The sequence below is a fragment of the Elgaria multicarinata genome, chromosome 7 (genome assembly GCF_023053635.1).
Source record: "Elgaria multicarinata webbii isolate HBS135686 ecotype San Diego chromosome 7, rElgMul1.1.pri, whole genome shotgun sequence".
In the NCBI taxonomy this organism is placed as follows: domain Eukaryota; kingdom Metazoa; phylum Chordata; class Lepidosauria; order Squamata; family Anguidae; genus Elgaria; species Elgaria multicarinata.
Window position 1 is genome coordinate 97252492 of NC_086177.1, and position 121896 is coordinate 97374387.

Below are 121896 nucleotides of genomic sequence, written 5' to 3' on the forward strand. Positions count from 1 at the left end.
GCAGCCAAGGAAGGCTTTTAGTTCTGTTTCCAGAACATGTCATCATCTTGACGACTCTTGCATGGCCAGGAGAAAGGGAGCGTGTTGGTGATAGAAGATCCTTTACCACTGTTTGCATCCCATGTTATGGTTAGACCAGCAATGAATATTTGTATTCAAGACAACATTAGATCACTCTTGTTGATCATCTTGGTGTGTTTTTGTGGATGTTTTGGTATGTCCTGACAGAAGGAAAAATTCGTAAAAGTAGGTCACAGCAGGACAGCAAGCGTTCATGGACTGAAATTTACTTGTGTGCAATTGAAGATGATGTTGTAATGTTCATATGAATTTAACTCTTAAGATTTGGCCTGCTTGAAATAAGAATATTGCAGATCCTAGTATGGGACAGTTCAACTAGCGTTTGGCTGCCAATATCCCGAGTTTTCTGCATTCCGATTTAATGGTAGTCAGTTTGCGTTCCACTCCGAAGCTTGTTGATCAACCTTTTCCTTGGTGAAGAAGCAAACCCTGTAAATCTCTAAAGTAGATCTATATTTTATAGAAACGGCAATGTAAATAGAAAGCATGCATAGTGTAAACTTATTTTTCTGTAAATGTTCAAATGTTGCTGAATAAAATCTATCTTAAGATGTGAAGGAGTGCTGAGAAGTATCTGGTATCCTTGCTGTTCATCAAGCATCCTTGCTGTTCATTAAGCTGAAAGTGCATAGTGGGTCTAGTTCATTTCATTAGATCAGCCTTTCTCAACCCGGCATCCTCCAGATGTTTTGGGCTTTAGCTCCCAGTATTCCTGACTATTGGCCATGGTGGATGGAGCTGATGGGAGCTGTATCATCCAACACATCTGGAGTGCAGCAGGTTGGGGAAAGGCTGACAAAAGTATTTGTATCCTGTGTCTCGCCAATAAACTGAGCTGGCTAAAGCACAAAGCACTAAGATACAATGGGCTGGATGTAGATTTTGGCCTTAGCTAGACCTACCGGTATAGTAGGACGGAGGGGTGAAGATCTCACAATATTTTTATTGCGAGATCCCCCCTCTGTATACACGCGGAAGGTGAGGACATTTTAATTTTTTCTTAAAGAAGAGCGCACGACCACTCGTGCTCAGGAAGGTACAGATTTTTAAAATTTAAACTTAATTTCCCCACCCTCACGAGGAACCGGGACAACCCATGATGCCCGCCCACACATTCCAGGGTCTCAGGATCATCCCGAGACCACGGAAAAAGCGGGCCTAAAGTGTAGGGCGAGTTCCCGGGGCAAGGGAAGGATCATCCCTCCCTGATCCCGGGATCCCCTGTGCGTCAGGTGGACACACAGGGATGATCCCGGGGATCGCCCCAGGATTTTGCCCCGTCTAGCTAAGGCCTGAGTGTATTGAACTTGGAGGCAATCCATTCTTGTAGGTTTACTGGCTGAAGATCTATAGGGTTTTGCAGAAGCCCCACTATGTCAGTAGAATGGGATAAATAGGGCAGAGTTATGGGTGCCACAGGGGAGAAACATGCCTTATAGTCTCTGGAATCCACAGCCAAAAAAGGAGCTTTTCCCTAGCCCCTGCTGCAGGAAACTTCCATCCCATTAGCTGTAGTGGGATTTTAAAAATAGTCCCCATCTTGGTCCTCCCATCCCTACAACCAAGTATATGATATGGTAGCTGTGTTGGCTGGGAATGTTCAGAGCTACCTTCTAACACATCTGAAGAGCACCAGAACTTCTGGAAGGTTTGTAAAACTGGGAGCCTGCTCAAGGAAACACCTCCACCAGTATGAAAACCCCACACAAGGAGAACATAATTCAGATGATATGGGGCTATATCCTGGCTCCATGTTGTACACACTTTGTGTTCTCAAAGGGGAACTTCAGAGAGGAGACTTTATGGGGAAAGTGCACTTGGAACCAAACAGCTGGTTGGCAGAACAGGCAGGGCTACGTGAGCACATTGCTTTTACTTCTGTACCTAGAACCCGAAGGGGTACTTTGCCTTGTGACTTCAAAGAAAAATGCCTAACACCAAACACCACCTCAGCAATTGGAGGTACCAGGACAGATCACCCTACACAAGGGAAGGGAGAACAGATGCTGTGATACAGGGATGGTCAATGTATGGCCCTACAGCTCCCATCGTCCCTCACCATTGGGTACACTGGCAAGGGTTGGTAATCAACCTATTGCCCCTCTTCTGACCCGGCTTCCTTGAAATGGAATGGCAGTGAAGGAGCCCCAGAGATCTATCAATCCATTTGCGAACATTTAGATCTAAAAAAATTGATGCAATGTTATTTCAAAACATGCCAAGCCAGACCTGCAGCGTTTGGGAGGCGGGTCTTGACCACCCAAGCCAGCCTGCCTGCACATTAAAATAAGCAAGAAAGACCTTCCTCATTTGTCCCCCTGTGAGAGCAGTTAGGTCGGCGAACACACCAGAAAGGGCCTTTTCCGCAGCAGCCCCACACTTCTGGAATAAGTTGCCATTGCGGGTCTGCCCAGCCCCATTATTGCAGGCTTTTAAGAAAGTCCTGAAAACATACTACTTTGCATTGCCTTCCCCTGATTTGTATGCTGTTGTTGCTGTTTCTGCTGTTTTTAGTGTGTTGCTTTTTAAGATCATAATGTTTTTAATATATTTTATCATTGTACGCTGCCTTGGAAGGGCTTCTGCCCTGAAAGCGGACCAAGAATGGGATGGCTCTGTGAGTTCCCATTGAAACCAATGGAGTTCAAGTCATGACTAGCTTGGCCCATTGATTTCAACAAGAACCAAGTTCAACTAACTTAGCCAACATCCAACAGGATTAAAGCAGTTAGTAAGAAAGGGGAGATACGGTTCTTGAGAAACCATTTGAAAACCAACATGGAAGCAAGCTTAAAATTAGCAACTTGGAGGCCAAATGTGTTTCTAGAAATCCACAGAGTTGGGGAGCCTTCTTAGGTAGGGAATTCTGGAACCTGGATGAAAGGGCAGAGGAGAACCTTCTTGCCACTGGTGCCAAACACGACTTATATAGGCAGAATGCAAAAAAGAGCAGCTGTAGAAGACCTTAATGAGTGCGCAGGCCCATTAAGGTAAGGTATATAGTTAAGGGGGACAAAGAATCATTGTAGCGGATACAATGAAGATATATCCTATGATCAGCTTGCCAGACTTTTATTTCAAAAATTCTACTAGGTGGTCTACTACTAGACACAGTATCAGCACAAGTGTAGGCATGGTCGGGGACTTGCCAAGGGCCTACAACCCAGCAGGGTCTCACCAACAAAAGCCCCCTGGAGTTGTGCTTCCTCTTCAGCATTGGAACATGCTTATTCACCTGCCTCTTGCTCTGGCCCAGACAATGGTGGTGGTGAGGAGGAGGAGCTATGGATTCCTTTCTGCCTACTTGCTCGGTGGCTTTCTGCCTGTCAAGCAAGTGGTAGAAATGCTGAGAAAGAGGAGGAGGAGCAATAGCAACTGGTGCCAATGGTGGTGAGAAGGTAGACTCAGTGATGGGGCCCACTGAGGATGTCTTGCCAGAATTGGAGCCAGTACCGCTCACATGGGGAAATAGGTTCAAGAAGAACAACCCACACACCTGACACGGCCTAGTCACCATGTTTTTGCCACCTCCTGTCCCGCGTCCCAGGACTCAGCTTTTGGTGGATGGCTATGAAGGAAACGTATAGCGTAAGGACTGCTGTACTATCTTGTGTGCTGCAAGCTGTGAAACAGGGCTACTCCAACAACATGCATTGCCCACATCCTTTAAGTATGTGTGCTGAGTGAAAATGATGCTGCTAAAAGTAAAATCTGGTAACTGATCCAAAAGATTTTAAAATAATTTTTAAAAAATCAAAGTGAGCTGGAGGAGGTCTGAGTTATCATCCACATCCTAACAAATCTGGAAATAAATCTGGAGAGACTGAAAGAACTGGGCACATTTAGCCTTGAGAAGAGACAAATGAGGGGAGGCATGATAGCACTCTTCAAGTACTTGAAAGGGTGTCACACAGAGGAGGGCCAGGATCTCTTCTCGATCATCCCAGAGTGCAGGACATGAAATAATGGGCTCAAGTTAAAGGAAGCCAGATTCCGGCTGGACATCAGGAAAAACTGCCTGACTGTTAGGGCAGTACGATAATGGAACCAGTTACCTAGGGAGGATGTGGGTTCTCCCTACACTAGAGGCATTCAAGAGGCAGCTGGACAACCATCTGTCAGGGATGCTTTAAGGTGGATTTCTGCACTGAGCAAGGGGTTGAACTCGATGGCCTTATAGGCCCCTTCCAACTCTACTTAGGGTGACCATATTTGGGAAACCAAAAAAGAGGACACCTAGTGTGTGTGGGGGAAAGCAGCTTTCTGAGTCCTGCAGAAAGTACGTTATTCCCCCGCCACCTTAAAGAACCCGATTGGAGTGTAGGAGGGGAAAGGATTTCATTCTGCACCACCACCATCTACTCCAATTGGGGCTTTTTCTATAACGTCCACAAATGACCCACTTTCCCCTTTAAGACCTCAATTGGAGCTCGGGGTGGGGGAATGATGTGCCTCAAGAAAGCATGTCATTCCCTCCTGCCATGCTAATGGCAGCCTTAAAGGGGAAGGTGTGTCATTCCAGGACATTATTGAAAATTATAGAAAATCCCCCCTGACACCATGGAAAGAACAAAAACCAGGACAAATCCGGGGAAATCCTGACAGTTGGTCACCCTAACTCTACTAGGCTATGATTCTATGAAACAATCCATTTCTAAACTACCTCGTAGCCAAAGCTCTATGGATGATTTACAACAGTTCATGAAAATCCAAAATACAACATAGTAAAAATAGTATAAAAATTTAACACAAACAATGTAAACGGCTAAAAGCAATTTAAAGAAACATCCCCCCCTTCCCCAGAGACATGTTCTAAAACAGCAGGCATAGATGCCTTATCACATACCATTGATTGGTTGGGAATAGAGTGTGTTCTTTACCTGGTGTCCAAAAGATGACTGTGAAGGCCTCAGGCAGGCCTGTGGGGAGCCACCACTGAAAAGGCCCTCTCCCTTGTTGCCACCTTTCAAGCCTCCCTTGGAGGTAGCACTCAGGCGGAAGAGTGGAAATAGTTACATACTAAACGATTAGTTTTAGCATATTGCAATTAATTGTTGCTTATGCTGATGTTTTTCATTTGTACTACCACTAGATGGTGCAAGATGAAAATTCATGACTGGTTCCGTAAATGTTTTGGTACAAGCTAAAAGCCAAAGCCTATAACAAGGACACTTCCCCCCCCTGCAACCTTGACTTCATTATCTTCTACTGCCGTTGACTGAATCTTTAAATGCATTTAGCCAAAGTTTTGTTGGGTTGGGTTATGCTTACTCAAAAACCCCAAATTCCAGCATAGAATAGTTAAAATGTAACTATCCTTCGCTTCCCCCCTCCCCCTTGGACATTATGGCTTCATTTACCGCAGCCAGAAGAAATGCATCAATCTGGCATTCCGATAAAGATTTAAAAATCTTGTTTATGTGAAGTTATCCAAAGGCCACTTCAGTTTCTAATAAATATTTGGACAATAAGTGTCCTCCTGCTCTCCAACTCATTTTAACATTTTTATGATTTCAATAAACAATAAAAATACAAAACCAAGAAATCATTGCAAGGGGTAAAGCAGCAGCCCATTTGACTATTTATACACCATCCACCCCTCAAAAGTGTGATCAAAGCAGCTTAAAATAAACTAGCTGTAATACAAATCACAATATAAACAGCAACCACTCTCGAAATATTATTCAAGACAGTAAGAAGCATTGAAATAAAACATCAGAGGTGTCTGTAGAGCAATTAGTTACTAGATACTCTGGACCACAACTGTCATCATTCTTGACCATTTCCCATGCTAGCTGGGGCTGATGGGAATTGAAATCCAAAACATCTGGAGGGCACAAGGTTGTGGAAGGCTAGAGCAACCAATTATCTAGGATTCAGTCCAAAGCAGAAGCAATCCAGATGGTCTGTGCACGGTGCCTAAATCCTACCCATGAAGATAACCAGATCTTGAAGATCGTCCTCAATGCATGTTTCCTAAGTGCAGCTCAACTCCACGGAAGGCCCTCACTCTGTTCACGCCCTACCTTAGCTATAAAGGTGGTGATGCCATGCATCGTACACACACACACACAAACTTCCACATATACTTGTGATGACAACCATACTTATAAAGGCGCCTCTAAGCAGCCTTTTGGAGCGCTCACATCAGATTTATGCACTATGTTCCTACAAACGGAAAATAGCTACTTCTAAATTAGGGAAATTAGCTCGAACACTCATTCAAAGTCCAAAAACAACAGACTGCTGTTGTTGCTGTTATTGCTTCATTTCTGGTTTTAATGTTGTTTCTGGTTTAAATGTTGGCTTTTATTGCCGTTTTAATGTGTTCATGTTTTTATCGCTTTTAACATTTTAACTATTCTTATATAATTTCTTGCTATAAGTCACCTTGAGACGGCTATTGTTCCCCACCTCGATCAAAATGCAGAGGCGGGTAAGCAATAATTATTATTATTATTATTATTATTATTATTATTATTATTATTATTATTATTCCATGAAAGGCAGCCAAGGATATCTTAAATAAATAAAATTATTATTTACAAACTTCTGATCTCAAAACGTATGCACAGCCACATTCATCACAGGAGAAAGAAATGGTTTGCTTAGTATACGCATACCCTAGCACATAGTCAATATACTAATTCTAATAGGCCTAACTGGTAAAGAGCTAGAGTGGTGTAGTGGCTAGAGTGTTGGACGGGGAGCCAGGAGATCTGGGTTCTAGTCCCTGCTCAGCAATGGAAGCTCACTGGTTGACTTTGGGCCAGTCACAGACTCTCAGCCCAACCTACCCCACAGGGTTGTTGTTTTGAGGAGAAAATGGAGAGTAGGAGGATTATGTATGCCACCTTGGGTTGCTTGTCGGGGGAAAAAGGTAGGAAATAAATGAATAAATAAACTAAACAGTAAAGAGAAAGATGAAAATGGAGGTAAATTAGATTTTGCCAACTAAAAGGGAAGGTGGCATTATAAAAGTGGCAGAAGAGGGGATTGAAGAGCTATGGGACCTTGGGTACTGGCAGCCATAGTGGGTCACATGGCAGAAATGGGTAGGTTTAGGAGGAAAGGAAAAGCAATAGAGCAGGAAAGCCTGTAATGACCTCACTTCAGAAGGGAAATCAAAAGGACTTCACCTCCTTCTTGATTGCCAGCATTTAGAAAAACAGTGTGGCCACAGACTTCCCTCTGGTCTATCTTGGTTACAAATTCAAAATGGGGTGAAAGTGGTCTTGTTGACAATGGGACATGCTAACGTTGTCCACAGACACCCAAAAGAAAAGCTTTTAGATGGCTGATGACAGTGAGACCAGGGCCGGATCTACACTAGTCTTATAACGTTGCTAGTGTCCCTTTCTAACGTGGTTCCCTGTATTGGTTTTCTGAATCATGGGGCATACTAGTTTGACTTACGTTTAGCTGTAACGTTACTGCAGGGCACATTGTTAAATTAGGGTGACCATATTTGGGAAACCAAAAATGAGGACACCTAGTGTGTGTGTGGGGGGGGAAGCAGCTTTCTGAGTCCTGCAGAAAGTACGTTATTCCCCCGCCACCTTAAAGAACCCGATTGGAGTGGAGGAGGGGAAAGGATTTCATTCTGCACCACCACCATCCACTCCAATTGGGGCCTTTTCTATAATGTCCACGAATGAGCCACTTTCCCCTTTAAGACCTCAATTGGAGCTCAGGGTGGGGGAATGATGTGCCTCAAGAAAGCATGTCATTCCCTCCTGCCATGCTAATGGAAGCCTTAAAGAGGAAGGTGTGTCATTCCAGGACATTATTGAAAATTATAGAAAATCCCCCGACACCATGGAAAGAACAAAAACCAGGACAAATCCGGGGAAATCCTGACAGTTGGTCACCCTAGTTAAATCCTTTCCGTTGTTCTGGGTTGCTCTGAGCTGCTGGGTTTGCTCCGCCCACTGCCTGCCTCATTCCTAGCCAGCAGTGCAGGGCAATAGTCATAAGCACACACAAACTCCCTCCCTCCCAAAACATCTTAACACAAGTCCCAGGGAATTGCCTGAACGCATAGGAGCCAGCCACTTTGCTGAAGTTAAGCAGGGTTGGGTCTGGTCAGGGTTTGGAAGAGATACCAAATTGAAAAGTTTTAGCAGCAGCCCTATTTAAGCCCCACTGGTCATGAGTTTTGGACTGGGAGCAAGAGACCCTTGTTAATTTTCCTGCAGGGAGCTACAGCAATCCTTTGAGCGCTCCTCAGCTTCTTTGCAAAGAGGGGGGAAATGTTAAAAAAAATCATAAAAAATCAACCGACGACCCAATTTTAAGGCAGGATGCATGGGAGTACTTCACAATCAAAGCAGATTCTAAGGTGGAAAACTTCTGAGTCCTTTGCATGCAATTGTCAGTGATTGCACAGTATAAGGCTGGTGTGATTTATCTGCTGTAGCAGATAAGATAGCAAATGGGATGAAGGAAGGAGAACAGGAAGTGGGAGGAGCAAACCCAGCAGCTCTGAGAAAGGGAGAGGAAAATCACCAGTAGAACGAGGCACATGAATCTGTAGCCACGCTGGAACTAAGAAATAGAACCGGTAAGTAGAACTCATTTACAACGTTGGAGACCCAGGGTCACGTGACGCTGTGCGTCACAGTAACCCATTCAAAACGTTAGAATAACACCAGTGTACATACCCACCAGGAGGAGACGACGCTGTTATTAGGGACCTCAGAGTCATCACAACTTTGGTTACAAGTCGATTTCGACAGAGAACCGTTCTGATGAGGCTTCTTCTTAGAGTTTCCAATAAGATTCAGAAATTGTACGTTCAGCTCAACACTTTTTTGTGGTCACTTCCCAATATTTTAAACTTACTGCTTGCTCATCTCCTTTGGACTATAATCTGTCAACTCACATGGAGATTGGAAATGGCCTGCACGGCTTCACAGTTCCAGCTGCGTTGCTGCACATACGGAACCCAGCTTTGGGATCAAATGGGTGCTTTACCAAGGTCGATAAAGCTTCCCCAGCCCTCTCTGGATGTACAAGGTAATGTATCTCTTTGGGAAAATGCAGCAATTAAAGGGGTTCAACTGGAAAGTGAAAGGGGAGCATGAGGGATGGTCAAGCAAAGAAGCGTGAACAACAACTGACCAACTGACCTACAACAACTGACCAAAACAGTTACAGCATTGAGAACAAGGACTTTGGCTGGACCCAGGGTCGGCTAGCAATAGTTTGGTTCTCCCAGCTCAGGGAGGTCCCCTGGTCGTTGCTTCATTTACATCTAGCTGGTTATACAGAGCAACATAGCAGGCACAATCCTGTCTGGAAGGCCATAAACCTCAGAACTTGAGCCAGCCAATGCAATGTTTATTCTGAGCTCTTTCTCCACTCCGCATCTCGGCTAAATAGGCTTTTTCTCGTGTCTAGCTTGGGCTCTGCAGAGTGGGAGAGAAGGAAGATCGGGAGATCCAGGGTACGTCAGCCTCCCCATTCCCCTGCCCACTGGAACTCCTCCTTTTCCTCCTCTCCGAGGTCACCTTTATATCCACAGAGAGGAAGCCAGCTGCGAGAGTGAAGGGGTGTGGAGCACACATTCCTGGCTCCAAGGTCGAAGCACTGACTCTGACCTTGGATCCAGGAATCCAAACTATCTGATCCCCACCCCCTGCGCAGACTGTCTAGGGAGCCATCGGATTGCTCCCTAAAATGGCAAAAAGCTGTCATCAAGGGTGCTCAAGTAGTGGCTGTCCTTGCTGACCTGTCTTAGTGGTGCGGACATTGGACCATTTCCCCCACTAAGGCTTTTGACTGATCAAAGTAGCGTTGTGGTTACATTTGTCAGCTGGGTGGTAGCATGGCAATTGGTCAGCTGGGTGGTAGCATGTTCCCACCCCCATCACAAGGAACAACCCTCTTTAATCAAGCCTGTTCTATGGTTCCTCGGCCTCTGCGGCGGTTCAGGACCCTAACTGCATTCCTGGCAGCTTTTCAGCCTGGGCCTTCCAAACCAAAATGGATTCTGGAGCCAAGGGGACAGAGTAATGGCAATGAAATCCATAGCACACCACACATAGGTCAGAGAGCCTGCATGTCTGAAGCTGCTTTGTAACAGTGTAGGGAGGGGACGCAAGAGAAAGGCCATATCTTAGAATGAGATTTAGTGCCAGGAGGGGCCATAGATCAATAAGGGAGCCTGTGCTTTGCTGGTTTCAGCAAGTAACCATCCTGGTTTCATCCTGGTTTCTCCAAGTAAGAGGGCCAGCTAGGAAGCTGCTAGGAAGTCAGACCATTGGTCTATCTGTCTCAGAATTGTCTACTGGGCCTTCCAGGGTTTTACACAGGAATCTTGGCAGACTTACCTGGAGATGCCAGGGATTGAACCTGGGACCTTTTGTTCTCTACCACTGAGCCATGGCCCTTGCCTGTAGAACCACAGGGACCTTAGAATAAGAATTGTTGCCTGTAGGAGTAGTTACCTAGCAACTCCAATGCCTTAATGCAACTGCAAGGGGCTCCACATCAAAGCAGTAACGCAGTATAGCCCTTTTCCTTGCACCATTCCTCTCATTTCAGTGCCCCCCCACCAGTTATTATGAGCCCCCATGGGGCTAAGATAAGCTTCTGGCAGGAGCCAATTCCAGTCAGGAAAAGAGGGGGAAGAGCTAAATAAATACCTGCTCCAATACCAGTAGCCCAATCAATTTTAAGCCCATGTCATAAATGGGAAAACACATGTCAGGAGATGAAACACAGATATCTCACATCATCCGTGGTTTGGCCTGAGAATAAAATCAGAAGCTAGTATCCGATATATCTATGGACTGAGTATTAAAGGTAGCTATTCAACTATTTCTGGCCATCTGCACTGCAGATGAAGAGAAGCTCATCCTTTAATAGACGAAGCCAAAGTGCAGAACATAAGAAGAGCAGTATTGCCTCAAAGGCCTATCTAGTCCAGCATTCTGTTCTCACAGTGGCCAACCAGCCGCCCATGGGAAGTCCACAAGTAGGACATGAGTGCAACTGTACTCTCCTATTCACGTTCCCTAGCAACTGATATTGAGAGGCCTACTTCCTCCAGTATAGCCGTCGTGACTAGAAGCCAATAGTAGACCTATCCTCCATGAATTTGTCTACTCCTCTTTTAAAGCTCTCCAAGCGGGCGGCCTTCACTACATCTTGCGGCATCCCATAGTTTAATGAATGCACTGTGTGAAGAAGTGCTTCTTTTTATCTGCCCTGAATCTTCTGCCATTCAGCTTCGTGAGATAGCCCAGGGTTCTAGTATTATGAGAAAGGAAGAAGTTTTCATCCCTGTTTCATAGTAGTAGAACCCGGGGTTAACCTGACAAAGCTGAATGGTGACAGACAAAGACAGACAAAAGGAAGCACTTCTCCCTACACCCCATTTTCCACACCAGGCCTAATTTTATACACCTCTATCACATCTCGCCTTTACTTGCCTTCTTTCTAAGCCAAACAGCCCAAAACTGCAGAAACGTACAATTACTTTCCCAGACCACAGATGCACAAAAGGCAAGTAATTGATATATATTCCGTGAACGGCAGGCCTCAGTCCTATTTCTGAAAGATCAAAGGTTGTTTTCAGCGGTGTATGGCCGCTTCTGGAAAATCAATTGACATTATTTTTAGTGCCGGGTTAGGAACTGTACTGTGTGAGCAAGCGACTGTGCGCCTTGCCAGGAACATGGTGAGACAGACCGACTTTGAAAACTGGAAACTGTGGTTCCCTTCCAAAGGCGAAGTGTATCGTAGCTGCTGCTGGCACCTCTCTGTGGAGAGGTCTGTGCTTTTAATCCATGTTTGTGAGAATCAATGCTCACTTTAATAGGAGGTCTATAATCATGGGCCCGTTGGGACGTCTCCTTTAATAAGGATTACTCAGACCACTGAATGTCCTCAGAAATTGAGAATATTTGCAGTTCACCCTATAAAATAGTGAAAGGGGCTGCTTAATAATACAGTGGGGATATCAGATGGCCAACTCCCTCACTGCTCTATTAAATTACCCTCAATGGCTACTAGTCATGCTGGCTATGTACTACCTTCAGGATCAGAGGCAGCTTGGGGAACATCAGCGGAAGAAGGCTATTGCACTCATGTCCTACTTGTGAGCTTCCCAGAGGCATCTGGTTGGTAGGGTGTATCGCATGTTCTATTTTACAGAGGACAGTCTTCTCTTTGAAGGAGTCCCCTTTTGGGACCCATGGAGACATTTGGGGTGAGGAACTGCTGTTGGCACCACCACAAAATGGATCCCAAGGAGGATGTAGCCAGTCACATAATGGTTGCTGTGGGGGCCCAGCTAATCAAAAGACAAGTAATCCACCCAAGAAACTGAGTACAAGCAGAGGAAGAGTCTGAACTGCAAAGCCAATCTATGTATTTGTCCCCACAAAAGCATAACAAAATACGTATTTAAGGTTTCAATCTTGTGCATGCTTACATGGAACTCCATGGGAATTTCTTCTGGGTAGGCCTACGTAGTGTCACTCTGTTCATCCTATCCATTTTTTCCCCAGCCCCAAAGGAAAGGAAAGTACTCCAGCCCCAAAACGAAAGAAAAGGTTCTCCTTACCTCAACCCCAGGCTCAGCCACTTCATTCACTGCTAAAGCAAGAGAGCCAGTGTGGTGTTGGTGGCTAAAGTGTTGGACTGGGAGTCAGGAGATCTGGGTTCTTGTTCCCACTTGGCCATGTAAGCTGACTGGGTGACTTTGGGCCAGTCACAGACTCTCAGTCCAGCCTACCTCACAGGGTTGTTGTTGTGAGGATAAAAATGGAGAGGAGGAGGAGGATTATGTACGCCACCTTGGGTTCGTTGGAGGAAAAAAGGCAGGAAATAAATGCGATAAATAAATAAATGGGGTGAGAAGGAGAGAAAGAGCAAGGCCAGTGACTGGGAGGGGGAAATAGTGAGAGAAAGGGCAAGGAAGAAAGCTAAGAGTGGGGAGAATCAGCGAGGTAAAGAGGTGGCAGGGGGAGAGGAATACTGAGGCTAGTGGCTGAGACTGCAGCGAGAGATCAAAGGGGTAAGGTCTACCTGGGCAGGAGGTTGAACATAAGAAGAGCCCTGCTGGATCAGAACGAGGGTCCATCTATCTAGCACTCTGTTCACACAGTGGCCAAACAGCTGTCGACCAGGGACCAACAAAGCTAAACACGGTGCAACAACACCCTCCCACCCATGCTCCCCAGCAACTAGTGCCTATAGGCTGACTACCTCAGATACTGGAGGTAGCACATAAGCCATCAGGGCTAGTAGCCACTGATAGCCTTCTCCTCCAGGAATTTATCCAACCCCCCCCCCCCTTTAAAAGCCATCCAAATTGGTGGCCATCGCTGCATCTTGTGGTAGTGAATGCCATAGTTTAACTATGTGCTGAGTGGAGATGAATTCCTTTGATTCGTCCTGAAACTCCTACCAATCACCTGTAATGAGATGAACCCATTGGGTTCTAGTATTATGGGAGAAGAAACTGGGTGGGGCTAAGAAGCAACGCTTTCATTCCCTCTCCACCTCAGCTATGGTGAAACTTGCAGCTAAGCTCAGAGAGAACAGGGATTTCTGGGAGGGGTAGCAGATGACGTTAACAACCCTGCTAATAAAAGACGTGCCGGCACTATGCCCTTGCAAACCCTGACTTCACTACACTAGGAGGCAGTCTTCATGGCACCGTGTGCCCCCCAAACCTTGCGGTTTCACTTACCTGGGGTGGCGTCAGGTAATCCCTATGCCAAGGAGTGACTATAGGGTTTCCAGCAGTCGTCTGGGAACTGGAGCCCCCCTTCCTAGCTTCTGCCGACCTATCGACGGTCACCTTCCACCAGGACCACCCCCAGAGCGAGGTTGGACAGCGGAAGAGCCAGGGTAACCTCACTCCCATCAAAAATGTTGGGATAAGTCCCTGCTTTTTTCTTTTTTTTTTACTGTGCAGCTTCACGGAAAGCCCCACAGTGGCTGTGAACTTGCAGCTGCATCCTATAACTGACGCAGCGCAGATTCAGAACCACCGTGGGGCTTTGACCACCTATAGACAGCCCCTAGTGCTCTCCAACCCCTGCCCCGTTTCTCCCAGCTGACTTCCCTAGCCCCTGCTGACTTCCTGCTGAACTTCCCCATCCCCCCACCCACCTCTGGCTTCCTGGATCCTTCTTTCATAAGAACCTAAGAAGAGCCCTGCTGGATCAGACCAAGGCTCCATCTAGTCCAGCACTCTGTTCACACAGTGGACAACCAGCTGCCAGCCAGGGACCCACAAAGCAGGCCATGGTCCTTCGTCTTTCCCTCTGGCTTCCCTCCCTCTCTGTTGGATTGCTGCCATCCTTTGACCCCACTCCCCAGTTCTCTGTAGCCCCTGCTGTTCTCTTTATTCCTCCCCAGAGCTTACTAGACAGCAGCAACAGGGGTCCCCTTCGCTCTTCTCTTCCTTGGTGGCTGGATGTGCTTCAGAAGAAAGCATCAGCCTGTAGCAACCCTCCATCTTCCTTTCCTAAGAATGTCTCTTGTGCCCAGAAGCATCCATGGAAATTAACATGGCAGCTGATGCAGGCCCTTGTTTTACTCTGAAACAATCTCACGTGCCAATTAAGAATATTAAAAATGTATCTTCAAAGAAAAAAAGAGCCGGTGTAGTGGCTAAGGTGTTGGACTGGGAGTCGGGAGATCCGAGTTCTAGTCCCCACTCGGCCATGGAAACCCACCACGTGACTTTGGGCCAGTCACAGACTCTCAGCCCAACCTACCTCACAGGGTTGTTGTTGTGAGGATAACATGGGAGGGGAAGAGGATTATGTATGCCGCCTTGGGTTCCTTGGAGGAAAAATGGTGGGATATAAATGTAATAAATAAAAGAAATCAGGAGGGACAAAGTACCTCAGCAGGCGCCAAGGAAGGTGTCTGGTGGCATACATTGTCTATCTCCAACCCTATTGGTTGCCCACTGTGGAAAAGAGGACACTGGGCTTGACAGGCCTTTAGTCTGAGCTAGCAGGGCTGTTGTAGTCTTACACGCTTCTCATTCGTTCTTGGCCATTTTGCACATTACATGACAGCCAGCCAAGAATTGCCAGCCTGGATATACACTCAGATCGGGTTCTGCTGTCAATATTGGTACCCTCATTGGGCTACCTGCCTGTGATGCACATGAAGGTTCATATGGATCTCCACAAACATAACAGTGCTTTCCTACCCATTCTTACCCACTGTAGCCCCCCAAATGCCATTCCCAAGGGTTGGGGGTACTGTCAGGCCAAGATATTTTACTACTTGAAGTGGAGTCTAAATGTTCCCCTCCTCTGGTAGGACCAATGTTTTAAAAGGTCTTGCTGCATATTCAGATGATAATTCCTGCCTTGTCTTCCTCCTCCACCCCCCACCCCCATGCTGCTACCACAACTCCAGCATGGTGCAGCCTGAAGGAAGGACCATGGCTCAGTGCTAGAGACCCTGCCTGGCAAACAGAAGGTCCCAGGTTCAATCCTTGGCATCTCCAGGTAGGGCTGCAAAAAATCCTGCCTGAAACTCTGGAGAGCTGCTGCTGCCAGTCAGTGTCGACAACACTGGTCTAGATGGACCAAGAATCTGACTCAGTAAGGCAGCTTTGTATGTCCTTATGAAGTCACTTCACCCCTACTGCATGTCAGGCTGAGCCCAAGTTTTGGTTTTCCAGAACAGTGTGGGAGATGATCTGATGTGCTTAAAAATCAGGATATGTTTTTAGGTTCATGCAGTGAACTATGCTCTGTTTGTGCTCAGCGTAAGGAACAGGCTGGAAACATGGGAGCCAGGGAGGGTTGGGAGGAAGGTTTGACAAAAGAACAGCCATGCTGGATCAGACCAAGGGTCCATCTCACGCAGCATTCTGTTCACACAATGGCCAGGCTGTGCGAAACCCACCAGTAGGACATGAGCACCCTCCGACCCATGTTCCCCAACAACTGGGGTACACAGGCATTACTGGAGGTTTCATATAACCATCAGGATTAATAGCTACTGATGTAGTGATGGCCATAAATTCATATCCTCCATGAATTTTTATCATCCTCTTTTACAGCCATCCAGATTGGTGACTATCACTACATCCTGCGTTAGCAAATTCTAGGTATTCAAAACACTCTACGAGAAAGGAACACAAAGTAAAAAACTGAATGTGTGGTTTTATTATATTTAAGTTTCTATTCTCTATGGAGCTTAAATACGTCTATCACATAGTTAATAGTAATTGTCATTTTACATGTTTGATACACAGCACAGGACTAAAAAAAAAATGGAAAAAAAGAGTGAGACAAGGGAGTGCTGGAAAAATTACATTTCCTCAAAGTAAGTAACTGATTCTGCAGCACCTTTTTAAAAAAGCTTTGAACCAAGAGACTCAGGTGTTACTAGGAGTCCTCGCTTAAAAACAAACATAACCCAAACACATATGCTCTACATTAAAGAATCAAAAAAATAACCTGACACAACTTTAATATATTTAAGATTTGATGCAAGATTAAAACACACTAATAATTTTAATGTCCTGTTTCAAATTAATAAATATAATATAAAAATATACACCACTTCGTGAGAGGATGGAACAGCAGAGTTTAAGAGATAGTTAAATTTCACTTTCAAACGTATGCATGAATGTCTTTAAGGAAAGGATTTCTGTGTAGCTTCGGCTGGTCTTCCTGAAGAAGTCCAAGCTGGTCAGCTGCTCAATATCACGTACTCGGGCAGTGTGCATTTTCAAGAGTTCTTCAACCCACCGGGATTCGTCCTCAGAGGAACTCTGGAATTGAAAGGCAACTTGATTTAAGATGCGCTGTCCTTTTACAGAGGGTGTTCCACCATCCTTAATTATTTATAGTCTTCATAGAGAGAGTTTATAATTTGTTGAGAAGAATTTGCAAGCAAGATGGTTTTGAAGACCTTGACTCCCATACATACATACCCGGATCTTAAAAACATATTCTGAAGCCCTGGTCAAATGAAGTGTGGCAGGTGGCAACTAGAGGCAGGGCCTTTTCAGTGGTGATGCCCTGATCATGAAATGACCTCACCAGAGAGGTACATACATAAATCTTTTAGGGCTTTAAAAACTCTTTGCATTAATATTGAGCTTTTCTACATGAGGCCGTTAATGAATAATGAAACTGACATGAGTACAATGACGTGATGATTATATTGATTTTCTTTGCCCCCTTTCAAACAGATATCTGCTGAAAATATTTGCCAATTTCTGAACACGTGTTCATGTTCATCTCGTTTCGTATTCCCAGTTCAATTTGTGCAAATTTTCTCATTAGACTGAATCAGCACTGCTTTAATCTATGGAGGGAAATTTGTGCAAATTAGGATGTTGCGCAAATTTAGGGAGAGTTGCATAAATCTCCCACTCAATCGCAGCTGGATTTGCACAAATTTCCCATTCACACAAAGCGAGCAGCCATCACAAATGGGACATGGGCATCTAAAATCACTAGTTCACTCTTCCCTGCAAGAGAGCCATCAGAGATGCTGTAGTTCAAGGATGGAGAATTTGTGGCAAACTCCACTCCCAAAATACTGCCTGAAAGTTTGACTTGTTTAACTTTTGACTCAGTTTTAGAATTCCTGGCCTGTACTGCGTGGAACAAAAGCCTGAATATCGCTCCAACCAAGATTATTATTATTATTTATTTATTTATTTATATAGCACCATGGTGTACATGGTGCTGTACAGAGTAAAACAATAAAAGAGTGAAAGACGTCATTTCAGCTTTTGTTCCTATTTGATGGTTTCATAAGAAAAAAGCAACAGGGATCTTTTTGGACTTACGTTACAGCTCTCGTCATTGTCAGGCCGGTGTGGGAATATATACGACAGTACAGATAGCGGTCCATCGCACTTGTCAGCAGGCTGAGTGAAATCTAAGCAACTTGTGATGATAGCATAGTAGTGGGTTGGAACTGGGATCGTACTTCCTTCCACAAAGCTAGAAGACAGGAGGGATTTTTAATTGGGGTGGGGTTTTTTTTTTTACAAACACATCTAATGGGAGACATATTGGAAACATTTCTGAGAAAAGAACTACCATTGGTTTTATTACCTGTTGGAAAGGATTTGTAGGATATTGTGTCATTATACAGAAGGAAGTCAAAATCCTCATGAACAAGGGATCGAAATAGGTGTGGAGGGGAGGGGAAATATGCAAACAAGAAAAACAAAAACACAACCCGCCATTGCATGAACTGTTCATTTCAAAATGTAATCATTTTCAAATGGAAACAATTCCAATATTTATTCTTAAGATATAGTAAGAAAGTGCTAAAAAAATCCTTCTCAGCTATAGCTAACTCACACAGACTGATTGGTGTTTTTTCCATGAGTTACAAAAGAATTTTGGCTTATGGATTTAGTGAAGGTTACCAAATAGGCAGAGACGCTGGTGAAGCTTGCTGACTGTTTCTTCAAAGAAGGTCATAGCGTTTCAATGTCTCCTAATTCTTCTCTGGTTTGGATTACAATCCAAACTAGAGAAGAATTTCTAGCAGTGAGCCTTGGGAAAACAAATGTTCCCCAAGAGCCATTCATGCTAGCACAGCACCTTAGGATGGGAGTAGTGCACCACCTCTGGTCTCACCATTACTGGCTTGGCTGAGTAAATCTGATTTGAAGAGAAGGGGAAGGGAGTTTAGGAGTAGTGATGGAGGCTGTCTGAAAGGATTGGCTCAGAAAATAAGAAGAAGCTCTTTCCATGTGTTAAAACAAAACTATTTCAACCTTCATCCATGTTGGCTGGTGAAAGACACAAAGGAGATTTTAATGCCTCTCTTGTAGAAAGTGTAATACCACCTGCTTTGAAAAGGAAGTAACAGGGAGATCTCTGCTATTAGAAACAAAATCCCACCTATTTGGATCCTACCCTTTTAGACAATTATTGGCCAGTCTCAAATTTGTCGTTCAAAACATTTGTACCGGGAAAGGGAGGTGACACAACTCCAGACTTCCTTGGATGAAGATGATTATTTGAATCCATTTCAATCTGGGCTCAGGCCAAGTTTGGAACTAAAATTGCTTTGGTGGATAACCTTTGCCAAAACCTGGATAGGGGATCTACATCACTGTTTGTTCTGCTGGACCACTCAGCAACTTTCAGTGCCACCAACAATGGTATCCTTCTGGAGTGCTTGTCTAGGATGAGAACAGGGAACGCCACTCTCAGAACCCAGAAGATGCTGCTGTTCAAACCCTTGGCCTATAGAGTCCCACAGGGTTCTATTGTATCACTTCTGTTGTTTTACATCAACATTGAAACCACTGGGAAGAGGTTATCTGGGAATTTTGGGGTAATACCCAACTTTCTCTCCTTTTCATTAGATGCCAAGGAGACAGTGGAAATTTTGAGCTGGTCTGAATGCAGTAACACACTGGACATGGGCTATAAGCTTAATCCAGACAAGACAGAGGTGGTATTAGTCAGTAAGAGAACTGGACCAAGAGCTGGGATAGATGCTGTTTCGAATGGGAATGCACTTGACAGACCAGCTGGGGAATGCTTCTGAACCAACCTTGCCTTGGATGATCAGATGTTGACTATGGCTAAGCTATTTGCAGAGCTTTGGCTAGTGCACCAACTATGCCCCTTCCTGGATGAAGCAGTTCTTGACTCCTGTCACACATGGTGAAGTCGCATTAAACCTGGATTACTTGCGCACACACACTACATGGGGTTGGTTCTGAAAAGCATTTGGAAGCTTTAGCTGCAACAAAATGGTGATAGCCATATGGATTTCTGGAGCCCATCTTGCTGATCACTGTCAGCCCACTTTTATTTCATCTGCATTGGCTTCCAGTTAATTTCTGGGAACAATTCAAGTGATGGACCTTAACTACAAAAGATTTGGGATCAGGATATTTGATGGACCACCTCCTCCCATACAATCCTACCTTCCCACCCACTGTGACCAACATCAGAAGCCCTGATATGCATCTCACCACTTTCAGCAACACAATTGGTTGGAACACAAGGCGGGTTTTTTTCTTGCGTAGCCTCTGAATTGTGGGACTCCTTTCCTAGAGAGATTCTGTTGCCTCAGGTTTCAGGCGAAGACCTTTTTATTTCATGTACCTTTTATAGTGGCTTACAGTTCTATCTTCCTGTGCTTATGATCAAATAATTTATTACATGAAATTGATTTATTTTTATGTGGGGGCTGTTTTTATTATGCTTAATGAATTTTATGGAGTTTTTTGAGTTGTTTGGAGCTTACTTCATAAAGAAAAATGGGATGTGAATTTTTAAATAACTGTTATTGATTTAATTTTGGATATAACTGCTTATTTTCCAAGCCAATCTGATGCAATCCTAGGGAAAGTTATCCCTTTCTACAAATAAGTAAGCATCTACTAAGAGTGATACAATCCTATGCTGGTGGCCTTATTCCTAGGTAAGTGCGCCTAGGATTGCAACTTAAAACAAAAGATTCTTACATTTTTATTTTGTCCGGTGTGTCATGCAAACCATCATAGTCATAATCAAAGATGGGTCCAGTGATCACATTGACTCCATTCCGTTCAATGGCATATCTCTTCACCAAAACCCGTTGGAAGAAATTCCACACCTCTGTATAAATATATAAAAAAGGATACAAGGTTATCTTTAAATCAACCTGAGAAAGTAGCATATTTATACTAACCGCAAACTCAAAGGAATCCCAAAGTTTGTAGAAATACAAGAAATCTTCAAAGGGGGGTGTACAATATACCCACACCCCATCAAAATAAAAACACAGTCCAATGAGGACTGAGCATGCTCAATCAGCACAGAATGCTCATTGACTGTTGTGGGGAAAGAATGGAGTGGCTAGAATTCTGAGCACAACCACTCCATACTGCAGCATTTTGTTGCTAGTCCCATATGATCTGTATAAACCACTTCTCGACATTCTCTTACATGGAGCTTTTCCATATGAGACTGTTGATGTGTTAATCCGCTATATCTACTTTTTGTTTCATCACAGAATTGAGACCTAAGCATTTCCTTTCCTGCTTTTCCTTTACATAACCTCTAGGTGGCACTGTGGTATTGTGGAATAGCGGAAATACACAAGAGGAAATCATGCTTTCTTTCACTTTCACAATTAAATGCCACATTTTTCCTGCTCTAAAAACACGCCCAAAGTGCTGGTTAAACACAGAAGCAAAAGTGAAGGGTCACAACATTGTCTAAAAAACCCGTAAACAGCCATGAGTACAGAATGACGAGCACACAATAAATTTCTCACGCAGAAAAGCCTATAATCATGTGATCAAGAAATGGAGGCCAGGATAGAGTTATGTAGAGAGGTAGAGTGACCAGGAGCAGAGGGCAAGCTGAGCCCCTGAGGTGTCTTAAATTGCACCCCTTTACACATTCTCTCAATAGATAGATAAGTATAGATACAATACACACAAACAATTGCAATTCACTGCTTTAGAGAGACAATGCACTGCACTGCACTTGGAGATACTGTTGATGTGTGTGTGAACTCTGGATGCCCCTGATTGCCAGGAACCCCATGCAGATGCAATGTTTCTCTGTACACAGAGGGCACAGGGATGCATTGCTTGTAATGCACTAGCTAAACTTCCATACACATCTAGCCCAGCATTTTGTTGGGCATTTTGCTAGCACTTAAAGACTGAACAAAATGTGCAATGATAATCAGGCATGGGATGAGGACATCCCAATACCTTTGAAAACAAAACAGGCCTTATTATTTTCTGGAATAGGTAAAAGGGGTTATCAGAACGTAAGAAGAGCCATGCTGGATCAGACTAAAGGTCCATCTGGTCCAACACTCTGTTTACACAGTGGCCAGCCAGCTGTCAGCCAGGGAACCACAAGCAGGACACTAGAGCAACAGCACTCTCCCATCCATGTTCCCCAGCAACTGCTGCCTCTGATCCTGGAGGTAACACAAAGCCATCACCTCTATAAGCATTCTCCAAGCAACAAGTTAATATGGACATTTTTATGGAGAAAATGCAATGTAACACGGATATAATTTTTAATTAAAAAAAATTAAGCCCCCCCCAAAAAAATCTTTTACAATCATGTGCCATAATTAACGTCAGTTTTGGGGTTTTGCAGGTGTTTTCCAAAATAAGCACAGTATTAGTATTATTAGTATTATTTTAAAATAAATAAATAAATAAAGGACATGGATTTTTCTTTGCTTTGGGGACAAATATCCAAAATAAACAGATTTTAACTTTACTGCAGATTCATTTTGTTTCTCCTGGAAGGAGGTGAAAAAAGCAACCAGGTTTTGCTCTCTCATTTTCCTCCCTTAGGCGAAGCTTTAAACAAAGGAAATACACAGTGCCATTCTGAGACTGGCATTGCAATGGGCACCGCACAGACGATGCATTGTTCTTTCTCTACAAAATAAGATGGGCTCCTCTTCTGCAGTTTTTCACATGGCACACAATCACACATTGGCATCAAATGAGGTTCCGTGAGATTACACTTTTAAATTATCTAAATTAGGTGGATCATGCCATTTACCCTATGATAGATAGACAGAGAGAGAGAGAGAGAGAGAGAGAGAGAGAGAGAGAGAGGGAGGGATCAGCGGAGGCTGGTGGTTCTGATATCAGTGGGGTGGTGAATCCACTCTGAGTTTCAGTCAGAACTCTAAAAGACTTATCCAAGACACTTGGATAGCAGGGGGTTTTAAAGCAAGTTTTCCAACGGCACAAATTACCTGTCAGAAACACACACACACACACACACACACACGCCACCTCCACCCAAACCAAACACATTATTTCTCTTTCACGGCTGGACAGATTATCACCAACACTAGTAATGGCCTGCTGGAGGAGACTCATCAATTTAACAGTCTATTAGCATTCAAGAAAGCTGTAAAGACTGATCTCTTCCGGCAGGCCTATACAGTAGAATTTTAAGATGTTTTAGAATGTTTTTAACAATGTATATTACGGTTTAATTCAGTTTTATGTATTTTATATTTACTGTTGTTCTCCGCCTCGATCAGAATGCAGAGGCGGGTAAGAAATATTATTATTATTATTATTATTATTATTATTATTATTATTATTATTATTATTAATCACCTTAAACTTAAAGACAGATTGACAGGGCCATATGGAGACCCAGGAAGGACAACAGACCAAGAGAAGTACACCGCTGCTTGTCACCAAAGCCCCCAATTGAAATCACTGCAACAGATCATCAGTGAATTCCAACCCATCATCAGCACAGACACTTCTCTCTCACAAGCCTTGGGAGGCAGGGCAGTCCTGGCCTATAGACAACCTCCCAACCTGAAGCGGATGCTAACCAGCAACAATACACAGGACAGAGACACAGATAGAGGGACCAGACCATGCAATAGACCCAAGTGCCAACTCTGCCCCCACATCTATTCAGGCAACACTGTCATAGGACCCAACGTCAGTCACACCATCAAGGGCTCTTTCACCTGCATCCTTAAATAATTTGTGTTCCCTGATTTTGTCTATTGTGAAGTTCTTAATAAACACATACACATAACACACATCTTACTTTTTTCACCACTTTTTTCAACTGCACATTGTCAGATTTCCAACTGCACCTCCCCCCCATTTCCCCATTTTGTGTCCAACTACACACTAAAAAAAAAACCTGTTGAAAAGCTCTTTTAGAATTCTGACAGGTTCTAACTGAATCCCAGACTGGATTCACCACCCCACTGACATAGGAGTCACCAGCCTCAATCTCTCTCTCTCTCTCTCTTTCTCTGGAACATAAAATGTTCATAATGCAAGTATAGTTGTATACAGTATTTCACAAAAAGCAGGGACTAGGGCCCAAGCACCTTCTCCCATGTAAACTTGCCTAAATGTTAAAATCCAAACAGGCAGTTTTCTGGGTGCACCCCCACCCTCTAGATACGAGGCCAGAAACAACCAGAAACAGAAAAGGAGTCTTCAGCCAGTGGAGGCTGGTGGATCCCATGCCAGTAGGGCGCTGAATCTGGGTTTCTGTCAGAATCAGCCAGAACTCTGAAGGAACTTTGCACCTCAGAGAGCTCCTTTAGAGTTCTGACTGATGCCTGCAGTGGATTCACCACCCGACTGACATCGGAGCCACCAGCCTCCACTGTCTTCAGCAGCTGCCCCTCATTTATGGAATGGCCACCCCAGAAAAATGAGGGAGTTAGCCACATTTAAGCACCAGGCTAAAACCATTTCATTCTGCGAAGTTTTTAATGACCAGATTATTTAGCATGTGTTATTTTGCTTCCCTCTATGTCTAACTTTCTGGTTCACAATCTGAATGGTTTCTCTCAACTGCTTTTCTCTCGCTCCTTTGATTTCACCCATAGCTTGAGTTTTAATTGCTGTGAGCTGCTTTATGGACGGCAAAGTCAAAAAGTAACATATAACTGTTAAAAATAGTGATTAAAAAACACTTTTCTGATCTTCTCCCTATTCTCTGATGTGTGGGAAGATAACTAGATGGGGGGGGGGAAATATTCTCTGTGGGGGGGAAATATTCTCTGAACCTAGTTAGACATTTTAGCTATTACTTCTCCAGGACATTTGAAAGACCACCTCTTCCTGCATAAACCTGCCAATCAATTGCAGTCATCTTCCAAGACCTGGCTCTGCAGTCCACCACCAAGGCACATGTAATTGGTGGGGATGTGGGACATGGGCCTTTTCAGTGGCAGCTCCCCGATTATGGAACTTGCCCTCCCCCAGGGAGGTTAGACTGGCCCTTCCTTGGTTATCCTTTAAATGAGAAGTTTAGACATGTTTGTTCCAATAGGCTTTTAATGTATTTAACACTGTATCTACTTTCAGTTTCATTGCAGAATTGAGATACGAGGACTACATGAAGAGTTTTCTTTCCTGCTTTTCCATTACATAACCTCTAGGTGGAGCTCTGGTATAGTGGAATAGCACAATTATACAAGTGGAAATAGCATTTTCATTCACTTTCTTTAAATAATACCACATTTTCCCTGCTCAAAACAAAAACCCTCACTGAAAGTGCTGTTTACAAATAGAAATGAAACTGGAGGGTCACAATGACATTTAAAGAACTCATAAACAACCGTAACTAGGGAATGGTGAGCGCCCAATAAATGCCTCGTGTAGAAAACTCATTAAGGTCTTGTCTTTTTTATTTTGTCTTTGAATGCACTTCTTAATTTTAGTTGTTGTGCTACTTTATTGTTGTGAGACTCCAAGGTGTTGTTGCTGTTGTTGTTTTAAACCAAAAGGCAGTGTAGCAATGTTTTATAAATGAATAAATAAAATATACATCCCAGGATTCTGTCCTAGCATAGAAAACAGCTACTAGGCTAAGTCCTAGTGAGTCCTGACACTAATAGCAATAGAAATGCAAGTAACCCATGCTCCCAATGTGTACAAAGATTGTGCCTCCACAGAGGAGATAACCAGGTCACTAAATTAATGGATTCCTTTTTCACCACCATTATAATAGGTATGACTGTCAACGAGCCTGAAACTGGATTTCACCAAAGCAAATAGTAAAAACAAAGCACTTACTTTTGAAGGCAGGATACATCGGAATAACATTTGTTATTAGAAAAGCATCATATTTCGCTTCTGCTGAGGAACTGAGTTCTGAAAATAAAAATTAAAAAGAGTTGCCATGTCCTGTCAGAGTTACTTTATATCGGTCAGCCTCAGTGACAGTGTGGAGATGAGACAGAGGAGGTGCCGTGGGGCTCGTAAGGGTTTTTACTTGGAAGAAATCTCCTACAACTGGAGGAAAATATCAGGGGGTAGAAACCAACCTCTGCCTCCCCAATCACAAAACAAATACACCCAAATGACGGTTGCAAGTGATGCTTCCTTTAAGTTTCCAGGGAATATTTCCAGCCACAGAGGGTAGCACAGTCATGCTAGCTCTGGAGCTGCAGGGTAATTCCGTTGGCTAAAACAAAGCAAATACAGGCTCAATTCAGACAACACGTTTCTCAACGGGGTTTTTAGAACTCCACGTTGTAGTTTTTACACCACCGTTGAGAAATGTGTTGTCTGGCGGGAAAACTCCACACAACAGTGGAGGTTTTTTTTTAAAAAAAAACACTCCACTCTTAATATCCACGATGTGCAGAGGAGAGTTCATGCACAACCGTTGTGTTGTGTAGCGGGCTACATAGAATTTTCCGTTGCATTGACTTTTCCCACTGGCTACAGAGTTCTCTGACAAGAGCGGTGAAAGGAGGGTGTGCCACTCTAGGAAAGGCGCCGGGATTTGGGTTCTGCAGATGTGAACCAGAGGACACCTGTTCTCTAAGATGAATTCCTCCATACATCCAAGGACCTGTTTCGTTAATCAGCCTTTGCCAATGGAAGAATGCAAAATTTGTGTGTGTGTGTGTGTGAAAATTGGATTCCTCTGAGACACCGTCCCTCTGGTGTGTGATGTTGGAGTCCAATTCATCCTTCCTCACCCTGACTGTTTTGCCCACAAAAGTTCACCCATCCACCCAAGGAATGGCTTCCCTTCACGAAACGTTCGCCAAAATGTTGTCAAGTATCATTCAGTAATCAAAGATGGCTGCTTAAAAGCGAATTTCAATTTCCAGAAGCTTTACTAAAAGCAGTGGTAGCCATTTGATATCATCCATTTTCAGAAAGCAACCTGAATAAGGTTTTCTTTTTCTGCGATAATAAGCCATTTTCAGAATGTGAGCTGTTTATAGTCACAAAGGGAAAAGGCTGTGTGCCCAGTCATCAGAACAGAAGAAGGCCAACCAGCCACCTGTGGGGAAACCCCTAAGCAGGACATGGGTGCAATAGCACCCTCCTGGCTGTATATTCTAGCAACTGATGTACAGAGGCATAGTGCCTCTGATGCTGGAGGTAGCATATAGCCATCAGGATTAGTAGCCATCGATAGGCTATGAATTTGTCTACCATCTTTTAAAGCTCTCCAAACTGGTGGCCATCGCTACATCTTGTGGTAGTGAATTCCATAGTTTAACTATGTTCCTTTACCTGCACAACACATGCACACCAATATCTTAGGAGTTTGGGGAGGGGTGGCACTCTAACAACTCACACTTCCAACTTTTATTGCAAATATGTGTGCACTCAACACTTCCCAAGTTCACTTTGCAGGATTGCTAAGGCCAAAGAGACAAGCCGTTGTTCGCTGTAAGTGGCAGCTTGCCTCTTCAGCCATGGGAACGACACCAGCAAAAAAGAAGAAGCATGTTCTCTGTGCATTCCCATCCCCTTCTTTGAATTCCAGCTCAAGTTTTGTACTGCTTTTGTAACAAAACATACAGAGAGTGAATATCAAAAACTAGCTGTTGTGCAACCGCATCCTATTTAAGCTTACGTGGAGGGAAAAGGAATCCATAAGACATCTGTCTGTCTGCTCTGTAGGCTCCACAGCATTGACTATTGGTTGGAGAAATGCGCAGATCAGGCCGCACACAATTGACCAAGGGCTCTGGAACCCCAGAGACATCTGCCTGCAATGAAAGAAGAGGAAGGGGGGAAGTACTCTTCTAGTGTTGTCCAGATGAAGATCAATCAAGGCCTATCCCTTTTTAACATATTTTGCAAAATATTTTCTGCAAGATCTTAAAGACAGGCAACATGGTCTAATTGAGAATGTTGAACTTGGACCTACTAGAAGTACTGCCATTAATGTGCCAACTTGCACATTCTATAAAGAAAGGTAACATGATCATTAAGGCTTGCAAAGCACTTTGCACCCTGCTCTATAGGAGACAAATATTTTGTACTCTGCTATGACAGAAGAGTTATTGGAAGATAGATTATATCTAGCTATTGCAATACTCCGCCTCTAGCTGCCAGCTTCAAAGGAATGGCTAGCAAGGGGAAAAAAATAGTGTTGGACAAAGCAGTAACAACTACAAGAAAAATAGTGTTGGGTTAATCCATTCTTTCAGTGATTGCCAGTTTCTACTGCTCATAGGGCCAAACTACACGCTATCTTATAGAATCATAGAATAGCAGAGTTGGAAGAGGCCTACAAGGCCATCGAGTCCAACCCCCTGCTCAATGCAGAAATCCACCCTAAAGCATCCCCAACAGATGCTTGTCCAGCTGCCTCTTGAAGGCCTCTAGTGTGGGAGAGCCCACAACCTCCCTAGGTAACTTCAACACATAGTTCTGGCCTTTAGTGCAGGTTTTTGGGGTTTTTTTATGAATTACCAGTGCAGTGGGACATAATCTAAATCAGGGCCCTTGTGGAGAGAGGGGGGTCTTTATCCCCTGCTGCAGTCCCAATCTGGATAAGGGGCCCTGAGTTGGCAATATGTAAGAAAAAAATCCGCTCTGCACTCAAGTCCAGAACTATGCAGTGAAGGTAATGTTTAGTTTGGCCCTTGTAACATATTTATTTATTTATTTATTTAAAGCAGTTTTATCCTTCCCCTCAGCCAGAAAAAGACTCCAGAGCAGCTAACATGCAATCAATAAAAACAAGACCATCCCTGCACACAAGTTGACAAACTGTTCGGAAAAGGGCAACAAGGATGATCAGGGGTCTGGAACATGCCCAGACTGAAAGAACTGGGCATGTTTAGCCTTGAGAAAAGAAGATTGAAAGCACTCTTCAAATACTTGAAAGGTTGTCACAGTACAGCAATGGAATCAGCTACCTAGGGAGGTTGTGGGCTCTCCCACACTAGAGGCATTCAAGAGGCAGCTGGACAACCATCTGTCAGGTAGGCTTTAAGGTGGATTCCTGCATTGAGCAGGAGGTTGGACTCGATGGCCTTATAGGCCCCTTCCAACGCCACTATTCTATGATTCTATGATAATGGAATTTAGCAATACTTTTGAGGGTTGATTCCCACAACACACCTCCTAAAAATAGATGGAGCCCAAACTCTAAAGGAGCTATCCAAAGTGCTGAAAGCTATGTTGATAGCTCCTTTAGAGATCTGGCTTGTTCTGAGAATGGATTCACAGGTCCACTGAAAACGGAGCCACCAGCCTCTACTGGAAGGAGGGATGGTTGAAGAGTGATCTAGTCAATTCACACCCTTGATACCCACACTGGCCAGCCAGATGCTTCCAGAAAGCAGGGCACGAGTGCAATTTCCCTCTCCTACTGCTGCTCTCCAGCAACTAGCGTTCAGTGGAATATGCATGGAAGCTCCCTATGTTAGCCATCATAACTAATACCCATTGATAGACCGAGATAACTTCATAGATAACTCCATGAAGTCATCTAAGTCAGGGGTAGACAACTTGTGGCCCTCCAAATGTTTTGGCCTAAAAATCCCATGATCTCTCAACATTGGCTATGCTGCTAGGAGCATTTCAACAAAAGGCTTTTAATTGCTGTATCTACTATCAGTTTTGTTGCAGAATTGAGATCCAAATTCTAGACAAAGAGCTCTTCCTTTCCCACATTTCTGCTACATTACCTCTAGATGGCGCTATGCTATAGCAGAACACCACAAATAGACAAGTAGGAAACTACCTTTCCTTTAGCTTTTATCCCCCTTTAATAATATTACTCCATTTTCACCACTCTAACCCCGCCCCCCGGGAAAGTGTTCTTTAATTAAAAGAAAAAAAGGGGGGAAGTGAAACTGGTGAACCATGATGTCATCTAAAAAAGCCATAAACTACCATGAGTAAGGAAACATGAATGTACAATAAATGCATTGTGTAGAAAAGCTCTTAGACTGATGGGACGTTGTAAGTTAAAATGTCTGGAGAACCTCAAGGTGCCCACTCCTGATGCGAGCGAGTGGCCACCGCCATGGCTTGTGGCAGCCAATTCCATAAATTAACCATGTGCTATGTGAAGTAGTATCTTCATACCTTCTCCAGAAAAAGTGTGCCTGCATGTATTTTTCAGCTTTGTTCCTAAAGTATATAGAAGCAGTAACGAAGAAACGTGGCCAGTAGTACCTACACCCCCTTCGGAGCTGATGGCATGCTTGTATATTTGGTACCTGAGTCTACATACCAGAGTACAAGAACTCAAGTGACAATGGGCCCTTAGAATGGCATTGCCTCCTCAAAGCCGTCCCTTGCCAATTGCCCTTGCCTCCATCTTTTCTCCCCTCCCCCTGTTGTCTGTCTTGTCATCAAAACCTAGATGGAAAGCTACTCAGGGTGGGAGCTGGTCTCTATGTTTGTGTCATTCAGGAAAGTGCCACCTTCACAGATAGTGAGATACAAATGAATTGTGGTTTAGGGTGGATTCCTGCACTGAGCAGGGGGTTGGACTCGATAGCCTTGTAGGTCCCTTCCAACTCGGCTATTCTATGATTCTATGAAATAGTCTGTCTTGATTATTTGCTCACTTGGAATGTGTGCCTTCATGACTTGGCAGTGGTAAAAAGCTCCAGAAATTAGAAACAGGACACTCTCTGCAAAAAAAGCACTCTTACTGTGAGCCTGAAGCAGTTCTCTCATCTCAGTCTTCAGAGGATTGTCTTATTATGGGAAAGTCTTCTCCAGTCATTTGGACACGGCATGTGCTTAAGGCACCTTTGTCTCACTTCTTCTTACCCAATTTGCCAGTGACATTTCCTGGCTCCGCTCCCCACCCAGACCTCCCATCCAAATAGAGAGATTCAGGCAAACATAGTGACCTGCTTTGAAATAGTATAAGATGTCCAAAGAGGCATCAGGAACGTTTCACTGTAGCCACTTTCAAAGTCATGGTGATGCAGGATACTGTATTTGGTACGATAAAGAACAGCGGGACGGCCATAAAGGAGGTGTTTATCTGTAAAAATATATATCATGTATGGAACTCAGAAGTTGAACACATGCATTCATAAAAATGAAACACAAAGCACAACACCACCACCATAATCAGGCACATATGTCCTCTGCACACATGCACACAAACACACCTATCCATACTGTGTTGCAGGGAAGCTTTAGAGCAGCACTCTCACTGCTGCTGGACTCCAATTCCTGGGTGGTGTGTGAATTGGGTCAGAGTGTCTGTGTGTTGTGGGCCTGCTCCCCTTAGTGTGGGGGAAGGAGTTTCAGGCTATCAATCGGAATCAGATTCCGCCCCAGAAGAAACAGGGCTAGAAAAGTCTTCACTAGACTTTATCAGTGAAAATGCTAACAACTCAGCAATCCTCAGAGGGGGAAGGGACTTCAAAGTTGACCGATCCCAGAGTCTGCCGCAGATTCAAACAGCGGTGCTAAAAGGAGGCGATCAGATCAGCTAGCTTCTCACCAAAGGCTTTTTCGGAGGAATCATCCCTGAAGTTAAGGGACTCAGGGAAAAAAAACCTTCCCTTTTGTTGAAAGGACAATTGTCTCACTTAATTAGCCAAATTTTAGCCTAGAGGAAAGTTCCTAGTGTTTAAACTCTCTTCAAGTGCGAAGAGATGTTTATTTGCTGAACAAAGTTTTGTGGATTACTTGGCAGACTTCTTTATTGTCTCGAACTGCAGCGGGAGGGCTTGGAAACATGACACTGTGACTAATAATGCATGCCTCAAATAAGAAGTGAGCATTACAACTCCCAAGAATTATTTTTTGTCACAGACTTCCTCTCACCCAGTTTATCTCCAGTTCCCCACTGATTCTTAACACACACACACACACACACACACACACACACACACACACACACACACCCCAGTGTTCTAGTGTGACAAACTGCAGTAAAGGGATACCTGGCTGGGGAATGCTGGGAGTTGTAGGTGTTTCCCCCCCTGTCTAACCATGCATAGGATTGTGCTCTTAGTTGATTAATTAGTTAAAATGCAAATGTTATTTTATAACATTAAATGTTATTTTTTGTAAACCGCCCAGAGAGCTTTGGCTTGGGTTGGCAAATAAATGTAATAAATAAATAAATAAATAACATAACATATTACCAACATCAAAATCAATTAATCATGTTTGCATCTTAACTGATCAGAGCCTGCCCACTGAGCCCATGACACTCTTCCGCTGTGTCAATGCCATAGCACAAGGCAGGTCACTACAGATTGTAGGACAGACATATTGGGGGCGGATCAGGTTACAGATATGACGACACACACTAACATTGATTGATTGGTTGACTATTGGGCCTAATTTATTGAGTTTAACCATCGTGTCCTTACCTTCGTTTCCTTTGACATGGAGACGTCGATTGAGTTCATCCAGCCTATTCTGTTTTTAAAACAAACAAACCAGCCCATTGAAGATTGGCAGCTGAACTAAGAGAACATTTTCTTATTCCCAACTCCAATATTTACCTAGCAAAGCAACACTAGTCCTGTCAAAAGGCTTATTCGTAACGTTTCCTTATTTGTGAAAGCTGCAAAGGATATGCTGGAGTTTCTGCTAGCTGGTTAGCTTAGCATTAACTGTGGCTCAGCTGTTCCCCGCCAGCTTCCACTGCTATCTCCCCCTGGGCTGCCCTCCTAGAAGGCTGCTATTCTTCCTCCCCACTCTTAATCCAGCATGCCTCCCACCAGACAGGGCTATGGGCTGGCGTTACCCTCCCATCGGCAATGGTCTAACACAGTCTTCCCCAATCTGGTGCCCTCCAGAGGTGTTGAACTGCACCACCCATCATCCTATTGGCCGTGCATGCAGGCTGGGGATTATGGGGATGCCCAGAGCACTAGGCTTCATGGGTCAAGACCCAATCTAGGATCTTTTCCTCTTTCTTTAACACAGGGGTAGGCAACTTGGTGTCTTCCAGATGTTTTGGATTACATTTCCCATAATCCCCAAACTTTGGCCATGCTGATGGGGGCCTATGGGGGTTTGTGGTCCAATACACCCAGAGGCACCAGTTTGCCACTACATTTGACGAAACTCAACTGAGACAAGTGTGAGTTTAATACCTGAATGCAATACCAACAGGAGAGACTGATTATCTCAAGCCTAGTACAAGCAATGACGGTAGGGTGGCCAATAGAGAACTGTCTTGTAGAAGACAGTTCTCCAGAAGACTGTTCTCTATTTTGAAGGCATCCTATTCTTCAAGGGCCGTCCAATCCAAGTCCAGTTTAAAGATAACGAAACCCCCTCCTCCAGAAGGAGCAGCTAGGCCTTGGAGTTGCCCATCAACAGCACCTGGACAGTAGTCTCAGCAAGGCACTCAGTTCACCCAATCACAACTCCCCCTGCTATGGTGAGATGTACTACATTTCCATTTAAGTTATAATGCTCTTTTTTCTAAATGTGCATCTATACATATAAATTAGCAGATGAACCTTTTTAATGCAAGCTGTTGTCCTCTTTTCTGGGGGATTCACAAGTAGTCCCCCAAAATGCTGGACAGATACAGATTATACTAGCGACCCAGCAGATCAGAAAAATGACTGAGTTCTTTATCTGGCAGTATACATCTGGTACTATTACATACTTTGCATGTTTGTAGCAGACATTAGAAGGCCGTTGCCTGATGGGCCTTCAGGTATCATCAGCTGCCACCAGCTTACCTTGTCATCACATGTGCATCCCAGCTCATAGTCAGATGAAACCGCTGTAGCTACAGGATAGAGCGGCCTTGCAACTTCTTCCGGCATGACTGGCTTATACGTACTGCTCCGCAGTAGGTGATTTAAGCTTCCATGGGTCCCATTATTAGGAGCAGGCTTTAATCCAAGTAGATCTGGAGAGGGATTAATCAAGGTAAGTACTGTTAAAGCCACACAGTGCATAGTTGAACTATGGAGTTCACTACCACAAAATGTAGTGGTGGTCACCAATTTAGATGGCTTTAAAAGGGGGTTGGATCTATCTAGCCCAGTGCTGTCGACACCGACTGGCAGCAGCAGCTCTCCAAGGTTTCAGGCAGGATTCTTTCCTTACCCTACCTGGAGAAGCCAGGGATCAAACCAGGGACCTTCTGCATGTAAAGCATGTGCTCTATCACACTGAGCTATGGCCTCTCCCCTATCCTGATGGTTAAGTGCAACCTCCAGTCTCGGAGGCAGTAAGCCTATAGGCACCAGTTGCTGGGGAACATGGGTGGTGGGAGGGTGCTGTTACACTGTGTCCTGCTTGTGGGACTGTGGATGATGCTAATTGGTCCCTGTGTGAACAGAGTGCTGGACTAGATGGACCCTTGGTCTGATCCAGCATGGCTCTTCTTATATTCCATACACTAGCTTGCTGCTGTATTTACAAACTGTATATTAAATGACAAGATATTCAGCCCACAGCAGAGACATGAACAGGTTCTCTGTTTGAGTGCATAGATAAGATGAAAATTTGGGTGATGAGTTTGGATGCATGGGTTTCCTGTAGGAAAGGTCTGTGATTCTTTGCCCCTCTTGCTGCACTGTTCCAAAGCGTGGTGTTGTATTTTTGACCTGTGGGGTGAGTAGCAACCACTTTCTCATATGGAAAAAAGAATAGTGCACTCAGGAACACAGTGTCTCGGGCAGGTTTGGATCACTGTGCCCCACATTGCAACCTGTTTAGTCTGTCCCTTAATACTCCACTGGAGTCATTCAGAACCCAGTCAGTCCTTTTCTGCATAGTTACAGCCCAGAATCCTTTTCTTGGAATTCCTAAAGGGTAGTGCAGCCTTCCCCAATGTGATGCCCTGCAAGTGCTTTGTACTACAACTCCTATCAGCTCCAAATAGCAAAGCCAATAGTCAGACATAGAATCATAGAATAGTAGAGTTGGAAGGGGCCCATAAGGCCATCGAGTTCAAACCCTGCTCAATGCAGGAATCCACCCTAAAGCATACTTGACAGATGGTTGTCCAGCTGCCTTTTGAATGCCTCTAGTGTGGGAGAGCCCACAACCTCCCTAGGTAACTGGTTCCATTGTCGTACTGCTCTAACAGTCAGGAAGTTCTTCCTGATGTCCAGCCGGAATCTGGCTTCCTGTAACTTCAGCCCGTTATTCCGTGTCCTGCACTTTGGGATGATCGAGAAGAGATCCATGATGGAGACTGCAGTCCAAAACATCTGGAGGGTGCCACGTTGAGGAAGGTTGGTGGAATGCTTGAAGGCAACAAAATGCAAGAACCCAATGGATCTCAAGTGAAGCGCTCTGAAGAGATTCAAATCCTGTAGCCAATCAGGATCACATTGGTCAACTCATCCCCATGACAATCCTCCATCTCCACCTGACATTCATGCATTGAACTTAACATAGGGAGCCATGTGCATAAAGCCCAATGCACAAAGACCCTACCTGCACTATCAGTACATTACAATTTTACAGTGTGGAGATTGTACAGAGCGGGCCTACACATGGATGTGTAGAGGGCTCTATGGATGCAGGACCCTACGCAAATATGAAGTCCAAGGCAAGAACATCAGGTGGGGACAGGGTAATCTTGATCCTTACCATCACACGTAGGGTATGAATGTCTGAACGGGGTTTACATTTCACAAGACCTGTGCACCATGCTTTCGGCACGGTTGATAAATTGGATTAAACCAATGTGTCCTTTCACTGCTACAATGCAATCTACAAGGCTTTGATGCAGTTCTGCATTAGAAGAAAAATGCTCCAAGTTCAGAAAAATGGTAGAATAGCAGCAGGAGGAGAGAAATGTGCTGGCCACTCTCCAATTTGCGTTTATCATCTTTGCCAAGAGCCTTAACATACTCTAGGGATTTGACATCTGAAATTTGAAACAGTTTGTAGGAGTTTACTCTGTGATTGCAACAAGTCCTTTGATATCCTCCTTGGTTTGCTTCACTGAGACAATGAATTGCTGGTACCTGCAGTTCCATCTCCCACGATCCTGAGTACCAAGGTCATCCCTGGAGGCCACATTTGGCCAACTCTGGATGTCAAGCAGGTGCCTAACTGGGGAAAAGCCTTTTTAGTTTGGGCACACCATTTTCGAAATGCCCTCCGCTGGGCGGCTTGCCTGGCACTGACTCAATTGCTCTTTCAGAGCAACATCTTCCTAATTTGCTTGATCTGATTCTATCTGGCTGCTATATACTGTATGCCTGTGCCTGCCATTTGCCAGTATTTAGATTTTATGTCGGCCCTCTGAATTTATTTATTTTTGCATTAATACTTTTTATTCAAAACATTTTTATAATACACATTAATAATAGCAAAATCAATCTGACATTAATACAATAAAAACATAATAATAGTTTTAAAATAAACACTTGTGAAAAAGAAGAAAAACAAAACACGCACACAAATACAGTAATTTGTCACTCTATGGTTTGTTTGTTTTTCCTCTGCTTCCTATTAGGGATGGCTGTTGAGGGGAAATCCTACCCTTTGGGGGCTTGTTGGATTTCCCTGGCTGGAGCCCCGGGCTCAGCTAGCATTTGTGAGCCAAGCCACGGCCTTTCTCTCTAAATCTGGGAACTTAAGCAAGTTTCCCCCCCTAAAATCACCACTTTCCCAGGATTCCCAATGTGGCATCTACGGCCGCCAATATCTGTATATTTGTCAGAACAAAGCTGTTGGTAATAGCATGTTTTTTCAAGAGCTACTAAGGTCATGACACTTTCTGTCCAATGTGCTATGGATGGGATGGACTTTTCTTTCCAGCCTTGAAGTATCATCTTCTTGGCTATCATGTGGGCCTGTAGCAGCCATTTCCTTTGGCCATTTGACAATTTCCAAACAACTGGGATATAATTCAGGAATGTGTGAACATCCTTGATTTCCAGCAATGTATCTAAGACAAAACCGATTTGTATAATGATGTTTAACGAAATGGGGACTCCCCACTGGACACACCCACATCATGTGAACCACTGCTGGGCATAACACCAGCTGGAGTCTGTGGCCGCTAACTTTTCCTCAATAGGCATTGAGAGGTCCAATATGTGTAATATAAAAGCTTTTATTGGATTAAATGTCATTTTAAGTCTGGAGAGATGTGCTGAATAGAAGTTCAGATATTTGCCCTGTAGATTAACAGGAGACTAGGAGAAACTCAATGTTCTTTCCTATCAACTGACTGAGGAGTGATGATCCCTTTCTCTGCCTATTCTTAAATCAGGACTGCAGCATAATGTTAATCTTGCATATGCAATTGGATCAAAGTTAAACTTATGGGCTTCCAGCTCAGCTCAAAAAGAAGTCTCAAGATGCTGTACAAAAGTTTATTGTACAAAAGCCTGACGTGTTTCGGTCTCTTATTTTTTTAAGGCCTCTTCTTCAGGGAGTTGTTATAATGTCTGAAGAAATTATCAACAACAAATTGTCTAGTCGCCATTTCAAGACAATTTGTTGTTAATAATTTCTAAAGACATAACAAACCCCCGAAGAAGGACTTAAAAGAGGGGCTGAAACACATCGGGATTTTGTACAATAAACTTTTCCACAGCATCCTGAGACTTCTCTCCCTTTTTGTGTTCAGCTTGGATGCTCACCCACCTTGCAGCCTTCCAGCTCAGTGGCCATCTGCATCTTAAACACATGATCATTCAAGAGGGCGATGTTTGGGCACCATGATGGCTTACGGAAAGTTCCAAAGTGCAACTTGAATGAAACCAAAGCGTGATCAGAAATGGTACCTATGTCAAGTTTGGCAATTGGAGACAAATTGAAATAAGGTTGAGGAGATGGGTGGGTGGGTGCCCAATCTGAAACAGTTTTGGTGAGGCTCTGTGAAATAATTTGTCGACTGATGGGCAGGATAAAAATCTGGTGGTGGTGATGGATAAAAATAGTAATAATAGTTGCTGTTGTTGTTGTTGTGAGATAACCCTACATAGAAGAGACTTAGGATTCTGCCCTTCTGCCAAAAAGCCTGCTGCAAAAATGGAAGTTTTCAAATATAGATTTTGTATACCAAAATAAAGTGATGCCACTTACCGCACATAACATTGTAAAGCTCTATATTCTCAAACGGCTGTACTTTTGCCTTGTATTTGAATGAAGGTCCATAACCTACAAAGACAGTCTACAAGAAAAATGGGGGAAAGAAAAGAAAAACCAACGAGAACATTAGGGACAGCAGGCGCCTTCTGTGGTTCTGCACAAGCACCACACCAACACATTTTGGATTTGTTATATAATCCAACCTCCTAAATATCACAACTTTTAACTTTTTTTAGGCTTGGAAGTGTGTGAAAAATATCATATAAAATCTCACACGCCATAAGAAAGCTTAGCTGAGGCCAAGGAGTACATAGGAAGCTGCCTTTCTCTAGGGGGGGTTTCTATACATTGACTTTGCCCTGGGTGGCTCCGAATCTGCTCTGCGTTGGTTATATGATGCAGCCGCCAATTCAGAACTACCTGGGGCAAAGAGCCATCAATGCAGAGCAGAAAAGTCAGGGACTCACCCTGCCTGAATGAGGTCAGCACAGCTCTTCTCTGTCTGGCCTCACTGGGACGTTCCCAGGCAGAAGGCAACTTGCCATTGGTTGCTGGAAGTCATGGGAGGAGATGGGTCCAGTGAGCCTAATGGCTGCCGGAAAGCCCATGCTGCCTCCCTCTCTCTGCATAACTTGCCGCCTGCCCGCACCAGCAAAACCATGGGGTTTGGCGGCAAAGTGGTGCCACCTCGGCGCCATGAAGACAGCCCCCAGGTCACACAGTGGGCCTGTTCCAATAACAGTCGCCATTTCTGTAAAAGGCTATATGGTAACCATTTCCGTAAATGGTCTTTTACTCGAAATACCGAAGCACCATTCTTACACAATGAGGGGAGAGGTGGCTGGATGGCAATCCCCAGGCATTCACTGAGCTGTTCAGCGGCTCACATTGGCGACGAGGGTTCGTGGACTGCCGAGCGGGGGGAGGAGTCCATGGGACTCCAGCTTGTATTGGGTGCCTGCAACATCCCTAGCGGGGAACAAAGATGTTTTTGATTCCACACTGTTATCGGCACAGCAACCTTGAGTGTTCCGTGCTCCCAGGCACCAACTCCTGCGGCCACTGCATAAAGCGAAAACATCCCCACCTGCCCAGCCAATGACCAAGAAGCATGAAAACCTCCTCCTGGGGTTCTCCAGTTACAGAAGAGCAGCTACTCCCACACCGCACAGCATGCACTCAAGCAGGGTGGTTAGTGCACATGAGGCAGGAGTCCTCAGTGGGATTAGTGCTAACCAACATGCCCTGTGGTGAGCCCAACCACCCGTTCCCAAGTTATGTCTGAACAGGGCCAAGTATAGATTAATCCACCTTTTCCATGCAGCTAGTATCCACAGGGAGAATGCTGGATTATAATTACATTATAAATTGTAAGAAGAAGTTACAGGGTGCCAAAAAATGCCCAGTACAGGCTATCTTCTGCAGCCACCACCGCACCTTTAAAGATTCTGTTGCTCTTACCTGCATGCTATTGATCTTGTTGTCATATCCATGGTCTCCATGGAAAATGCATTTTGATAATGTCGGTGCTGCTGCTACTGCTGCTGTTGGCCTCTTATATGCTTCTCCAGGCTTCCTAGGTGTTTAAGAAGATTCTTTAGCATGCCAGCAATGAGCTCAAATATAGCTTCATATCTGACCCCCAACGGAGTGGAGTAACACAGCTGTTTCCAAATCTATTAGGATAGAGATGACCAAGTTTCACATTCTGGAGAGCCATTTTAGTTTCCAGGCAGTGGCCCAGGGACTGGAAACAAATATTTTGAAGCACAGCCTGTTTCCTACCAGCATGTGTGCGCATTTCTCAGGCTCCATCATAAAGATAGTAGTAAGGGCATGGCCGGGGTATTACATACAAAATCCTAAAGGTGGCCTAGAAATAATTTTAGGGTGCAACTCTATGCATGTTTAGACAGGAAAAATGTCCTAAAACTCTCAGCAGGTTAGAGATAGGGTAGAGCTAGAGAGATGCAATATTAAGAATCTCTCATAGAATATTTGTAAATAATTATTAAAGTTCTCCTTACAAGTAAATGTGGGCACATTTCTAGAACAACTTCAACAAAAACTAAGCAGGGCTACTAAGGACCAGGCAAAAATAAAACCCTGAGTTTTTCTACATGAGGCTGTTAACCTGCTGTATCTACTTTCATTTCCTTTGCAGAACTGAGATGCAAGTAGTACACAAGGAACTTTTGTTTTCCTGCTACATAATCGCTAAGTAGCTTTTCTTTTCTACTACATAACCTCTAGGTAGCGCTGCGGTATAGCAGAATAGCACAAGAGGACATCACACTCTCTTTCACTTTCACAATTAAATACTGCATTTCCCTGCTCTAAAAAAAACTCGCCAAAAGTTCTGGTTAGACACAGAAGCAAAATTTGAGAGTCAGGATGTCGTCTAAAGAACGCACTAACAATTGTGAGTAGGGAAGGACGAGTTCATGATAAATGCCTTGTGTAGAAAAGCCCCATGTTGCAGGCTAAATATCCCTCCAACCCCCCACCCCAAGCTGACAGTTGGCTGCCCTCTGTTAAGGACAAGAAATTAATGTTTCAACAAAACCAAGACTCCATGAGAAAATGTTATTAAGAAACCTTACTCAACCTTTGTGATATGGCTTAGTATAATTAGCTAAGTTATTTTATAACGCTGAAACTTATTCCTGTTGTTATAGCTATGGTGCTTAGGAAACCAAGGAGAGTTAAACTATGGAATTCACTGCCACAAGATGTAATGATGGCCACCAATTTGATTGGCTTAAAAAAGGGGTTGGATAAATTCCCCGAGGAAAAGGCTATTAATGGCTACTAGTCTTGATGGTTATGTGCTACGTCCAGTATCAGAGGCAGTAAGCCTGTGTGCACCAGTTGCTGGGGAACATGGGCGGGAGGGTGCTGTTGCACCATGTCCTGCTTTGTTGGTCCCTGGTTGATAGCTGGTTGGCCACTATGTGAACAGAGTGCTGGACTAGGTGGACCTTCGGTCTGATTCAGCAGAGTTCTGCTTATGTTCTTATGCAAGAGGAACCCTTGTTGGCCTTACAAAATTTTCAGCATCCAAATTGTACAATATATACTTTTATGATTATCTCTATGTCTGTCCTCTTTTGGGTCAATGGGTAGACATACAACAGATCTTTGTCTCAATAGCCACATAGTCCTGGTGGGGACATAAAAATGCAGCTGATCTGTTGGCTACAGCTGGGGACCTAAGGAACATTCATCATTTTTACAGATGTTAGATTGGGTTAATTTGGTTTTTCTCAACAAAAGGAAAAAGAAAAGTCATAAAGAGAGGGAAATGTCTGTTTACTTAGCCACATGCCATCTTCTCTCTACCAGCAAATGAACATCCTCAATCCTTCGGTTATTCGCATAATGCAGGCGTTTGGGGAGTTGGTGCTTCAAGTAGGGCTTAAAGTGCTGATCAGGCCTTTTGCACTAAAACAAAGAGAGCAAGTTCAGAAGGCAATTTTGGAGCAGTGCGGGCTGGTGGCTCCGATGTCAGTTGGGTGGTGAATCCGCTGTGGATTTTAGTCAGAACTATAAAAGACTTCTGCTTTGCACCTTTAGAGTTCTGACTGAAACCCAGAGCGGATTCACTGCCCCACTGACATCAGAGACACCAGCCCCCACCGCTTATAGGTCAACATCCAATCCACATGCTTAGAGAAGCGGGAATCTTGTTTATTGCTTATAAAGCTTCTACAAAGTATGAGCACTGTCCCAATCTAGCTGAATATCAACTATGCTGCCTGGCGACAGCCACTCAAGACTTCAAGCAGGGTTTTCCCCCCATTATCTACAATGAGATGGCCTTTAAACAAAAAACAGAGGATGCCCAGGATTAAACCAGTGAGTTTCTGCAGGCATATGAGCTACCCAGTGATCTAAGGCCTCTTGCTTATAAGCGCAGCTAATGGTACCCAAACCCAAATTTTGGGTCCCAAGTGTTCTTTGCCACTGATTGAAATGAATTATACTCTGCTCGTTTAATACCTTTTCATCCATCATCCATTATTGTTTTTTAAAAGCAATAGAGCCAATTGGTGTAGTGGTTAGTATTGAACTGAGACTCTGGAGATCCGGGTTCTAGTCCCCACTCAGCCATGGAAGCTCACTGGGTGACTTTGGGCCCATCATTGACTCTCAGGGTAACCTACCTCACAGGGCTGTTGTTATGAGGGTAAAATGGGGAGGAAGAGGAAGATTATATAAGCTGCCTTGGGTTCCTTGCAGGAAAAAAATAAAATGGAGATGTAGAAGGAAAAAAAATAGCTCAGTGATTTGAGAATTTGTGCAAGTTCCATTTTCCAAAGAGCAAAATTTCAAGTCTAAGCTCATTTTTATATTATTATTATTATTATTATTATTATTATTATTATTATTATTATTATTTGCATTTTTTTCAATAGAGTACTGGCAAAGTGTATACTAACAAAAAAGCATTTTCCACTTCCGATAGCTGGGATAAATATTCAGTTTAGAGAATTACAGCATCCTGGTGAATTGCAGTAATCCAGCAAAGTTATAAAAAACTATTACCAGCAACAAACAGTGGAAAACATGACAAGCATTCTTCAACACTCATTTAGGATGCTGTATTCAATCTGATGAGCTTCCTTTTAGCCTAAATCCTGAATTAGGGTCAAACAACAGGGCTATCTATACACTCCGAAAGCCCCACAGTGGGTGTACGGTGACGCTGTATTGGTTATATGACGCAGCAGCCATCTTGAACCTATCGCGGGACTTTCCTGTAAAGCTCTGCATTTAAAAAGTCAGGAACTTGCCTCCAGTGTCAATGCAGAGGTGTTCCCGAGAGGGAAGCGAAACCTGATTGGGCACTGTCCGCCCAGGCAGAGGGCGGGCTGGCGAGCCACATGGCCGCTAGAAACCACGCACCCTCCCTCTGCATCGGAATTAGCTGCTGCCACCCCGCAGCAGAGAAAGTGCAGGGGTTTAGGAAAGGCAGTGGCAAGCTTGCACTGTATAGGCAGCCCCAACGTGTTATGCACGGTTACACTAGAGTAAAAACCAAAGAAGGGTGGGGTCAATGGCATGCTACATAATTCATTTAATACGTAATTGGATCCCAAATCAGACTGAGCGGTGAACCCATATTTAGTAACTATAAGCAAAATACTCACTGTGAGATTGGCAACAATGGCTTTTGGGTCGACTGTTATGTGGATGGGGGAGAGAGAGAGAGAGAGAGAGAGAGAGAGAGAGAGAGAAGAGAAAGATCAACTGAGGCTTTAGCTGCTGAACTTCTCAGTACAAGAATTAGTTTTCACGTGGAATGGCTTTTATCATAGCTACTGGGCGGGATCCAAAATGGTGCACTCTTGTACACGGAATGCATCATTTGCTCACTGAAGAACTATTGTACTCCTTGTGCTTGAGCAATGCACAAGAACAGTCAAAGTAATTTTTTTAAATGATCTCTGCTTGCGCAAGCATGGCAACTACTCTAGAACCTACCTATTATGATGTTGTATGGATTCACGTGCACCATCTCTGGAAGCATTTGCAGAACCATACTAGCTGCATTTTTTCCATCTGCTCACAGCAAAAGGATCCAACCCACTGTGTAGTGGAATATTAAGTAGCAAGCCTTTTCAAAATAGGGCCCTGCATTAGGATTTACCTCTCCGTCAACACAGCCATTGTCATTGCTAAACCTCAATAACATCTCAAAATCCCTGTAGTCAGAAACACCCCTTTAACTGAAAAACAGAGCACATCTCCTTGCTACCATAGCTCTTGGCAGGGGGGCAGTGCAAGGAGAAACCGGGACACACTCCGAGGTACAGGGTGAATATTGCAAAATCAACATACATCTGACGTTACTGTTAGCTTTGGCTCGAATACGTCCTAGTGTTCCAGGTACCAGAATTATGTCCTCCACATTCGGCAGATAGGAGGCTAAATATTCAGTTCTCTCACAAGTGGCATCTTCCATCCCTGCAAAATAAGTTGCATTTTAAAAAGAAGAAGGTGAAGATATTTGTTATTTGAGTGACGAGGGAAGGGAACAACAGACCTAGGGGGCTCATAAATCATTTCCCTCTTTTCTCTTCAGAGTGGGTAACCGCCATCCAAAGGGTCAGCTGTCCCAAAACACTTTCATTCATAGGACTATACCCAATGATGTCATTCTGGAAACTCAAACAAAACTATCAGAAGTCCACTAAATCTTTTTGTTGCACATTATGCTTGCACAACCTGTTGTGCAAGTGTTTGTGCAACAGGTTGCACAGCTGCCTGTGCAGCTGTTTGCACAACCGCTTGTGTAACTGTGCTTGTGAAAACGTAACTTGGATTCTCCTCTTGTGCATAATTCGGAAGCGAGTTTCTGCTAGTGCAACATTTGCACTAGCAGAATGACACAGCTGGGTATCAGACCAAACAGAAGTGTCTTCTTTTAAGATTTTACTAGGATTTTGAAAGATTAAAGAAAGATATTACATTGTCTTTCTTTTTTAAAACAAAATAGTGGACACATATAATTATTTTAATAAGGAATTGAAGAAAAATTAAGGAAACAGACATGCAGCATAATCTTAAAACTGATTACTCAAAAACAAGCCCCATTGAGTTAAATGGTACTTCTCCTATTAAGCATTTTAGGATTGCCACCTTAACAATGAAATTCATGGATTTAATTTTTAAAAATGAAAAGGTAAAATATTCCTACAAAAACATGATTGCCCCACAAACACCCCACTAGCAACATGAAAACAGTTCTAACAACTAAAGTTCTTAGCGTACAATCCTATGCATATTTAGACAGAGAAAGATCCTACAATTCTCAGCATACCCAAGCCAGCATGGCTGGCTGAAGAATGCTGGGAGTTGTAGGGTTCCCAAAAGTTTGTCACGAGACCAGTCCAGATGGGTCGCAGTAAAGCTGTTGCCGCCATGTTGGGCAATTGTGATAATGGGTCCCATGTTTCAGGTTGGGAGTGAGGTGGGTCTCGGGACTGGGCCAGTTAAAGACCACTGGGTTAGAGAGCTGAGAAGTCTTCAGTATGAACTATCTGCCAGAACTATCCTTCTTTGGCTTATCTTCAAGAAATTCATCCCCCAGCAAAACTGCTTGATACATTAGCACAGTTTTCTCCCACCCAACCCCATCATGCAAAGTTGGCTTTGCTGTTGAAAAGACTAACTACAATTGCCAAGCAAAGCTACCATTAAAGATGTCAAAACAGCTGAAATGTTTGCCCAGGTAACAAACTGTTGTAAGACAATACATCTGTCACTTCGTATTCTTCTTTCCTTTAAATCTTAGTGTTTTCATTTATTTCACACTCTTTCCTTTAATCCGGTGATGCCAGGTATGGCGCTCATATGTTACATGAAGAATTCACTGGAAGTCATAGGAATCCTTGAAAGCACTTTTCTCATTTACTTACATTCTCAATATCTTTAATGTATTTATTTGCAATATCTATATTCTGTTACAACAGCAGCATTAAGAGCAATATGAAGGTGAGAAATTTTGTTCTCAAAATGATTTGCAAATTCGTCACAGCATTGTAGCATCAGATTTACTACCCAGAAGAGTGCTGCTGAACAGGGACTCAAGAGAAGCCGCAAAATTAGGAAGCAGGCAAAATTATGTGCATTAATGCATGTTTGGTTGGCGTCACACTGAGAGCTTTATCACACCACTGTTATACTGTGCAATCACTGTGAATTGCATGCAAAGGACTCCGAAGTTTTCCAGCTTATAATCTGCTTTTATTGTGAAGTGCTCCCATGCATCCTGCTTTAATTGTGCTTTTTAACCAAAAGAAGTGCAATATTTTGCTACCAGTTTTTGAGCGTATCATTTGTTGTTTTCCAAGCGGCCACTGGGGCGCAGGAGCAGGATTTGAAGAAAAATTAAACAAATGCTTACATCTGTATAAGCTTTAAAGATAAAGATATCAAATTGGCACAGCAATAGATATTAAGGACAGCTTTAAGCATACCAAATTTGAATCAGATTGGGTCCTCCATTGATTTTTTATGATTTTTTTTACGTTTCCCCCCTTAAACCCATTTCCTGGTATGCAAAGGAACTAGCCGCCCGGTAGCAACAATAACAATAACAGTGACAGCTTAGTACTGTAGGGGATAATTCGAGGGAAACAGATACATGGGATGAAGCTCTGAGTTTTATGTAATCTGCATTCTAGCCACTGTCCAATCTGTTCCATTGTTCAGAGCTCTCCAGAGAACCAGGGAGTGATCTGGGCTCCACATGATTGGAGAGGGCACACAGGAGCATTCATGTCAATGAGCTTTCTCATCTCACCATTCCACAGCAAAACTAGAGCCTCAACAGGAGCACCACTTCTAGCTACTGGGAAATCCTCCAGAGCATTCTGGAATCCATCAGATGGTGGACCAAACTTAATGGGTCCCCCCAGGTGTTGCAAAACCAAATTTCACCAGAAGTGGTCTGATCATGACGATGGAGTCACCACAACCTCTGCTATATCCAAACCATCCTTCCCAGCCCCTGAGGCAAAAACAAAAGTGATGGTATGTGGCTGACTTGGAGGCCATGAAATCCTGAATTGACCCACTAACCATGGCTTTGGCATGAATATTGAAGTAACCCAGGAAAATTGTTCTGGGATTTTCCAGCACCACACTTGGGACCACTTCAGCCAACTCAGTCAGGGATGCTGCTAGGCAGTAGGGTGGTCGTACAGCCCTAATCTTTCTTTGGCCAATTTTTGTGAACCGCCCAGAGAGCTCCAGCTATTGGGCGGTATAGAAATGTAATTAATAAATAAATAATAAATAAACTGGAGGTACAAGCCTTTATAGCCTGCCCGGAAGGGGGAGATTCCTGGTGAGAAAGGTAGTATCTCTATGGATCAAATGATCAAAACATTAGCTCAGCCTTCAAATTTTTGGAATAAATTATTATTATTATTATTATTATTATTATTATTATTATTATATTACCATGATCACCAACGAAGATAATGTTGACACATCGGTGCAGGTTCAATTGCTTCAGTCCATCCATTAGTTGTCCCAGTATCTTGTCAATATCTCTTAGAGGATTCAACATCTATACACACACACACACACACACACATATATATATAAGCACAAAGAATGAGGATTAGCTATATTTTCTAATTACCATTCATCTTATATGTTGACAAAGCCACCCCTCTGCCTTTTGGCCTGGTATGTTATCACTATGATGGCATGTTTATAATGTCCATTCTCTTTAGTCTAGTAAAGGTATTGGATTTATTACATTTCTGCACTACCCATCAGTCAAAGGAGAGTCATTTAATATAAAAAGAGTTTTGCTGGATCAGGCTAAAGGCTATCTAGTTCACCATCCTGCTACCCACACGGGCCAAACAGCTGCCCTGGGAAGCTCACAAAAAAAGACAATAGCCTCACCTTCTATTATTCTTCATCAACTGATATTTAGAGGTATGCTGGTAGCTTTCATCTCCAAGGATATATTTTTTTTCTCTTTGCCACCCTTATCCCATATATGAGCACAGTCCAGTCAAACTTAACATATCTGAAGATTCTCCATGAAATCCACAACGTAGTAGTGGATTCTGAGCCATCACATGGGGAAATCACTGATCTAATCAAGCTAAGGTGAACATATGGAAATATCAACCTTCGTGAACTAGGCTAGAACAGACAGATGTTTTTTGGAGACTAAATACTAAGGAACGACTCACACAAGGCTTTTAAACTTTAAGCAAGGTTGTGATAAGTCTGTTCCTAGCTTATTTACTCCTACTTTTTGTTATTCCTTTTAGGCTAGACAAATTAAAGATTCCTGAAACCCATCCTTTAAAGCAGATATTAGGTATACAGCCAAAATAATTCTGACACAGAACAATGCATCACTGAGATCCAGTATGGATGTTCTTGTCATGACATTTCTCCAACCGTGATTGCAGAAATGAACTTTTTTCTTTTTCATGAAATTTGGTTCTCCCAGGGTCTTAATAAGAAGCTAGGAGACTTTACAAGGGGAAACCATGCAGACTGCAAGTTACACACCCTTTACTTAACAAATGCATTTTAAAGCATACGTGAGCAGCTGTCTATTTAAGAACAGGAGCAACTGAGCAAATTCGTCTTACGAATCTAATACTGTATCTTGCTTACTTGGTAAACGTTGACATAGAAACAACCCCTCTCTATATCCCCTCCCTTTCAATGTACAAGCTTTAAATTTGGGGATTTGAACGGGAAGTACTCATGAATTTCAAATGAGTGGTTTGGGGGCGGTTCCGGCGTGTTTGTTTTTGTGGGACTATTTACTTCTAAAGGAGAGTGCAACTGTATTGCCAAGATGAAAGGGATGGTCAATCACACACATTTATATCCTATGTCCAAATTCACTGGGATAAGACATCTCATACTGTGAAATAAGGACACTCACACAAACATCAGAATTGGTCTACTTCTGCAGGCCCACAGCTGGAGAAACTGGGCCAAGGCTCAAACACTCTCACACTAAATTTAAGTCACGTCCATGGCCTATATTGAGCCTAGAGCTAGAGCGACAGCAACCCTATGGCTATGTTACTTGTCCACAAGAATGTTCATGTCCAAGTGAAGATTGATAATCCTAGGATGAGACTGCTCAAATAAACAGATGCCTGACACAAATCTTTACTGATATCACTTGTTGATTTTCATTGCTTCAAAACATTCATCAAGGTCCAAGAAGCCTTTATTCTTCCCGAACAGCTGCTGCCATTATTAACTTGTTGGCCATGAAATCAAAGAGATTTACAGACCAATTCTTGCAAAAGCAGCTAAGGGGATACTAGCAGCTCTGTGCCACGTTCTGAAAGGAAGCAACCTGGTGATATTTTTCAGTAATTCCCAGGTACTACTAGTAGAATATTCCAGATGGGTAGATACTCAGTTTCCAGGAATACATTTTTGGCTGGAAAGAATAACATCAAGCATGATAATAAGCCTGATTCTGAAGGCTAGTCCAGAATTTTCTACCTGTGGTTGAAGAACTTTGGATGAACTTTTGTACCACAATGTATTGCTGGTGCCCCTCTACTGGTTACGAAGATGGGTTTTTATTAAACAGGCTAATATAGGAAGAATGCAACTCCAAAAAAGAGAAAGAGGGAGAAGTCAGACTATGCTTGCTGCTTAAGTAATAGCAGTTTTTTGACATATATTCAACACGGCTGCATTGGGAGTTCCACTTTGAAGAAGAAAATTCCGAAGTTGCCAAAAAAAGAAAGAAAATCAATCTGTACAAGGGCTTCAGAATTTGATATGTGTCAGTTTTGGAAACTTACTTTGTTCCGACGGGATTCCGCAGAGTACTGTTCCGCTCTAGGCACTTTTCTTCTTCTCTTTGAAGAACCAACACGTCTTTTCTGTCTCCTCTTAGGAGTGATCTTTCTCTTAGGTCTTTTAGATGGAGTAAGAGGTGAGCCAAAACTACTCTCCTGTACTGGCGGAGAGAGATGCCTGGACTCAGAAAAAGCTCATTTCAGCCAACGCCAGATAGTTAACAACTACCTGTGTCAGCAGATCTAGGTACACCAAAGTCTTGATTAAAGGCACTAGAGGTGGTTCAAAGGACAAGTCAGGGTGAAGATTGAAAGGAAGGAGTTAATTACTCGTAAGAATACCTCTAGAACCCATGAGAAACAACACTCTGAAGGAGTCTATTTTTATTTTTTAACAGAAAAAAAGCTCAGTTTCATGCTTAGGCTTGTTTAACTTTTTATTATAATTGAGTGCCCAATATATTAATGCTGTCAAATGTTGATAATCAATGGCATACAGTTCAATAAATGGTATGAGGCCACAAAATCTTTTTATGTTAGTTTCCATGTAGCCAGATTCCTAATCGGTAACAGTCTCATGCAGCAAGAGACATGCCCAAATAAAAAAAGCTCAGAAGGCACAGAGTTCCTATCTGGCAAGTTTGGCAGAAGTTAGCACAGAGCTATCCTTCATTTTGATCTTTCAAAGAAAAAAAAAATTCTAATGAGAAGAAACCCTGGTGTCGCTACCTGCAAGAGTGTCATTTTGTTGTTTAGCCAGGTAGCTTTCAAGAGCATTCGAGAACATTGCACTCATTATTGTTCATAGACTCTGCAGCATCTGCAGAGAGAACATGAAGAAAGCTGCTGGAAGGGGTAAAGTGAATGGCCCATGTATTAAGAGGAGGGGAAACCTTCTGAAAGGAAGAGCTGCAGAACCAAGCAGTGCGGAGTCGTTTGATACTGCTTTAACTGATCTTAAAAAGAAGCCACGTTGCATGCAACTCCAATTGACTATTCCAATGAGAGTTCTTGGCATCTTTTAGGATCAGATTCTCAGAAGAGTGCAAGACGATACATACAGGAAGATAGTGCAACTAATTCAAGGGGGGGGGGGAAATGGAGAAGAAAGGAAGCACAGCGAAAGGTCTGAGACTCGGCAGTGATTTACAACGCCGTTTGTTCCTATCCGCTTAGCCATTCTCTGTCTTTGTAGTTCAAACTGCAGAGCCGCGTTCTTGGAAGGAAAAATAGTGTTACTATCTGCCATGCTATTTCATTGCTTCCTAGGCAAGCAGCTGGAAGGGAGATGCTAATCCAATTCCATTTGTCTCTCTCCAGAAAGCAGTTTCAGAGTTTTCATATATATTTTTTTGAAGGCGGGTGGAAAAAAAGAGAGAGGAAGAGTTCAAGCTTCGTGCAGTCTCGATGAGAGCAGCAGCCGGGGGGGGGGGAGAGAGAGAGAGAGAGAAGGAAGGATTCTGGCAGTTTACTCATTCTTTCCAAAAGAAGCAGAGCCAGAGCTTTAACTGTGTCACCAAGTGGTTCTAATAATCAGGATCGCCATCCCAGGGTAGCGTGTTAGAGGCGCAGTTCAACAGTCCTAAAGCACAGGAGTTTGTTGTCCGGTTCATATGCTCAGAGTAGGCTGTGCATTTGTGCATACATTCACAAAGTGATAATTCCTCTTTCTAAAGAAGTTAGAGCTAGGAAGAAAGCCATGTCTTTATTAACCAGCCAAAACCGAGCCGCGCCTTGAAAGGATGAGGACAGATTATCAATACAAGGGGGGAAAGGAAGGTGCATCATACCGCACTTTGCTTTGCGGAAGGAAAAATAACGGAATCACCCCAAAAAGAGAGGCAGGAACTGGTCAGCCAAGGTTCTACCTTGAAGAATACTTTCCCATAATAGTACATAACAAACTGTGATGGAACACGCAAACATATGGTCTAGGGATGCTTTTCAGATGGTGGATTTATCAAGCGCACAGGAGATCTGTGATCAGAACTCTCTTCAAAGCGGGCAATGGGGGCGTGAATTTGGATAAATTGTTTTTGTTTTGTTTTGGAAATAAAAAAGGTTGGGAGATCTGATCACAGATATCCTTTATTTATTTATTTTTATTTTTTTATAAAAAATTGTATTTTCTACAATACTTAAACATACACATTTACATTCACATAAAAACAACAACAACAACAACATACTACATAATGTTCAATTGAATAATCACAGATATCCTGCCTCACTTCTGTTTCAGCCCTCAGGCACATCAGTTCATTCCACCCTGAAGCTTACAAGCTTCATGGGGACTCTACCAAGCCCCATACTGATGGCTACTTACCAATACGACAGACTGGGGTCTAGTGGGATCAAAACTGGAGGACTAGCATAAAGCCCTTATATTAACCAATACCTCTTCTCTTCATCACTGACCTCCACGTCTTTTAGTTTAGCTTCATGTTCCCATCAAGCAAAGTGCTGCTGTTAAACATACTACACAGGATCCAGATTTAGGCGCATGCAATGGGGCTGATAGAAGTGGGCTTCCCCCATCCACTCCTCCCCATGACAGTCTCAGCCACCCAAAAATGCTACTCAGGGGGTCGTGGGGTCAGCTGTGCTGTAGAAGGATCCCTGAAAATTGAGCAGAAAACCCTTCCAAGAGCTTTGTTGCACTCCCCTATGTCTGGATCCAACTGCAGTGATGCAGGTTGACATCCGTCAAAGCATTAAAAAATTCTCCTATAGGCTAGTTTATTTTAGTCCTTCTAATACCTAAGCACTCAAATACCCAGCGATGTGCAGAAGCAGCACTAAACATTTGTGTCAGAGAGCTCAACAGGGAAATCTCTCAGCGTCAAAGCTCACTTGTCTAATTGTTGTTGACACACCCCAGTGCAAATCAAAAGTTTGGCACAAACAAATGTTTCTCTGGAACAGTGAATAGTTTTAACCCTCCTGTGCGCTGGGGCTAAATAGGTTTCAATTAAGACACAGGGAAAGAAAGAAAGAAAGAAAGAAAGAAAGAAAGAAAGAAAGAAAGAAAGAAAGATGTTTGGGATCTCAACTCCAGTTTAATAGGGGGAGGTGAGTAAAATATTTGTTTATTGCACAAATAAGTTCCTGTATTGTTAATCAGTACACACCAAAAAAACCCACCTCTGCGTCAAAAGGTAAATTACTGTATTGTTCATGAACCTAGAGGGGCACAGAAACTATATATAGCAGCGACGTTACAACAACAACAAATTTAATATATAAGATAAAGAGGAATCAATAACTTATAAGAATGGAACATCTAGCAGGTCAATTAATAACACACTGTATTCACAGCAAAGCCTGCACGTATGTCAGCATTACCTTCTTCACGCTCCTTTTGTGGTTGCATTTCCCCTAGAGATGATCTTTTAGAGGAGACACATCCCTGACCTTTCTAGGAGCAACCTTCGTTTTGGTATGACCCTCCTAGATGCAATCAAAATGAAGCGTCAGGAAGGTAATGCATTTTCCAGGTGGTGATTTTCCTGACCCTACTAACGGCTATGGACTCCTGGAGGTAATTTATCTAGTATTAAATTTATATCCTGCAAGCTTCAGCACAAATGCTTTTAAGGAGGCCAGCGACAAGGTAAGTACAACACAAGCAACAATAACGAGAGAAAAAGATAGGCGACAGCTAGTGAATGAATAAGCCAATGAAGAGGGGCTAAAATAAAATAAAATAATTACAACGGCTTGAAAAGGACTTTTTAAAAAGATTTTTTTAAAAGAGAAACTTGAAATAAATCTTCTTGTTGCAGAAAGGAGGACAGTATAGGTGTCAGGTGAACCTCCTGGGGGTGAGGGGAAAAACATTTCAGAGGTGAGGCACAAAAATAAGAGGCTCAGTTCAGACAACATGTTAGTAAATGCAGTGTGAAAACTCCACACAACGGTTAAGTTTTTAGGAGGTACTCCACACAACATGTTCTAACTCCATCGTTGTGTGACTGTGAGCTACCATGGAGTTGAGTAATCCATTGCGACATTTGATTGACAGTTCCTCCGCCCTCTCTCCTCCCGATGGTATCCCATCAGCCATTGCTGAAAAAAACAATGTCGGCGGCTCTCCTAGAGCGGCACTTGCTTCTTTTGCCGCTCTTGCTAGGAAACTCTGTAGCCAGTGGGAAAAGTCAACGCAATGGAAAACTCCATGGAGCCCTCCACACAACACGCAATACAACGGTTGTGCAGGAACTCTCCTCTGCACATCGTGGATATTCTGCATGGAGAGTTTTCCAAAAAAAAACCTCCACTATTGTATGGAGTTTTCCCACCAGACAACACATTTCTCAACAGTGGTGTAAAAACGCCACCATGGAGTTCTAAAACCACTGTTGAGAAACGTGTTGTCTGAACTGAGCAAAAGTCTCTGTTGCCCGGTGCCATCCACTATACCTCAGATGGTAATGGGGTCAGATTGAGACCTGCTGAGGCCCTAAGCCATATCAAGATTCAGAAGCTCCCTATCATAAAAATAAAGGAAGTGTTATTACATTATAATAGGAAAGGTAATGAAAGGATACCACCCAGCGTTAGGGGATGCTTGTAGTTAGATAACCTTCACTGAAGATCTGTATAAAAGTACTAATAAAATAAGCTGATTTGAACTTCTTTTAAACTGGCTCCGGTTTGCGATCATTGCCTCCAATCCTAAATGCTGTTGCCATACTTTCTCTATATAAGGCAACTCTGCTGCAAGTCACACCAAACTTTCAAACATATTTGAACCAAGGCCATTTCATCTTAGTTATCTTAGAAGCCCCTCGTAATATGAGGCCTTAAGCCATGGCTTATTTGGCTTATACTTAAATCCGGCCCTAGATGGTAAGGGCACTTAGGCAATTGTCTCAGATGTTGACCTCAATGATTGCGTAGGCCAGCCTTCCTCAACCTGATGCCTTCTAGAAATGCTGGATGGGGATGATGGGAGTTATACTCTGATACATCTTGAGGGTACCAGATTGGGGAAGGATGTGGCAGGCAGGCCAGCAAGTATCTGGGTGCAGACCATGTAGGGTGGTAAAAGGTAAGCACCAGTTGAACTGAGCTCAGAAACAGATGGAGTGCTAGTAGAACTACTTTGGCACAGCTCCAGCGAGCAGCCTAGCTGGATAATCACAAGCAAACAAAATCAGTTCTGAAAAGCCAACGTTTCCTTATCTTAACAACTGTATCAACATAAACCAGCTGTGGGGCTGGGTGCTATTCCTTGGGTGCATTTCTCCCCACCCCACAACTCAAAACTCCCTTGTAGTGTAACAAGGAAATTACCTTGAAGACTCTGACCCTGTTCAGACAACATGCTAAGCCACGGGGGTTAAGCATTGTGAGCTAAACATTATCGATGATGATGATGATTTATTACATTTGTATACCGCCCCATAGCCAAAGTGTGTTGTGTGAATCATTCCTAACCATGGTGGCTACATAAACATGGTTTAAATACGCTCACTAATCACTTGCTGCAAAAGGGTTAGCGGCCTAACCATGGCTGAGCATGTCATCTGAACAGGCCCAATATTGTCTGTGGAGTCACACAGAACCATGTTTTAAAAACATTCCTAGAGGAGCAACGGGGGGGAAAACATACTGCAAGATGATCAGCTCCTTCTATAACTGTAGCAACAACGCAATGTAACTGTTGTGAAGAATGTAAGTTCAGATAATAACAGTTTTTATATTATTTATTAAAGATCATTTACACACCCTGTGGGCCTGTTCAGACGACACTTTAGGCTCTGTGGTTAGCGAAACTGTGGTTCTCTGGGGTTAGCACTAACCAAAAGCTGTGCTGCCGCACATAACACTTTAAGCCATGGTTAAGCTGCTAAAACTGCTGCAAACAGTCTGACTCTGTAGTGAGCAGGGTTTAGCAAAATGCCTTGCACAAGACACCTTAAAGCCTGCTGCTTAACCAAAAGCCTTAACCAGCAGGGTTTAAGGTGTCTTCTGAACAGGCCCTATATCTCCCTACAATTTTTTCTCCATTCACTGTAATTGGGGTCTGACTGACTGCAATATCTCCCACACACTCAACGGGACAGGGGCTGAAATGTCACAGAACAAGCGAAGTCTATACTATAACAAGATATATGGAGTGACAACAGTTAAAGGGGGAACATCATTGGGTTAGTTACGCCAATCCCAAGTGTGCAGGAAGATTTTTTTTTAAAAAAAGCAAGCTTGTTTTTTCTCCCTAAAGTTTGCTTCCAAACTCTAATGTGTTGTTCAAGTACCATATGGAGAGAAAACCCTCAAATTTGTTCCAAATGCTTAAAGTGGAGCCAGCTCTGTACAAAGGAAAGAGGCGGGCAAGAGAAAAGCAAACAACCCTGAGGGGTCCCCACAGAGATCTTCCCCCTAAATGATTTACGAGACATTCACAGCTCCTTATAAACTGGGGGGGGGGGGGGAGGTAAGAGAAACATGAAATATTTCCTATCTTTTCTTTAAAGAAAAAAATCTTGCCCATAGTAAAACTTAACATCTGTGCAGCTTGCACAGATGTGCAGACTTCTTTAGATATTAATTTAGAAACTTGATGCCAAAGTTGCTATGATGTTGAGAATCTAGAAACTTGTCTTCTTCCCCTGCCTTCCCACCCCCCTTACACAAATAGTAGCTTGTGAGTGGGGTGGAAGGTTAAAACATGGGGGAAACAGCATGGGGGGAAAGCACATATCAGCTACTGTGTTAGCTGGGATATTCTTGTGAAGCCTTCTATTTACTGTTAACCTTGCAATGCTCTAACTCGTCTTAGTTTGATCTAGGTTGCTCTGGTTTTGAAGAGATTTTCTAAAAGGACGTTAAGGACATAAAGGGGAAATCATGTTGCTTACCCAGGGCATTTCTGCTTCCTGCTTTCTAGCGCAATTGTTATGAGCTGCATTACAGAAGCCACATGGTTTGAATTAGATACTTCCCCTCTAAACGTGCTCCATTCACTTCCATTGAGACATCGCCATCTAATGGCAGAAGATCCCACTTTTTTTCAGATGTTACCAATTTAAAAGTGTTTCTTTTCATGATGGGATTTTCAACAGATGCCACGGGAGACATCCTGGTCATTCACGACATCATGTTAAAGACCCACAAACTTTTGTGAGTGTCCAATCATGAGCGTGCAATAAATTGCTTGTTTAGAGAAGCCCCTAGATACCTTACCTCTGGGAAGAATTTACTCCAGTCAGCCAAAACTAGGCTGACAACCATTACCCAGAGGACCTTCTCTTCTGCCGCTCCCAGACTGTGGAATGGCCTGCCGGGAGAGATCCGCCAGCTTAATAATCTTTCTGAATTTTTTTAAAAAAGCTATAAAGACGGATCTCTTCTGGTAGGCCTACCCAGTCGAATTTTAAGAGATCTTATTTTTGTATTCAATATTGTTCCCCGCCTCGATCCAGAGGGAGAGGCAGGTAAGATTTTATTATTATTATTATTATTATTATTATTATTATTATTATTATTATTGAGCCCTTCTTTATCTTGCTTTCAATGTTTCTCCTATAATTGAGCCAATATTCCTGTCACACATTATAGCAGCCAAATAAGGCTCCCCTGACTGCATTTAAGAAAAGAAAATCGTGGTGAAGACATAAACTGGGAGATCCATTACTGCATCTTTCACATCACATCTTGTTTGAATTTCAGTCTGTTTATAAGGGCCAATCTAGGCAGGATTCAACGCATTTTGGCTGGTCTTGGCCCCCAGGCAAAACACATGCCGGAGAAAAGATCCTGCCCCTCTACTGGAGAAGACGAGGAGGTTATAGTCGCTGTCATCACAAGCACAGGAGAAAATCTCCCCTGCCTCCTCTTCTTCAGCTGCAGTTTTGGAGCTTGAGGCAGGTAGGGGTCTCCAATGCAAATATAAGGACAATTCCAGGCCCTCTGTGGTTCCATACATGGCGACACAGGGGATCGTTTTGGCAGGAGATTCAGGACAGACGAAAGGAAGTATTTCCTTACGCAGCACATAGTCAAACTACGACATTTGTTACCACAAGATGTAGTGACGCCAGTCAACTTGGATGGCTTTAGAGGGGGATTAGACAAATCCACAATGATCCCTAGCTGACCCTCCAGGTAGCAGCCCCGAAAACCTTCAAGACAACACTTGAGGAGCTCTTTATATGTTCTCCCATCGGCGCGGCAGCATTTTGTTTCAGCAGCTCCCAGGTAGCTGGGAGAACGCTTTCCCAACCCCTGTGACCAAGGGTGGACCATGTGGATCTTTCTGATAGAATCGTCCCTCTAGGGTTTGAGGTAGAAGAGCACTTAAGCTTTGAGCTGGGAGTCCTTGTTTCACATTCCATATTGGCTGTGAGTTCACTGAGAGCCCTACCCGCCATTTCCAGGCCCCAACTCACAATCTGCAATATGGAGACTGCATTACTGGCCAACTTTACAGGGGGAGGGGTTGTAAGAATTATTGAGATAATGTATTTGAAGCCCTGCATAAAATAGCAAGTATTCTTATTGATGTGACATAATAACAGTAGACACGTTTGTATAATAAACCTTTTGAAACTCCTCTCAGGGCCAAATTACACATTACATCAATCATTGGTGTAATGAAAGGATTCCTCCCTACAAATACCCAGTGCAGGGGGTCCAATCTGGACTGGGAATGCTGTGGGGGCACAGGGTTAAAACCCCACTGCCTGGGTCCCACTCCAGATCAGAGTTTCTTTCCTAGCTACTTGTAAGAATGGTGGAAAGCCCTTTCACTTAAGTGCAAACTACATGATTAATGTTACGTACAGTTTGGCCCTCAATTTCCTAGGTTGCACATGTGGGGTAGGGCTGTCATTCAAATCATACCCAAAAACAACACAAGTGCTGGAGCTACTTGTATGGCTGTGTGGACTGTGGCCAGAGACAGCTTCCAGGGATACCATTTAGTGGAGAGCAATACCTCACTCACTTGTGTTTTAAACCATAACTGATTATTCATTGCTCAAGATCAGCTAGATTTCTATCCAACTCAGCAGTGCTACATACTGAGAGACGGTAATACATCAGATATGCGGAGAGTGGGGACTGGTGGCTCCGGATTCACCGAACAGGCAGTGAATCCGCTCCAGGTTTCAGTCAGAACTCTAAAGGAGCTATCTTTCCACCCCTTTAGAGTTTCGACTGGATTCCAATTGAAACCCGGAGCGGATTCACCCTTTAACACCGGAGCCACTAGCTTCCACTAGATGTGGAACCTCCAGCCTTGTGGAGGTTCCAAATCCAGCTCAAAGAACCTCCGTGTGTTCTTCCAGGGGGCGGAGCTTGACCTCCAAGATCCACCCCCTGGAGGAGGAATCCCTGCTGTTAACTCCAATCTGAGATCAGAGATAACACAGGGATGTGGGTGGCAAGGGACTCGGCTGGCTCTGGATGGGGCGGACACTCTTCCCAGCACCGGCTGAGTGGCTTTGTACAGCACATGAAGCCAAAAGACTCGGTGGCTGGCTCTATAACGGAGAGGCAGGGACCGTTGGCACATGTGCTGTTGAACGTGGGTAAGGGGTTCCCTAAAAGAAGCCGCTGTTAACTGTAGAAGTTTTCCTGAGCCAGGTCTCCAAGCAAGTACAGAGCCCATGGGGGAATCCGCACGTCGTACCGAGACCGCTTCTAAGCAACCCCAGAGCGACTTGAAAGCGATCATGTAACTTGCCTTTGGAAGAGCCGAGGAAGAGGCGTCCTTGCCGCCGCCACCCACAGACCTCCTCGCCGGCTGGGACGGAGAGCTCGGGGGAAGAAGGCGGGGTGGAGAGCTTCTCTCCACCCCGCCGCCTTCTGCCGAGCTCTCCGTCCCAGCCGGCGAGGAGGTCTGTGGGTGGTGGCGGCAAGGACGCCTCTTCCTCGTCTCTTTTACAGGCAAGTTACACGATAGTTTTCGGGGTGCACTGGGGGTGGATGGAAGCGCCCTGAGAACGACGTGCGGATTCCCCCCATATGTGTGATGCACAGAGACCACGAAGAAGAACAAGACATGCTTCTTTCATCCACCATTTCCCCTCATTAAAATTTCAATATATCCAAGACAGTAAGACTTCACTAATAATTTTGCCCCTGCCCAAAAAACGAAAGCAACACTCCTGGGGACTTCTAATAGCTGGGTGTTTTCAGGATCCTTTTCCTGTCTTTTTTGGTAATATAACCTCTGTATTTTCAAACAAGGCTCTCCCCTCACTGCTCACTTACAGATGTGGAGAATAAACCAGCCGCTTAGAACAATTCAGTCAAAGATTAGCATTCTGGCAGGCTCTCCTGTAATGGCAAAGCACTGAACCCATCAAAGGGAAAAGAAGAACTATACTAACGTCAGGGCTAAAGGGACCGTATCTGTGGCCTGCGAGATCTGGTTGTTCAGAATAGAAGGCATAAGCGTAAGGCCTGAAAACAAAAGGAAAAGAAGGTTGTCAGAAGAGTTTTCCATGGCATAGCCTTCTCCAACTTGGTGCCCTCCAGATGTATCGGGCTACAAATTCCAAAATCCCCCAGACATCTGTGGCACCAGCTTGGGGAGGCGTCATGTTTTATATTTATTTATTTATTGCATTTCTATACCACCCCATAGCTGAAGCTCTCTGGGCAGTTTACAAAGATTAGAAAAGTACAGTAGACAAAGTTGAAAAAAACATTTGCATAAAAACACACGAACGAACAGTACGGCAGTGCAAGATTCGGATTTCCGGTGCTTCAGCGGCCATTTTATAACGAATCTGCCATTTAGTGCACATCCCCAGTCTGAAGCAGGGAAAGAGCCTACAACTCCCAGCATGCATTGCCTGGGAGGGAGGGACTCAACCAGGGTCCTGGAACTGCCAGCATTTGTGGCACCGCTGCCCATGCAATCCAAGCCGCGCAAGACCCTGGATGGGTTGCCGCACGTTCCCCGAGCCCCCCGCAGACTCCTGCTTCTCCTGGGAGCTGCCTTTACAAGCAGCGAGGAGAATATGTGGTGACCCATCCAGGGACTTGCGCGGGAATGCTGTTCCCGGAAACCCAAAGCCTGCACAGCCCTAACAAACAGTATATATACGGTATGTTTATATACGGTATATATACGGTAAACATATAAACGGTATGTTTATACAGTATATAAACAGTATATACAGAGACAACATATATCTAAAAACAACTCTGAGCAATCAACCTTCGCAGGTCAGCTCAAGTCAACCCTTTCAAATTCAGCTCACCTTAGTGGGGAGGAAAAGAAGAAGGGGGGAAAAACCCACCTTGTCATACATTTTCCACAGCCTGATTTGACCATTTGTTGTTCCAGAACTTCATTAAAAACTATTAGAAGGCATACTGGGAGGTGCACGCAGGAGGGCACGATCTCAGGGAGAAACATTCCAGAGTTTCGTAAGAGAGAGGGAAAAGGTACAACAACAACTTCCACGGATTGCGCCCGTTGCCAAGGCATAGCACCATGCATACTCCACAACACAATTAAAAATCATGCCATCTGCCCAAAGCTCAGGGAGCGATGCCTGTTAAGCCACATTAGTCTAAACAGGATTAAAAGAAGAAGGAAAACACACCAACCAACATTAACTCGTGTAATTAATAATAATAGGGCATTCACGTCACGAGCTTGTCAAGAAAGGCAGAGGTGGCAGATCAAAGTTAGGCGTCTACAAAGGGTACCGGCTATGCTGGCATTCCATTCCTTGTTACAAAGCTACATTTAAGAGGGGGTGCGGGGGAGATTACCTACCTTTCATTGTCTGGCAAAGTCAGCCATTGCAGTATAGTTAATATTCTGCGCTCGTGAGAGATTATGCTAGAACAGAAGACAGAAACCGGCATAAAACACTAGGTAGACTATGATTTGCCTGTGGATTTGCTACATTGAAGCTCCCTTCGAGAGCATATCTGCACTATAAACCTCCGTTTGTTTTACAGCAGTTTAATTGTAACTGCTTCCAAAACCCCAAAGAAACCAGGGAATCGTGGTGGTTTGGCAAAACGTGCAGAGAACCCTCTGTTAAAGATTCCCTGCCACAAATCTAGAGCTCCTAGAATCCCCTGCAGAGGAGAAATGTTTACGCCTTCAACATAAATACGTTAGAAAGTCAATATAATCAAGATTGATGGGCTTTTTAGCTTAGAAAAAAAAGGTAAGGGAAGACCATGAATGACAGAGGTGTAGAAAACTATGCATGGTGTAGAGAATGTGGAAAGCTTTTCTCCTTCTCTCATAGTACTAGAACCCAGAGTCATCCCATGAAATTGAATGGTGGAAAATTCAAGACAGACAAAAAGAAGCATTTCTTTATGCAGCGCATAGTCAAACTATGACATTCGTTAACACAAGATGTAGTGATGGCAGCCAACTTGGGATAGTTTTAAAGGGGAATTAGGCAAGTTCATAGAGAATAAAGTTATGAATGGCTACCAGGCATGATGGCTATATATTACCTCTTCTATCGGAGGCAGCATGCTCCTATTGCCCTCATGCCCTGCTGTGGGCTTTCAAAAGCATATGGGTGGCCACTGTGGGAACAGAACGCTGGACCAGGTAGGCCTTTGGTCTGTTCTAGCATGGCTCATCTTATGTTCTAATTATATTGGGTGGTTCAGCTTATTTATCCTTGCTTTGGGTTTGAGACTTTGAAAAGAGATTCCTCCAAGAGACAGCATGTTGTAGTTCTGGACATGGACGAAGACATTGGTTCAAATCCCTGCTGTGCCATGAAGCTCATTTGGGTGGCCTTGGGCGAATCACAACTTCTCAACCTATCTTCTCTCCCTCTCAGCTCAATAACAATGCTGTTAAAAGTGATCTTGCTGTATGACTGGCAACCCTGCGGGTCAACAGAGATCTTTGCTGAAAACCAGCTAGCTTTGTACTTGGGGTGTTCCAGACGGACGGCTGCTAGAGCAACCACTTAAGAAATACTGGGCAAAATCAGTTGAGGCACTTACACACCTGCCGATCCCCTTGTGCCCTGCCAATTCCCATCTGTAAGTGGCACCTGCTGCTTGTGGATTTACCAGAAATGAGCGAAAAAGCTTGTTTCAGGAACAGGGAAGGCGGGTGGAGCCCACACAAGAGAGCTCCGCTGATCTGCCCCAACTGAGAAACAAGCATTTTCACTCATTTCAGGGCTTCCTCTGGGTAGCACTAAATCTCCGATACACAATGATAATTGCATAACAAAATCTGCCAAAGGGAAGAGAATTGTCAGGGAGAGTAAGTGGCCTGTTGGATTCCCACCCATTGTGCACCAATTCCATCTTTCCCAGTTGTTTTTTGTTTTTTTTGTTTTTTGTGGTTGGCGGAAGAAGAGTTCAAAAAGGACACAAATGGAAGACAACATTATCTGGAGCTCCTGTACATTTTGTGAAGGAGGTCGTGCAACAGCAAAATGATCATTTCATCTGGAAGCATCCTGAGTATATTGCAGCCAGCAACATATTTATTTAGTTTTTGACCTACACAATTTGGTCCTGTAAGCAACAGTGCTGCATATATGTAGACTGGAACCCATTCCATGGTCTGAACAGCAACAAGACTTATTTGATTCTGGTGCCTCCCTTAATAGGGAAGATTTTGCTTTAATATGCCATCTCAAGAGAGGCACCAGAATTGGAATACAGGTGACTTCAGGGGTCTATGCAAAATCCCTTTTCTTTTGTAGTGATCAAAAATGTTAATCATTTTATATAGCATATACGGAGAGGTATAAAGATCCTCCAGAAGTATCTAACACTGGAGAGGGGACCTGTAGGCCTCCTGAAATTGCTAGACTGCAGCTCTTATCATTCCTGACCATTAGTCATGTCGGCTGGGGCTGATGGGAGTTGTAGTCCAGCAACTTCTAGTGAAACAGCAATTTTCCTGCCCCTGTTTTAAAAGATTACCATGGTAACATTTGTAGTGAACCATTTTTGAAAAAAGCACAATGTAAATAACTGGGCGTTCTTTATGAAGCCAGTTCCTAAAGGCATATTGTAAATATAATTTAACAAATTATGAAGAGGAATGGTAGAGTGAAAAAAAACAGATGCTGCCTGAAAGCTACAAATACATGGAGCCAGCAAAACTAATTTTACAGCTTAATTCTATCTTTACTAGGAAATTAAGCCCTGTCCATTTTTATGGCATGTGCTTCCAAGTTTTGGATTGGAACTATGTAACTGATTCCCTTTTGTGTGTGTCCTTTAACTTTCCAAAATACAAAGACTACTTACTTAGACCAAAAGAATGTTCCAGCTTTCACTCCTTGCTTAGCAGCAGTAATCCATAACTAATTAGGAAAATATAAGCAGATTACAAAGGGGGTTCAAGACATTTGGATAAAATGAAGGACCATTTATTATTATTTTAAAAACAACAACACCAAACCACAATATTGGCTTCCAGTGCTGCACCTTAGAATTTAAGCATTTGCATCCAGCTGGGTTAAGCAGCATTTAAAAAAAAATCTTTTATTTGCTCATGACATTTGTCGGCCACATAAAGCTCTCTGGGCAGCCTACAAAAACAAGAAACAAAACTCACACCAATCCCCAAAATTGAGAACACAGGTTTTAATACCAAGAGCCCAGAGGACATGAATTATATTCAGTTCACCTCGGTGAACTGAAAGGTTTTCACCTAGCACCAAAAAGACCACAGGAATAGTACCAGGCAAACCTCTCTGAGAAGGCTGCCCGATAACTGGGTGGGGCTACCAAAAAGTTCCTCTACTTGGTAGTTAGTACCCACCTGACTCCATCCTATGAGGGTGTTCTAAGTAGGAATAATTACTTGTTGCTGCTGCTGCTGTTATAGTATTGCAATGTTTTTAAATGTTTTAGGGTGCAATCCTATCCAGATGCCTGTCAGCCTCTGAACTCAGAGGCAGACGAGCGTCCTATGCAGGGTGGGAGGAGCGAGGATGTGACCGTCACCTCCATGCACCACTTACCTTGCATTTTTGCTAGATGGGCAATTTTGCCATCTAGCAATTTTGCTCTGCGAAGTGGGAGGGTAGGAAGCTGAGCCAGTCAGAGGACTGTTCACAAGCTGGCCACCCTGGTCTCCTCCCCTCCCCACTCACAGAATCCCCCCCATTCCCTCCTCTCCGAGTTTGCAAGGTTACAGAGGCAAGCAACACGGTTCTCTCGGCGCCAGCTGTGAGGAGGAGGAGGAGGGGAATTTGGACTCCTGGATCTGAGGTCAGAGCACTGCCTTTGACCTTGTATCTAGGAATCAGAAATATCCTCTCCACCCACCCTCCCCGATGCTGTCTAGGGACCACAGAATTGCTCTGTTAATTACTTAGCATTTTATCTGGGCTGCTATATTGTTGTGTTGTATTTCAATGTGAACCACTTAGGGATTTAAATATATTAAGCACTATAGAAGTATTTATATAAATATCACAATGAGACAACGCTCTGATAATAAAGGCAGATTTATTCATTAATTACATTTATATCCCACCGAAAATGGCACTCAAGGCATATACCTTTTCCACCTGCCCCCTTAGGTTGCAAACAATCACACATGTGTAAAGGTGACTGTACAATGAAGTCAGTGGTACTAGTCATACAAACTGAGGTACATTTCACAGTTAAAACCTGTCAATAGCCTCAAAGCATTCTGACTGCACATGTGAGCATTTTCCATCATGCGCAAGATTTGGCTTTTAGCACAGGTTGAGAAGTGTCATCAGTGGGAGGAGGAACCTACTGATGGAATGGATTTTGCTTTCCCTCTGCACAGAATCATAGAATAGTAGAGTTGGAAGGGGCCTATAAGGCCATCGAGTCCAACCCCCTGCTCAATGCAAAAATCCACTTTAAAGCATCCCTGACAGATGCTTGTCCAGCTGCCTCTAGTGTGGGAGAGCCCACAACTTTCCTAGGTAACAGGTTCCATTGTTGTACTGCTCTAACAGTCAGGAAGTTTTTCCTGATGTCCAGCCGGAATCTGGCTTCCTGTAACTTGAGCCCATTATTCCGTGTCCTGCACTCTGGGAGGATCGAGAAGAGATCCTGTCACTCCTCTGTGTGACAACCTTTTAAGTATTTGAAGAGTGCTGTCATGTCTCCCCTCAATCTTCTCTTCTCCAGGCTAAACCTGCCCAGTTCTTTCAGTCTCTCCTCATAGGGCTTTGTTTCCAGACCCCTGATCATCCTTGCTGACCTCCTCTGAACATGCTCCAGCTTGTCTTTATCCTTCTTGAAGTGTGGTGCCCAGAACTGGACGCAATACTCAAGATGAGACCTAACCAGTGCCAAATAGAGGGGAACCTCTATTTCAGGCGATTTGGAAGCTATACTTCTATTAATACAGCCCAAAATAGCATTTGCTTTTTTTGCAGCCACATCACACTGTTGACTCATTCTCCCATGCACTCCCGAAATCTGCTCCAAAGGGTTGGCGAGAGCCCCAAAGTAGATTTGGGGCATATGCACATGGTTGCAGGTGGGAGGAAAGTACAAGGAACAGCTGTTGTGCAAGTGGACTTCCAGTTGTGTGAGGACTGAACTGCAGCAAAACAGTAAAAACTGCATTTAAGATTTCAAGAAGAGCAACACAGAGGTCAGCTACGAGACCTGCATATATGTAATTTACTAGGCTGGTTAGAGCTAAGTGGACATAGTTCATGATCTTTCAGTTACTGGAAAAACTTCCAGATCTGTTAAGTGCTTTGCGTTTGGTGCAATACTTCCAGTTTCTTTTATATTCCATTGTGAATCCCAAAGCTTTCAGAAGCACATACTTAGGGCGTCATCAGACAATTATGTTATATCACACGTTCGCTGCTGGACACTCATGGATTTTCTCAGGTCCCTCTCATGACATCGTCTGCGTCTTGCGCGCCTCCTGCCCCTTCAAGACTTCTTCGCACCACTAAAAAACACCCCAGTAAGTCCGACTTATTTTTTGAGATGGAAGTTGCTGCTGTGTACAGGAGAAGCTGCCCGATCAAAAGAGCCCACTGACTAGGCCACGTGCACATTGTTTACTTCCTTGTTTGAAAGAGGAAGTCATGAGGGACAAACGCGTGGGTGGAGAAGCAACGGTAAGGAAACACAATTTTTCCCTGTGTGATGACGCTCTTAGCAGCTAAGAACCTTTGCAAACAAAAGGGCCCACGTGTTCTCCAAAACTAGTAGAACATTAAGCATAAACAAAACACACTCACAACTTTCAGATGGAAATTATCCTATAATCTAGGGCTGAACAAATTCAGATATTTCGGGGACAATTTCAACCGCTAGGACTCCTCGAGGAGCACCTCCACACTGCCACTACACACCACCAAATTTCTGTGGCTGGGAGTTGCAAGACACTTCTCTGTCTAAACACACACAGGATTGTGCCTTTAGACTCTCACGCATCAATAAAGTTGCTAGGCCTGCTTAGTAAACAAATCAAATTAAAACCATGCAAAAATATACAAACATTGGAAAATCATTACAAGCAGGATAAAACAGACCCAGCCAAGATGGTAAACAGATCAAATTCAGTCGAAGCCTACTTAGAGGCCACAGAAGACATGCACAACTCCCACCACCACCATAACAACAATTTTAAAAGGTAACAATGTAGACAAAGTCCTGCGTAAAATCAAAATAAAAGACTGGCTATCAAAGCATCATGCAAACAAAGGAAACTCAATATCAGGTCCAGCATTTTGGCTGGACTCACTTTTTCCTCCTGGGATGAAAATAAAGCACACTTTAAAGTAAACACTTGAAAAAGGGTGAATACCCATCTCAAAGAGTATGCTTTAAGTAAAGGGTGCCAGAGCAGTAGCAAGTCTTTCAAGAAAAGTGAAACTAAGAGCATCTTTACATTAAAGGAAATCACATTGTTTATCCAGGCCTTTTGTGCTTTCTGTTTATTTGGCACAATTGTTATGGGCAGCATTACATGGGAGGAGAGGGGTGATCACGTGGTTTGAATGGAATACTTCACCTTCATTTAGTTCCATTGAGACCGGCCGGGGCAGAAGGCGGGTGCTGCTGGCCGGGTGAGGGAGGTGGAACCGCCACTGCCTCCAGGTGGCTGAAAGCTCTTGGCCAACTGGCCAAGCAAGCAGGCCGCTAAGGAGGGAGGTGGCGGCAGTAGCGGGAGGAAGAGGGCGGCCTGCCAAGCAGCGGCAGGCCCTTTGGATGGGGAGGGCGGAACAATTCGCCACTTTCCCCAGTCTGCGCCAACTGCTGCGCCCGCTTCCTGCTGCTTAATTGCAGGGCTGGCCCTGCTCTCTTTCACAAACACAGCATGAGCTTCCTACCATAGACTTGCCTGCATAATCATTTCAGCAGCCCTGATCCATCCAGAAGTTAGTTGTGATTAAGGCCCATTCAAACCAATACTTAGTTAGTTGTGATATTTATATACCATTAAATACAATTAAATCCCTAAGTGGTCCACATATATCTATTAAAACCGCATTTAAAATACAACATTAAAAACAATTCCAATAAAAACAGTACAAGAATCAGTAAGACGGAGCAGCATGATCAATGTAATTACAGCCCGGGGAAAGCCTGGGTGAACAAGTGGGTTTTCAGAAGATGTGTGAAGGATGCCACATTTTCTGCAAGTTACGCACACCTAACCAAGTGTCAATACTTTTGTCACAACTAACCTTCAATATAAGTGGCCCCAAGCCAGCCACTCTGAGAGCAGCTGAGTTAGAGGGAAGAGCTTTAACAACACATCCACACCACAGGTAACAATTTTTATTATTACTTTTGAATGTGCTTTCTACAGAGACATCCAAAACTGAAAACTTACCGGTTGACCTGCCCACCATCTGTGGTTGAATTTTTCTCGGCCTCGAAGGTTGAAGGTAGCATCAAATACAGGGTCGTACATTGAATTACCAATGATTCCATGAGATTCGGGATAGAGCCCCTTTGAGTGAAAGCAAGCTAACGTTAGCTAAATGTTTTCACGTTATTACGTACATTTCCCATTCATATTTTTTAAAAACATGATTGATAGGCACGATGATCAAAAGCAGCCTGAAAAATAGCGTTAAGAGATGAAGCAGTTTATTCTCACTGCAACAGTGAGAATATTCTCGTCTGCAAAATGACCCACTTCAGTAAAATAGCTTTAGGGTGCATGTTGAGACAGAATAAATTTCTGGGAGCTGAAGGACTTTTTTCTGTCTCAACAGACCGCCCTTTAATTGCTTTGAAATTCTAGTGAGTGAAGGATTTTCTTTTTCTCCCCAAACACATCCTTCCTAGGCCATGCTGCTGATTACAGGCAATCTGGTGCAGTGCTCCGAATTTATGCTGGAAAATAGAGGGGTGACCCTAATTAAGCACAAGCACCAATCTTCCTAACGTCCCCCAACTTTAACCATATCAGCCTGAAGGCTTCTAAGAACTGTAGCTAAAAGAGGCTGAGGCCCATCCTTTTCAGTATTTCAAGCACTGATCTGGCAACAATAACAATTTAACATTAAACACATAATTTATTTATTTATTTATTTATTTATTTATTTATTACATTTTTATACCGCCCAATAGCCGAAGCTCTCTGGGCGGTTCACAAAAATTAAATATATATAATTTTATAATTATACATATTGTATAATTATTGATAATACATATAAATATAATCAATCTTTCTGGTTTATCTATCTTGTCAAGTAGAACAATTACATAAATAATGTAAGTAAGGCAACAGCAGTAAAAATGAATTATGTCCACCACACAGGACCACTTTGCATTTGGGAACATTTTACATGGGTGTACACCGTCATGCATGAAGAGCAAGTACACACTTATTGAACGGTGTCCTGGAACATTATGATTGGTAGCGCTTTCCTAACACTTGCACACTTGGCTGGTGTGTGTGTGTTCTTTACACTTCATTGACTTAATGGGTGTACATTAATGTAGTTAACGGTGTTGCAGGAAGCAGTCCTGAGAGTTAGCAAAAAGCAGGAGAAATAATGCAGTTAATGGTTACTTGTTCTCTGCTCTAACAAAGTCCAAATCTAGTTATATACACTAGATTGTGGTGTAAAATCAGTCCTGCTTAGTGTTCCAGCCATCCTGTTTGGGTCCTTGCACAGACCACCTGTCTCTCCCACCCTTCCCTTGTGCTAAATAGCGCTGGGCTGGCTGACCTGAGTACTTTATTATAATATAGTGGAACGGGAGAGCAAGAGAACCTTATGGTTAACATCCTCTGAGTTGTAATCAGCTACTAAATTTGACATCCTTTTCTCTTCTCCCTGCCCCCTCCCACCTCCACAAAGGATGGAAGAAAGTGCTGCCCAGAGATCTCAATGGATTTTAATATAGCTGTGATTGGGCAGTAATGTAAACCTACCCCTGGAAAAAAAAAGTAGCACTAAAGACAAAAGTTCCTGTCTTGGGGTTCAGTATGAACCCTGAAGTTCCCTCTCCACACTATGATTTGTTAATCTACAATTCTCTCATCTCTATGCCCTCAACATTCTGAAAGTCCTGAAAGCTCATCGAACCTGGAAGCTTTCAGAGCATTTTTCCCTTTTAAATTTACATATTTATATACTTCTGAGTGTCTAGAGAGTTCTACAGGTATAAACAATCCCCTGCTTTATTTTGGGGTAGCTCCATTTCATTACCAAACTTACAACCGGAGTTTGCTATTGTGTAGGGTGCTCATATCTGGGAAACCAAAGAGAGGACACCCAGTGAGGCCAACGTTAGCGTGGCGAGAGGGAATGGCATGCTTTCTAGAGGCCCCAGAAAGCACGCCTTCTACTCTTCCAGTCCAGTAGAGGTCTTACCACCTCACCCCACTCCAATTGGGGCTTTTTCAATAATGTCTGGGAATGACACACTTTCCCCTTTAAGGTCCCGATTGGAGCAGTGGCGGCCGGGGGGGGGGGGTTTGACACGCCTCCAGAAAGCATGTCACACACACCCACAACAACAAAAATGGCAGCCTTAAAGGGGAAAGTATATCATTCTGGACATGATAGAAAATTACATAAAATCCCCCGACACCCAAGATAGAACGAAAACCCAGCCAAATCTGGGGAAAGCCTGACAATTGGTCACCCTACTATTATGGGGAATGATGGCCCAGGTGCAATATTCTCATACCTCCACACAGCTCAATTGTTTAAATACCAGTTTCCCAGATCCTCCTTGATGTAGCCATACACACCTCTAACACTCCACCGTCTGTCACTTTGGCCTTTCACTGGTATATGCAAAACCACCCTTAAGTTAAGTGACCTTTTCTTTCCCCACATCAAACCAAGACAACACCATTTTCAGACGCTTGCCTTCCCCAGGTCCCCCATTTTATTGTTTTCAGAAAGATAAACACTGTCCCATATACCCACAAAACCAACAGTGTGACTTACAGTTGCCAAAGTATACAAGTTAGGGAAGGTTTTTGTAGGATAGACAGGCCTCATATATGGAGCATGGGTTCCGCAGGTCCCTAAAAAAGCAATAGGCTGTCCAGTTATTTATAATATTGCCATCAGACTCCATGGAACATTATAAGTATTACACTACATGTTCCTCCCCTGAAGATCTTACTATTTAAAATACAATATAGAAGAGAATAATAATAATAATAATAATAATAATAATAATAATAATATTTATTTATTGCCCGCCTCTCCCTCTGGATAGAGGCGGGAAACAACACTAAATAAAATATAATACATACAATTGGTTAAAAGAGCATATAAAACCAATTCAATATTAAAATAACAATAATAGCATCTTAAAATTCTTAGGTTTAAAATTGCTGGAAGAGACTAGTCTTTACGGCTGTGTTAAACTCAGAGAAAGCATTACGCTGACGAATCTCCTCCGGCAGGCCATTCCACAGTCTGGGGGTGGCAGAAGAAAAGGTCCTCTGGGTAACAGTTGCCAGCTAGTTGTGGCTGACTGGAATAAATTCTTCCCAGAGGACCTGGAAACTAATTGGCAGCCAGTGAGGTGATTTTAAAGTTCGTGCAATATGGTCACCACTAGGTGTACCGGTGACCAACCTGGCTGCCATATTTTGAACTAGTTGAAGTTTCTGGACTAGGCCCAAAGGTAGCCCTATGTAGAGCGCATTGCAGTTGTTGAGCCTCGAAGTTACCAGCACGTGCACTACCATCTTTAGATCTTCTAACTCTAGGAAGGGGCGCAGCTGGCGTTATCAGCCAAAAGGATGAAAAACTGAAAGCAGCCACTATTATTATACCATCTGGTATTATTACATTACAATAGAAAGAGTGGAACATGCAACCAGTGTTGCAGTGCGCAATCTTCCTGTTCAGCCACACACTTTTTCAGGGTCCTCCATTCCATATCCCCACTGCTGTTTCTTGGTTTTTCTTCTCAACATTCTGTGCTCATTGAGTACTCTCAGGATCTATTGGGCTGTTTTTAGAAACCCCAGCTTCTAGTTTTTGCGTTTCTAAAGATGTTTTGCACTTCCTCCAAATCTTGGAACCCTATGATGCCTGCAAATTTCTCACTCTTTTCTAAGGATGGCACAGTTTTGGCTACATGAACTTTGGCACTCATACCTGAATGTCAGGTAAAGAGGGGATTATGAGTACATAAGATGATTGCCATTTACTTCAATAATGAAATATGACATTTAACAGCACCAAGAGTTTATCAGACCTATGTCCCACTGACTTCAATGGGGCCAACTCCCTAGTAAGTTTGTGTTAAGATTGCAGTTTAGGAGTAGCGTTGGGTTAGTAGACTAGACAGCCGTTGATATAACTTGTATGCAATAAAATAATCACCCTAATTTAGGGCACTACAAACTTAAACCACTTTAATGTTAGTTCCTTCCACACAAGAAATTTAACTGAGAAACCGGTACAGAATCAGGTGAGTTCTCAATGTTCTATATACCAGCAATTGCCATGGGAGAGCAAAAGATCAAAAGCCTGCTTTAGTCAAACATATGCACTTACTTAATTTTTCTATGTTGCGCATCACTTTGTCACCTTTCTTCATGTATGATGCACGGAAACCATCCACGGAGAAGATTATCAATGGAGGGCGAACAAAACTGAAAAGCAAGACATATTAATGAGCCATGGGCTGGAGTGTGGACACTGCAAATTTAGGAACAAATCAGAAGACTGAAACCAGCTCTAGCTTTTGAGGGGTTCCCATTGCACCATCTATGAGAGCCCCATAATTGCCCCGAGAAAGCATTAAAATGTCTGAATAGAGACATACAGGTTTTGTTCAGAAGGAAAGCCCCACGTTGATCAATGGGTTTATTCCCTACTGAGCAAAGACAGGATTGGCTTAAGCAAATATAAGCAGCCTGAGAGCACGTCTAAGATTTAGGACAATAATCTATGCAAGGTAGATTGATTTGAAACTAAAAAGTAATGGCAGGTGCCTCTCCAAACATTTCAAAAGGCAACAGCTTTTAAGGTTTCATTTTAAACCTGAATCTCTTGTTTTAAAACACTTGATCTTGGGACATCTACAATTCCTTAACAGTACAAACATATGCATACTTACTCTAAAGTAAGTCACATTGGGGTCAATGGAACTTACTCCCAAGTAAGAGTGTATAGGATTGCTTCCTAAATTACTCATCTGAACGTTTTATACTGCATTGGAATTCAGAACAAGTTACTCTTCATTTTTATTTTTTTAAAAAAGTCTCCAAGAGTGTGGTATCAATTATAACAAGTAGCCAGACCACATAATTACTTTAATCTCCACCGCATCCTATTCTCCCTTCCTCCTTTACCTCAAGATAAAAATTTCTTGATCTTCTGCCCCAAAATAATTCCGAAATACTTTCGCCTTGAGTCACAGTATTTTAAAACAATGTAAGAGTAAAGGCAGAATAAGAATTAAAGCCTGAACAATAGCAAACCTGTGTCAAAATGAAGTAATTTAATGTTTCCGCTCTCAGCATACATTTAAGAATATGATCTGAATGAATGCAAAAACCCACAAACTCATTTTCTTAGGGTGCTTCCAAACAAGGCTTTAATTCAATGAAGTTTATGAGGGTCCAGATAGTGTTGTCTTCCATTTTACTTCACTTTAGAGTGGCTGCTTGGGGCTGAATAAAGCAGCTAATATTTCAGCAAAACAACAAAACTCAAACACCTCTTTGGGTCTGGCAACCAGTGGAAACCAATACTTGCAATTTGTTGTTTTAAATAATTTTTTTAAAAAAAAGAACTTACCCTGCTGGGCATTCTGGAGTTCTTATATCCTCACAATCATCCACAACCCAATGAGTCTCTCCTAAAAGGGGATAATACATAACATATTTTGTATGCCGCCTATACAGTTACAGATTCTCATTACTTGAGATTGTTAATCAGCTGTTTCTATGTTTACTTTCGTCACAGAATTGAGATCCAAGCACTACACGACGAGCATTTCCTTTCCTGCTTTTCCTCTATGTAACCTCTAGGTGGCACTGTGGTATAGTGGAATAGCAAAAAAAAAGCTGTTTCTTTGGGTTTTACAATTAAATACTGTACTTTCCCTGCTCTAAAAAAATAAATCATGGGAAGTGCTCTATAGACAAAGAAGCGAAACTGAAGAGTCACAATATCATCCAAGGAACCCATAAACAACCATATATAGGGAATGAGTAGTACACAATAAATGCCTCGGGTAGAAAAGCCCACAACTAAGAGAATGACATGCATCCAGAGCCTACGCATCTTTACTCAGAAGTAAGCCCCACTTTGAACACTGGGACTTGTTCTTAGGTAAGTGCACTTTAGATTGCAGCTGCAGCACCATGCTTATTTTTCTGAATACTTGGGTGATCATAGACAGTCTCAGGGTGCTTGTAGACAGACGGCTTGTAACAAGACCTAACAAAAGACACTGCACAGCTATACAAGCTTTTCTTCCTTAATGGATTTTAGGTAAAAAGCAGTGGGAAACATGGAAGGGTTACAAATGGAAGGAAACGACCCCTGGTTCCCTGTAAAAGTTCTGTGAATGAAGCAGGTTGATGGAATAGCCTTGTCTAAAAGCACCCATAGAATTTAAATTATATAGAAGTGTGTGCATGTCTGTGTGTGTATGTATAGAGGGCAGGATTGTATTATTACTATTGTTGTTGTTGCATTTATATCCCACCTTTTTTCCTCTTAAGGAACCCAAGGTGGTGTACATACTCCTCCACCTCTCCATTTATTTATTTATTACATTTCTATACCACCCAATAGCCGGAGCTCTCTGGACAGTTCACAAAAATTAAAAACATTCAAAATATAAAACAACAGTATAAAACCATAGTATAAAATACAATATAAAAGCTCAACCAGATAAAAACAGCAGCAATGCAAAATTACAAATTTAAAACACCAAGTTAAAATTTATTTATAGACTGTTAAAATGCTGGGAGAATAAAAAGGTCTTCACCTGGCGTCTAAAAGATGCCAAGCGAACCTCCTTAGGGAGCTCATTCCACAGCCAGGGTGCCACAGCAGAGAAGGCCCTCCTCCTGGTAGCCACCTGCCTCACTTCCTTTGGCAGGGGCTCGTGGAGAAGGATCCCTGAGGATGACCTTAGGGTCCGGGCAGGTACATATGGGAGGAGGTGTTCCTTCAGATAAGGAACATGGAGAGGATAACATGGAGAGGATAACTCTCCATGTTATCCTCACAACAACAACCCTGTGAGGTAGGTTGGGCTGAGAGTTTGTGACTTGCCCAAAGTCACCCAGTGGGTTTCCATTGTCGAGTAGGGACTAGAATCCTGATCTCCCGACTCCCAGTCCAACACTTTAGCCACTACACCCCACTGGTGTATGCATATTTGCTAAGCTGTCCATGCTTTAAACCAATACTTCTTTCAGGTCCTTGAATAATTTATGCAATACTCCTCACCCAAAACGTCTTAAATCCTCATAGCAAGGACTATGGGAGAAGAGGTATTATTTCTAAGAGCAGTCTAGAAGCCATGAGTAGAAGACTTCTAGAAGACATGCGTAGGCTCCCTTGGTGTCCAACCAGTACCTTTCCCTTCTTTATTCAAATCACAAAGGCCACTCCCACTTCGCTACCAGCCTCCTCAAGTAGGGAGGGGCCATAGCTCAGGGACAGAGCACAAGTTTTGCACACAAAAAGTCCCGGGATTAAACCTCAGCAACTCCAGGTAGAGCTAGGAGATCTTGCCCAAAACCATGGAGAGTCACTGTCAATCAGTGTCAACAGTACTGGGCTAGATGGACCAAGAGTCTGGCTTGGATTTCACAGAATTGTAAATGACTCCAACTCTGTGCATCAGCTGGTATTCCTGGATGAAAACTGTACATGATAGACACTGTTCTGGTCTTCTTTAAAGCCTCGATGGAAGAAATACAGTGTCTCTGGGCAACTACTTCTACTGCCCAGCTTAAAACAGCTTTTAAATATCCAACCAAATTCCCTGCGCTCTCCCCATGGGATATCAAAGCCATATAAACCTTGATGTCTTGGGTCTAGCCTTGCTCCTGAAGTAAAAGATTCTTCCTCATTAGTATTTTTCTTTTTCATTCCACTATCTAACATCCCTCCCTGCTTCAGCCTTGAACTCTAAGGAGAACAAATTCATGTCACTCTGGCTCCATCCTCATTTCACCTGTTGAGGCCATAAGCACTTGGTTCTCCAAGAATGTGGTCCAGTAGCATTCCCTTCTGGGGCTAAGACCAGCTTTTCAGGTTGGCATTTTTTATTTTAACATGGCATGGCAGATAAGGGGCTAAATCTTCCTTCCCACACTTCATGGTCCTAGGCAGGCCTTTTTTTTTTGAAAACCAAATCAGATATGCATTTCACATATTGTCTGTTTTGGCCTTCAGAGAACTTTCCTCCCCATCTTAATCTTCCACCATCTTTGCTTGTCACGTCAGCATCTGATTCAATTACCATCTCTTTGTGCTATAGGAACATCTGCGACTGGAAACAGGAATTTTACAGCCTTGGCTCAAAGGCTATGGAATGACTGCCTTCAGGAATCGTTCCACTTTTGCTTTCATTCCAGAAATGTTATAAAACCAATCCTTTTCCCCCTCAAGTCTTTGGGATATATCCCTACAGCAATCTTTGACCAGCCAACACATTTTCTAGTTATGTGGATTTAAAAAAATAAATAAACCACACACGTTTCAATTTTATATAATTGTAGGTCACTCTGTTGCCGTAAGTTGCTCTGAACATCTGGGATGTTAAAAACAAAACCAAAGGGTTCTGCCTAAGCTACTGTTGTTGCTCACACTGAGAGCTAAACTACATGTTAAGTTAAATCCGTGTCATATAGCTGCTCAGCCCCTCTAGCTGAGGTGGGGCAATTTGTAGCTCTCCAGGTGTTTTGGCCTACAACTCCCATCATCCTTTACAATTGACTATGCTGGTTAGCAATGATGGGAGCTGGAGGCCAAAGCATCAGGAGAGGCACAAGTTGCCCTACCCAGGCTGTACAGCATCTGTTCCTGGTTGTGGGGTGGAATTGAGAGAAATCTGGTCTGAGGGAAAAGCCATTGAGAGCTTGTTTAAGCTGGGGGGAGGCTCTCTTACTTACTAGAAACAGTAACCAAGGATATTTAATGTCTGCATCTTTAAGCAATATTTATTTTATTTATTTATTTATTACATTTATACACCGCCCCACAGCCGAAGCTCTCTGGGCGGTTCACAAAAGCTAAATAGATAAAAGGTATGTGCCCACAGAATAAGATGTATTCCACTGAATAATAAAATATTTTGCTTTTATTACATACACGTGGCTCCATATGGAATATATACAACATACTGTTTTAACATCTACGTGAAGCCTCTGGGACAGATTGTCTTTTTAAGACCAAACAGAGGACACTGCTCCACATCTCTTTTCTGGAAATGTGCTCTGACAGGACTAGGAACAGGGCCTTTCCAGTAAGTGTCCCCTTTTTATGAACTCTCCCCTTTTAATTGTGCTTTATTACTGATAGGCATTTGTTTCATAGAAATCTTTTACTAAGGTTTTACATGCAATTCATTTGTATATTGTTTTATTTTGCATTGTTCACTGCAAAATGCTAATCCCATGCTAATATTTGAAAAGTAACTCTATTCCCTTGTAAATGTCTTAGATTTGGTCATCTTGTGTCTGGTGGCTACTGGATATCGAAAAGAGAGTTAATTTTTCATAGGCGCTGTTAATCAGGGGTGCAGATCCTCAAGCGTGGGGCCCAAATCCACCCTTCCTAGGCTCCCAGCCCAGTCCTCCATGATTCCCCAGGCCAAACATCCTGTGCCTGGCTCCACCCACTTGTCAAGATCCCAAGCCCTCCCACCTAAATGTGAGGCAGCAAAGAGATTTGCTGTGCAATCCATAAAACCTTTTCGTTTTTTAAGAAAACAACCCACTTCATAACTGAAGCAACTGTGAAGGCTATGAGCTATCTTCTAAGCTTAATTATCCAAACAAAGCAAGGCAGTTGCCTATCAACTAAAAGGACAGTTTCCTGCCCTGTCTGACAGGCTTTTCCCAGACTCCTCCTCCTTCAGGATGAGTCCTCTTGATCCAACTTCTGACATTCAGCTAGTCTGGCAGACCTCCTCTCAATACCAGCTGCTTTACTGTGCGGTGGACTCGGGATCAATGCTGATGCTCCCTCTCCCTCTCCCTCCAACAAAGGCCAAGTTCCCAGTGGCGGAGGGGGAAGACGATCTCTGAACCTGGGCCTCCTGTTCAATAAGTTCCTGGGAAGGTTCTTCCCTGACTCCGGGAGAGTCTTGGGGAATATCCTCCCCTGTCTTGGCTGGGCTACTTCTAGTTCTGTCTCTGAGTTTGACTCAGGATCTGAAACCAAACCAGGGACCCTCATCCTGACAACCCCATTCCCCCATTGCTTGGTGCTTTCCTAGCTTCTATGCGTTTTCATAGAATCACAGAATAGTAGAGTTGGAAGGGGGCTATAAGGCCATTGAGTTCAACCTCCTGCTCAATGCAGGAATCCACCCTAAAGCATCCCTGACAGATGGTTGTCCAGCTGCCTCTTGAATGCCTCTAGTGTGGGAGAGCCCACAACCTCCCTAGGTATCTGGTTCCATTGTTGTACTGCTCTAACAGTCAGGTAATTTTTCCTGATGTCCAGCCGGAATCTGGCTTCCTATAACTTGAGCCCATTATTCCGTGTCCGATCATCCTGGTTGCCCTCCTCTGAACACACTCCAGCTTGTCTGCATCCTTCTTGAAGTGTGGTGCCCAGAACTGGACGCAATACTCAAGATGAGGCCTAATCAGGGCGGAATAGAGAGGTACCAGTACCTCACACATTCCCCCTGCATTCTAAAAGATCAAAATGTCTCCCCTAAGGCTTAGTTACTGGCAATAACTGCTTTTAGCTAAACTATGTGGGTGTTTCTGGCCCACCCATTCCCAGAATGTGCCCCCTAAGGGCTTCTCTGAAAGGTGAATTCAGCCCTCGGACTGAAACAGATTCTGCATCCCTGGATTAAGGGTGGATTCCTGCATTGAGCAGGGGGTTGGACTCGATGGCCTTGTAGGCCCCTTCCAACTCTGCTATTCTATGATTCTACGATTCTATAAAGGTTTTATTGTTGAGACACCCTTGCAGCACAGATTTCCACAGTCTCAACGTTTTAATAAAGCTGGGGAAAACCTATATGGGTCTTCCACATTTGGTGACTTTAGTGGGATAACCAATATGGGGCCCTGCCACATTCGGTGGCACCATCAAGAAATCCCACAGGTTTCTTCCACAAAGGCACTGGAGAAGAAGAGGGGAGAGAGAAAGGAAACTGGCAGCAGCACAATTATCCCGTTAAAGATAAATCAAAAGTGACCTGTGGATAGCAGAGTGGCAGGACCACCGCTTTATCCTAATCCCACTGTTTCCAACACCCTGCCTGGAAGCACCTACAAGTTAAAATACAAACTTAGTTTTTCGGTGCAATCCTATACATGCTTCAACAGAAAAAAGTCCTACAACTCCCAGCATGCCCCAGCCAGCCACTTTTCTCTGTCTAAACATGCATACAATTGTTCCCTTAGTGATGCAAATTATGGAAGGTAAAATCCTCAGGTCTCCCCACCTTATAGCAAATAGGAGCACAAACCAAACTTGAAAAGTTAGCATTTCCAATGGAGACAACTTCTGGAGGGTTAACTGTGCTTGCTAGTCTGTTTCAGCAAGCACACAAAGAGAGCCTTGTGACACCTTGAAGACTCACAGATTTGTTATGGCATAAGCTTTTTTGGACTAGTCTTTAAGGTGCTGCAACACTCCTTGTTATTACCATTGCTATGACAATGATGGAGTGGGGAGGGAAGTGATATGAGTAAATAAAAAAAAAGTGATAGGCAAAAGACATCAATTATTAGCTCAGGGAAAAGTAGAAAGGATAGATGCAATCACAACTTTTAAAGAGATGAAATTAAAGTTATCCTGTAGTACAGCCAAGGTCTCAGAGACCTTTTGCTATCGGTTATTTCAAAGGAAGACAGCTGGAGGCCATGTGAAAGATTCTGCCTGATCTGCAAAAAAAACCCAAAAAACGAACAAACCAAAGCAGAATCTACACTACTGCTTTAAAGCACTTTATAACAGTTTTGACAACTGTCGGGGCCCAGGACAGTTGTCTAACAGTGATCTAACAGTCAAAACTGTTATAAAGCGCTTTAAAGCAGTAGTGTAGATCCGGCCCAGGAGTTGAAAACTGTATTGTTACCTTTTACAAAGCAATGCCTGAAAAAGCACATGATTTGGGCTTTGAAAAGAGGAATTAGAGTGAAGACCCTCCCCAAATAAGGATAACCATATTTCAACATGGTGGGAGTCATCCAATAAGCGGTCTACAGAGGTCATGGCAGTTGTTCTTACTTGATGATTTAAAGGATGATAAACATTTGGTGTCAAACTATACGACAGATTAAATCCATGGCATGTAGCTGCCCTGCTCTTTGTTCTTTTACTCACAAGCAAACACGTAGAGAAGCCTTGTGAACAAGCCTCTCGGACGGCGAGGTTTAAACCTCCCCTCCCCTCATGTGGTGTTCCCGATCCAGGTCATGTGCTTACTTGTGAGTAAAAAACACACAAAGAGGGGCGGCTGCACAGTCTGTATTTAACACACTGTGTAATTTGACCCTTAGTTTTTGTATTGCGCTTTTAAGTGCTCAAAAGTGCTTCACACGCATTATTTGTTTGTTACGTTTCCCACCTTTCCTCAAAGGAGCCCAAGGGAGCGCACATGATCCTCCTCCCCTCCATTTCTCCTCACAACAACACTGTGAGGTAGGTGAGTCGGTGAGTCAGTGACTGGCCCAAAGTGAGCTTCACGGCAGAGAGGGGACTAGAACGCGGATCTCGCCTGTCCTCATCCAAGACTCTAACCACTACACCACACTGACTCCCTAATTGTGATCATTAGAAACAGCCCCAACTTGGCACACTCCAGATGTGTTGGACTACAACTCCTATCATTCCTAGCTAATCTGAAGGGTTGGGTAAGGCTGCTGTAAGGCAGGCAGGCATCATCACTCCCCCATACTGCAGATGGAGGGGACTGAAGCCAAAGTCCCTCCTGTCCTGGCAGGGACTTCAGTTCACAGCTCAATCTTAGCCACAACATGACACCAACTACAAATGTCAAGGCTGCTGGGCCTGCTCTTCTCTTAGGCCAGGGAGCATAGACTAGATCAGGGGTGTGCAGTCTCCGGGCTAGCACCATCCACCTTTTCTTTTCCCTCTTTTTTACTTAAAGCCTGAGATCAACCGAAGTGCAAAACAGCGGCTCAGGCAGGCAGGCAGACAGGATGCTAATTAAGAGTTAGTTAGTTAATTAATTAATTAATTAAAGGAACATACTCAGCTCAGGAACAAGCTCTCCCAGACTAAAATCGCTGTTGTTCCCCACCTCGATCCAAAGGGAGAGGCAGATAAGAAATAAATTATTATTATTATTATTATTATTATTATTATTATTATTATTATTATTAAAATCAACTCCTGATTTCTCCTCAAGCATTCTTTCTCAGCAACCTAATTTTGGTGAAAAATGCGATTTAGTTGTTGCTATTGTTAGACAACCGGAGTCAGAGAGCTTCATCACACCAGCGTTATACTCTGCAATCACTGCGAATTGCAAGCAAAGGACTCTGAAGTTTTCCATCTTATAATCTGCTTTTATTGTGAAGTGCTCCCATGCATCCTGCTTTAATTGCGATTCTTAACCAAAAGAAGTGCAATATTTTGCTACTAGTTTTCGAGCGTATCATTTGTTGTTTTCCGAGCAGCCACTGGGGCGCAGGAGCAGGATTTGAAGAAAAATTAAACAAATGCTTACATCTGCGTAAGCTTTAAAGATAAAGACATCAAAACTGGCACAGTAATAGATATTAAGGAGAGCTTTAAGCATACCAAAATTAAATCAGATTAGGTCATCCATTGGTTTTTTTTTATTATTTTTTTATATTTCCCCCTTTAAACCCATTTCCTGGAATGCAAAGGATCTAGTCGCCCGGTAGCAACAACAACAATAATGGCAACAGCTTAGCATTGTAGGGGATAATTCGAGGGAAACAGGTACATGGGATGAAGCTCAGAGACCCTTGCTGATCTACAGCAGGATCACTGAAGAGATCTACCCTTAGATCCCAGTCTTACCTTTTAACTACCCGTAGGTTAGAGGATACACGCCTCCCATCCAAATACACGGCTACCCATATAGGCAGTATTATCTAGAGTGTTTTGATACTTTAGTAGAAAGAGCGGAACAGAAACGGGTACCTTTGCAAACAACTTGGTAGTTAGTACAGCAGTCTCCTCTGGATAAGCAGTCTTCAGAACAGTGGCAAGCATTATCTTCATTTCTTGTCTCTCCACAACGCTCTTTTGTACATTCCCAGCCTCCAGCTAACATGATCACAAAAGCAAAGACGTAAGACACATTTAAAAAAGAAAAGATGTGAATATACACACACACAAACAAACAAGATAAAAAAAATCTTTGGGCCAAAACAAATGCTCAGCAATAATTTAGCATTTGCACTGAAGCACATTTTAAAATGCTTTAGAAAGGTACGAAAAAATAGCATACAAATCTACATTGGTTTTGGATTAACTGATTAACTGGCATGGCTGCCTCCAAAGAGTGCTGAGGATTGTTGGCGGGGTGGTGGTGGTGGGGTTAGACATCCACATCCCACCCACTCACAAAGAACTACAACTAAAGGGTGCCTGGCTGAACCAGTTTAAAAATGTAAATATATATGAGCTCTGAGACACTAAAGCGGGGGTTGCAAAATGAAGATTTCCATATGTGTGGACTTCAACTCCTTAAAGCCCCTGCCACCATGGTCAATGGCCAGGAATGCTGGGAGTTGAAGTCCAGAATATCTGGAGATCTACTTTTTGCCCACTTTTGCTCTGAAGAATGCCATTGAAATCCCAGCTTAGCCACCTTTGCTGAGTAAATTTGGGGAAATCCCACTGTCTTTTCTATAAAATGGAAAGTTAGAAGAAAAATAGAGGACTGCAAAGCATCATGTACAGTTGCACTTTTATTCCATTCATAAGGACATTTTTTTTAGAATTTTTATCCACAAGCAAGATGTTTTAAACATGTAGTGATGTTTGATCAACATATTGGCTGCCCTCGGACGCAGTGCTAAACCATAGCTTAGCACAGCCTCCATCAACCAGGTGCCTTCAGCCATGTTCTCCAACAGCCCTGCTGATTGGGGATGATGGGAGGTCCAATACATATGGAGGGCACCTGGCTGGGGGACAGCTGGCTTAGTGTTTGAGAAGACGCAAGGGTGAGCCTGTTCCTGCATGGCCATGAGCACAACATCCGAATGTTCCATTTCAGTTTCAGATTAACCACAGTCTGGCAATGCTCCAAACCTTAAACTGTGGTTAATCTTAACTATGGTTAGTGAAAAACAAGCCTACTTTATAAACTAGGATTTGAAGTGGCCTCATTTCCATTGCTATAGTTAAGATTAACCAATTTGTCCAGGTTTGGATCATATGCAAGCTGCGGTTAATCTAAAATGTAAACCAGGGAGGACAATTTGTGGCCCTCCAGATGTTTTAGCTGTAATTTCCATCATCCCTCACCATTGGCCATGCTGTCAGGGATGATGGGAGTTGTAGGCCAAAACATCTGGAGGGCCACAAGTTGCCCACCCCTGCTACAAGCAAAGCTTCTGCACTGCTTTGCACAGCTCTGTCGGAAAGGGAGGGGGAGCGTGTGTTGCTGCAGCTCATTCTCATAATGTGAAACTATGCATGAGCACAGGACTAGGCAACCTGGTACCCTCCCAATGTTTTGGACTCCAGCTCCCATAATCTCTGACCATTGGCCATTCTGTCTTGGGCTGATGGGAGTTGTACGCCAAAACATCTGGAGGACACCAGGTCGCCTATTCCTGGTTTAGCATTATGTCCCAAATAGCCCATTATGTGAATGATGGGCTTGGAAGACCAGTCTTCCAAGCCCTGCTCAACAACATTCTTGGCAGATAGCCACCAGGGCAAGTTGCCAAACTGGTAGTGAGAAATACCTGTTGAGTTCTTGGAAGCATAACAGAAGGACTGCAAAGCATGTGATCAATAAAGACATCACTGCACAGGCCAATTTTCCAAGGACTCTTTCAATGCATTCAGTCCACTCTAATCCATAAAACAATGCTCATGTTCCATCTGCACTGTGTACAGAGGAGGCAGGGGGAACCAGTGCAAACAGAGCTGTCTATTGCTCTGAGAGTCCAAAGTGGATGGTTTCTCTGCATCACATCTTTCTTACTTTCTTGGGCACTTATTCCCTCTTTTCAGCCTTGATTGTTGTACGTTAAATTGAAATGTGGGAAACGTCTTTGCAGACATTCCAAAGCTTATGTCACCTAAACATATATTAATGAGAAACTCTCCATCCTAAGGAGAAAGTGGAATGCTTAGGGTATTTCATCCCTTTCTCTTTCTATGGTAAGAATTAAAAACAACACAAGTTTTGATCTCAAGAAATGGAAGGCAGCACACAAGGAAAACACAGATGGATTACAAATCAATGAGGATGTTGTGTGATCCACCTGTAAAATGTGAGTGAACAAGCCACAGCGTTTCCACAATAAATGTTTCATCCAGAAGCATCCCAGTGCATGGTCCAGTGTTTTATATGCATTCAAATGCCAAGTAACCAGGCCATGGTCAAGCCAAGCTTAAAAACTTTCAGTGGAAAAGTCTTAACATACACATGCTTAACTCTTTCCCCCATCAGACTTAAAAGTACTTGCCATTGGGCCTGTTCAGACAACACGCTAAGCCATGATTAGTGAGTGTGTTTAAAGCGTGGTTATGTAGCCACCATGGTTAGGAATGTTTCACACGACATACTAAGTCATGGTTCACACAACACGCTAAGCCATAATGCTTAGCTCAAAATGCTTAACCACCATGGCTTAGTGTGTCGTCTGAACACGGTCTTTCTCTGGAACATGCCTAGGTGAAATAATAGTGGAAACAGTCCAGTTCTAAAGTTTCAATAGCTACAATTTCCGCTGGGCTAAGGATACTTATCTCACAGATCTCTGAGATGTGTCTAAAGCCAATGATCACTGAACCCGTGTCTGGGCTGTACCACTTCAGATTACAAAGGGGAGCTCTTTCAGTCCTTTAGATGAGAGCCTAACTGAAAGTGAATTGGAGGGCTTCAACTGGGTTGCAACGGCACAAGTGGGTGGGGGAAGGAACACTTTTCTTCAAGAGGCTCACAACCAGGACGATATACAAGACATTTATTGTAGTTGCTGCTCAGAGTCTTTACTAAATATGCACTGTGAATTTTTAAAATGCTGGGAATTGTAGCCCAGTCATATAAAGATTTTGGGATGAAACTCCTATAGTTAGGACTCTGGTCACTACTTCTGCAGAGCACTGATTAGATTTCCTTAGTTGTTATGGAAAGGGATCCAGCATCATGCATCAGATAAAAACAACAACAGGGTAGAACATGTCACGGCACAAGGACTAACCGAAAAGGCCGTGATCACTCTCATTAGCTATAGCCAGGTTGATAAAGCAGGCAGTGAGGAGCTATCCTACCTGTCTTTAAACATAGTTCATCAAAGTCAGCACAACAACTGGTGTAGCTCTTGCACAAGTTGTCACAGCGGCAAGCTGGAGACTCTGCCTCTTCAAGTTCAAAGCATCTGTTTTTGCAGGAGCCAGAAGTACTGATCGAGGGGGAATCCGATAAGACTGGGGGTACAGCTAAGGGGGAGGAGGAAGAAAAATAGGATACCGTAAGTCAAGCAACCCATGGCCAGTTAAGATTGCTCAAACTACTGCTCTTTAGAGAAGGTAGTTCACAGCCCAATTGCATTATCCAATAAGGAGAAGGTGAAGGGAAATGAAGATAGATGGAGAAAGCTCATTAAACAAAAAAGTTGGTATGATCTCCCGTCACTTCTCTTATCCTGGATTAACCTGCAATAAATCAAAGCCGTATGCATTTGGTGCCAAGCAAAATCCCAAGCTTTGCATTAAAAACCCACATTATGACCAAAAGTATGCAAATTAAAGACTATGGATACCGGACGCAAAGTAAGTAGACTGTCGAAGAAGAACTGGAAATTCTTTGGCCGAGACAGAAGGAAAGGAAGAAGAGACGTTCATGGGCGGAGCTGGGCTGTAGAGGCACAGACCTTACAAGTAACTTTAAGGGGGGCAAGGATCTGTGTAGAGCATCAGGCCTCAATGTATGACTTTGGGTTTGTATCAAGTTTCTGTGGTGGAGTTGAGTGATAGGAGGTGATTACAAGGAAGCAGTGTGTTAACATTTTTAGCAGATATTCACTTCCACTTCAAATGTGTGAAATTACTCTTGGGAGCGGGATTTTACTCCCAAGACTTTGAGGCATCAAGTCAGATTCCAATAAAGTTGTAAAGGTTTTTTTTGTTTTGTTTTTTAAAGTAGGCAGGAGTAAACATTTAGTGTTAGGTTTCAGAGAGAGAACGAAAGCCAAGCCATTTAATACTACAATGTCCTCTCTTTGTAGAGTGAGTAAGTGAGTGAATGAATGAATGCATGTATGTGTAATATATAATATGCAGGCCAGAAAGTTTCCAAGCTTCTGTTACATTGTAGGGCTACCACAGTAAAAGTGATGAATCTTGGACTTTTAGTCAGGTATGCTTTAATGTGGGTTCCTGCACTGAGCAGGGGGTTGGACTCAATGGCCTTATAGGCCCCTTCCAACTCTACTATTCTATGACTTTCATACAATAGTGTACTCCTACCCTCCACCACTTGGTGGCTTCCTTTTTCTGTCACTGTGCCTTTACATGTAGGTCAAACGCAAATAGGTCTCTGTTTTTAATACTTCTTTCTCATTTTACTTTATTCCATTGGACTCAGTGGGGCAATTGAGCAGGATGAAATAAGACATACAGTTGCAGGAAGGGCAAAGGATGGTCCCTTCAAGAGACAGTGTTCTTGATTAAATAGACACGCTGACGTAGTGCATTTCGCTAACAGGCATGGGTTCAGGTTAAAAAAATAAAATAAAAACCATAACATGTTTAATAGTTGAAACGTTCTTGTCAGCTCCAGCTCTCTAGTACATCAATGAAAGTCTCATAGGACGGCCAGGTGTCCTATTTTACAGAGAACAGTCCTTTGTTTGAGGGACAGTTGGAGGAAAGCCCTCCATTTCAAGGCATCCTCTATTTTAATGACTGAACAGTCCAAGCCCATGCTAAACATAAAGAACCCTAAGAAGGGAGCACAACAGGGGTCTTGAAGCCACCCATCAGCAGCTAACATCTGGACAGCACACTAAGTAGGCCCACAGGTTACCCACAGTCAGACAAAACTGGTGAATATACAAAATAACCCAATTGGGGGTGGGAGGCACTGTTCAAACACTTGAAAGGTTGTCACACAGAGGAGGGTCAGGATCTCTTCTAGATCATCCCAGAGTGCAGGACACGGAATAATGGGCTCAAATTACAGAAAGCCAGATTCCGGCTGGACATCAGGAAAAACTTCCTGACTGGTAGAGCAGTATGACAATGGAACCATTGCCACAGTAGAGGCATTCAAGAGGTAGCTGGACAACCCACTGTCAGGGATGCTTTAATGTGGATTAAATGCTTTAATGTGGAGGGCCTTCTCTGCTGTGGCACCCCGGCTGTGGAATGAGCTCCCTAAGGAGGTTCACTTGGCACCTACATTATATGCTTTTAGAAGCCAGGTGAAGACCTTTTTATTCTCCCAGCATTTTAACAGTCTATAAATAAATTTTAACTTGGTGTTTTAAATTTGTGATTTTGCATTGCTGCTGTTTTTATCTGGTTGAGCTTTTATATTGTATTTTATATTATGGTTTTATACTGTGGTTTTATACTTTGAATGTTTTTAATTTTTGTGAACTACCCAGAGTTCCAGCTATTGGGCGGTATAGAAATGTAATATATAAATAAATAAATTCCTGCATTGAGCAGGGGGTTGGACTCAATGGCCTTATAGGCCCCTTCCTACTCTACTATTCTATGATTCTATGGAGAAGAGGAAGTCTGAGGATGTAGAAAAATCTATAGTTTTATTCCTCAAAGTATGGGCTATTTCGAGGAATCATAGAATATATATATATACTATTCCTCAAAATAGCCCCTACCATAGTGGGGAAAACTGACTAGGTGACTAGAGTAAAACAGAGACAAAAGCCTCAGGATGTACAAATTCCTGGGGCTTTTTTCTCCGTTTTATTCTGGTCACTTAGTCAGTTTTCCCCACTATGGTGAGATATTGTATTACTATTTAAATTATAGTTATTATTTCTAAATTTGCTTCTATATATATATATAAATTAGCATATGCGTAAATTATGCAAACTGGCACACCCTTTGTTTTCATGGTGCATTTCCTCTTTCAGGGTGATGCATAAGCGGCCACCCTAGTCTTGCACCAAGGATTAAGCAGTTTGCTTTGGCCACACCAGTCTTTAACACCAGTTCTAGGCATGGTGCTGCCATGCAAACATGAAACAGAATAAAACCCACTTCCAGTTCATCTGTGGTAATGCAAATGATTTAAAAAGAATCTTATTCATGATCATGCTTCCTTGATTTTTGTGGGGTGGAAAGGGATGTGGTTTACTGACAGAGCACCCACTTTGCACGTAAAACGTCCTGGGTTCAGTCCTTGCCATCTCCAGTTAAAGAGGAAGATTGACCAATCTTGAAGGGCAGTTGGAAACAGAGGAGACAATACCAGACTGGATGGAACAATGCAATGACTCAATGGCCTGGTTCAGACAACATGCTAAACCATGCTGCTTAACCACAAAATGATTAAGGGAATAATGCATTCCCTTAACCATTTTGTGGTTAAGCAGCATGGTTAAGCATGTTGTCTGAACCAGGCCAATAACAGCAGCAAAGCAGACTTGCACTCACTCATCCTCCTAGAATGGTTGCGTAGTATAAGTTCACCTTGCTTGACTAGGATACAAGGGGTTGGATCCAAACTTAGCCATACTGACCTATTGGAATCAGTGAGACTTAAATTAGTCATGATTAATTTAAACCACATTTATTTCACTTTGTCTACCATAAGTATGACTAAGTTTGCATCCAACCCAAGAAATCTAATTGCTACACAAACATTCACAATATGGATACTGCTGAATAGCGTAGTATCCTGTAACACGACAAAGGGAAACCAAGGGCATAGTTTTGCACAAGTATGGATCAGCAGTTTCCTGTCTATAGCCTTCTGCAAAAATGCAGTTAAGACAAGACAAGGTCACAATGCATGGTATTACGGAGCAAGGACGCTATAATTTGAATCATGATCAATGCCACAGTGAGCTGAGTACTTTTAAGCAGAAGAGATGACTGTTTAGCGCCAACATATTTAGGAGAAACAGAGATCCGTGTTTGTCCTGCTAATGAAAACCTTCCCAACACTTAAGAATATGCTTCAAGGTGATGACGATAAAACCACTCATCTGGTGGCCATGAAGTACAGGTTTAGAAAACCCATATAAATGCCATATCTATATGAGCAAATTAAAGGGGAGTTCTCAGATCTCGTCTACAGCAGCTTGCACCTCAAAGCTTCCAAGTGTACATGACTAGTGGCGCAAGTTGCCAGAGTCAAGATGTGAGAGCTTCCAGCACACGTTTTGGCCATTCTTGACAGTGAACAGAGTGGCCAAACACAGCCAAAAGAACTGGTGTGGGTGTGTTTTAATCTCCAAAAAGGTAGTTTGCCTTCAGGAATCAGTGTGAAGAGGTTTTCAAAGCAGTCAACTCCCAACGGCAGCTGAGCCGTTTCACTAACTCTGTCCGTATGTTTGGAATTTGGAAGTACTCCCTCCAGCACCTGCAAGGACAACGCAAGCTATCTTCAGCAACAGACGGGGAAGACATTTTCCATGTAAACTTAGAAAGCAGCTGGACTGGACAGCAGAATTCGTTCAAAGGGGATGTTAAGCACTTAAATGCACAAGCCAATGCAGCAGAGGTGTAAGAGGCCTCTGTCACAGACATCCAGCTTGCCATTTCTAAGAACTTCTGCCCCATCTGCAGATCCCATTACTAATAATAGGAATCATATGTGCTTATCAAAGTCTAATGCAGGCGCCTTTGATCACAGCATTTGTTACCAGTTAAATGTAAGTTATCCAACAGAACAGCACACCCTCCTTTTCACAGGCCATCGTTCCCCCATTTATGATTCTGGAACACAAGGCTTTCTGATCTCACATTTTGTACATCCTGTTTCTATTACACTGATACATTAAAAACAACTTTGGCAAAGGAAGCGCACACATACACGTTCTGCTTGTGGTCACTACAATATCGCCAGCAATGCGGTTGCAGTTTCACTGCTACCAATGTGAACAGGCTTTGTGTACCAGTAAAAAAAACAAAAAACAAAGGGATGATACAGCATAAAGAAGGGCACATTTGTGATGTGTCTGCCAAAATTGTCCACAAGGGAACATCACGACCTAATGACATTCAAATTTATCAAGCCATTTTTATCTCGTTAGTAAATTACTCAGTCAGAAGCTGTCCTGAATGAGGCTCAGATTTGCTTAATTTTTTAAAAAAACAAAAAACTTTAATGCTCCAATTAATTAATCCCCACACACCCTAAATAGCTGAAAATTCTTTGAAGCTCTAAGTCACCAGAGAAGCTTAATACTGTAGATGAAATGTTGTTGTTGTTATTACATTTGAATCCCACCCTATATCACAAGGATCTCAGAGCAACATACAGATAAAATCACACAGCCAATATAAAACAATAAATATACACAGCTAAAAACAAATTAAACCATTAATAAACTAAAACCAGTACAGAATTTTAAAACAGTAAAACCAATTAATACTATGTACAGGCTTGGTGAATTTAGCCATCAAAGGCTTTGTTAAAAAGCCATGTCTTAACTTGGCACCGGAATGAAACCAGTGCCAGTCGGGCCTCCAAGGGGAGGGCATTCCACAGCCAGGGTGCCACAACAGAGAAAGCCCTCTCCCACATCCCACCATAGCGTATGTCTCGTATCTTCTTCATGTCCAACACATTAAACCAACCTTTCCAAAGCCGGTGCCCTCCAGATTTGCTGGATTGCAACTCCCATTGTCTCCAGCTAACATAGCCATTGCCCATGGTGGAAGCTGCAGTCCCAACATCTGGATGGCACTAGCCTGGGGAAGGCAGATCATTTTGACAGGGGCCTTAGCTAGACCTAAGGTTTATCCCAGGGTTGTCCCAGGGTCGTCCTTGTCTGCTCCCGGGATATCCTGTGCGTCATTTACATGAACAGGGATGACCCTGGGACGATCCTGGGATAAACCTTAGGTCTAGGGAATGATGGGGCTTGCAGCCCCAACACATCTGGTGAGCACAAGCTTCGGGAAGTCTGCCCAAGTCATACTGTTCCTTTTGGAGAAATCACAGTTCCAGTCAAGGGTACTAAAGAACACTACTTAAGTATATTAGAATTGCCGATCCATAAGAATATAAATATGGGGTTAGATTTCTGAGCAGGCCAAGTAGCCAGATGACTTGGGAAGTTTGCAAGCTGGCTATAAATGTCCATGTTCAGATGTGGCATATCTCTCAATACCCAATGCAGGGGTCAAACAAGAGAGGAGGGCTTAGGCTTCATACATCTGTCTAGCCGCTATTGAAAGCAGGATGACAAGCCAAATTGGCCCTTGCTCTGACCAGCAGGGCTTCTTCATGCGTTCAGGCACTGGCCTTTCCTACATTGATTCCCCCATGGTATGGTATTAAGAGGTACCCTGCTTCCAAACATGGAAGCTCGCTGGGCTATCATGGCTAATGGCCATCAATAATCCAATCTTCCATTCTTTTTTAAGCACTTTAAGGTAGCAGTCACACTACAGCCAGTGGAAGTGAATTTGATAGACAGATTGCGTGTTGTGTGAAGCGGTACTTTCCTTCCCCAACTTCATTCTTTTTCACATTAATGTGCATTCTGACAAAATCTAAAAGGGAGCAGGAAGAGGTCCTGGCATGCCTTTCCTTCCCCCTTAAAATTAACGGGATGCAACTTTAAAGAAAAGTGTAAGTTACTGAACATCTGCTTCATGCAACTCCTGACATTGCACACCTGCTTTCTTTGCTCCCTCTCTTCCTCTCCCCCTCTTGGTTGCTCTGTTAGCTGTTGGCTGTCTACTGTTCAGAAGCCAGCATGACTAGCGAGCAGATAATAAGAAATCTCTTTCCATCAGTAAATACAAACTAATCCAATCAGAGAGGAATTGCACATATTATATCTCTGGCAGGGGGCTGCACGTGTTTAAAAATTAGCCCTGTTAACTTTTCTTATATTCTACCCCAGTCAACATGAATGGAATAAAAATTATTTGAAGTGACAGAAGAGATTGCTGAATGCAAATCCACACATACGAAACAAACAAACAAACAAACAAACCTAATTCACCTCAGACCCTGAACATAAATTGAATATGTCTGTCTCAATCTCTCTCACACAGAGTGAAGTAAATAGGTTACCTATAAGTGAGCTCTGAAGGTCAACAAACCCCAGCTTTTTCACATAACCTTTGGTATATTCCGGAACAGAAAGGAACAGTAAAACTACATTTTTTGAGCTCCCTGTGCCTCCTCGCTCCCTCTTCAGCCACCCACCCACACCACGCATCAAGGTCCTGCAAAATGGACAATTAAATTTGTTCTTGTACCTGACAATGGGACCTCTTCCCCCACTTCGCCAGATCTTCGAAAACGGTTAGCTGTAAATCCAATGCAGACGTTTACACCAATAGCAAAAGTGAACAGGGAAACCACCTGGGAATAAACAGAGGGACAAGAGTGCAGAAGTTAACAAATTAAGCCAGCCAGCTGCCCGTTTTTAAGGACACCCCACATTTACGATGAAAAGGGAATAAACCAGCTGTTCCGTGTTGCCTTTCAGCCACAGTTCCCATTACTGCAACCGTAAATGACAAGGGATGCAACTCGAGAAGGGCATTTATGAATAAAACGGCTCCATTTCCATACTAAAAACAAAAGCAAAAAAAAAACACACCACTTCTTTTCAGGCAAGATTTCCACCTCCCCTCCTGAAGAGCCATGGGTTTGCTCCTCCTTAAAGCAAAAACCCGCTCCTACCTGATGTAACTGGAAACGGTTTTTCTTAGCCATGCTAAAGAGCATTCTTGAAAAAGCCTCCACAGTGGCTCCTCTTTTTCTTTAAACTGAGCACAAGACTCTGTTTGCTCAGTCTATTAGCTACAACTAATCCCACCTGGTGAGGTTGACGGGCTCCATGTGATTTGTCCAGGGGGAGGTTTCATCATGTTCCACTCACAAATCGCAGCTCTCCAGTGTAAGAAGCTGCGGGATTCATCCTTCCCGATTCCCCTCCCCCCAACACACACACACACACACACACACACACACACACACACACACACACACACACACACACACACACACACACACACACACACACACAGAGAGAGAGAGAGAGAGAGAGAGAGAGAGAGAGAGAGAGAGAGAGAGAGAGAGAGAGAGAGAGAGAGAGAGAGAGAAGACTTTTATGTGGTTTCTTCTGGCAACACATAGATTTCTTATGTTCCTGTGGCCAATAAGTCCATATTCATTTTATTATACTCACTAATGTAATACGATTTGAGAGAGAACACCAGGATTTGACAGAGAAACCCAAAGTGTGCATGCGTTTCCATCATCCTAGTAAAAACAGCCCCCAGGGCTACAATTTTTGGCATAAAAAGAGAGAGAGAGAGAGAGATGTACATAATGGGTTGGATCCAGACTTCGTCATAGAATCATAGAATAGTAGAATCAGAAGGGGCCTATAAGGCCATCAAGTCCAACCCCCTGCTCAATGCAGGAATCCACCCTAAAGCATCCCTGACAGATAGTTGTCCAGCTGCCTCTTGAATGCATCTAGTGTGGGAGAGCCCACGACCTCCCTAGGTCATTCCAAGAGTAGACCACGGAAATCGATGGCATTTGAGTTAGTCATGACTAACTCATTCATTTTGCCAAATTTGAAAACGGAAGTTTGCCAGGCTTCTACGCTGATGGGGTTGGATCCCCACTGAAATCAATTTGTAGACACATTGAAACCAATGGTACTTGAGTTACTTGTGACAAACCTACATCCCATTGAAATTAAAACCCATTGATTTCAATGTTCAACTCCCATTGATTTCAGTAGGTAACACTAGGGGTGACTAAACTGGGATCTATCCATTAGTACAATTCTATGCAGGTTTACTCTGAAGTAAGTCCCAATGTCAGGAAAGTGTGCACTTGACGGCAGTCTCATGAGCTTTCATTCTACATTATTCTCTCATACCCTCCAAAATTTAACACATGAAAATGGGACGTTACAAGCATATTTCCCCAATTCTCATATCAAATTCTTTCCCACAATGAAATATCAGCAGTTACAAATATGCCTTGGTAGCTGCAGCACATGGAAGGACAAAGATGTGACATATTTTTAATGCACAGCATGTAGCTGCACCTGTTTTTCCTACTCTAAAATAAGCATAAGGGATGAAATCCAGATTGGGACCCCAGCACGGAGGTATAAAGGCTTCCCCTCTGCTGTGGTTCTTATCCCACACCTGCAATTTACTTAGGGAACAACTTCCTATTCGCTGACTACTGAGTAAGGATATTATATTATTATTATTATTATTATTATTATTATTAATTAATTAATTAATATTATTCTTATCCCACACCTGCAATTTACTTAGGGAACAACTTCCTATTCGCTGACTACTGAGTAAGGATATTATATTTTTATTAATAATAATAATAATAATAATAAATTGATTAATATTATTCTTATCCCACACCTGCAATTTACTTAGGGAACAACTTCCTATTCGCTGACTACTGAGTAAGGATATATTATTATTATTATTATTATTATTATTATTATTATTAATATTATTCTTATCCCACACCTGCAATTTACTTAGGGAACAACTTCCTATTCGCTGACTACTGAGTAAGGATATTATTATTATTATTATTATTATTATTATTATTAATTAATTAATTAATATTATTCTTATCCCACACCTGCAATTTACTTAGGGAACAATCCCCTATTCGCTGACTACTGAGTAAGGATATATTATTATTATTATTATTATTATTATTATTATTATTATTATTATTTATTTATTTATTAATATTATTCTTATCCCACACCTGCAATTTACTTAGGGAACAACCTCCTATTCGCTGACTACTGAGTAAGGATATTATATTATTATTATTATTATTATTATTATTATTATTATTATTATTTACATTTCTATACCGCCCCATAGCTGAACCTCTCTGGGCAGTTTACAAAAGTTAAAAACAGTGAACATTAAAAAGAAATATACAAATTTAAAACCATAAAAAGCATAAAATACAAACAAAAACAGACCATATCCATTTAAAAACAACTATTCTGGGGTCAGTTAAAAAAACTCAGCATATGCTGTGCTTGCATGCTATGTGCTCAAAGTATTGGGCTGGATCTATACAAAGCCATGCTTAGAGTTAACTAGTGAAGGCTTGTGGCTCCAATGTCAGTGAGGTGGTGAATCTGCTCCAGTTTTTGGTCAGAACTCTAAAGGAGCTATCCAAGGTGTTCCATACCTTGGAGAGCTCCTTTAGAATACTGTCTGAAACCCAGAGCAAATTCACCACCCCATTGACATCACAGCCCCCAAAGGAGTTAACCCATTGAATTTATTTATTTATTTATTAAATTTATATACCGCCCCATAGCCGAAGCTCTCTGGGCGGTTTACAAAAGTTAAAAACAGTGAACATTAAAAAGAATACAAAATTTAAAAACCATCAAAAATATAAAAACAACACTATAAAACAACAGTATCCATTTAAACAACAACAGTTGAGGGGTCCATTAAAAAACAAACAAACTTAGCATATGTTGTTAAATGCTGTTAAATGCCTGGGAGAAGGGAAAAGTTTTGACCTGGTGCCAGGCGAGCCTCATCGGGGAGATCATTCCATAATTGGCAGGCCACCACTGAAAAGGCCCTCTCCCTTGTTGAAATCAATGGAACTTGAGTCATGGCTGACTTAAGGCCCATTGATTTCAATGGATATGCTCTAATCATGAGACAGTCTCGATCCAACCCAATGTGTAATGTGGCCATGAATACCCTTGACTGTGTGTGGATCCTGAGCCCTGAAGAAGGGCAACGTGAACAAACTCTCACTAAACATATATTTGGTAGCTACCTGGCATGGCTAGCATCTGCCAGCAGGGATTGGAATCACGGTATCACATACAACCATGTATTAAAAGCACTGGATTCCGGTATGAGATCTTAGACCAATTCATGGAGGATAAAGCTATCACTGGCTACTAGTCCTGATAGCTATATGCTACCTCCAGTATCAGAGGCAGGATACCTATGTACGTTACTTGCTGGGGAACATGGGTGCTGTTGCACTCATGTCCAGCTTGTAGGTTGCTCTTTGACTACTGTATGAACAGAATATTGGATTAGTTGGATCCAGCATGGCACCTCTTAAGTAAAAATCCCAGTCTTAAACACATCACTATTACTGTCTTTGATAAGCAGTCCTATTTATAAAGTAGGTTATCATAGTGAGCTCTGGTTCAAACTGTCAGTTAAAGTTTATTTGCTCAGGCAAATTATTTACCAAGGTAGCAAGCAGCAGCCTCTTCTTTTTTCCAGTCTGATGAAAACTGCTTTCACTAAACTGTTTACCAACAACCACACTTAAAGGGACAGACTAGTGATTGTCCAAAACCTATATTTAAGGAAAAAACACACACACAACTTTTCTAGATTCTTTAATAATGATCTCACATAAAGTGCATGCTACGGATTCCAGCACAATTTGTTTGTGTGCTTTTAATTAAGTCAACTGCAGCTTCTGCAATGCCTACGTAAGAAGGCACCAAGTCTGGACGACTGAAGTCAAAGAGAGCTTTGATCATGGATTGCAATAGGTCCAGGGCCAAGACAACACTGTGTGGCCTCATAGACATGGGGGGAATCCGCACGTCATTCTGAGATCGCTTCTAAACGACCCCAGTGCGGTCGTGTACCTGGCCTTTGGAAGAGCCGACGAAGAGACGTCCTTCCCGCCACCCGTGCCGCCACCCGCAGACCTCCTCGCCGGCTGGGATGGAGAGCTCGGGGGAAGAAGGCGGGGTGGACAGCTTCTTCCGCTCTCAACCCCGCCTTCTTCAGCCGAGCTCTCCTCGCCGGTCAACGAGGAGGTCTGCGGGCGGCGGCGGCAGGAAGGATGTCTCTTCGTCGGCTCTTCCAAAGGCCAGGTACACGATCGCTTTCACGCCGCGCTGGGGTCGCTTAGAAGCGATCTCAGAACGATGTGCGGATTCCCCCCAGCTCATCTTGTCTGGTAGCCCCATATCATTTCATCCAGTCACAGAGTTGGAAGGGATCTTAGGGGTAATCTACTCCAACCTGCCCCCCACTCAATGGAGAATCCCCAACACCATGGACTCATCATTTCTTCACATCTTGAACAGTCCTATTGACTGCAGCATGCATGTGATTCTCCCATCTCCTATATTTTCCAAATAGCATTAATAGATGCCACCTTTGACGACAACAACAACGACAACAATAATAAAATTATTTCTTACCCGCCTCTTCATTCTGATCGAGGCGGGGAACAGCAGTAAGTATAAAATACATAAAATACTGATTTAAAACATAGGATATATTGTTAAAACTTCCTTAAAAATCCCAAAAGCATCCTAAAATTCCACTGGATTAGGCCTGCTGGAAGAGATCAGTCTTTACAGCTTTCTTAAATGCTAAAAGACTGTTAAGTTGACGAATCTCCTCCGGCAGGCCATTCCACAGTCTGGGAGCAGCAGAAGAGAAGGTCCTCTGGGTAATACCTGTCAGCCTAGTTTTGGCTGGCTGAAGGAAATTCTTCCCAGAGGACCTGAGTGTGCAGGGGGGATTGTACGGGGGAAGGCAATCCCACAGGTAGCTTGGACCCAAACCATGTAGGGCTTTAAAGGTAATAACCAACACTTTATACTTTTGTTGAAGAGTTACATATCTTTTTTAGCAGCTGATATATATCTTATGCACACACACACACACACACACACACACACAAAGTCCCCCATTGTGCAGCTGTATCTTTGCCTTGCGGTTTACGTGGCAAAGCAATTACAATTCAGCAGAAGCCTAGATTTCTCATTGAAATTATATGTTACATTCTACAAAGAGATGCCCAGTTTATTCTCAACCAGAGTCATGTTTGCTTACACTGGACTGCATGGCCTGGCCTAAAACACATATTGTTGTTAAGCAGTATGAGGTTTCGCAGAACTGCAGCACAGCAAGGCCTAACCCGTTTTCACACATCACAGGAGAGCCTTTATTCCTCCTTCCCCACTGTGCATGCCATGTGTTTACATTTACTACGGGGGAGAAAAGAAGAGAGCCATATTAAGAGTCCGTTGTGCACTCTAGCTAATTCAGGTTTAGGAGATCCAAAAAGCAGTGTCGTGTCACCCTTCCTGTTGAACTGTCAAAACTGTTCTTAAGAGAATTGCACTGGACAGTCACCAAAGGGTGAGCAAGGAGGGAGAGGGAGAGTTTCAGAGGTGGCCAGTTGTGAATCGCCAAAAACAAGGACATGTATTACAAAAAAAAGAGCACATAATGAGGATACCAATTTGCATAAAATTTGCATGTATTAAGTGATACGTATAGATGCAAATTTAGAAATAATAACTATAATTTAAATAGCAATTCAATATATCATACCATAGTGCGGAGGACCGTGTGATCTGTGTGTCTTGCTCATTTTGCAGTCCACGTGCTACTGATGGTCAGCTTCAAGGTAGTTCTTTGTCTTTAAACTGGACCTGGACTGGGCAGCCCTTTAAACTAATTTTACAGCCTAAAATGTCTGAAGTGTATCAGCCCATAGCCCACTGTGGTCTTCTACCTGAACTGACATATTTTAAGCAAAGTTATTCTCAAAAGGATTCCATTTTAGGTTTTAGGGTGGAAAGAGGCATAGCGAAGTTCCAACACTTTTTGGGGATAAATTTAAGATATAATTCATTGCATCCTTGCTGTTTACAGAGCATTTGCTTCCTCTTTAACACGAGCTTTTCTACAGTAAGAGTATATGAGAAATTCGTTTGAGCTCGTGAAACACTCCAGCATTGGGGAGGGGGGCTTACAACCTCAAATACAAGCACAAGCAGGAGAACATGTTCTCCAAAAATGTTCACAAATTCTCAAACATGCACTTAGATTTGAAAATGTTTAGAGAAAAAGCAAATCAAAATTGTGCAATTTTTAAAATTGCACAATTTCGCACATTAGTCTATGGAGGAAAGTTTTGCAACTTCGGAAAGCACCCCCAAAACCCGCACAATTTTGTTTGATTTGCACAATTTTCTCATTTGGGCAAATTGAACGGCAATCGCAAGCGTTCACGGAAGACAAAGAAAAAATGAGCATCAAGTTGATGCTCAGAGAATCAAGGTGAACACCCATCCCTAATCTACAGTTAAAATTGTATATACTCAGTTCCTTCTGCTTTTCCACATATGACTTGTCTGTATCCTTGTTGGCCTTTGTTGCCTTCTTCTGAACCCATTCCTATTTGGATACATCTAAATAACCTAAAATGGAGTCTGTATTGCATTGTTACAAAAATCAAAAATGGAGTCTGTGTTGAACTATGTATGTCGAATTGTGTGTACTTGAAAGAAACAGACAAGGCAAGCAACTTCTTGTCAAAGAGTACAGAACATAGGCTGCTAATTAGAAACACTAAAGTTCGCTGTGTATTAGCTCATTCACACAGAAATAGGGCAGGGTCTTGCTATTTACTGTTTTACTCTGTACAGCACCATGTACACTGATGGTGCTATATAAATAAATAATAATAACAATAATAATAATAAACTGTTTTCAGCTAAATATGACTTTGCTAATTTCCTAATATGGTAGTAAGTCCCTGTTTTAGGGGTTCCTGCTATCAATAAAAGCTAAAGGTTTTGTAAAGACCTCGCTTCACTTCCCCAAAGGTGATGGTCTGTAGCTACGTACGCAGGAATAAAACAGATCCTGTGTTTGAATCAGAGAGTAGTGTCTTCATTCTTCCACACATCCTTCTTGTGGTGGATGTCACTCTCTCCCTCCAAATTAATGGTGCTTTAAGGCAGAAGGTAGATCTCCAGATGTTTTGGACTTCAACTCCTAGTTGCCCCTCCCAGCATGGCCAAGAGTCAGGAACGCTGGGGACTGAAGTCCAAAATATCTGAAGATCTACTTTCTGCCCACCCCTACTTTATGGAATTGAACTTGGCCTCAAACGCCTCCTTCATATTTTGTTCTCAGAGCAAAGGATTAAAAGCAATTACAGACCAGTAATTAAGTGACCCCAGAAGCCTCTTTTTCCCAGGCTCCTCCCTGCTGAGTTCCCAGAGATCTGTCAACCCAACTAAATTAATATTTTAGAGACAGAGACACATTGGAATTGATAGTAAGTGTATTTTATTTCTGCAAACCCAAGGTGAGATTATTCTGAAATCCCAATCCATCTACATGGAAGAAGGAAGCCAACAAAAGAATGGTGCAGCCTGCATGGGATTCCCCCAGAGCCAGAGATTCCCAGCATGCTCCATCATCCCTATTGTGATGTGTATGTGGGGTGGGATCAACATATCTTAACCTCTGACAGACTTGGAGGAGAAAAAGACCTGTACATGGCAGACATACTTCATATTTACGATTTTGAGCTATAGAAAAACCAAGAGCCAATTGGACTGGAGTTTTGGGCCTGCAGGGGGACACCTTTGGCCTGGTTTTCAGAGCCAGGACTGGTAAACACATGTAGCTTTTAGTTGCTATTGGCAGAGGTTATTGTAGGTGAGCAAACCGAAACAGTGAACTTATTTAACAGTACTGGCTTCGACTTTGACTGAATCCGAAAAGTGGAATGGGAGAAATGGCAACTGGAGCTGAATCAAAGGTGTAATCATTGGGAGCTCTGGGCTAAAGTTCTTCACACCTATTATGGTGCTCCATGTAAATATATGTCTCCAAACATATTTAAAAGGTAGAAGCAATTTCTCCCAAACACCACCAACACCAAATGATGTGGGCTGTTATCCAGGAAGCACTTGAATAGCAAAATTAAATTCATTGGGCGGGATTCTTTCTCATTATTACATTTATATCCTACCTTTTTTCCCTTTTGCAAGGAACCTTTCTCCTCTCAATTTTATCCTAACAACCATGTGAGGTACATTAGGCTGAGTCAGTGACTGGTCCAATATCACCCTGTGAGCTTTATGGCTAAGTCCCAGTCTAACACTCTAACCACTACACCATGGTGGTTCTCTATGCATGTCTAAACATGCATAGATTAGGGACTCCCTTCACAGCACCGAGCTGGCGGTGCTCTGCCACAAAACCCAGCAATATCCCTGCTGTGGGATGGCAGCGAATAATTCCCATTGGGGGAGGCAACGTGGGCTTTCTGGTAGTCATTAGGCTCACCAGGCCCACCCCCTCCCCCAGCTCCCAGTGACCAGTGGGAGGTCACCTTCCACCCGGGAACACTCCCAGCACAGCACCGGAGTGCTGACCTCCCTCAAGCAGGAAAAGTCAGATAAGTCCCTGACTTTTCTTTTGCACACCTTCAACTCTTTGCCCTGGGGTGTCTCCAAATCAATGACTGCATCATATAGCTGATGCAGCTATATGATTTAGAGCCACCTCAGGGCAAAGACGTAGTTTAGATAGACCCTAGGACTGTTGCTCTCATAAAGTTGCTTAATGGCATTATTTGAACTTTGATATTCCGCAATGATGTTCTGGCAAAAGACATCCAGCAATACAGAAGAACTCATTCAACACAAGTTCAACTAGTGCTAATCACTCTGTAAGCAGAATTTGACTGCAGAGGATTATATTACTATTGAACTGTCCCTTTAATGGGAAGAAGAGAATGATTTCCATCTCCAAGGTATTCATCCGAATCCCAAAATATTCAATTCTCTCCTTCATTGTCATTTTGCGCAGATGAATTAGCCAATACTATTTAAAATAGAAGCTCTTCTTTCACTGAATAGGGTGGATTCCTGCACTGAGCAGGGGGTTGGACTCGATGGCCTTGTAGGCCCCTTCCAACTCTGCTATTCTATGATTCTATGAATAGTTAATGAGAATGTACATTTTTAGTTTATATATTTAGCTCATTTCCTATCATCTATTCTACCCTCACAGCTGATGACATTGAAAGTACATGGATCATTGGATGGTTTAAAAATGCAACAAACAAATCGCTCTCCTTTGATGCATATCCTGCAATAGGAAGATCAACTACTAACCTCCTTTTATGGTACAACAGCAGCGTTGAAGTCTTAATATACCCCCCCATATATTTTTTCCCTTTTTCTTTTTTTGCAGCCATCATCACCTCCAAATCGCCTGCCGTGCCACCAAATAGCTGCCACATTCGGCATGGGCAAGAAGAAAAGGTACATTTTCTCTTTAAAACAAGACATGTGAGAGAGTGCACAACCTTGTTTTAATGCAAAACAAGGCTTTTGAGGGGCTGATTTTGCATTAAAAGAAGATGCCCACTCCCAGCGCACCTTGTTTTAAACGGAAAAATGTGGCTTTCTTGCTGCCAAATTGCTGCCAAAATTCAGCAGCAATTGAGCACTGGCAATTTTGGCAGCAGGATTCTGAGTGACCCTCGGTGGGCTCAAGGGGTGAGAACAGAAATTGGCTCCAGACCCTCCAAAGTTGCACAAGGATGTGAATGGCTGTGATTAATAGCCATTTTTAGATCCCTCCCTCCAGGAATTTGTCTAAATCCCCTATCTTGTAAGAGGAAGTTCAATTTGCTTGTTATACATTGTGCAAAGTACTTCATCCTTAACATTAAAAGGACTAAAAAAAAAAAAGGCATCTTTAGAATTCCTTCTCCGAGGAGGTGTGTACGAACCCCTCATTGGCAGCTTTTAAGCTAATTTTTAAGCCAATCTTTTAAACTTTGTTCTACTTAGCTTTTTATTCATAATTCTGCTGTGGGCTTCATGTTTAACTATTGCTATTTCAGTTGTCAATCTACTTGTTTTTTTAGTCTGTTATGGTTCAATTTGTTGTTGTTGTTTATTTGTTCAGTCACTTCCGACTCTTCGTGACTCCATGGACCAGCCCACGCCAGAGCTTTCTGTCGGCCATTGCCACCCCTAGCTCCCCCAAGGTCAAGTCTGTCACCTCCAGAATATCATCCATCCATCTTGCCCTTGGTCGGCCCCTCCTCCTTTTGCTTTCCACTTTCCCTAGCATCAGCCTCTTCTCCAGGGTATCCTGTCTTCTCATTATGTGGCCAACGTACTTCAGTTTTGCCTTTAATACCATTCCCTCAAGTGAGCAGTCTGGCTTTATTTCCTGGAGTATGGACTGGTTTGATCTTCTTGCAGTCCAAGGCACTCTCAGAATTTTCCTCCAACACCACAGTTCAAAAGCATCTATCTTCCTTCGCTCAGCCTTCCTTATGGTCCAGTTCTCGCAGCCATAGGTTACTACGGGAAATACCATTGCTTTAACTATGCGGACCTTTGTTGTCAGTGTGGTGTCTCTGCTCTTAACTATTTTATCAAGATTTGTCATTGCTCTCCTCCCAAGAAGAAATCAAAACGTCTTCTGATTTCCTGGCTGCAGTCAGCGTCTGCAGTAATCTTTGTGTCCAGAAATACAAAGTCTGTCACTGCCTCCACGTTTTCTCCCTCTATTTGCCAGTTATCAATGTTAAGCAGTTTAAAAGTCGCAATATAAGTGCATCAAATAAATATAAATCTCTCACTTTTACTCCCACGCACCCAGTGCCGGCCCTACCGTAAAACAAGACAAAACAGACTGTTTCCAGCAGGTGAATTCAGGGAGGTAGATGAAGGCAAGAGTTGATGTCTGAATGGTACAACAGGACTTTCAAGTGTTGTGCCACTCGGTGCTCCATTTCAGGCACTGGAGCATCTTGAGCCCACCATTGCTCTAGAAGTTATATCCTTCTTGGGTGCACAAGTAAAAGTGTGCCTCATCAGAAATTTCAGAAATCCATGCTAAGGACACAGCCAAGAACCACTGCAAAGGGTAATCCAAAGAACATGAAGCCAACAAAAAGGTGCAAAATTTGAAGAGCTGACATCTAAGCAATCTCATTTAGGATTACGTCTTTAGTCTCATAAGCAGAACAATATTTCCTAAGCGTAAAATGTCGTGAGCAATGAAAAAGGCCACATAACATGGGCACAAACACAGAGCCCAGATAATGCAACAAATCCAGATGCCCACTCTGTCCCCATATCTGGAAACACTATTAAAGGGCCTAGTAACGCCACCCACAACAGTAAGGGTTCATTTGCTTGCTCATCTTCCAATGTGATATATGCCATCTTCTCTCAGCAATGCCCACCTGCATTCTAGGAGGAGGGCTTTCTCTGCTGTGGCACCCCAGTTGTGGAATGAGCTCCCTAGAGAGGTTCGCCTAAACGCCTACACTGTATTCTTTCGGTCGGTCGCCGAAGACCTTTTTATTTTCTCAGTATTTTAACACCTAATTTAATTTTAATTTAAACTTTGCTGTTTTAATTCCATATTTTAATCTATATCCATTTTTGCTGTGTGGTTTTATCCTGGTTGTGCTTTTTATATTGTAGTTTGTATTTGTGTTTTCAGACTGTTGGTTGTTTTATTATGCTTTTCATGGTTTTAATTTTTGTGAACCGCCCAGAGAGCTTCGGCTATTGGGCGGTATAAAAATGTATAAATAAATAAATAAATAGCTATCGTCTACAGAAACAAATAAATGGACATGAGGCCGACATCAGAAATGGCAATATTCAAAACTAGTGGCAGAACACTTCAGCCCCTCAGGACGGTCTGTCATTGACCTTACAGTGGTCATTGTGGAGCAAAGGAACTTCAAAGGGAAATTAGAACAAGGGGCTGCCTTGCCAGATTCCCCCTAAACCCCACAGTTTCACTCCTGTGGGGTTACGCTGGGTAATCCCCATGCCAAGGAGGGAGTACAGGGTTTCCAGCGGTCATCCGGGTAACAGAGCTGACCCCCCCCACCCTCTTCCTGGCTTCCGGTGACCAATCGCCAGTCCCTATTTGCACGGAACATCTCCTAGATTGACCATGGAGCGAGGTCTGATGGTGGACGACTGGGGTGACTTCACTCCCAATGAAAAAGTCAGGTTAAGTCCTTGACTTTTTAACTGCTCAGTTTCATAGAAAAGCCCTGCTGCAGCTGAGAGTCTGCGGCTGCGTCATGTAACTGACGCAGCGCCGATTCTCAGCCACTGTGGGTCTTAGAAGACGCATAGACAGCCCCCAAGACTCTGCTGAGTTAGAATTAGACCTGTTGATGAATTCTATCTCCAGTAGGCTTGAATCAGGATGATGGATTTTTCATCATACCACATGTGTTAATTGGCTTACCTAGTGCCAGTGTTTGTGTTATCAACAACAGCTGCACCATGAATAATTATTGTTAATAATGCAATTGTCAGATAGTAACCGCACTGCAAACTATTCTCTGCCGCCCCTCTATATATCCTTTATATAAACCTGAAACTCTCCAAAATCCCCCATGCATGCACATGCTGGATTGCACTATAGTCCACAAAAGCTTAAGGTGCCACAAGACTCTTCGTTGTTTTTGCTGCAACAGAATAACCCAGCAACCCTCTGGAAATTTTAACAATAGGGCTGGCTTTTGGTCAGAATTAGCTTGTGTCTAGTGAACCATGGGCCGGAGGGGGGGGGCAGGGTTACAATCCTCTCATGTTGAACTTGTTGACCTCGGATTCCCCTTCCAGTCCTGTTGCTGCTGTTGCATAACTGTGAACATAAAACTCCGATTTCCCCTGTAATTTCTGCAGCATTTGATGAAAGGTTACATATGGCGCTAGCATGGCCAGCTTCAGAAGTAAAGTTTACCAGTGGGCCACTATTGGAAAATTCATTCCCCCCAAAAGCCCCACAACCACCAAGAACCTCAGTCAAAGCAGAACTGAAATCTGTAATTTTGACCCAATTCTACCACAGTAAGAATCCCCAAAGAAAGCGCAACAGAGCTACAGCTTTGGCTGTTATTTTTTAATGCTTACATAAAGGAGATTTGCAGGAAGCTTGTATTGGTGAGATAGATACAACATTCCCGCTCCATCCAACTAGCTTGTTTCTCTTACCTGAAAAGGTGTGTCTGTGACTCACCTGACCAAGAGAGAAAACAGCAGCTGTAGGGTATGGACAGAGATTTATAGATTTATAAATCCCAACTGAGTGTTCAGGCTTCAAGAATGAATTTATGGTTTGTGGTCCCATCAGGCTGGGAAAGGCTGGTTTAGGTAGCATTAATACACTGTTAATAGATGGAGATTCCCCTCAAGTAAGTAACATCTAAACAGGCACAGGTTTCCAAAGCAGAAATGTATCTCTACTTCCATCTCTGTGTATATGTAGGGTTCATATTTTTATCTGGTAAGAAAGGAAAAAACAAATAAAAGAAAGGAGGCTGCCTTATAAGTTCCTGCCGGGGTGTCATGTAAAGAGTAGACCAGTAAGCAGATAAGGGAGATGGTAATAGAAGTGCAAGGCTGTAGTTGATATCCTCACATGTGCAGAGTTTCTATTGCCACTTATGGCAAATGGAGTCAAGTTTGCACACAAGGTCATTTCCCCTGCCATAATAAAATGCGCATGCGGACACGGACACGGACACGGACGGACGGACGGACACACACACACACGTCTGCATTGCGGAGCCTATATTCACAGGTACATCTGATAGACATAAAAAGCTGTGGAGCATCATCACGTGGGGGAAATTGAATTTCCTTACCGTCGCTTCCCCGCCTCCACTTTTATCCCTCATTATTTTCTCTTTCTGCCTGGAGGGGAAAGAGGAAGTAAACGAAGACCATGTGGCCCATTAAGGGGCCGTTTTTATTGTACTGTTTTTCCTGCACACAACAAGAGATCACAGCACATTCCATTTTTTAAAAAAAGTTGTATTAAACAGGGTCTATTTTGTAACGGTAAAACGAATGGAAGGAGATGAAGGCACACAGGGGGCGGATGTCATTGACTAAAGGACATGCGCACATCCATAAGTGGGCAGTAGCGAGCATGTGATAAAACGCTTGTTACCTCGTGATCTGCACAAGTACGCATATCTTAACCTACACACACAGGTAGGTGAAGTGTGAGGCGGTTCTGCAAATGATGCTCAATGTGGCTTAGCCATGTATCTCATTTTTATAGAGGACCATTATCTATTTGAAGTGCTGTCAAAATGAAGCCATCAAAATAGAGACCAGGGGCCCTGAAGTTTTCTATCAACACCTTGCACCTGGATTTAGGCTAAGCAGCAAGCACTTAGATCACCTGGCCATAGTCTTCCCCACTATGGTGAAGTGTATTATATTTCTACCTTACAGTAATTATTTCCAAATGTCCATCTATTCTCTCTAAATTATCATATGCAAATTTTATGCAAATTCCTGGCATCTTTTGTCCTCCTCTTTTGTGATGTGTAAGTAGCTACCTTAGGCTAAGCAGCCCACAATCCTTAAGTACCTGTTGGTCAGGTAGCAGGACAGGGGAAGAGAGTATAACGCACAATTCCAAGTAAGCTTCCAGACATTGACCTGGTTCACACAATCACCAAAGCCAATGGTGCCTTATTTAAGCTATGGTGGGTTGAGGCACATGCAGGCAGTCTTTTTGAACATTCAACCCAACAGGGGGTTGCTATGGTTAGTTGTGTTGTCCGAAGCCAGGCGTCAGGGATTGTTTGAGGGTTAAACAACGCTTTGTCTGCTATAGGGTTATCTGAGGGTTGTTTGATGACACAACAAACCATGGCAACCCTCTGCTGGGGGTTGAATATTCAAAATGGCTGCCCACCTGCACCACAATTCACCATGGCTTAGATAAGCCCCGGTGGACTGTAATGATCATATAAACAGGCCCATTGTTCAAAGGCATGGAAGCATCCCTCTTACTTTCAGCAGGATTACCCATGAATCAACTCACCACTGTGTCTATATGTATCTATACGTGTGTGTGTGCGCACATGCACGTATGTGTTTGTGATTACTTAGAGAGGGAAATACTAGAAAGAACAAAAGGGGGGGAAACATACATCCTGTTGGTCAGAACAGTACTTTCTGTTTTCTCAGGGAAAGAAAAGCACAATAAATGTTTCAACTAAAAACAATAGATCACTTTTTTGTTTTGTTTTGAAGAGACTTGTATCAGAGAATCTACTAAATTATGTTTCACATCCTGAAGAAGAGCTACAGCACAAAAGGGATTTACTAAAAGACACGCCATGTGTTTTTTATCACAACATGTCCCCTAGAGTTACAAACAAGGACATCAAAATGTATCTTAAAATTGGATACCACAAAGATATTGAGTATCATAACATCTTTAGAATTTCTTCCTATCAAATAACAATAAAAAAACTTTAAAAGTAACTTTAAGGATAGTGAGAGCTGTGAAAAGTTAAACTTCATTCCCAATTTAAGAGCTGTGCCATTTGGTCCCTTAATCTGTTGATTGTAAATGTTGTTGTCTGAGCAGAAAGGGGTTGGGTTTTGGGGAGGGGGGAGAATTGTTGATTTTTAAAAGAACAGTGGAACATAATTGGTCTTTAATTGTTCCAGGATTCCAACTTCTGGCAGGTTTTCAGAATGTCGGGGAGGAACCCATGTTTTCATTTTTAAAATACAGAATAGTGCAGTTTCACCGTATCACCATTTCAGACCTGGCAGTGGAAAGAATGCAAAACTTTAAAGAGAAGGCCTAAACATTCAACAAACAGGATGCGAGGACAGCCAAGACACAAGGTACTCATATGGAGATGGTTAAAAATTAAGGAACTGTAACAATTCACCATTTTGCGATTTCACAAATTAAAAACAAGACGTTTAAAATTTTGCTTCAGTTTCCCTGGGGGAAATCTTAAGAGCGTTCCTCCAGAAACTGACCTAAACTTACAGCAACAAAACGGCCATCGTTAAGTAAGCACTTCTGTTGGGAGCCTATGTCCCCTTCTGCAAACCAGAGGACAGTATTCCAGCTCACTCAGTCAGCGATCGCAGCACAGTATTAAGAGGAGCAAGCCATGGCGTTGCAGACCCAAGGTTCTGCACCTCAGTCCTATCAGTACCACTCGCTCACGACTCATTCTTCCTCGCGGGATCAGAGTCAGTGGACATGGCAAAAGAAGCAGCTCAATGGGGGCAGGAGTTCTAATAGGACACTCTTCCTTGGCTAAGCGAGCATTGCCTTAATGGTGCCATTATCTCCTCGAACACAAACATCAGGGGAAGTTGGCCTGGGGCACGCCGGACAGCAAGAGAACCCAGGCGATGTCATCCTCTCTCAATTACTCATTCAACGAGCGCCCAGCCACACGTCCTTGCAGCTGTGGTCTATTGTGCACCACCATCTCCTCTTTCTCTCAGCCTCTCCGGCAACCAGGCAACCATCCAACAGTGGCAGGCCGAGGGTGTTTCCCACGCAACACCAGCCAACCCACACGCAAGGGGTACAGGAGCAGCAACAAATGGAAAGCCAGCTATTCCTACCAAGGGCTGCTGCCCTTTCTTCCCAGAGCTCTTGTATCTCCGAAAGCTGCATGGATGATGAAGATAGGTACCTAGACCCAGCATGAAGATGCAGTGATGGGAAAAGCTGTGCCTTTTACCTTGCCGCCTGCCAAATGCAAATTTCTGAGTTGTAAGAGCAAACAAGCTGGCAACCCAATTCCTATGCAATGGTCTCAGAATCCTACTCCACCAACAATACAGTTCAATATAAGCTTTCTTTGTTGAATGTTATTTATTATTACTTTTATATCCAGGCTTTTTACCTCATGCAAGGAACCCAAGGCGACTTATATGGACCACCTCCTCTCCATTTTATCCGCCCAACAACATGGCAAGTCAGTGACTGGCCCAAAGTCACCCAGTGAGCTTCATGGTCAGGTGAGGACTAAACCCAGACCTCTTGAGTCTCAGTTCAACGCTCTAACCAGAGCACCACACTGACTCTTTCTTCTCCAATTCCCTCTCCAGTCTGCATCTCACCTCAGACGTCTTCCTGATAGGACTGAGGACGAAGGAGGAGTGGTTTCATTATTCTCTAAACAGCACCCCCAATGCTCAGAGTGCATCTTGCCCATAGGAGGGATATAGGGGATTTCCCCCTTTTCCATTCATTTATTGTTCCTCTGCTTCAGAGCTTCTCTACATGAGCAATTTATTGCACTCTTGTGATTGACAACTAACAGAAGTTTGCAGGTCCGTTACATGATACCATCGACCTCCAGTATGTCTCCTGCACTTTCCCCCAGTAATCTTGCTTTCAAACAATCGGAGATAATACAGTATTTAAATTATCACGGGATGTCCCCAGTGTGTAAAGCTTGCTTAGAGCTATAATTCCGCCACTAGATGGTGTTATTTCATTGAACAGAATAGCATTTGTGAGAGGGAAAGTTTTTAATTCAAAATCACATGGTCACCATCTAAAGGTGACAGTCGTATACATGGAAAAACTTCAGAAGAAGAAACCCCAGTAAAGGTGTGGTTTTTTCCCCTTAATGTAGAGGCACCCCCACTCTCTCCTGCAGCCCTCTCCTCCGGAATTCCAGTATGACTGGGAGAATTTCTAAAACTAATTTCAAAATTGGATCACTGGCAATTTGCAGCTGGTTTTGGCTCATTTGCATCCTCTCTACATTACTGATGTGCCCTAATACTGCCCAAAAAATAAAGTCAAGCTTCATGCAAGTACATATATATACGACTGCACCAGGGGCTGATGTTGTAACAATTTAGGATGCAATCCTATGCATATTTAGACAGAAAAAAAGTTCTAAAATCCCAGCTTTCTCCACCTAGCCATGCAGTCAACAAAAAGGTGTTCCTGATTAACTGGGCAACAGAATTAAGAATTGTTAATGTAAGTACTTATGAAAATTGAAGGTGGCAAACACCATCTTTTTTTGAACAAAGCCATTCCCTCATTCTTCACATGAGTGGGTATACCTCTTCTAAAATTGATGCCTGTGATGGCACCTCTATGAACCACCTACATTTTTAGATTCCAGAACAAAAGGCAGTAAGCTTCTTGATTCAAAAGCATTGCTTTCATTCATAGGAAAATAATTGATTACACAAAAGGAAGCAAGTCACCAAAAAGAAAAGAAGACCAACCTCACACATATCTTTGCATACAATTTGAATATACTAATTTACACCCAGAAGCAGATGTCACTATAATGACTATAATTTATACAGGCAGAAAAATGCACTTCACCGTAGAGGGAGAAACCAACCAGATGACCTGTATGTGTCTGCTCAGTCTACTGTCCAAGTGCTAATTGTGAATTAGAAACTAAGAACATTAAGAAGAGCCATGCTGGATCAGACCAAGGATCCATTTAATCCAGAACTTTGTTCACACAGTGACCAATCAGCTGTCGACCAGGGACCAATACGCAGGACTTGGGTGCAACTACAAGGCCCCTGTGCCGGGAGAACAGACTGAGCAGGTCCACAGGTTACCTGGTCACAAGTCTTTCCCTATGTGGGGAGATTTAAACAAAATTTACATAATACGGTTTCTAAACGTGCATCTAGACATGCACGTTTTAACAAGTGCAACACTGAGGTAGTGGGGTTCAAGATCTTCACTGGGACATCTGCAGGCTACAAATTCAGTACAAGCCTCCTAATCGTTAACTGTTAAGACTACAAACCTGGAGGACACCCACAGTTGGAGAAGGATGTGCTAGGCTATAGGGGTCTATGCTGGGGGGAAGCAAGCTTGTGGACAATGTGGGGGTTAAATAGGTTCTGTGACATGATGGCATCCGTGCCTTTGCCATGCGTAGGAAGTACAAGTGTAGTGTCATCACGATGGGCGGGTGGCAACTGAACCCATTTGTCACCACCTCCAAGGAAGTAGCCCTCACTGAGGCTATATTGACACTTCTCTACTCTCTTTGTTGTGCTATTAACTGAGCAGCTGGAGTAGCATACTCACATTGGTGTAAACTCTGGGGTGACAATTGTTCTTTGGTGGAAGCTTCAACTAGTTCAAAATATGGCAGCCAGGTTGGTCATCGGTACACCTAGGGGTGACCATACTACACTAACTTTAAAATCTCTTCACTGGCTGCCAATTAGTTTCCGGGTGAAGTATAAAGTGTTGATTATTACCTTTAAAGCCCTACATGGTTTGGGTCCAGGTTACCTGCGGAATCACCTTCCCCCATACAATCTGCCCCGCATACTCAGGTCCTCTGGGAAGAATTTACTCCAGCCAATAAAAACAAGACTGACAACTATTACCCAGCAGACCTTTTCTTCTGCTGTCCCCAGACTGTGGAATGGCCTGCCGGAGGAGATTCGTCAGTTTAAAGCTCTCTCTGAGTTTAAGACAGCCGTAAAGACTAGTCTCTTCCGGTAGGCCTACGCAGTTGAATTTTAAAGCAAAGAATTTTAAGATGCTGTGATTGTTATTTTAATATTGTATTGGTTTTGTATGCTCTTTTAACTAATTTTATGTTTGGAGTTGTTCCCCGCCTCGATCCAGAGGGAGAGACGGGTAAAAAATATATTATTATTATTATTATTATTATTATTATTATTATTATTATTATTATTATTATTATTATTGGATCCAACTGACCGATTGCAATCTTATACATACTGATTTAGGAGAAAAATCCCATTGAATTCAAACAGAAAGTCAGCACACACCGAACCATCATTTCTTTCCTAATGTAGCATTTCTATTAAAATCTCAACCACTATTTTGTGGTCATAGTTGCTTCTCTTTCTTGTTATCTCTTAGTAAGAGTTCGTACAAATCATCAACTCTTCAATTTTCAGAATTCCTATCTAATTGCTGCAGAAGGCAATAAATGCCCCCCAAACTTTCCAAAAATCTGTTCCTTAAAAACGTTCAACACTTAAGCCCACAGCAGGATTTTTTAAATTACCCTTTGCGGATCCCGACTCATGTTTATTGTGAAAAATGATCCGCTTTTGAGGGTAATGAGGAGTTTCCTGGGTATGATTCATAGCATTTTAACAAAATGCGAAATTTGTTCTTTCAGGAGAAGGGCTCCAAACGGATAATGGAGAAACCATCCTTTTAAGAGCAGGCAAACATTTTAAAAAAATCAACCAGCCCCATAGCCAACAGCAATTTGGAGTTCCCCTTTATAGGCAAAATTCTAGCTGTGGAAAAAGACCTAAGATGTCAGCACAGTATACCAGGGAAGTACCCACCCAGTGATGGTAACATCAGCAGAAATGTGGCTAAAAAGATGGGCTGTAATTAAGTGGGTTTACAAATGCCAGCCTCAGTGTCCCTTTCATCCTCCCAGTTCTTGGAGCTCCATCAGACGAGCGTTTTACTGCACGCTCGTTACTGGGCACTCATGGATTTTTGCGGGTCCCTCTCATGACGTCATCTGCCTCTTGCGCGCCTCCCGCCCCTTCTAGGCTTCTTCGCGCCACAAGAAAACACCCCAGTAAGTCTGACTTTTTTGTAAAGGTGGAAGTTGCCGCTATCTCCTGCTGTGTACAGGAGAAGCAGCGCGATCAAAAAGGCCAACTGAATGGGCCACGTGCATGTTGCTTCCTTCCTCTTTCAAAAGAGGAAGTAATGAGGGATAAACGCGTGGGTGGAGAAGCAACAGTAAGCAAACACGATTTTCCCCCATGTGATGATGCTTGTGGTTCTTCTCTCCTTTTTCTTGAACGTTGCTTCCTCCACTCCTCCTCTTAGACCCCCTGCTTTCTCCACCTTTTGTTGCCTTTCTCCCCCTCAGTCACTTATTTCCTCCATCCGCTTCCCTCAAGCCTCTGCCTCCACCACCCCAGCTTGGCCCTGCCTGAGGTTCACTACCCTTGACCCTAACTTACATCATACCCTATTTCTTAGACTTCTTATATTTCCCAATCAATTTCCCTCTTGCTTTCTGGATATTGTGGACTCACATACCAGGTAGCATAATCTACTCTAGGTAGGCAGCCTGGTGCCCTCCAGATGTTTGAGGCTACAAATCTCATGGTCCCTGGCCATTAGCTATACTGGCTGGGGCTTTGGAAAGTTGAAGTCCAAACATGAAGAGGGCATCAGGTTGCCTGACCCTGTTCAGACATAACAGTGGCATCCAGCAGCAATTCATGGGTAAATTAATGCCCATGGGTTGTTCTTGGGTTAATTTGGGGTTGTTTAACCCATAAACAAAGCCAAGTGCCTGGGTTCGGACATCATGGAAACAACCTATGAATGCCCCATTTGTAAGTTGTTCCAGGAAACAGGAAGTGATTTGTGCACAGCTTGCTTCCCCAGAATTTGTAGGTTGATTAATGCCACCATTACCTCCTAACAGAGCCATTATAGCATTTATAAGCAGAGCTGCGTGTTAATCCAAGATCACCCCTGCTCAGTACCAATTTTCCCATCCATCTGAATTAAGTCTCCAGAGTATCTCACCATGCTTTTTCCTTTTTTAAAAAACAAAAAAAAGTTCCTAGTCTTTGCAGTCAAGTTTATGTAAACCTGCTGCATTTGCATCATTAAGAAGGTTGTGACTCCCAGCTCCTCTTTGGAGTGATTCACTTTCAAAACACCAAATCATGAAACATCCACAGTTCTTTGCCTACCAAACAACCTTGTCTCTAAAATTGGAGAGAAATCTGAGGGGTGACCATATTAAACCAGCTTTAAAATCACTCCACTGGCTGCTAATTAGTTTCCGGGTGAAGCTTTAAAGTCCTACATGGTTTGGGTCCAGGTTATCTGTGGGATCTCCTTCTCCCATACAATCCGCCCCACACACTCAGGTCCTCTGGGAAGGGTTTACTCCTGTCAGCCACAATTAGGCTGACAACTGTTACAGAGAGGACCTTTTCTTCTGCTGCCCCCAGACTATGGAATGACGTGCTGGAAGAGATTCGTCAACTTAATACACTCTACAAGTTTAAGACCACCATAAAGACTAATCTCTTCCGGCAGGCCTTCCCAGACGAACTTTAAACCTAAGAATTTTAAGATGTTGTGGTTGTTGTTTTAATATTGTATTGGTTTTATATGCCCTTTTAATCAGTTTTATGTATTTTATTTATATTGTATTGTTGTATTTAATGTTGTTCCCTACCTCGATCCAGAGGGAGAGGCGGATAAGAAATAATTTTATTATTATTATTATTATTATTATTATTATTATTATTATTATTATTATTATTCCACCATTGGTTATCATGTCTTAACCCAGTCTCTAAGTTGGGTTAATGTACATGGTGTGTACTTGCATGGCCACCTTTACCTTTCAAGTAAAGATTTCGCATCATTTCATTTCATTTCCGGATTGTATTGTATAGTTTCTTCACTTGCATATATAAACCATGGGAAGCAATACCTCTCTCAGATCTCTTTCTACCTAGGAAACTGCTATCTCCCTGGTCAAGGGACCCCTAACCTTTTTGCACCTGTGAGCACATTTGGAAATTTGAGAAGCCACAAATTGCCTCACCAGTAGACTGCCTGTCAAAGCTATGGATCTTAGGCTGCATCTAATTCTGCAAAACCTTTTTGTGTGTCTATCGGATACCACACAGTCTCTTTAATAAGGGACTGACTAAATCAGTTCATTGCTGATAGTGCAATATATAGCTAATGTTTCTTTTAAAAATATATTTTGGCAATGCCCAGTAGTTACTACTTTTGGGGAGGAGGTTACTACACAGATAAATTTTGTACTGGAACAGTCTAATGTCCACTGCTTTACACAGTCTTTTAAATTATTTACCAGCTTCATGGAAATTAACAAAAAGCATAGATGGATTCTCTATGTCCTTTTGACAGCTAAAAGACTGATATTACAACACTGGGATGATAACACCCACCTTCTATAGTGGAATGAATTGAGGACTTTACAACACTTTCAGTATCTGAATGGGTGGCATAAAGATGCCACCTTCAAATAGACACTTATTTGCATATTTATTCCACTTTTGTTGAAGCCTACATTTAATTGCTAGAAAGGGGCAAGGAGGTTCATTATGGCGGTGAAGGGAAAACGGAAAGAACTTAATAGTTTCAGCTGTGGGTAGTCCCTAGTTAATTGTGGAAGTTTGCAGCCTTATTCTAGTCTACAATACATTCCCACACTCTCCCTTGCCATTGTGCCATGTTCATGTTGCAATTAATCAGTAAACGTTTAAGATGCCACGTACTCCATCCTGCCCATCTAGATTTGGGTCTGAAAGACCAAGGGGCTATCTTGACATTGTCTTTGCCCCAGGGTGACTCCGAATCCACGCTGCATCAGTTAGATGACACAGCCACAGATTTGAAACCACCCCAGGGCAAGGAGGCAAAGATGCGTGGCTGAAAAGGTGGGGACGTATCCTGACTTTTCCAGCCAGCTTTTCCAGCCAGCTTGTCCTCCCTCACAGCCACTCCAGGGGAGTTCCCAGGTGGAAAGCGACCTCCTATTGGTCGCCAGAAGCTGGGGGAGGGGGGCCCAAGCAAGCCTAACGGCCACTGGAAAGCCCACGCTGCCTCCCCTCGTTAGGGCAAGTTGCCACCACTGTGCACAAGCAAAAGCGCAGGGTTTTGCAGTGGAACAGTGCCAACCCAGCACCGTGAAGACTGCCCCCAAGGAAAAGCAGGAGTGCGTTTGGGTATTGTTGATGCAAGTACAGTGTGAGACATACACACTTCTGTCCTGAAAGTAAGCAAGAGGTTACTTAGCTTCCCTTCTATAAAATTTAAATTACAATAATTATTACAATTAATTATTTCTAATTTGCATCTGTAAATTAGCATATGCAAATTTCCTCAATTCTTTTGTCCTATGAGCATGAGCAGCAGATCTTTTTACTGTTAGCACCAACTGTGGTGCAAAGACTGTGGCCTGGTTCAGACAACATGCTAAACCATGCTGCTTAACCACAAAACGGTTAAAGGAATGCACTAGAGCCTAATCTACACCAGGCAGGATATTGCACTATGAAAGCGGTATATAAGAGGCAGGAGCCACACTACTGCTTTATAGCAGTATTGAAGTGCACTGACAACTGTTGGGGCCCTTTGACACATACCATATATCGCTTTCATAGTGCAATATCCTGCTTGGTGTAGATTAGGCCTAGATCTGCCCAATGTGAAACAATAAAGGGGTAAACCTGGTATACAAATTGCTGAGAGACCAGATCTACCTATCTTAGTAGGCCGTATCACTGCTCAGTTATCAGATCTACTAGAAATGGTAGACTTGGTCTCTGACGTTATCAGGGATTTTTTAAAAAATGTGCAAGCATACACAAAATGATAAATTATGCAATTCGAGGAAAATTATGCAATTCCAAAATAACATTGCTGTAGTTTAAAATTAAATTGCAAAAGTTGTATTGTTAGCTGATGTAAAACGATAGGGGTGTGCACGGACCCCCCGCTCCGCTTCACTTGCAGATCCGTGATTTTTGGAGCGGGCCGCTTCGCCCCGCCCCCGCTCCGCCCACTTCCACTCCACTCCGTTTTCCCCCCCATAGGGTTGCATTGAAAGCTAAAAAATTATACAACTTTTTTTCTGTTCAAGTTAGAAACCTCACGTTTGGCACCATGACACCTCATGGGGGTATACACACGCACGCCAACTTTCAAGGCAATCCCATCATCCCCCGATTTTTGGGGAATTTTTGAAATTGGGCACCCCATTCAGACCCCTTTCCATAGCTCCGTCAATTTGCATGTTAGAAACCTCAAACTCAGCACCATGATAGCTTATCCATGTGTCCACATGGACGCCATGTTTCAAGGCAATCCCATCATCCCCTGATTTTTGAGGAATTTTTGAAAATCGGGCACCCCATTCACACCCCTTTCCATAGCTCCGTCAATTTGCACGTTAGAAACCTCAAACTCGCCACCATGAAATGTATCCAGGGATACATGAAATGTATCCAGGGATACATACGCACACCGAGACTCAAGGCAGTCCCATCATCCCCTGTTTTTTGGCAGGGCTTAAACCTGCAGACCTCTCAATGGGGCCATTTCAAAGGAAATCCCAACATGCCATGAATTGGGGAGTAGAGATAAACCTATGAAATCTTCTTCCACACTTGAAAAATGGATTTGGAACTTCCAAAACTCCAAGTGAGCGCAGGAAGGACTTCTCCCCTGAGTCAAAGCCACACACACACAACATCCCTGCAAGGCGGGCAGGGGAGGAGAGAGGGAAGGCAGGCAGGCAGGCAGCAGACATTTCTGGGGGCATAAGGAAGTGAGCCAAGGATAAGCCAGTAATGTATATAAAATGGAATAAATAAATAAATAAATAAATAAACGAAGGAGGAGTGGAATTAAAAGCAGCAGTGTTGCTGAATAAACAACAAGAAGAACTTTTTTAAAAAAGGCTATATCTGTCTTTTACCAGTAATAGGGGGACGTGCCTGGGGGAGAGGGAAGCAGCTGCCAGTTCAGCTCAAGAAAGCCATTGCTTCACCAACAGCTCTGAGAAGAACTTGAGAAGTAAACGCTCACTTCAACTCATAATAGGCATCGCTCCACCACTAAGAGAGAAGTAGAACGCTCACTTCGACTCATGATAGGCATTGCTCCACCGGGTTACTCTCTTTGGAAGGCTCTGATGGCCTTCCAGTACAGGAGAGAGTGGGGGCACGTCCACAATGAGATGCCCTAGGGGAGCTCATCCCCTTGCACCACATCTTTTCAGTTGTTCCCCAAAGTTAGGGTGGGTAGCAGTGCTCTCTTATTATTGGCTTAGTATATGATTTCACAGGTTGTGTTTGTGCATTTGGTGGGGCTACTGTGTTAAAAAACACTGGGAAAAGTCCGTTCAGATTAAGAAAGAGAAGTTTCCCAGAATCCCAAGTTACCCGTTTTGCCTATGCCCTCCTCTAACTTTAGGATCATGTGATCATGACCGGGAGCTGACTCTGCCCCTCAGCCCTTTGAAAAAGGTATTTTTCCTGCTGATTTTTTAAAAAATTCTAGCGTGCGACCCGCACCACGCAGAGAGGTGAGAGTAGTCTCAAAATGACCCCCATCCATGACTCTCTGTGCACAAGAATTTTCAGAATGATAGCTTAAAAATCAACCCAGTTATCCCCAATTCTTTTCCTCAATGCAATCCTATGGGCGAAATGTTTTCAAGATGGTGATCGGAGTGCTCCGCCTGAAAGAGGAGCTCCGAAAAATGGGCGCTTCTCTTCGCCTTGCTTCTAGGGGTCCGCGGTCTGCTTCTACTCCGCCTCTGGGTAAGGCGGAGCAGGCCAATTCGCTACTGCTTCTCCGCTCCTAATCGGAGCGGAGCACATGCCTAAAAAACGAGGCTGTGAAAGCAATTTGAGAAGTACAATGAGTACTCCAAGCTCCTCTAGAAACCTAAAACCTGATCAAGCACACTCATTCTCCTTATGCTCTCCAGACTCCACTGCTAACCTCTGGAGCAGCCTTCCCCAACCTGGTGCCCTCCAGACGTTTTGGACTTCAACTCCAATCAGCTCCAGCCAGCATGGCCAATGGTCCAGAATGCTGGCATTGTAGTCCAAAACATCTGGAGGGCAAAACATTTGGGAAGAGAGTCCACTCATGTTTCCCAGATGAAAAAAATCATTCTAGGACCAGTTACGTGAATTTGTCAATGTTATGATAAGGGCACTGAGGCTATAGAATATGCAATATAATATTCTTAAGACAACTGTACTGTGTTTGTGCATCTGGGTTTCCATCCTTCTTGTTCCTATGTGGTTGGAGTGATCTTTTTGTGCTTTTAACCTGATGGTTGTTTTATTATGGTTTTAATTTTTGTGAACAGCCCAGAGAGCTTTGGCAATTGGGCAGTATAAAAATGTAATAAATAAATAAATGAAGTTCTGCTGAAGTTCATGATGCTTCTTGAATGTAACACTCTTCTGCATTAGTGCTGTTCAATTCCTGGGATCTTCTACTCTATGTAGGCTTCCAAGCATCATGGAGCGTGATGTTAAGCAACAAAGAGCACACACAAAGAACATGCACAGGCGTGTTGGAGCAGTGTGTGCAAAATACAACAACAAAGTGCTGTGCAGCTTTGCGCCCCACCCCTAGAAAAATCGTTTCACCATAAATGCCTCCTGTAGAAAAGCCCAGTATCTTTCACTCCCAAGACCTCATCAATTAACATCTATAAGCACTTACGTGAACTAACCTTTTTGAGTAATAATTACTAAACAGTTTCGCGCTCTCTCTACCAGAAGATCCCAAATATTAGGATGCTGTGGTGCTTTGTTGTTTGGGGGAGTAAAGGAAGTTTTTGCTTTTTGCAACAAAACCAAAAAATTAGCATGAAATGCCAACCACTAAAAATTCTCATTAGGAAACACATGCTAAAAGGTCTCTTATCACCCCAGTGCTCTAATCAATATTTCCCATTTGTATGCAGCCGTAAAGAGGCTTAGCAGTTGTTTGAAGGTATTATCACATTGGGAAGGAAATCGCGGTGTTTCTCTAAGAAAATAAGCTTAACTGCAAGGGATCATAGGCACATGACTTTGGCAGATATAGACCAAGCAACTCAAACAATTTATTCTAGAGCAATGCCTTTGATCTCTATGAGATTGCTCCAAAGACAATTGTTTGAAGCCAACAGCCTTACCACAAACCTAAAGTCATAATAAAACCAGAGTTTCTCTCCAATATTACAGAAGCATGAAAAAAAGACAAAACCAAGATGCTTTTACAGCATAGTTTTAAGCATCCCAAAGTCTTAATTGGGATTTACTACCTAGTAAAACATACTTTGGGCTAAAACAGGTTACTGTGACTAGCAGCTATGTCTTCTTTTCATTTTTACTCTAGGATAGGTATAGGGCCCCCAGTCCAGATTGGGACACTAGTGTGGGTGGTAGGTGGCCTTTTATGATCTGGATCAGGCTGTCTTCTCTACTCTAGAGTTAAAATGGAAAAGAAGGATAGTGCTGTTTTATACTGTTGTTTTTATATTTTTGATGGTTTTAAATTTTGTATACTTTTTAATGTTCACTGTTTTTAACTTTTGTAAACCGCCCAGAGAGCTTCAGCTATGGGGCAGTATATACATTTAATAAATAAATAAACAGTTGCCAATCACAGATTTAAAATACCATATTTCTTCGATTCTAAGGCACACTTTTTTCCCCATATAAACATCTCTAAAAACCAGGTGTGTCTTAGAATCGTGAGTGCGTTTATTATTTCTTAGAATACAAGCTTTTTTTCTGTTGGTGGTACTGAAATTAGTGTGCGTCTTAAAATCGATGGCGTCTCAGAATCGAAGAAATACTGTAATGTCTATTTTGGCCCCACGGAGTTGCAGCTGAACAGGGCTCAGAGAGCAAGCCCAATTGCCATTCAACTCTGCTACTTTAAATCTATATTACAACTAGACAGGGTTTGCCCTAAGTTCTCAAAGTATAAATACTTCCTTCCTTATAGGTTAAAGCCAAATCTCTCTAGACCATTTCTGCAAGTTTTGCTTGGAGCCCAATCCTCCATATGAGTTTTCTTCAGAAGCAAATCCAATTGGGCTTGCTTTCAAGTAAGGGCACGCACACACACACACACAAAATGTGTAGTCTCAAAGTAGTAGAACAAGTACATCACATTTTTTTCCTAGTACTGCATATTTATATAACATTTTTTTAACGACAACAACAAACAACAGTATGATGAATGAAAGAGGACTATGCATATCTACTTCTTTACCATTTTACTTTTGTTGTCCATGGGATAGTAGACACGTCAGGACTTTTATTGCTCTTCTCCTGTTCTGCTGTGCTGGGAAAGCTTCTTCTCTCAGTACAAGTGGTGTGAGATGCAGCCGTCCTCCTGTGCCTCGAGTTGTTTGCCCACTGTATCATTTGTTTTTGAGATCGGTCCAATGCAGATGAAGTCAGGGTGCCAGCTGTCCTTGGGAGACAATGGTTCAATTGGAAGATGCCTTGCAAACAAAGGAGCTGCTTCCAGGATTGATTCCCCCTCTGTCTTCTTTCCGCCCACCCCACACACAACCTTTCCCTGAAATGACTCCCCAAAGACCTGCTTTTAAAGCCATAAGCCTGATAGGCACGGTTAA

The 121896-nt window shown here is 43.0% G+C and overlaps 1 protein-coding gene across 4 annotated transcripts; it reads right to left on the bottom strand.

Annotated features, from left to right (window-relative positions):
* Positions 1 to 16217: 16217 nt before the first annotated feature.
* Positions 16218 to 121681, bottom strand: ENPP2 (ectonucleotide pyrophosphatase/phosphodiesterase 2). 4 transcript variants are annotated; one of them, XM_063131085.1, is made up of 26 exons: positions 121527 to 121681; positions 92334 to 92439; positions 85188 to 85355; positions 81870 to 81995; positions 73314 to 73374; positions 72066 to 72163; positions 70494 to 70573; positions 67910 to 68029; positions 63361 to 63416; positions 60881 to 60946; positions 59478 to 59550; positions 49138 to 49290; positions 46787 to 46895; positions 43658 to 43783; positions 42967 to 42998; positions 41130 to 41257; positions 39275 to 39389; positions 37808 to 37895; positions 33484 to 33656; positions 32152 to 32200; positions 30667 to 30803; positions 27417 to 27552; positions 25610 to 25687; positions 20534 to 20666; positions 17879 to 18035; positions 16218 to 16849 (listed from the first exon to the last, which is right to left on the bottom strand). In XM_063131085.1, exons 1-26 carry the CDS (start codon positions 121545 to 121547, stop codon positions 16676 to 16678), a joined length of 2763 nt encoding a protein of 920 aa, XP_062987155.1. In that variant the 5' UTR covers positions 121548 to 121681; the 3' UTR covers positions 16218 to 16675. The 4 variants fall into 4 exon arrangements, with proteins under 4 accessions (XP_062987155.1, XP_062987154.1, XP_062987157.1 ...); XM_063131084.1 differs by lacking the exon at positions 121527 to 121681 and adding an exon at positions 92764 to 93008; XM_063131087.1 differs by lacking the exons at positions 85188 to 85355; positions 121527 to 121681 and adding an exon at positions 92764 to 93009.
* Positions 121682 to 121896: the final 215 nt, after the last annotated feature.

Coding starts and splice junctions, on each gene's coding strand:
- ENPP2 (XM_063131084.1), bottom strand. CDS start 92,808: ATGCTCTTTAGCATGGCTAAGAAAAACCGTTTCCAGTTACATCAG. Junction 68,030..70,493: donor ACTTGTATACTTTGGCAACT/GTAAGTCACACT, acceptor TTTCACTCAAAG/GGGCTCTATCCCGAATCTCA. Junction 41,258..42,966: donor CCATTGTTGCCAATCTCACA/GTGAGTATTTTG, acceptor TCTTTGTTTTAG/TGCAAAAGGCCTGATCAGCA.